The sequence below is a fragment of the Akebia trifoliata genome, chromosome 2 (assembly GCF_017979445.1).
Source record: "Akebia trifoliata isolate Shusen 1 chromosome 2, ASM1797944v1, whole genome shotgun sequence".
Lineage (NCBI taxonomy): Eukaryota > Viridiplantae > Streptophyta > Magnoliopsida > Ranunculales > Lardizabalaceae > Akebia > Akebia trifoliata.
Genome location: NC_141376.1, coordinates 4,153,524 through 4,294,654, shown reverse-complemented (window position 1 = coordinate 4,294,654; position 141,131 = coordinate 4,153,524). Strand labels below are relative to the sequence as shown.

The following is a 141,131-nucleotide window of genomic DNA, read 5'->3' as shown; positions in this document are numbered from 1 at the left end:
ACCATGACGAGTTCTCGAGAATGATGGCTCAGGATGATGTGAAAGCTGCCAGCATTTGGGGTTTCGACAATAAGCTTAGCCATGTTAGTAATGGGCATTCAGGAGCAGAGGTGGTCCCAGCACCAGCACCCCTTGCACCTCCTGCCAGCTGAGCGAGCCCAAGCTGACACACAGTATAGTAATCTAAGTAATCATTGAATCGAATTATTGACAAGCCACCCTAGAAATCTTGAACGAATTCTAGATAAGCTGAGCTAATGGGGGAACCTATCATATTTATTAAAAAGAATCTGTAGTTGAAGTGAGGTTCCATTTCCTGTTGAATAAAACCTTCGACCTCTACATTTATAGAGAAGGAACTATAATAGTCATGTAGTGCATGCTTATAGAAGCTTCATGTTCTCATAATCGTAAAGACAATTTAGTGTCTCGTATCTTAGGGGAAACACCATCGGTGAGTTGATGGTGGTACTGCGTTGTGCTTGTCACAGTTGGTCAGAAAACCATCCCTCAGTTCCCACCTAGATCATTAGTTTCAAAAATAACTGAAATCTATTTGATTACTTATGACGACAAATATCTTTGTGGTGATAATCTTGTTGTTTCCACTCCAAATAATCTCATTCCCATGCTATTTTATTTCAAGTTTGAACTATGGAAAAGAGTGCTTCAATGTAAAAAGTTATGTGGTTCGAGGTGGTTAAAAAGAGAGATGATGAACAAAGATATAATTCCAAATAGAGATCTTTTTAATTCGATAAGCATGTTTTTAACGAGTTCAGTAACTCAGTGCTAGCGGGATTTGAACTCAGGTCACTGGCATCATCACCCAAAGACTTCAACAACTAAGCTAGTTGGCACCTGCAATTCTAAATCGAGTTGAACAACAATAATATTCATTGTCACCAAACCCTCCCGTCTGGTAGGAATGCTATCCAGACACATTAATGCGCTGTAAATGTGATTGTGATTGGATAAGGCTTTGATGATGATGATGATGATGATGATGATGGTGTGTGTGTGATTGGGCTTCTGTCAACATGACAACATCAGATGTTGCAGCCACCCATCAAGGGTGGGTACATTTGTCAGCCTCTAGGGACAACATTGCTCTTGTGGGTGACAATGATGAAGGTCCCATTGTAACTTAAATGTTTGTGATCTTTATACACATATTTAGTTTCTCAGCAACAGATTGAAAAAGCAGAGCAAACAGATATGCAAGTTTACAACAACAGACGCCCACCACTCTACATGTTATTAACTCCATCGTTCTCAGATCCCGTTAAGACAAATAACATACTTCCACAAAAAACATACAAAGCTGACTCTGAGCTACAAGAATATATATATATGTAATTCTACTCAGTAAACTTATCTCAATGGTGAATTCATCTCAGCAATGCCACAAAGTTGATTTTTGGATTCGTTGGATTTAATGGACTGCATTGGAGTTGGATTGGGTACTGACAGCGGAGGTTGGATTAGATTAGTCGTCTTTTGAAGGTTTTGGTAGTTGCTTGGTACGTGCGGACCAATACACCTACTCCTATCCCAACTCCCAGACAAACGCCAAGGCCGATCCCAACACCAACCCTCACGCCCGCATTGAACCATGAGAGTTCACCGCCTTCTCCATCTATATATTCTGCCCTTGAGTACACGTTAAAATCTTCTCTCCCTGGCTTGTAGTCTTGGTATTCTGAAATCTGCGCAAGTCCAAAGAAATAGGAAGTAGGACAGTTGGTACCCCCACGAAAGACTTAATTCAATACCAAAAATAGAATGCAAAAGTTTACGAAATTGAAACGGGCAAAGATACCAAGCGAATTTTAAAGGGAGAGAAAAACTAGATAAACATGGCATGGAAGAAGGTAAGAAATCCATCATATTTGATTTGGATGAACTAAATCTGAAGTTGGTTATATTACATCGTGCATACGATGATATCTACCATACAGCAAGTTAAGTAACCATGCAAGAACAATGCTATATATGTTAACCTTTCAATGTTCATGCATATATGAAAGGAGGCTTTATTAATGTGTATGATACATGTATGCAAAGATCATGCTAATGAGAAAGCTTTGATGCGAGTTAAAGGTTCCAACGAAGACGAGAAAAACACTGAAAATGATGAGGACAGAGGTATTAAGAAAAGATACTTGGCTTGATTGAAGCTATGGCTCAAGATAGTTTTGATCACAATATAAGACACTTGAAGCTGACTCCAATATTTAGGATAAAGAACAAATAATGATTATGATGATAAAATTAGATAAAAATAAAATTTTCATAGCCAAATTAAGATATTTACGTTGGATGTCCAAACGCACAACGATACTGAAACAAATTGAGTACGAAACAATGATAGAAACAAATATTACAGATATGGTTTCCACTTTTGAGAAATCAATGAAGATAAACTGGTCCTTCACAAATTGGTTATAAAAACTTAAAAGCAAAGAACTAAGGGGGAGGATCATGGGACATATGTAAAAACAATGGTTTTTCAAAATATGGATTAGAGGCTTTGGATTGAGCTGATTTTTTGTGAGGATGGTCTTTATGATGAGAAGATCATCCTCACAAAAAATCAGCTCAACCTGAAACTTGTAAGTCCATCAAAAGTGGTTTACAACTTATTGGTAAAAATCGACGGTCCACATTCTAAACCACTTTTGATGGGGTTAGAAGTTTCAGATTGGACTGATTTTTTTTTTTAGGATGATCTTCTCATCATAGAGATCATCCCCACAAAAAATCAGCCCAATCCAAAACCTCTAACCCATATTTTGAAAATTTATTATTGTTACATTGTTTATACATATGTCCCATGATCCGTCCCCAAGAACTAAAAAAGACCATGTCAGATTCTGGTATAACATAAAAGACAATGTTGAAAAAGGGTAGATATTGTATTACTCCATACATTTAAAAACATGTGCCCATGCCCATACCCTCCTCATCCAACCTAACTAAGATAAGATTCCATTTGCCAATCCAGACACCTATCTCTAAAAGAAATTGTTTTTTTCTGTAACAAGAGGACATGTCCCAGGACAGGAAACATTTGGGCACCCATAACAGAGAGGTGGGTCAAATATGGGCATGGTTATTTAGGCAGTAAGAATCTAAGATAATAGCTAAACCCAACATCCCAAACTCAAGAAAATTGTAAATCAATCAAAAAATTTAATTTTATGAGTGATCTGTCTAGGAGGATCAAACATGGGAATGGTTATTAAGGCATTAAGAATCTAAGATAGTAAATAAACCCATCATCCCAAACTCGCAAAAATTGTAAATCAACCAAAAAAAATTCAATTTTACCAGCAATTTGTCTAGTTTGTCATCAATTAAGTACCTGTAAATCAAGCTCAGATGGAATTTCTTTCTTGCATTCAGTTGTCTCATACTCAGGGATTGAATCTAACATTCCCTTCCTTGTGTGCTTTCTCCGAAAACTTAGCTGCAAAGTTTTTGTCAAAATTATAGGAGTGCCTGAGAAACAACCCGCAATATAAACCTCAATAGTTGGTGAAGGTGATTCGAGACCAATATATTGTTTTCCCTTTAAGAAGCCAGAGCCTACGGTCATCTCCGATTGACAATTCATGCTCCATCGTCTACTATGGTTTTTCGATTCCCTGATAAACCCATTACCGTTATACATCTCTAAGACCCCAGAGAGCACAAGATCTTCTTTATCATAAACCTCAAATTTCACACTTCCCGTCATCCTTACACTATCAGTGCTCACAAATGTAGCTTCTTCAGTTTTTTTATCGAATCGATCTCTTCTAAGAAGAGAAGAGACTCCTTCAGAGTATATGCTACTCCTCCCACCATTCACTTCAAGGAGAGTATCGGGACTCAGTGGGATATGATTGAGAGCGAGATGCTCGGGTGTTGATTCATCAACCTCGCAATTGCTGACTCTTACATAGAAGACTCTTAGATCGAACCAAGGTGACGATAATTGGGTGTGTGGTGGGTAATTAGAGTGCCTGACGATCTTGTGGCCAGGTTCGGTCCGTTCATCGACGTTCACCACCTCGTAAGAACACTCCATCACCTTCGAATTCAGTCCTCGTGCTCCTCAATGGAATTCTTCCACATCATAGAGATAATTACTTGGGAAAAACCATATAAAAGCTAATCAGAGATTGGTATTGGAAACCTGTGCCAAGATCAATAGAACACTTTAGAAAAAAATGCAAAATTATAGAAAAGATAAACAATTAATTATAGGAACTTAGTTCAAACATCCGGAAAGCAATCTGAAAACAAGCAAATCAGACCCATATCATCATCAAAGAAAAAGGTAAGAGAAAAACAGAAATAAAGTATGTTTATGTTACTCTTTTGGTTCAAAATGAAAGAAACCGAAATTCAGAGAAGAGTCAAAGTAAAAGAAGAAAGAAGAGAGAGCCCAATACAAAACAGAGAAACAGACCAAGACAGAGGGCCAAAGCTTAACAGGAAGATCTCTTAAAATGGATTAGTAATATAAAACACAGTGAAAGAAAAAAAAAATCCAATTCAAGAGATTAAAACCCAACAAAAACCCTTGAAAAGGAAAGAACAAAGAAATGATAAACTGAATTCAACCTTACAGGCAAAATGAAAATTGAATCAAACAAGATTTAAGGAAACACAAACCATCAGCAGCATCAGAGAACCATTTTTCTCCATTTTTGTGTTTGAGAGAGAGAGAGAGAGAGAGACCACAAATATACACTCAACAATTACCTGGCGATCGACAATCATACACGTCAAACAACATGCCAAAACTCGATTTTTGGTTTTTTAATGATCACTAGTATCCAAATTCCAAAGTCTAAACATAAAATTATGAAACAAAAAACACATACCATCCACAAATCTCTCCTCTCCCCTTCTTTTCAAATCAAAATACAATAGAATTCCAGCCTCGCGTGACTTCTCGATTCGCTTTCAACAGCCAAGAAAAACAGAGCTTTCGATCTCCCGAGAAATTCTGACCAAGACCTCAAATCAAAGAAAGGAGAACAACCCAAGACCTCAATTCACATTAAAACAAATTGGGTTCTTTTTTCCTTCGAGAAACGAATCTGTGGTGATAAAAAGTCTGAATTTTCTTCCTCTATTGTGGTGGGGTTAGTTCGTAACTTGATACTAATTTATGTCCGTCTAGAGATCCTGACGAGGAGGAGATGGGCCCTCTCTGAAGTCTGACCCTTATTCGGATCTTATCCAAAATAAGGATTAACGTTCACGTTGTCTTTTCAATATCAATATATGGAAATTCAAGACCCGGATTTTGGTTCAACAAACTTTTGGCTGGACCGAGTCCGATTAAATTAAGAGAGATTTATTGGACAGACCTATATGTTACAATTTTATTACAAAAACTCCCTTACTTTATGAAGTTTGTTAACTGAACAAACCTTATTTTATAAATCAGGTTAGCATGACTAACTTAGTAAGATCTCAAATTTTACTAAGGGTTGTTGGGTCTACATGGATTATCAAATTGGCAATCCAACATCATATAGTGTCCTAGATTTCATGAAAAAACTAAGATCAAAAGAACATAATTCAAAAAGAATTTTTTTTAAACTTAATTGAATGTATTGAAAATAGAGGGCTACCGAACTTCCAAATCTAAAACCAAAATTCATAGGTGAAAATTGACTTCTTCTTTTTTGATTTTTTTTCGTAATTCTTAGAATTTTGACCTATGTTAAGTAACATAAATTTTATGACGTGACAACTATAAGGTTTGTTGGGTAACAAACTTAATAAAGTAAGGATTGGTGTGTAACCAACTTTATAAAGTACAATTGTCATAGGAGAGGTATTTTTAAATAAAAATGCAACCGTTAGTTTTGTCAGATGAATCTCTATTAAACTAATCCTTAAGTACCATTAGGTTTGTTGATTTTAACATCATTTATGAAGATTAATCAAAAATAATATAAATAAGTGGATTTTGAATAAGTCTAACTGTGTTTAGGTCATAATAGTGTTGACCCGTTTAACATGACTATTAAATGTGTCGTGTCTAAGTTGGGGATTAGAACTTATTTTGACACGTTTAATTATTAAGTATTAAATTTTTAGTTTGAAAGAGAAAAACACTTCCTAAATAAGAATATCTTCTTGATTGTGTTACTTTGTGGCATCTAAAGACAGTGATGCGATGCCAAGGGATGTAGAGGACAAGATTGTAACAATTTTGATTATTATTTTTCAATGATGAATTTTAATTTTAAATTTAGAAGTTTGGTAACTGTCCATTTTCAGCACCTTGAATCAAGCTTAAAAAAGATGTCGGGTTGTTAATAAGATAGTCCATGCAGACGCAACAACCCTTAATAAGATTTGAAATCTTCAAAATTAGTTAGGCTAGCCTAACTCTTTGGAAAATTGTCTCCAAAACCCTAAGCTTTTGATGACTTTGTCCTAATGAAGAAATCTAAAATCTCACTTACCTCTAAATTTAAAATTTTATTGAACTAATTACATGGGTTAGGCTAAGTTACCTATTTAATAAATTTCAAGTTTTTGACACAATTATCAAATGGGTGAACTTCAACACTATAAGAAAACAACACGACCTGACTCATTGCCACCCCCCAAGTAAAAACAACAAAATCAAAAGCTTATATCAAAGAAAACATTTAAATTCCTAAAAATCTTTTATATGTAACTAGGTGTCATGTAACGTGATTATAAAGATCGTGGGATTTTAAAGGATTCTTTTGACGAAAATGAACTTGATAGTATTAAGTTAACATGAGGGCATTTGTGAGATTCTAAATTTTGGTTTCTAACCATTTCAACTCTTCCTTCTCTCATAATAATAATAATAATATAATAATAATAATAATAATAGTAAAGATCTAAAAAGTAGAAAAACAACTAAACAAATAAATTGGTTGACTTGGCCAATTTTCTAAACTACAATAAAGGTATGCTTAGATGCTATTAAAATTTGTTGAACAAAATGACATTTTAATATTCAACTTAAATAACACAAATTGTGGTAGTCAAATTTTTGCACATTTGCCATCCCCATGCCATTGGAGGATCCATGTTAGTGCCCATCATCTCCATCATACCTTCATAGGATTCATGTTGGTGCCCGTCATTGATCACCTAAACTTCATGAGAATCGAGCCACTTTGTGAAATTTCAGCTCCTCAAACTTTTTACGTACTTATCAATATATCTACCTTGACTTGATCATTTTAGTTTCCACATTGTATACATCTAGAGTGGATAGTGAAAATCATCCTCCCACGACTCAATACATGCCAGGTAAGCCATAATCTGAGAAGATTATAAAAGAGAGGCCTTTTCGGCATTAATTTCTTGGATTAGAGCTTAAGTGGCATGCATTGAGGTGTGGGAGGAGGGTTTCAAACCCCCCCACTCTTGGTATATACAATTTCTACAATGTGCCTTGCAGAAATAAGAAATTCTCAGATAATAATCATCAAGAAATATAGTGTATGGTTATTATATATGATCATTTTTTTTATAATAAATTTAGTGAATGTGTCAATAAGCCAACATGTTCTGAAGAAAACGCTGCTATACGTATGTTGCCAAAGCACTTGGGGGTAGGGCTGCTTCCACTTGAAGAGTTTCAATAAAATACTTCGAAATTAGACGTTTGGTGACAATTCATAAATTACTTTTTAGGGCTAAAATATTTTTCTGTGATTGCTAGGCTTCGGTAATAAAACAAAAAATTGTATGTAAGATTGTGTTTAGATAATCATATTGTCCCTTACATAAGAAGTAGTTTTGGTCTCAAAAGGTAAATACATTGTACTAATAGGTATTTGGTGGTTTCATTAATCAAATAACACAAATAAAGTAAAATGTTATAAATTTTGAACCCATTAAATTTGTAAATGATGGCATTTCTTAATTGTTGAAGATGTTTCTGGTGTCAGTTCATGGATAATGGAAGAAAATGGGCAGCAAAACATAATAGATTGGGATGTTAGTATGGGAGAAGATATTGAGGGGAAAAATTACAAATAGGGGTATTTTGATAGATATTACAGAAAATGAGGGAACATATATGTAACGTTGGTGTCACTAAGAGATAGAGGAGTGCATTGGAGATGATCCGAGGAAACATCAAATGGATGTGTTTTGGTAAATTTTCTTAAAAAGATGGACAAATACGTCTTAATCATGCTAACTTGGCATCTCGCGTAGATTCTTGCAAATGAGAGTCCTAGGGTGACTGTGCAGGACACTGTATTCGGCACTGAACTGATGTGGGGGTGTGCACAAAACCGTTGATATTTATCACTCATATCTCGAAGAAAACATCTATGGTTCCATGCACAACTCTACATCAGCTTAGTGTCGAATGCAGTATTCTATTTAATCACTCTAGTGTATTCCTCTTGCAAAACCAAGAAACCAAAAACACATTTAGAATGAAATAAAACATTATCGTCTGACCGAAGGGACTCGTCCCATTTCAAAAGGGTGGGGGGTAACTCTGTGATACCCAAAATATTAAAATAAAGTATTATTATTTTCTATCCACTGATTTGTTTTGCCTAAAAAATGCCAGAGATTCATCAGATGTGTGGGCCAAAAAATTATTGTCTAAAAGACCAAAACAGTTTGTTATGGACCAAAGTTTAAGTTGACCCAGTCCATCAAATGGTTAGGTCCCTTATTATCATGAAAATTCTTTTGGATTTTTTCCTCTCTACACACACAATCCCAACAGATGTTATCTAGTTCGTTGATTCACTTGGTTAAAATTCTGATTCATAATTCACCACTCTAGAATGGTTCATTGAAATAGATGCTACCTGGTTCATTGATTCACTTGGTTAAAATTCGGGTTCATAATTCACCACTCTAGAATGATTCATTGAGAGAGGCAGAGATAATTCATTTCTTGGATCACTTAAAGATGTCAGTTCGATTCACTAGTTTAGTAAGCTGGAGATATATAATTCAAGCATGAAAGTAACACAATGTAAAAAATTCTAATCAAACCCATCCTTTGAGTGCTGCTTCAATTGGTTATCCAAACTCAAGGGCCATTAGGCCCAAAAGTAGCCCACATGGAAGAAATTGAGAGTTGAAGCCTCTGTGATTCATTAACATCACTCAACTCCATAACTTTGGGGGATGCCGATTTTACTATTGGCATAATTCTGTCCTGTCTCTCTCAAATATGTTTGTGATCAGAGTAGAGGATGAGCACGCTACTGGATTATTTTCAAAGGGGAGATAATTAGCTTATTTTGATAACAAATCATTACAGCTTTGTTATACAATTTCAACTAGTCCAAGTGTCCAATCAAAATGTAACAAAATCTCACTAAAACTTTGGTAGATACTCTGTAGAATCAAATCTGAGTACATAGACAGATCGATAGAACATCCTCCATACTTTAGTAACCAAAATTTCCTTTTCGAAATGCAGTGGCAATCCAAACTATTGGGCTAGGTATGAGGAAGACAACTATCTAGTGAGGTGTGCGGGTCTACATGAGTATTATTGGTGAGAAATTAAGCCCCACCACAGTGTGGGTGTCACCTCCATAACATATTTCAACGTCGGCAATCTTCACATTTTCATTCCCTTATCCACCCACTTAACTAGTTGAGTGATTTTCTTCTATGTGGACCATAGATGATTTTCAAGAAAGAGACAGGCCTCCAGCAGAAATGAAATAAAGCAGGACATGGATTGATTTCATTATCAAGTCATGGGTTCAATCCAATATCATCGAACAACCCAATATGCTTATAGAAATCCAAAAAAGCTAGACCACACCAGGCAGAGGAATAAAAAAAAAGCCAGAAAATAAACATAAAAATAAACTCTGAAAGAAAGGGCTTATATCATTCAGCCCTCTATCATACCATAGGTGTGACCCACCACACATCATCCTGTACTCCGCAATTGGTGGGCATAAATTCCACACCAACTGGACAATTTTCAACTCTCAGATGTAAAGCCGGTTTTCCTTGGCTTGTCCAATTCTGAGCTTTTCCTGAATAGTCACTGTTGCCCAATTGAATGTTATACTCCATCAAGAGGTGGGACACTAATAAAATGATCTGAATCAATGATTTGGTCATGTACACGAGCACAGGGAGATAAGCTTTGTATATGGCATAGCCATCTGCAACATATATTTCCTCATGCGTTAAATGTGAATCAACGATTGTCCACATTCCCAGCTTAATAGCCCATGTGAAGAGACAAATATGCAAAAAGAATTTCATCAAAGCAGAATACTTCCATCAGATTAAATACTATTTACAAACCATAGACATGCCCATGCGTGATTGAATAGATGCTGTAGACACCTATTACAGAAAGCGATTACCAGACAACATATTCTACCTGAACAAGTTTAGCTAAAGTTCATTGGCTTAGTTAAAGTTCGTTGGAGTAGAGGCACTCATCCACCAATTGGCGAAGGTTGGGATTCTCGAGGGCAGCTGCAACCCTTTCTTTATCATTCAACTGCTTATTAACTGCCAAAAAAAGGAAAAACATGGTTAATGATAGTTTGGACCTAAGAGAGAAGAAAAAGGAGAAAGGGTTCTAAAAAACTAGAAAGGTTAGAATAGATATGCATTTTTTGCATTGGATGAAGAGGAAAACGTACACCAGGGGAAAGAAACTTCTCTCCCTTCCTCTCTTTTGAATGATCCAGGTGAGTAGGAACTAGAGACCCACCATCAGATGGCTCCGACCAAGAACCCTGGGTCAGAACTGCCCAATTAAATGAATGTAACCATTGACCAATTGGCTTTTCTTTCTTTTTTAGAGAACCGTTTCACTATTTTTATTTATTTTTTCTGATCATCCAAAAGAATGAGATACATGAAATGGTTAAGAAATTCAAATGAGATCAATTCTTTGCCTCATCCGGATCGGACACACTGATAGTGGATCACAATCCCCTGAGTTGGTTCCCCACGTTTGGCAAAGAAAGGAAAGTGGAGTTCTTCCCAGGAGCAACACCCCCCACTCCCAACATTAATATTCTTTGAGACAAATGTTTCAAAGTTAAAACAAGTTTCTTAATATTCAATTCAAACTAGGAAGAAGCTTGGTATCTGATGAAGAAAAGCGTATTAGGCTTTCTTTTATTCTACCTGACTCTTCATTGCATGAGATCCCGGAGACACTTTGATGTCAACCTGCACAAATGTGTCATCAGATATATAAATAAGACTAATTCTGGGTGAGAATCAGATTTTCAGGAGGGAAATACAGGGTTGTGGGGAAGGGGGGTGGGAGGGGGCGCTTTTACTTGAACCCGTAGAGTGAAAATAAAATCCCAATCTTTCTATCAAAACTTTCAAGAGAAAAAAGTCATTGCAACATTTATCAATTATTGCGATGTGTCTCATTTCCCATAACCAGGCAATGATGCATACCACAATACTGACATTAAAACCTTAACCAGATATCTCCAGAGAAAAGTCAACCAATAACCAGATACTTGAGACAAATGAATCTCTAGGACATTTGTTTCATTTTTAAGAAAGCATAACCTCACTGGTAATGTACATAATAATGCTACCAATTGACCACAGGACTGCAAGAAAAACATTAGAGAACAAAGCAAACTAAACTTTGGGCATAACTAAGGAAATCAATGGATTAAAGGAAAAAACCTCAGTAGTTGGGAAGCCAAGCAAAATAGAAGAAGAATGCAGTATATCATTTATTCTTCCCCAACAAGAAGGCATAGAAATTTCTCTTGATTCATAACAAACTTGATTCAAAATTTTCAATATAATATGGAATTAAGTAAAACAACTCACCTTGAAATGTGGAGGGAAACAATTCATCAGTTTAACTCTAAGACATAAACCAATGACTGTTGCCATGCTACAATGCTGGATGGTCGGAGTGAAGGTTATCCTACAAGTTCATGAGAAAAATCAGCACATCAGAGTAGAAATACAGTAGAAACCATCATTAACTCCAAAAAAACTAGAGACAATGCAGAGTTGTCCAGAAGGGGGAAAAAGCAATTAGACAAAGAACAAAAGAAGATGACCATCAAAGGAAGATAAACTTTCGACGACGTCACAGCCAACTGTGTGCTATCAAAAGCGATAATTTTCTTTGCCTCGGGTCTATTATACATAACAATGGAGAGACTGAGGAAGATATTGCCCATAGAATTAGAGCTAGATGGTTAAAGTGGAGGTGTGATTCTGGCGTGCATACCAATCAAATTAAAAGAAAAATTTTATAAAACAACATGAAGAACAACAACGTTTTGTGGAGCAAAATCTTGGGCGGTCAAGAAGCATCATGGTAATGAAGTCAAACTGCTGAGAAAGGGATGTTACAATGCATGAGTGGGACAACTAGGAAAGACAAAATTTAAAGTACAAAACATTCAAGAAAATGTAGGAATAGCTTCAATAAGTGATAGATAAACTAAGAGAGGAGATCTTTGAGCATGTTCACCGAATGCCAATTACAGTCCAATTTAGAAGGAATAAACAAATTGAATGTCTTAAAAGATTGGGAAGAAGACCCAAAAGATAATGGATTTATAGTGAAAGCTGGTATGAACATACATAAGACGTAGCTTTGGACTAAATTGAATGTAAGAACAAGATTCATTAGCCAACCCCAAAGGTTTGAGATAAGGCTTCGACACTATTATGTGGTGTGCGGAGGAAAAAATTAAGCACCTGAAGACAGCAAATTTTTGTTTGCCGAAGATTAATGACAATGTGGGGTCATACCAGACATGGACATAGTATTGCCAGTAAAATTAAAAATAAAAATTTGAAGGAAAAAAAAAAGGGTCAACAAGTATTTCCATATAATTAACTGATAGAGATTAAACAACAGAACCCCACCTCCCTGTAGTTTCCAATTGTTTGTACCCACAGAGTAAAAAACGAACCAACATTCAAAAAAGAACAGTTATTGATGTATACTTACATATTCTTAAGGTTTTAATCGAATTATTAGAAGCAAATAGAATCACAATTGTAAGTCATGGGTTGTTCAAATTATGAGATTTTTGCAACAGATCAATGCAACTTTACACTGTGAAATCGATGGAAACTTAGCGAGTACAAATGAAATTGAAGAAATCCGAGTAAATAAGTAACCCTTACAGTATGCGTCCGAGCTTCTCATCAACGGTAATTGATTCCTCAGAGAGAACACTGAGCTGTTCCAGCGAATAAGGATGCTCTGGATCTCTAATATCCCTAACTGAATTTGTTGACTTGAGTCAAAGAATCACAAAATTTTCAACTTCACCCATTTCACCAAAACAAAAAATCAAAAAATCACTTACAGATTCCACTTGTTTAAATCAAGAAAAATAAAATAAAACAGAAAGATCGAATTATACGTCTCTGCAACTGTTTTAAACTGTTAACGGTTCAGATCGGAAATAAATAGGTACAAATCGGATCTGATTAAGAAATAAAAGAAAAGGATATCATAGATGTCGAGTGGATCGACTGCATCGTCGCTGTGGAGATCTTCGGTTCTAGCGATCCTCTCCTTCTTGGCGTGGACGATCGGATTCGCATTGATCAACCCTAGAGTCATTCTCTCTCTCTCTCAAGTCTCAAACTACGACTGTTCTTCTCTTTTTGAGGTTGTCTGTTAACCCTCGCTTGACGCTTCAGGGGAAAGAAATGTTTCAGCTTAAAACATCAAACGCGTGAAGAAACAGAGAAGGAAATTGTATCCCTAGACAAATTTTACTTATCCCCTGGAAGATCTGCCGATCGCTAGGAAAGCTGTGCTTTGGGTCTTATCTTAACCGTCAGTTTCGTGGAGAGATTTAACTGTGAGTTGAGGCTAGATAAGTCCAACAGATTAAAGAGTGAGGGACCCACTTTAATGTTGATGATCTCACTTCCACCTATCACCAAGCAAATACAAAATGATGATGCCAACTTTTCCGCCTAATTATACATGACAATTCCCTATTTTCTCGTGTGTGTGATCCACTCAAATGAGAATAATATTATGAGTCCTAATTTCCTAACTAAGAAAATTTTCACTCGCTCAATACTCAGTTGGCGTGGTAAGGACATGGAATCATAAATAATTTCTCTTGGGATACACATGAGATGTACAATATGTATCCCGAGAAATTTTTTTTTACGGTTATGTGTCTTTGCCATGTCAGTTGAGTATTGATTGAGTGAAGATTTACTAGCTAGAAAATCCTTATTTTAAGACTATAAATAATTAAAGCAATAAAGAAAAGAGTTGTGATGAATGCAGACGATAAATTATATGCAATTAACATGGCAAGGGCACATAACCATAAATCTTTTTCTTAGAGATACACAAGGTAAAAAGATTTGATGTTCTGTGCCCTTACCACATCATCCATGTACAAACTATAATATCGTGTGCATTCATCAATATTCTAAAGAAAATTAAGTTTTTTTTTTAAGCCGTGATAAATTGACTTGGCTAAACATACATGGGAGACATGGTAAGGGCACATAACCATAGATCTTTTTCTTCGAGATACACAAGGAAAAAGATCAATGGTTCTATACCCTTGCTACATCAATACGTACAAATTGCATATGTTTTGCCATGTCAATTCATCATTAGTCTTTTGTTTTCCTACAATTTCTTTTCCGTCTTACTCCACTAGTCCAAAGAGTAGGTGAGATCATTGAGAATATGAGTATGGTTATAGAGTTTCTTTACAATATGTAAAGTTTCTAGGGGTGCAACTTAATTCGATTCAAATCGAGAACTGAACCAAACCACATAGAATTTGGATTGGTTTGGTTCGGTTTAGAATTAAATCGGTTCAGTTTCGGGTCTAAAAAATGAAGAATCAATGAATTCGGTTCGGTTCTCAGTTCAGCCAATAAAAAAAACCGAACGAACCCGAAAATCGAATAAATATTTATTTAAATTAAAATATAAAATATATAATTCATTTTTAAGTTTTTAACAAAAACCTAATCGAGTTTTCTTCTGTTCCCTCTACTCTCTTGTCTTGCAGTTGCAGCGTACGTGTGGTTGATGGTTGTACCTCCCTCCGGTGTTTTCGACTTAACTCCGACAGTTGGAAGTCGTCTCTCCCTCCCTCCTCCTATCTCTCTGTCTTGGCTTTGTGTGCGATAGTGTGACACGGACTGCATCTCAAATCTGGTGGCTGGCGGTAGATCACTTACTCTCTCTCTCGTCCTGAGGTACGATTATGTGTCTCTCTCTCCCTCTCCATGTAAAGAGACTTAATCTCTTCGTTGAGCACTGTTGGGTTGTTAACAACTCTCTGAGCCCTTTCTCTTCTTCTCCTTTTTCATTTATCTTTTGACATCAAAATTCAAATATACTTTTTGTGTGTTTTATCGAGGGAAGATTGGCTGGATTGGCTTCTTCTAAGTGTCGCACAGAGCCACAGACTCTATTTAGTATTTACTATTTAGTGATAAATTGTTTATTTAAGAAAAATCCATTTTTCTAATTTTATTTTGTTAAAATCTTTTAAATATATCATATATATATATATATATATATATATATATATTTCTAATTATTGTTCAATGAAGCACTTTACCCTCTCGAGTATCAGAGATCTTGGTTTATGATCTCATTTAAGTATTCTAAAGGGGAGATACATTTTTTGAACTGTGTACCTAATGTGTTCATCTTAGTTGTTTGTTGTTACTACTGTTTATTTGATGTCTTAAAGGGTCATGTGCAGTATGATGTAATTTGTAGATTTTTTCTATGATGTTGGAGATCATACAATTTGGGATAATATAATCATTTTTTTGGGTGGGTTGTGCTTTAATTGTCTTAAATTTTTTTTTTTTTTTTTTGTGGAAAAATGATGTTACCTCATCTTCACTTTTGAAAATATGGAGAAATTATTGAAACAATTATTTATTTTGTCAAAAGTATTAAACTAGTCAAAAATGGATGGAAAGTTTAATTAAATGAAATTTTATAGGCAACCCATGGAACCGAACCGAACCGAATCGAATTAAAGTCGGTTCGGTTCTACACCAATTCGATTCGGTTCGGTTCTAGGTTCAACATATTGGAACAGACCTTGGTCGGTTCAATTCTGATTTTGCTCAGAACCGAACCAAGTTGCACCTCTAATGTAAACCAATTGGGGTCATAGCTATCTCCAAGCCTTTTTACTCTCATTGACACCTTAAGATCTGTGTAATAAATTAACTGCACTCCTAGTCTTACATATTACAAGAATAATTTTACGAACTTCATCCCATAGGCTTACTTCTAAAGTTTGTTGGAGTTGTGTTATGAGGTCATGCATGGACAACCAATGAGCATTGGATGCAATGGCCAAGGCATCCCTCCAAAAAGGGAGAGGTCATGAGTTCAAGCTCCCTCGATAGTCACCCAAAAGGATTTATCCCTACTTATTCAGTATGTGTCGTTTGTAGAGTATTGTATGTACCTAGGGGATTTAGGAAAGATATGGTGCTCTAAGAGGTCGATTGTTTCATCCTTACTAGTCAGGCCTATTGGTCTGAAACCCCCGTCATAAAAAATAAAAAAAACAATGCATGAATATTTTTATAAGCAATTGACAATATCCCCATCTACCCTTGATTCATTAAGTTAGTCAAAAATTTGTCAATTATAATTCGTACAAGATTAATCTGGAAGCAAAAACTTTTAGAGAACAGTACTAAGAGGAAGTCAAGAAGTTTCAAAAGCTAGTCCAAACTAGCCAAAGTTGAACTTTGCAGCTACTCTATAGAAAGGCAAGCAAAACAAGTTTGGCAGTCTAAAAGGACTAAAAGCTAAGACAAGAAAGTTCGGATGAAAGCAACTAATGGTATTGCCACTATTTCTTAAGGACTAAAAGCTAAGACAAGAAAGTTCAGATGAAAGCAACTAATGGTAGTGCCACTATTTCTTTGCTAGCTCGGGTTTTGCCCTCTACCAAATAGATTGTCCCTTATTTATATATTTCTCGAGGAAACTAATAGAGATTAGTTATGGATGATAAAGACTAGTTAGGTGTATTATAGTGAACCTTATCCACCAATCAAGCATTACAAATTGAAAAACATGAAAGAGCAAACTCCCCTAAGGGAGAGTAAGTGAAGCCAAGGAAAAGTTGTCTACTGTACTAGTTATTGCTCATGTTGGGTTTGACTGCATTCCCTTCTTAGTTTCCTAACATTGTCATCTTCTCTAATATATATATTTTCAAATTTTATGATTAAGTGACACTTTGAACGAAAAGTTTGGTTGTGAGCTTAGGTTACAATATACATAACCTAATTAAATTTGAATTTCAAATTATGTGCAACTCGAGATAGTAAAATTAAGGAATAATGTTGAAGTGACCTCAAAATTGGACATAATATCACACATCTTTATGTGGAAGAGGATAAGAACCATATCCACTTCCACATCAAGATGTGCAATGTGAGATCCAATCTTAAGGTCACTCCACTACAATTCAAAACTAAGTAATCATTTAAAAATTTGACATGAAATAATTACATAATTCATATTTCCAAATTCATATCATGTAATCATCTGTACCCCCTAGATTGCAATCAAGCTATGGATGCCATATATTAAATCTTATGGGACCTGAATCAAGTGAGACTGCTATTTGGATGGTCATGGAAAAACCCCAATTAAAACCAGACCATCCATAGCCCAACTGACTAGCCCGCATAGCCTGAGCCAGAAATTGAAGGCTCCAGCTGAGTTTCAGCTTGAACAGCTGGAAGATCTCATTTTTCTTTTTTTAACTATATATATATAAAAGGAAAAAAAAAAGGATATTAAATGTATGAGTCAAATCCCAGTGTGTGGGTCCTACAAAAGCTTCTCTCACCGACCATATATGAAAATGTTGACTATAGTCCTGAGATTCCGTAGTTTAGGGCACAAGGCTTCTGCTTTTCTATGTAATTCTGGGTCCCCATACGAGAGCGAGTTTGATGCGAGACGTGGAAGTGTGTAGGTATCATTGCTTTTTCACTCGTATCTCGATGAAAAGCATTTATGATTTTTTATCCACTTCCACGTCAGGAAAGTGCGATGTGGGGTACAACCATTTCAGCATTATTCAAAAGGATAAAAAAGAAAAAAAGATATATAAGGGATTCAATTAGCTATTCTAAATACTATTTAAAGTTTCATGAATCAGTAAATTTGATTAATTAAAATTGTTTAAATTTTTGCAATCAAAATTGATCAAACTCAATGATTTAATTGTGAAAAATAATTTAATCAAATAATTTTAAGCTATGAATAAATTTAAAGGTTTGTCTATAATCCAGCAAAACCTCTTAAGTGTCCCACAAGGCACTTTCGATGGGAGGGACATCAAACTGTTGACGGAAAAAAAGAAACAATAAATTCAAACGTCCCACTCTGGGCCTATGTGGATTTTCAATAATTGTTGGACTTCTCTAAACTCAAACAACGTTTCATTTCATGCACTCAATCAAGCATTTAGATGAGTGAAATATACTTGTCATAGATCATATTGCAATAGTAGAATATACTTCTCATTCGATAAAAAAATTATTCAGTGTTTGAATTTTGGGTCATCAATCAAAAACTTTTAGACAACACTCACACATTCTAACTCATAATTAAATGCTAATAATCAATATTTTGATTGGTCCAAAAATATGATTTACTCATAGATCATAATCTATGTGCAAATTTCACAAATAAAAATAAATTTATCAAAAATCACAATCTTCTTATCATGACGTGAAAAAAATTGCCAAAACAATCTTGTGGGCAAGAGTCGTGATATTCTACCTTGAATTAACCTACTTGGTTTGTACGCAGTTGACATGGCAAGGGCATAGAACCATAAATCGTTTTCTTTGGGAAACACAAGGAAAAGATCAACGGTTTTATGCCCTTACCACGTCAATCGCATACAAATCAAGTGAGTCTTTTCAAGTCAGAAAATCATTTGTCTATGGGCAAATGTTCTTCTTGTGTCGATCAAAACTATTATACTTCATTTTTCTTATAATTGGTCTAAAATGAAAAAAAAAAAAAGGTACATTTCTTGTCAAGATAATTTCACAAAATATTAACATTTTCAAGAGTCTAGTTGCATCTACAGAAAATGAAAAGCTTAATCACTAAGACTTTTGTTAACTACTATGGGAGTATTCAAGACTCGAGAGTTATCCAATGTCCATGTCTAGTCAAGAACTAGGCAAGAGACCATCACACCGTAGGAGCAGACAAGAGTTATCTTGCACCAATGTCATGCACTCAGGGGTAGACGTAGTAAGGAGTTGGTGGGGGGTAATTGCCTCCACATAACTTTAAGACACCACTATAGTTTCAACTAATTACATGCCCCATTTGTCCCCACTCCCTCACCTCTCTCCCCATTTGCCTCTACACCCTCACCTCCCTCAATTTTTTATTTTATTTTATGGCATTGCCTCTTGATCGGGCCTTCTCATATTCTAATTGGAAATGACCTAAATATCATTTTCTTTAACTTCTAATTAAAAACCTCTGAATTTTTCCCTAACATCATTCATTTCTAAGTTTTTCAATTATACAACTAACCATAGTTTGCCCCCACTACAAGAAAATCTTGACTCCGCCCCTGCATGCACTGGGTAGGAGACCGTCATGTGCAATCCAATAGGAAGGTATTCTATAAAGAATTAGTTCAAGTGTCCAAAAAAATTAATGATGATAAACACAACCCCGTGTGAAGAATGATTCTTTACATGCCCTCAACTGTTAGGCTAACCATGATACCAAGCCAATACGTGCCCTCTATAGAAACCAAATTTAAACATTCCTCGTGATTATAAAAATAATCTTAGACATGAAAAAATTATTTTGAGATCTAAAGAAGATCCAACCCAAATTCAACATGAATCAATTTGACCCAACTCAATGGAGGAGAGCATCGCGTAAGTGATTGACCCTCCTACCCATGTGATAGGAGGCTTGGCCCAATGTAGTAACCGACCCCTGTACCATGGATAGATGGCTCAACCCTAAGTGGTAGCTAGCCCACCCCATTAGATAGGTGGCGAGACTCAAAGTAATAGTTAACCTTCCTCTTCAGATGTTAGGAGACTTGTCCCAATGTAGTGGTTGACCCCCCTATGCCATAGATAGGAGACTCGACCCAAAGTACTAGCCGACCATCTTATTCAAGTGATAGGAGACTCGGCCTAACGTAGCGGCCGACCTCTTCCCATTCCAAAAATATGAGGCTTGGTCCTATGTTAATGTTTTCTTCTCTTCCCTCACACCCCCCTATGCTCATGAGATTTATTTTCCTCATTAACATGTACACACACCCTTATGCCTTATGCACTTATCTCTTCTCTTTTACACTAAATCATCTTCTTCCCATGGGATTAACCTCCATCAATCGACCAATGGAGAATGCATTAGTCACTAAAGAGTGACACCTCTTGATTCCACTTGAGAAATATAAAATTACCATAGGAAAAATTACCCAAGTAGCAATATCCTATGAAAAGTAAAGAGTTCAACTTAAAATTCAATGATTTAAAACCCTATCTAGAAGAATCACGGGTGCATAACCTGATTGGGTCAACTCGAAAAATTGAATGGTATTTGAGTTGGAGCAAATACACAATAAAGACCACTTCTTAAATTAGTTACAAATTCCATAAGATGTGGGTCTTTATGAACATTAATGCAAGGCATCATGGGTCTTATAGACATGAATGCTAGGCAATATAAATAGGCATTTATAACATAAGTTCAACAGACATCACTCTATAAGAAAGAAGGAGAAAGAGATCTCCCACACAAGGGACTAATACACAAATCACAACAAAATTTAATTCTAAATTTCATCTTCTTGTTCTGTAATTTTTTTAAGTATTAACTTAATTGTTAGAGGTCTTTTGATTAGCATCACACCGATGTCCTTTGAAGTGAAGTTGACGAAAAAGATGATTCGAGACACATAGATTCATTAGAGAAGACCACGAGAGGACTACATTTATTATGACTCAAATATCGCGAGAAATCCAAAAATCACCTACACCCTCCAATTAAGCCATACGGTACACAAAACATGGGGACCAACACATTACCAATATTTTGGAAAAGTGCTATGATCATGATGCCATGAGTTAAAGTTTAGGATTTAAAATTCTATAAATAGGCTATGAGAGAAGATAAAGATATGCAAACTTGGAAGAGAAACACTAAACTTCGTCAAATTTGAGATTGACTAGATTATTGAAATTCAGAGAAGCATCACGTGATCTAAGATTACGATCATCACAAGAAGTACAACGGAGGATGAATAGCGATCGATCAAGACTAAAAAGCCGCAACCAAGATGAACGCGGTTGACCAGAATCTTGAAATCGAAAGATAAACATCTTGAGAGTCCATCGTTGCATGTGTCAACTTCTAATAGCAAAACCGGACGCCAATCATAAAATAAAAATAAAAAAACGGTGGTGCTGTGTCAGTACTCGAAAAGTTCGCCATTATTAATTGAACGGCCAAGATTTACAATTGGAACAGTTACCTGTTGATGGACGGTGCTAAAGCATCCACTATAAGCTTTTGAAACACGAAGATCGTCGTTTTTACGTGTGACGTACAATTATGAGCCTAAAATCTATATGAAAATATTGTCCACTTGTATTCTTACACGTGGCAGATGTTGAGTGGCTCAGTTGCAACACGCGACGCACTCACACGAGACCCAAGCAAGTATACGATCTAGGGTCCTTGTCGGCAAAAAGGAAATCTTGTAGGATACGCAATGGACGGTCAGATGAAGGTTCTTTCCGCAAGTTGATAAATCGAACGGCAATAAGGTTGTGTTTGGTCTCTAGTGGGTCCCATTTTCCTTTGCTGGTCAACTGGTAAAGTGGCGGCGCTGAGTGACACTTACGGAGTAAGTTTTACTGTAGTTCGTATTGGAGGTTTAAGCATTGGAGCAGTAAGACCACAACTCCTCGCCGATTTTTTCAGTTGAATTCAGATGTTAGAACTTTCCTAATCTCGAACGAAGTATGAGATTCTCCATTCATCAAACAAACGGCTGAGATGTGAGGAAAAAGAAATTTTCTAGAGATTAGTACTTTGGAGAACCTCGAACGTCGTTTTATGATTAGTGTTTTTCCCAAAAGTTAATTGTAGGTTTCTACTTCTATCCTTATAAAATGTAGAAATTACTAGATTGCCATCAAAGATGGCGTAGGTAGAGCCGTAGACACATAATATGCTAAAATATCTAAAGAAATTAAAAACCGCAAAAATAAGAGAGATTCTGTTGCCACACCAACGTTGAGATGTGAAGATGTAGAGAATTTTCTAGAGATTAGTACTTTAAAGAACATAAAAAGTTAATTGTAGGTTTCTACTTCTATCATTCTAAACTTAAAAAATGTGAAAATGACTAAATTGTCATAATAGAGGGCGTAGGTAGAGCTGTATACACATAATATGGAAAAATATATAAGAATAATACTATAGTGACCCCAAGATTGGACCTCACATCGCTTATGGAAATCATATATGCTTTTTCTTGAGATACAAGTGAAATACATATATGGTTCCCATTCATTTTCACGTCAAGAATATGGAAGGGATTCTATTGCCACACCAACTTTTGCTAATGCCATGTCAATCCATAGATAAATAAATCACCAAAGAATTAGCAAAATTTAGGGTGGCAATGAAGCTTTCAAAATCAAAACAACCTAAAAGAGACATTAGCAGCTAAGGCAGCTCGATTAGCATGGTCTTGACTAAAAATCATGTTTTGAGTAACGTTAGATAACGATAAAGAACGATCGACTACAACGATAGTTTTAAGAATCCAAAGCTTTTTTTTATAAAAATAATGTTATACTTTTACAATAGAAGATAGTAGGGGTGCACATGGTTCGGATTGGTTCGGATTATGACAAAATTGGAACCGATCCAAACATGATCGGTTCTATAGATTTGGAACCGATCCAATCCAATAACCCCATAAAACCGAACCAATCCAATCCAATCTTGGTTCGGATTGGTTCGGATCGGTTCTCGGTTCTCATACGACGTCGGCGGCAAGATTTTCACAGAGAAAGAGAGAGAGAGAGAGAGAGAAATTTCTGTTCTAAAATTGCAGTATGAACCGAGCGATCTTCGATTTCGAGACGAACAAGAACAACAACGTCGACGGCAAGGTTTTCACACAGAGAGAGAGAGAGAGAGAGAGAGGGAGAGAGAGAGTTACCTCTTCGTTTTCCGACGAGGTGGCGAGAGAGATGAACGAGATCGAGAACGAGAACAATGGCGGTTGGGTTTTCGTTTTCAGACTCTAACTGGAAGAAGAAGAGAGATAAAGAAAACGAAAATTATATATATATATATATATATATATATAAGTGGTTCAGATTTCGGATTGGTTCGGTTCTGTATATCCTTAATCCGGAACCGAACCAAATCAATCGGATTTTTTTTTTTCAATCCGTACCCGAACTGTGAGTGTGTTCAATCCGAACCAATCCAATCCAAAAGCTTCGGATTGGTTCGGTTCTCGGATTTATCCAATCCAATGTGCACCCCTAGAAGATAGAGCCCAAGTGGTTCGACACCAAAATTTCAAAGATAAAAATTGTCACACATTTGCATTTAACCGTATTATTACTATAGATGCCAAAACTTGTAATACCTCGTGATTCTCACTGATAAAAGAATTATAGGCGTCTTGTGTTCCTAGGTGTGCTTGCAACAACACAACTTCAACACCTAAGTAAGGATTTTTAGTATAAGAAATAATGTAAGGTATTCTCAGAGAAAATTGCATACCTTTCAGTGCCTTACACCTACGTATTTATAAATGTTTCTTCCCTTAAATCTTCCAAGATTTTTTCTTTCATTTCTGTTTGAACGGTTACATCCTTTTAGAGACTTGCCTTGATTTCCATGAATACAGTTATACTCCTTATTTTAAGGGATTAATGACTTCCAAACTTCAATTACATACACTCAGAATTCGATTGAAGGCAAAGACCAGCCTTTCTTCCTTCTCTGTTGTTTCAGACGCTTGACTAAATTGTCTTGTAATTCAGACGTTCGACTAACTTGCCTCGAGATTGCCACGTGTTACTTTTTCGAAAAACACCATCCACAATTACCAAACTCATTGTTAAAAAATTGAACAAAACTATAATCTCACATCTCTTACATCTAGTTTATCAAAATACAATTTAATTTAATTTTTTTTTGTTATTTATCTTCACAATAAACTTAATATTTTAACACCAACTTTTGCTAATAGCACTCCAATTCATCATATGTAAATCACTGAAGAATTAACACACTTCTTAAGCTGTTCTTAGTAAAAGTTGGGGGAGACGAGGTTATCCCCATGTAGATAGTTGAAAGCAACCGTTGCCAAGGGATAAGGGCGGATTTACAATATGGGCATTTGTCCTCACAAGAATTTTCAAAGTCTATGAATTAGTGAGTTACTGTGGTACATTTTAGTGACGGATTAAAAAATCTACCACTATTGCCCCCAAAAAAAAAAAAAAATCACTCTTACTTGATCCCCACAATTATGTCTTTTCATTCTTAGTTGTCCTCAAAAAAAAGTTTCTGTTCTTGGTTGCCCCCACATAAGCAAAGTCTTGGCTCCGCCCCTACCAAGGGAGGCAAGCGTGAATTGAGAATCTGACCTGCATTGCGATAGGTAAGAAAGCAACCTTGAAACACTGACAAAATGTGACAATGAAGCACGTGGTCAAAATTAGGTATATACAATCAAGGGAATTCCCTCATAACCATTGTATGGACAAGAACCAACACATGTCGCGACATACAAAGGGGGAATCTTGAGATATAAGGTTATTGGGTAAAAAGTTTTACCTCACTCCCAGACTCCAATCTTGATGAAGATATCCTCCTTGTTTATTGTAAAAAGTCTCAAAATTGGAAAGGATTTTCTCATATCAAGACCCTTTGACAATCAAGTTAGTAAATAATAAAAATGTTGAATTAGAGAATGTGTCAAAAAGTCATTTACTTGTGTGTTAGTCTTCCATTTATAAATTCAGAGAATCCATCTTATTTTGACAACTTTCCACGAGAAGATCTTGTCAATCCTTCCTTAATTTTAGTATTCCATTCAATTAAAGAATATTTCCATATTTATATTTTAGTATTACATGTTAATTTGAATTTTTCGTTGATTTTAGCTAAGAACTTTGTTGAATTTAGAATCTTATGGATCTTTGAAATTTTTTTGTTAGAGTTTGCCTAAATTCTTTCTTTATTTTCTCGATTTATCTTTTGTAAAACAATCGCTCGGTTATGTTTAGTTGAGTGAATTACTTCAATCATGTGTCACTTTGTTTGAGTTCTCTTTGAAACTCAAATGATTTGATACATGGTGAATTTTGACTTAAGTCACTCGTCAATCAACTTAATTCTTCAATACACATAATACAACACTTGTTTATCTTGACTCAATTTTCTTATGTCATATTGATCACGTTATGACATCTCTTGTACATGTATGCATGTAAGAAATATGTTATAATCGATAAAATACTAATTTATCATTTAACCGTAAGATATGAGATCGAGTAATTTCCCATAATATTTTTAGAAATAGAATCAATGTTTGGTGTATAAAATAATTTGTTATTATCTTTGATTGGATATTGTTTTTTATTTTATTGTCTTCGTTTTAGAGAAAGGGGGACATAAAAAATTTTAAATTCTAAAACTCAGACAAGTAAACAACAATTGTCTTTCATATGATGGTGTAAAAATAAAAAATAAAAACACGTGACTACTTGCCTTTGTTGTACAGGATAAGATCAGTCTTTTGAAGTTCATGACTGGGCATATTGTAATTTGCTTCGAAAACATTGGCTAAATGCTATTCCTTTCTCGAATGTTGCAACAAACATATCCTGTCAATTACTTTTTTTTGGAAAAGTGGGAAAAAAAATTCGTATCTTGGATAATTATTATTAGACACTTATCCCGAAAATATTCATCATAATTAGGATTCTTGTTTCAATGGTTGCGATTGGATGTTTTTTATGAATTATAATATAAATATATATATTTTTTCGAGATAAAAAGTGTTAATTTATCAAAGAGCATGTATGATTACACACGTGGAATGAGTAGGGAAATAATTTTTTTTTTAATGCGAAATTTAGAGTCCACAATTCTTTATTTTCCTAGATTATTTAAATATCATGATTTATGTTTTCAAAGAATTTATTTTCCAAAAATTAATTGTAAGAGATGTTATTGATGTTTGATATTTACTTCTTTAATACATCATTAAAAAATAAAAATAAAAATAAAAAAATAATTATTTAAAAGTATAAAAATAATTTAATTAAGCAAAGCCTCTCTCTCTCTCTCTTTTTCAATGTCTCCAAAATGATAAAGACGGATTGGTCCAGTGTTATTTTTTATAAAACAATTAATTTATCTTTTAATTATTTTGATAAATATTCTTTTTTGGCATAATCAATTCTAAAAAATATAATTAATTTTACCAAAATAATTATCAAATGACGCCTAAATATATGCAATAGTACTTGTTTTAAAAGACTCTCCTTGTCCCATTCTCATAATTGTTCTAAATAGTTTAAAAATGTATCCATATTTAATGAGCATCAAATGAGAAAGGAAAATGCTTTAGTGACTACATTAGACGGTGGATCCGCACTGAGTCGACCTGGCAGTGTCATAGAAAACGGTTGATCATCTAACTTGTATCTCGAGAAAATAAATCTATGATTATCTATATAGTACTAGGTCAACTTAATGTCGGACCCAATGTCCAACATGTGTAGTGTAGCATGACTCAATGAAAAAAAGACTACAAATATTAAAGAAATTTATGAAGATAATCATCAATCACCCCAACATTGAATCAGGATCCATTTGTCCGTATCAATTTGACAAGTTCACAGTCCAATCTGTTTCGATTCTTCAAAGATGGTAATTGAGATACCAAACTGATCTCAATTGATATCAGTCCCACAATTGGATCCCACAAAGCGAAAAGTCTGAACTATGAAAGTGCTTTCTTTTATCTTTATGGGTGCATCAAAATATAATTTGACAATAAATAGATGGTACAGTTCTCACATGAGGGCATTAGCTCATTGACCACCATCATCTTAACTGGGCCCACTGATCCATTAATTTTTGGCCCACTTTCTAAAAGGATCCCACCCAACAAAAAGTATCCATTGATGATTTTTTATATGTTAGAATTAATAAAGGAAAATGCTGCAGTAACATATTGAAATTGACATTGTTTCAGACATTGTTGACAGATGTGCCTATAGAATCATAGGTGCTTTTTATGAAGATTCGAGTGAAAAGGATCTATGATTCCGTGCACACCAATGTCCCAAATGGTGTCAATTTTAATGGTACTCCAGCACCACTCATAGATAAATAAATTAAAAACTAACCTTAACAATAATCAAATCCCAAGTGTGCAATTTTTTAATTTATATTTTGATGGCTGGACTTGGACAGGTGAACTCTAAGTTGCATTACAACATGAGGCTCAAAGAGCTGTCACGTGTTACTTTGGTTTGGGATTATTTGAATGGCCTCGACCATCCTCTTGCAAAATAATATTAATTTTTTCATGCGGACAATAAGGATCAAAGAGCTGTCAGTGTTACTTTGGTTTAGAGGTGGAGCAATGATTTTCTTATAGTGGAGGCAAACTATGATTAGTTGTATAGTCGAAGAATTTGAAAATGAATGATTTTAAGAAGAAATTCATAGGTTTTTGGTTAGAAATTGAAGAAAAAGATCTTTAGGTCATTTCCAATTAGTATATGGGAGAAGAAATTCATAGGTTTTTTGTTAGAAGTTGAAGAAAAAGTTATTTAGGTCATTTCCAATTAGTATATGGGGGCAAATGAGGAGAGAGGTGAGGGAGTAGGGACAAATGGGGCATGTAATTGTTGAAAATATAGGGGTGTCTCAAAGTTCTATGAAGGCAATTGCTCCCACCAGCTCCTTACTAGTTCCGCCCGTGCTTTGGTTTGGGATTATTTGAATGGCCCACCATCCTCTTGAAAAATAATATTAATTTTTTCACCCGAAAAAATATGGACTATGTACAAATTATCACCATAGTTTTAAAAGTCGTTTTGATGTCTCATCTCATCCATGAACAAGACCGAGTCATCTCATTAAAGAATGACACAATAGATTGACTTTTGAGAAACACATCAGGTTTGAGACAATTTGTCGACTCGTCTTGTTGGTGAATGATACCGAGACGAATCGACTAGTCATCTTGTTATTAGACGAGATTTAAAACCATGAAATGTACTTACCATCATTTTTTTTTTCAATTGGTAATGGTAACATGTGCAATACCTATTTTTATACTTCATAAATTATGTTATCCTTGATAAAATTTTGATACGAACTTCCTAGTTAGCTTCTTCATCATATTGATGATACTCTCATGATTTTCTAAGCACTCCTAACCAAATTAATAGAGCTGAAATCTTCAATGGAATTTGCATGATTGGGCATGTCGAAGCACAGTCCAAATGGTCTTTCCTTCTCTAATTTCTTCACCATTCACATAAAGTCAAGGCAGAGCTTGTAAAGAGAGCTGGTGGGGGCAATTGTGCCACAAAACTTTGAGTGATGCTCCTATATTTTCAACTAATTACATACCCCATTTGTCCACACTCCCTCACTTCTCTCCCCATTTGCCCCCACACCCCTCACCTACCTCCAATTTTCGGTCCCCCCCCCCTCAATTTTTTGTTGATGACATTGCCTCTTGACCAAACCTTCTCATATACTAATTGGAAATAACCTAAAACCATTCATCTTCAAGTTCTTCAACTATACAACTAACCATAGTTTGCCCCCATTACAAGAAAATCCTGGCTTCGCCCCAGCGTAAAGTCATCTTTGTTTTGTTTTTCCATAAAGAGACTATTTGGTCAAGGGAGCTTTGTAACCATTCAATGATTATAATAGCTTTCGAACTCTAAATTTAATTTGGTGAAATCCTGTCAAAATTAAGATCATTTGAAGTATGCATATTGACGTATACTGAAAGGGATTCGTATAGAGCTTGAAATAGAATCTGATAATATATGCTGGAAGTATTTTATGTTTCTCAATTCTCAATCAATTTCTAGAAATGTTGTTGCACCTTTTAAATTCTTTTTCTAAAGTTAGTGATTCGATGAAAGAGTTTGTCTCCTTTTCAATCACTTTACTCTAAGGTTGTGCATTATCAAAGTATTTCTTCTTCCCATCTTACTCAAATCATGTCCCTGCTTCCTTCTTATCCTCCCAAAAGTTTACTTTTCAAGTGTCAATTAAGTCCATTTTATCATAAATCTCTTTGATTCACTTCTTGAGTTTTTTTCCCCTTAAACCTCAAGTTTCATATGGAATGTACATTGTAGGACTTTTCTAGGTTTCGACAACATTGGCATGAATAATGAAAATGAGAAGAGGAATACAAAGAGTCTTGTTGGAATGACATTGACATTTACATCATTTCACACTTATTTGACGTGGAGGTGCCTACAAAACTATAGATCCTTTTACTCTTTATCTCAATGAAATGCATCTATGGTTCCATACACACATCCACATCAGTAATGTGTGAAACGACATAAATTTCAATGGCACTTCAGCATTTTCCTAATACAAAATTTCTAAGGATTAGTATATGTTTCTTCTCTTATTTTAGAGTGGGGTTAAAGGCACCCCAATTATTATCGAAGCCCCTTACATTATAGTCAAATTTTTTTTGTCTTATATGAGTTAAAATTTTCATAATGGACTGATTTTTTTATAAGAATGATCTCTAATTCTCTATGATAAGGAGATCGTTCTCATAAAAAATTAAGCTCATTCTAAAACTTCTAACCCCATCAAAAGTGGTTCAAAGAAAGAAAAAAAATTAGATGATTTACGATTCTTCAACTTGTTTTAATGGAGTTAGAAGTTTTGAAATAGGCTGATTTTTTATAAAATGCACCAAAAATCAACTCGTTTCGGCAACAAAATATTTTTGGCTATAGTGCCCTTAGTAATAATTGGGGTACCATAACACTACCCTTTATTTTATTATTTTCTTGTAACCCTATAAACTAAGCAATAATCAGATTTAATTAACAGACGCATGTAACATGGGGACCAAATCTAGTGTGACAACTAATTTAAATAATTTCACTTACTTGACCTATCCGCTCCAAATCTTCCTGTTTGGTCTGTACTTGGTTGATAAAGTGAAATCAGGATTAACGAAATAGTGTGCCACGTGGCAAGAAAAGACATATGGAGTCGGGTAACGTTACCCAACTCTTGAGGTGGAGGATATGCACTCTTCTTTTTCAGGGGTATACCAATCATCAATCCATAAATATACAAATATATATACTTAAAATGCGCATGATAAGCCATAAGTACTAACACATACGGCGTACCTTAGCAATGATGTCTATTAAGATGGAAAGGAGGGGTAAAATGGTCAAAAATAAAAATAATAAAACGCTTTTTAACCCTTAAAGAATTTCGCTTTCACAGGCGAGTAATCGGCGAAAGGACAGACAGTTGTTGTCAGTTCTACTGAGTCTGGAATGTGGACTAGTCTGAAGTCGTACCTTACTTAACCCCACTTGAGGCAACTCTTTGGGTTAATTTTTAACTATGGTTAGACTCTTTTAGCCTTCCCTAGTTGTGTTTCTTCTCACATCTTTCCCTCTCTGTCTCTTTTCGTCGCATTTCCGCTTTTTTTTTAATTGCTACTGAGAGGATCGGGGTATTGGTGAAAGTTATTGAGAGATAAGTTTAATTTGGGTATATTTGATTGATAGAGATTTTGGGTAAATTTTTTTTTTTTAATTATTAATTTGGATTTGATTCCAAACAGACATAGGGGCTTTTAATTTTCTCAGTTGAGATAAACCCAAAAAGCCCCTATTTTTTTAATTTTTATTCTGTTTTTGAGTTGGGTTTTGTTAAGATTGATAATAGATCGATGACGGGTAAAAAGAAAAGCAAGAAAAAATCGAAGAAAGTAGCTGAAGTGGGAGGAGGATCATCAACTGTTGGAGAATCAACTCATCAGCAATCTCAGCCTCCTAGAAAACGAGGAAGACCTCGTAAAATCGTAGAGAAGATCGAAAGCGAGGAAGAAAACCAACCAAAAGAAGAAGAAAGTGAATCGAAAAAGGCCAGAACTGGTGAGGAGGAAGAGAAGCAGAAAGAAGTAGGAGGAACATCATCACCAGCTTATATAGGTGGTGATGATGTAAAGGAAGAAGGAGGGTCTGGAGAACAGAAAGCAAAGGAAAATGTAAAGGGCAGAGGAAGAAGAAAAAGCCAACCTCGTAAGAGCGCTTAAAATTTGGAATCTGTTTTTCTTTCGTTTTTCCTTTTTTTTTTTTTTTTTTTGTGCTTTATTACTTGATCTTTTCGTAATAGATTTATTTGTTCTTCTTTTTTATTGAAACAATTCGGAAGAAGAACAAATGGATAGAAGGAAAAAAGAAAAAGAAAAAAAAAAGGATTTTTCTTCTGTGGTGTTCTCTTTTAGACTGTGTTTCTTCTCTAGTTTAAGAGAGAGCCCAAACACATCTCTTGATATCTAATCTGAACTTTTTCTCCATCTTATCGTTTCAATTTATTTTTTTTTTATTTTTTTATTTTTTTTAAGAAAGTAGAACCTAGAAACTAGAAAGAGAAAAATAAGTTAAGTTGTATTCTTTTATAAATTTGTCCCCTCAATCCTTCTTCGATGACCATACGTAAAAACATTGAAAGGAAGAGAGTTTTTTGAGAGGGAATATTTATAAATTTGTTCTTTGGGGGATGGATGGGTGGGAGTTGGGATTTGGGAGAAGAGCTCTTAAGGGGTTGCTTTTCCAGCTCTGGTTTGCTTTTCTATGGTGCTGCGAGCTGTCAATCTCCCATTTTAGCTTTGTTTTAGGTTGAGAGAGAGAGAATCTTTGTTTCTATCTATGTGTGATTACTAAGGAGAGATAGAGAGAATGGATATAGAAGAGAGGAAGGGCAGCTGAATTTGATTGTGGATTAGGTGTATTTTTTTGGCCTTTAGGCGTGTAAAATAGATCGTCGAAGTCTACATGTAAACATCAAATTATCTTCCGTATCTTAGACATGCCCCGCCTCTTTGTTTCGGTGGTTATTTGAGAACCCACCATTTGTTTTCAAATTGATGACATACATATTTTAGCTGTAGTCTTCTTTAGAGATTGATAGAAAATGCCTTTAATGCCCTCAGTCTTCAACTCTTGATTTTTCTAGTAAAATTCCATCATCTTCAAACTTCTCTAAGATTCCTAACAATGGTCATCTTCGTTCTCGTTGAAATTTAAGGAAAGAGAACCTTGGTTGGAGATGATAGATCTTTTTTTTTTAAGGACTCGTTTATTGTTGTTCCCTTTAAAAAAAGAATATTTAACTTTCTTAGTGGTGAAACTGAACAGTCAAAGATCCCGTGTTTTCAAGCTGATGACATACCCTTTGAACTTTGTCTAGTTTATTTATAAGATTAAGAGAAAATGATCAAAATGCACTCTACAGCCAAAAGTTGAAATACCTTCACCTATAAATTCAACATTTCCGTGATCCTACTTCTAGAGTATTTAATTTTTATTCTACTCAACATCGGCTTCAATCTCATTAAATAAAATCCTTAATTTTCAATCCCTTAATCCATCATTTTCAATGTAACATAGATCCCCAATCTTTGTTCTTTGAGGTTTGAAGGTTGAAAGTGGAGTCTTGCAGGTTGAAGACGAAGGTATGGAAATTTTAACTCAGTGGAGATTGAAGATAATGGGTTTGGCAAGAAAAAAAGAGGAAATTGAAGACAAAGGGTGTTTAAGCCATTTTCAACATCACAGAGAAGACCGAGATCAATATGTATGCCCACGGTCATCGATATGGGTATGTCATCATAAAGTCCAAGACGTCTTTTTTGCTTTTTCTCCAACGTCACATCTCTCTTACGTAATTCTATTCTTTAAGTGATAAAATACCCCATTTGGAATGCAAAACAGTGAGATTAAACTGAGAGAGAACCTTAAACAGTACCTGTGTATCACTAACACCTAATGCGAGAAGTGAGTGCGTGAGAGCATTTAATACTCTCTCTAATACAAGACGCATTTCTAGTTGCCCATAACTCTCTCTCTCTCTGCCTTCTTAAACAAATACAACCTCCTGAATCTGTAATCCACGCAACCACTACCACTGGGACTCAGGAAGACGAGTGGTTGCATTCGCATCTACATGGGTCCATTCAATGGGTAGCTCTCGTCCCATGGAATGAGGCAATTCAAATCCCCTCCCAATTAAACGGGCAAAAAATGAAATTGACAAGCAACCCCAAGGAGAAAAGAGTAAAAGATTGGATATTTGAAATCATCTGATCAAATCAATTTTTGACCTAAGAAAATGTTCTCCATCGGACCCACTGAACCATAACTTTGACAACCACAATAAAATGAGCGGACCACACCATATCCAGAATCCATTGGTGAAACCATATCGGCCACAGAAGACAGATTGAGAAAGATATGCCACCAGACTCAAACAGGAATCTCTGAAAAATATCACAGCTTAAGTCATGAAAGTGGGGTGTATTAGGTTTCCTTTCCCTACCACCAATTGTTTTTTTTTTTTTTTCAGCGAGGCCCAACCTTCACAAACCAATTTAAATGGGAAATTTAGGGAAGTTAACCCATGCACAATATGTGATAAGCAGCATTATTTTTTTATCAATAATAATTATGCACTAATTTAACCCCCCGAGCATTGGTCACAGTGGCCAAGGCATCCCTTCAAAAAGGAGAGGTCTCGAGCTAATGCCCCCTTGTGGCCACCACAGGGATTTATCCCTTACTTACCTGGTATGTGTGGTTTGTAGGGGTATTTCATGCACCCGGGGGATTTGGACAAGATATGGTGCTCTAGTCTAAGAGACCGGTTGCTTCACCCCTGTAGTCGGACCTATGGGTCCGGAAAACCCGTTAAAAAAAATTGCATTAACTTAGCAGGTGATCATAATATCAACCCACCTACCCTACTAAGTCATTTAGGAGGTTTGTGTAGATCTCCATTAGAAAACTCATGTGAGAATCTAGGTTGATACCCAAACAAGTGGTTTAACAATGAAATTACATCATTATTACTAATATGAACTATAGAGAGCACGAACATTAAATAGAGGACATGAAAACCTATCTGATTTGACTCAAAACTTAAATCATTGAAAGCCTTCAAATGTTGACCGACCACATGAGCATTTCAAACTCAAAGAAGTGTGTTTTTGTGCTTGGTAAACCCCCAACCAATTACTGTTTGAGCCCTCATAAAATGACTTCGATATTTTTTTTCTTCTTCCTAACTTACCATTCTACAAAAAGGTATGACCAGAATACATCAAAAGTCAATTGTATTAAGAAAAAAAAAAAAATGGAAATCCTATATGCTCGATGTAACTTTGAAAATCTCTCACCTAATTATCACCGGCTTCCTTTGTGGTGCCGTTCCTTTTTATATCTAGACTGATCTGGATCAAATCCACCTTCCTCTGCACCATATACTGCCCAGGATGGTGTTGCAGCCATGTAGTCCTTGCTGTTAAATGGTTTCCCAGACGCAACCTGCATTTTCAATGTAAAAATGTAACTAATCGAATTGACAACCTTTAGGCTGGCCTAAGAATTGAAATGCAGTGTCACCAACCAGGTCATGGAACTTTTCATAGTCTATCCATGTGCACCATTGTCCGTTGATTTTAAACTTCTCAGCTTTTGCTAGGAGGACACAACAGGAATGGACATGCTCACAAGCGATTTCATACTCTCCATTGCTTTTTATGGCCAAGGCCTCTGAAAAGGATTTCACGTCAGAATGCCAGGGAACGTTCTCCATTGTCAGTGTTGATGTGGCAGAGCTGTCAAATAAATGTGCAAGTTTAAGTTAAACATGCCATCTGCATACAGGTTGGCAAGTACCCAAACTTGGGAATGAAAGCCTAAACAACTTACGAGCCACAGTAAGTCACACCCTTGATTTCGATGAAATCGGGGCTCCCGATGCTAAACAAGTTTGAGTAAGCATCTATGTCTTCTGTATTCCATCCTTTAACCAATGTTAAACGGTAAACAGTTCGCTGGTCTTTCTCCCGAAGGGCTTTCAGTGAATCCTGGTAACATTTTTTTAATCATAACAGAGGAGTCAACCAATTGAACTTCTGCATTGACAATATTCAGTCGCATAGAGTTCCAAAAATAAGACATCAAAATGTCTTGGCTGAGACGTCTTCGTGTCAGGGATGATCATACTGACACATTTGCTATTTAACTCTGTTTGCCATAATATTATCTCAGTTTATATTACTACCATAATAAGTCTTGGTTTTTTAAAAAGTTGGACATACATCAAGGCTGACATTTAAAACTATGTTACAAAGAGATCTATGCTACTAATCTGATGGACTGTACCCAAAGATGATCCCCAAACCACATAACCACAGAAATTAAAGTTGAGGGTGATCCACAAACCAATGGGGCCTAATAACAAATTTCTTGCCTAATAGAATTTCTTATACCAAATTGACCCAATTGGATGATCATAACCAGCTAAAATAATATTTTCAGCTCAATGCAATGAGGAAAATAATTGATGGAAAATATGCACAAACCACAATTAAAAGTTTTCTCTCATTTATTAGGACTCGAGAAAGAGTACCTACCACAAAACGCTCCCAAAAGTCCCCGAAGAGTGGCCTATCAATTGCCTTCAAGCTATCCTTTGTTGCGGCATCAACACTAACATACAGCTGCAAGTATGTCATAGAAGTCAATGGCTTCTAAAAAACAGATAAATTCAAACAATGGGAATTTCTAAAACTTACTTCTCTGGCCAGTTTGATTAAATCTTGCTAAACGAATGATAATGAATATAGCAAACCTGGGTAATAGGTTTCAGCAATCTAATCCTTTCAGGGAACTGGGCATTGGTTACAAGAAAAGTTGAAATCCGCCTTTGGTGCAGCTCATCTACAAGTGAATTTATTTCTGGATACATGATGGGTTCACCAACAAGTGACAAGGCACAATGCCTGGGAAGAAGACCTTCTGATAAGCACTCTGGCTTTACTCCTGCATGGAAGATAATAACTAATATTAACTCAATGATTAAGTGGCAATTCATCAACTTAACTGATAAGATAACTGAATTTCAATTTGCATAAAACTAAAATTTTCAACTGCACAATTTGGAAGATCTTGACAATTAAATTGCTGAACACAAACAATTTTTATTAAAAAGAAACCATCATGGGTGATCAATTTAGTGATATATATTATTACAGAAACCTTAAAAAACAACACCATCAAATTATATTTGGAATTTGGGGCTAGCTGAAAAGCACAAAGGACCAGATGTTAAACATGGCATATACAAGTCGTGCTACATCATGGGTAACTTCAACAGCCATCTTCAGAACAGGTACAAAAGAAAGCAATCTTTGAACACTAAAGGATGTGAATGAAGAAATTAAAATTCGGGCTTATTTCTTAGCACTTTAGACATGAAAACCATTCTAATCGAAGGTAATGCACATGAACTTGTAAATTTTTTGGAAAACTTGTTTTTTATGAGTAACATTTGGTAACTTGGAAGCGCAATTGTATTAACATGGGCTATTAGGTGCATGCATATGCTGTCAAGGTCACCACCTAAATCCCGAAACAGCTGCTTCAAGAGCAATACAGACTAATCTTTTCTACCTTAATGACCTTACATTAAATGCTCATTTCTTCTCACGTAAGCTGGGGAGGTGGGCAGGGTCATTTCCATCATAATGAGAATGGATAGATTCACTCCAAACTGATTTGAGTAGTCTTATCAGCTTCATCATTAACTTCAACTAGACGTACTTGTATAAACATTTGTATGGTGTACAATGTAGCATCTACACACACTTAACATGTAAAGGCATAAATGCAAACATATGTAAAGAATTTCTAGAATTGTATGAGCATGCACATAATTATAAAAGTTCCTCACGAGAATTACGGGGACCTACACAACAATACAGCACAGGAACATATAAAACCTACCAGGGACTCCTTTCATTTGCTTTATCATTTTTGTATGCTGTTCTATGGCAGAATTAACAATCTCTAACGGATCATCCATCTTCCACCGCCAGCTTTTTCCCACAGGATTTGTATGATGTCTCCAACAGAAAACACATTTATTAGCACATGCCAAACTAGGAGTAGCCTCCATGCACCTGTTCCATTAAGAAGTTCCAAAAACTTAGAAGATCAGGCACTGAATTGTAGGGTGAGGACAGAATCATGAAACAAAAAATAGTTATAACAAAATGAAACACAGAAGTTTCTGAATGATGGAAAATGCAGCAACCTATGATATCTCATCAACCAAGTAGAACAAACATCTTCAGGACTTTTTTGTCAAGTATTACATAATTATTTGTGTTATTATATTTATGACATATAATAGGATAGAAAGAATAATGCAATAAAATAAAAGGATCCTGTCCAAAATGCCAAAAAAAAAATAAAAAAGGAAAGAAGAGGAGCAGGGAAAAAAAGAAAAGTGCCCACGGTGAGGGTGTACCTGGCCTTTGCTTCAATGTGTGAACCCACCACCTCATTGGATCAAATGGATGTGAAAGAAAACTATAGTCAGTTATATCCACAGACGGGTGCTCAACCCTAGTGAACCACCCAAGTATATCTAGTGAATTGATGTCTGAAGAATTAATCAACGAATCTCGGAATGGACTAACTAAAATAAGGTACTATTAATGAAGAAAAGGAGACATGATAAACCTCAATCAACCCATATTTTCCATAAAAACAAGTATGGAGGTACCATAGCTTCACTCAAAGAAAGTTGAGCTTTACAATTACATCCAATCCAAATAAAACTTCAAGCTGCAACAACTTCCCCAAAACAACCTAATCTATTTTTAGTTCTCCATATTGAATGATACACACTTTCTTTAGCACCCAACAGTTTCATCACCTCTCCACTTGCATATATCCATAAGATTTTATAGGCTTCTTTTAAGATCTTTGCTTTCATGTGCATAATAGGACCAGGAACAACATCAACAAAGAACTCTCCTTTGGGGTTCCCATTTAAATTCTTCTTTGGGTAGTCATTTATGAAGTGTTAAAACTGGTTGTATCATCAAGATAGGTCATTTGTATGTCCTGGAATTAATACCACAAAGCATTGTGGATTCAACCAATGAAGTGTCCCCACCACTGAAGGTGTACAAAGTATCATGTCAAAAGAATGGGATCAATGCAAGAGAATTTCACGAATGGATCATGGCAAAACAACACAAACTAGGCTTCATAGTTGTCAAGCATTTAGAACAAAAACTAGGCACCATGGTTGCCAAACTGATATCTAGTTTATATTCTGAATGAATTGGCTCCTCAAAACCACGGCACGCCCGTATCATAAGAAAATCATAAGGTAATGGCACCTTGTCAATCCTTGGTTCCTTGAAAAATGTGCAAAACACTATTTTCATCTTATTTCCCCCCATCGACAAAGATGGCAATAGGGCTGGTCACAGTCCAATGTTTTCAAAAGTGCTGGAGGCTTAAGCCTTGACGTTTATCTAAAGGAGAGGCTCTCATCAAATGCTTTGTGGCTATAAGAAAAGGCCATTTCCCCTTATGAGAGTAAAAGTAGGACTCAAAGAGAACATAAAACATTCAAAAAAGCAGGTTTCACACGAACCCTAGTTTACAAGTTGAAGAATTGTGAACTGTCCAATTTTTGTAAACTACTTTTGATGGGGTTAGAAGTTTCGGAATGGGCTGATTTTTGGTGAGGATGATCTCATCATAGAGATCATCCTCACAAAAAATCAGCCTATTCCGAAACTTCTAACCCATACATTGGCACAATGTTTGGCTCTCTTTAGGGCCCTCCGAATGCCACCCTATGTATATATATATATATATCTTTGAATGTCGAGTCTTTAAAGTGATTGGGAATGTGTTGTTTTATTAAGTGCTTATTTAGTGTTGGTTTTTCCCAACAGTGTTCGTTGTGTGTGTTTGTAGTTCTTTTGAAATCATGATAGTTTTGGAACCATGAGACTCTGTTCTGAAACTGCAACAGATGGGTCTTTCGGAAGAGGCTTTCTATTTGCGTGCTTTTAGTCCAAAACTAAATCTAAAAATGTAAATCCGAACTAGTTATAAAGTCAAAAAATTAAAACAAAATTCGACTGACAAAGAAAACCATTTCTGTCTATGAGATTAAAGAATATACAATAATTAACAAACTCAATCACACACTGATCAGGGCATAAGAGGGGGCAAAAGACTGTTAGGTGAAAATAATCACCTATGACTCTCTATGCCATAAAATGAGTGCTTGTAGCAACCCCCACGGCCTCGAAGTTGTGACTTGGTCCATCTACAAAGTTTAACACCGCTATGAGAGCCAATAATTTTATATCCCTGCATAGACGATGTCACCAAATGAGGAAAAGTAATATATTAGATCCTTTTTTTTTAGAAACAAAGATTAGCAAAGAAGGATGGCAAAACTAAACCATGAAATCAAATTAAAAGTCAAAAAAGGAATAAGTATTAATCAAAACAGATTCAAGGATGCTAATTCCATGCAGTACATATTTTCCCTTGCCTAGTGGTCAACGTGAAAGCAGGTTCAATGGGTTTTTGAACCCAGATCATGGTATCAACACTCCACAAACTTTACCAACTTAGTTAAGTTGGAACCTTCTAATTCCATGCAATACACGATTGTAGTTTTGAACCTCAATTTATTGTTTTTTTTTTTTTAAATATACAAAACTATTGGGAACTTCAAAATAACATTTAATACGATGCAAACGAAAAATTTTGAGAAATAATAAACACACACAAAAATTACTGGTATTTCAGCGATGATAATTTATACCAATAAGACTAGCACATCTATGGCATATTTTATCGCATTGGATTTTTTTTTTTTTTATAAATATAAATTATATAAATGGAAAGACGAAAGGGAGGCTGAGGAAGCTTCCAAACAACAAAAAAGCAAAACAACAAGGAAAAATAGAAAGAAAGCAAAAATACATGCCCTGCGTGGGGCTAAGAGTCACAAATGCTATCCCAATTAAACACAAAGTCTTGGAAACACACTCCTTCAAAGTTTATACTCAACTTTGACCAAAGGAAGAGGAAGCCCAAAATCTCTAAGGTCACTGTATGAGGCGAGCTCTCCTTGTTATGGAATACCCTATTGTTGCGTTCTCTCTAAAGACCCCAAGCAATTGCGAATGGAAAGATAGCCTAGAGAAGTCTCTTTCTAGATTCGAAGATATTTACATTCCAACCCTCCAGAAGCGCTAAAAAAGATAACGGAACTACCAGATGCACCCGGAAACGAGACAAGAAAAACATCCAAATAACTCGAGAAAACGGACAATAAATAAGTATGTGATTAATAGACTTCCCATCCCTAGAACAAAGAAAGCAAAAATTTGGGGTAACCCACCCTCGATAGATCAAATTATCCAAGGTGAGGATTCTACCCAAAGAGGCAAGCCAAAGAAAGAAAGACACCTTTGAAGGAATAGGAACGGACCAAACAATAGTTGGAGAGAAAGACACCTCACCCGTTGGCATCAAGCAATAATAGAATGACTTGACAAAGAACTTCTTGTCCTTAGCATTGTCTTGTGACATTGTAAGATTTATTTCTCACTGGTGATTTGTAACATTGTATCGTTATTCATAATGCACACACCCCCCCACCATCCCCCCAAATGAAAAAAACCACCATATCATAATTCACAAATCCTCTTGGAAGTTTTATATGCAATAATAAAAACAAAGTAGAAATGATACTTCAAGTTTTACAAAAATAAAAGACATGGCATCCTCAATGACTTCGAGCCCACATTGTTGGATTGTCATCATGACCATGGTTTAAAATATTAGAATGTATCGGTTGATATGTATCTGTATAGGGATGTCAACGGATGCTTATCAGTTCGGATACAACAATATCCAAATCCGAATCAAAATCCGAAAATTTTATCTGATATCCGAATTCGAATTCGAATCCGACGGATATTCTAAAACTCTATCCAAATTCGAATCCGATTATCCTATTGAATATCGGATAATATCCGATTAGAATTCAAATAATTTGTATATTAAAAAAAAACATAATTTTTCCTTATCCAATTGATTTTTCTATTATATATAATATTATGTACATAATAAATAAAATAATATATATTATATTATTTATATAAAAATTAAATCAAATAAAATAATATATATTATATATTATTTCGAATCAGATAATATCGGATTCGAAATGTAATATCCGAATCCGTATCCAATAAAGATTCGAAACTATCCGAATTCAAATCCGATATCCGAAAAATTCGGATAATATCCGATTGTTCGAATTCAAATTTTCGACTATCCATTGACAACCCTATATCTGTATTGGCCAAGACTCATACGAAACATTGGACCCTGAAACATTGAATGTTTCGAGAATGTATTGGGTATGTATCGGAATGTATCAGTTTGTATCAAATGTATCGACCGATACCATATTGTTTTTTCAATAACTGAAACATTCAATCGATATGATATTTTAAACCTTAAACCTTGGGCTTTTGTTTTTTTCGTGCAAGATCTTTAAAGGAGTTCAAAGGGGTGTTCTTTGAGGACTTCTTAGTTCGTTGGAAGTTTGTTTGTAATCTGTTTGAAGCCTAGCTCGGTGTTATTTGTTTTGTTTCTTGTGTTTTTCTTTTTTGGGAAAGTCAGCTTGACCTCTCCTTTTTGTTTGCTGTTGCTTTTTCCTCTATAAATAAATTAAAATAAAATAGTTAGGACTGCCCAACAGTATGGACCTTAGATGGAAGTGGTCCGCAAGAACAAAATCCTTAAACACTGAGACATTTGTTGAGGCTCTTCAAATGCCTAAAACGTAGGAGTTAGCCTAGTTCAATACCTAAAGATAAAAATATGATAGAATTTAAATTCCATAAAAAAGAAGGTAAAATTTATAAATAAAATATTGATCTAATTCATATGGGGGAAGGGATTTTTTGTTTATTTTATTCAACCTAGAATAGCCCTCCATTGATTAATTAGGGATGAATCACACTGTCCCAGAGTTTAATCTAATTCTGTTTCTTACACTTTGAATCCACTACGTGAAATACCTTTAAACTTTAATTCAAACATTGAAATTAGCTTAGTTCATTTCAACTTTCAACAACGACAAAAGTATGAATAAAAAATGTGTACCTGTTTCTCTAAACTTGTTCTAATTATAGGAGTCACCATTTCTCTTTCTCCGTTTACTTCTCCTTTCGTTGCAGACATGCTCGAAGATTTCCTTGATGGACCTTTACCAGCAATATCCTCGAGATCCACAAGAACAGATTCTGAGCCCTTCTCTTCGACATCCTCTTCATCAGATTCATCAAAACTCTCGGATTCACTCTCGCTAACTAACCTAGTACCGGATAACTCGCCATTTTCTTTCGATTCTCCCTTCAACACTCCAATCAACTTTTGATTCCAAACAGCGAAAACCTCATCCAAGTCTCCTCCATCAACATCACCTTCCAATAAAGGCAAAATCTCCAAAGCTCCAAGTGCTCTCAACCTCCTCGAGAAATCCTTCCCAACAGCATTGAAATTCTCACCATATGATCGACTTCCAACACCAAAGACTGCAAATTTACATCCGGAGAGAACCAACGATCCGAACCTGAAATCGTCGGCGCTTTCAGCAAGCCAATTCGCAAAAAATCCTACATCAGGAGGAGGTTTTCCATCTTCCCAAGTCGAAGCAACGAACAAAATTAGGGTTTCTTTTGGAAGGTCTTCTGGTTCGTAATCCTTTGGATCTATGAGATCAAAAGCGAGATTATTCGAGGTGAGAAGATTGAAGAGACGTTGAGCTAGGGTTTTGGAGGTCCCAGACTGAGAAACGAAGAAGAGTTTTCCTCTGGAACTCGAAGGGTTAGGATTAGGGTTTCGTGAGGTGAGTCTTTGGTTTCTGAGGCGTCGAGATTTCCAAATGCAATAGAAGGTGGAAGCAGAGAGAAGCGAGAAGAGTACAAGTCGTGCGGGAAGAGAGGAGATGTACTTCCCGGTCATTTTGCAATTTATTTTTGACCTTTAGGGGAAGAAATTGGGTTCCCTACGTTTTAAATAGGTGGGAAGAAGAGATAGTTCCATCATTCCCGCTGCTGTGAGTCTGTAACAGCTCTGTGAGAGAGAAAGAGACTCAGGACTCAGGCGGCTGTTCTCACGAAAGCAATAATAAACTACAATGGTGCGTGCGTAAAAACTACAAACCTATTCTACTAGCACATCAACTTGTACTTATCAGACACCAATCTTTTTGAAACCACACTTCAATATGTAGAATGGTGTGTTACAAGTAAAACGACAGTATTTTGTTAGAGACCGATGAAATGACCGAAATATCCCCCCAACTGCATTTTTAGATGAAAATTTGATTTGTTTGACAACCTTCATTTTTTATTTAATATAATCAAAAGACCATGTCTTCAAGTCATGATTTATTTAGCGAGTACATTTGAAGTAAAAAACTTTACTTTTTTTCCTCATTCATTTACTTAGAAATCCTAATCTTAACTCAAATCTCAAGCAATGCAAAAATTTTGAAGGAATCACCTTGTCTTCAGCTTCGTCGAAGAGAATTCAACCCCAAATCCTTTGGATAAGTCTTTGTTGATGATGCACTTCACCATCACCTGCTTGCTTGAGGAGAACGGATTTTAGGAAAAAATAGAAAGGCTTTTGCGAAGACATCGATGATAAGGATACGATCATATTTGATCTTAGTTTCACTCTAAAGATCGTTAAAAGGATACATCATCAACTTATGATTATAACCCCAAGGGGTTGGCTCAATGGCAATTTCAAATCCAATAAGCGGTGAGAGTCCATAGGCTATGTGTTTGATTCGATACCCAATATGAGCAGCGGCTCCTCAAGGCCACCTACAAGGGTGTACCCTCACTTACCTGGTGCGTGTGATGTGCAGGTATTGCACGTGACAAGGGGAGGTACCCATATCTTGGTCCAGGTCCTAACTCACCCGGTCTCACTTGTCAAATGTAAGTTGGGATACCCCCGTTAACCCCAAAAAAAAACAACTAATGATTATCTTGAATGTATAAGAAAACTCATAGGAGTATGTAAAAATTACCCAAAAATTAGACTGACCAAAAACATGTAGATTAAGCACCTATGCAATTTGAAGGTACGATTTTCTTTAAGAACCATGGATGACCGGAGGTTCAATTTATGATCATGACATTATAACACCTTTATCATGATTAAATGCAAAGAGAGAACCAATGAGATGAGTTGTTTCGGCGGTTAATCATCTAACTTTATTTGACCCCAACTACCTAGAGTCAATTTCTTTCATTTGATTTTGAAAACCTTTTGTTCGCAATGAAATTGAGGTTTGTAAATAGAAAAATTATTAGGTAAGAAAAATTCATTATCTGAAAATTTATGTATATCTCATATAAATTTCAATGAATAAGAATATTTGATATTAATTTTATTCATCCTCTAATAAATACTAAGGACTTGAGGGAACAAAAATGAAATAAATGGAGAGAAAACAAGAAAAGCCACTCACATTCATGTACACAGAGGTAAACAATGATCAATTTCTGATAAGAATGACAATGGGAAGGTAGACTCTTGTGTTCTCCAATTGTAATATGGCAAAAAAACATTTACCTCAGCAACATAAATAGAAAACACCGAAAACAAATTCTGGGTCTTCTCAATTTAGTGGGCGTGGGATTTCGGTCAGCCAACGTGCACATGCAACTTCATGGTCGCCATGTGTTTTTCTGTGCACAGATGATACCCTCCTTGTCCTGCGCATATGTCATTCTGATCTCCCAATGCAAGCTTTTCAATATCATCTCTAGAGGATCCAGTATCTCCACCTTGTCACGTATAATTGCCCAACCACCAGGCCGAAGTATTCGGTCCATCTCAATCACAATCCCTACGGGTTGCTTACACCTGGAAGTCCAATTTTGTTGGGACAATTGAAGGCATCATTATTGGATCCATCGACAATATAAACTGCGAAACTAGGATTTAGATACCCACCGTTTTCTTCCCCAAAAGATTGCCATCTAAGACACTCGTCATGTACACGTGGAGTAGTGAGGTTCTCAGGCACATAATTGGTTTATCAAAGACCACAAGAATGGAAAATGAGTAACGGGTTTGTGAGATGCCGAGCATCAATCCCACTGTGCATGGGGTGTCATCTTCCAATAAGTCTTACCTTTAGACACTAAGTCTTATTTGTATAAACCATCTTTACCTACAATTAGCACACATGAGCACTGATGGGAGGCACCCAATTGATGGGCAGCCTCTAAGGCAGATCATGGCCCAAGCATAAGCATTTAGGTGATGTAAGCATTCCGATTAATCATTTGATGTAGAACACTACTTAATATATCCACAATGATCAACAAAACTGCTCATAAATCGGATGCTTAGGATCATCTGGACAGAGCAATTATGGGCTACAGGCCATCTAAGTGCAATTGATCCGAGGGTCTAGATTGAGGTGCATGTGTACTGATTGGATGAGCAGCTAAGTTCATAGGAAAGTTGTGTTTATGCAAGGCTAAAGAGCTGAATAGAAATTAAACCCAAAATCGATGTTTGCAGTTGTTTCGAACCTGTTCTTAAGCCGTGAGAACAAATGATCTGCATGCAAAAGGTCATAGCTCCTTGGATAAGTGCCAAAAGATTCACACCAATCATGGTAGACGCCTAGAAGCCCACGTTCATAAATGATGGGAAGAGAATCAGGAGCATGGACAGGGACCACGTTCATCACCCATACCTTCTGTGTTGTGAGAGCCGCCGCAAACCTGTATGGTTAGATCCATGTCAAGAAAATTCTTTCTTTTGGGTAATTTTGCTCAACTGTTGAATGGGAAGTTGAAAAAAAGAATGACCCAAACTAACTTCGTAAAAAAAAGACAAGTTACCTATCTCTAAAACTTCCAGGGAAACACAAATTTATAGAGTAGTTTTGTTAGCATACCCTCCATAGATGGCTTTCATGTCCATTATATTCCTGACATTTGACCAATTGATGCCCATCCCATTGAGATAGGATTTGTCAACAATAGCCTTCCAGTGCTCAGAGTCTGCAATCAAATTCTCCTTATTGTTCAACCACTCAGGAAAAGTATCAAGCCTCTTGGGCCATTCCTCAGGCCACTCAGTCCCGCGTTGTTCAATGGAAGATGGAATAGTATGTAAGCAAGTTTTCATTGGAACATGCCTGTAAAAATGCTAAAATCCACTAAAACAGCTAACATAAATGGAAAGGGGAATGATGGATGCTACTCTATAATTATGCATTTGATACTATGGTATCCTGACCATAAACACAGTGCAAAGATTTTAAGCTCATAAGATATTTTCATTCTTTGTTTTAATAAAATTTTCACACGATAATCATAAAATAAAAAACGAAAAATAGCATATTTTAAACTCGGAAACTATTCAATAAACCTGGAGAATTTTATATGAAGTCATACTGGAAACAGGAGATCTTCATAGTAAAACAAACTCTTCCCCACTTACCAGGCTGCATCCGGGTTATCATGCTCCTTGCATAGAGGAGGTGTTTTCTTCCTTCTCAATTCGTATATATCATTAGAATCTGGCTTCTGATATATTTTGACACCCACTTCATTGATTTCGTCAGTTTTATGAGCCAGAATATTCCAACAGATAGATGCTGTCAATGTTGACATTGCTGGAAAAATAATGTCAAAGAAGATGTGAAGAGAGCCTTTGATTATTGTAATATAGAATTCAATATATACGTGTAAACCGTCTAAGATATTGAAATTAAAGAAGGCTTATAGTTTCCTATCCAATATTTGGGATATGGAATATAAGATGATGATAAAGGCAAGAATGATAAAAGACAAAAAGAAAAAAAAATAAAAAAATTGTCGGTGAAGAAGATAAAGGCAGGAATGTTCACACAGCTTGATGAACCAATCCAGCCACTCAATAAGTGGACCACCTCCTGAATGGATCATAGACAAAAGATGAATATCTGTCTTTCTGGTGTTTATATCCTACCTAAATGGCAATCCACATGAGTGGAACTGCCTTGATTGTTCAGATAACTTGTACACACCAGCTTAAGAACTCAAAACTCTTGTAAAATACAAGAAAAAAGAGGGGTTCTCTAGGTCAACTAGTATCATATTCTTGAAATTCTATGCAAATCAAGATAGAGGAAAGAAAACCCTCAAATCACGGAAATCTTAATGAGGTTCTTTTTCCCGCTTCCTACTCAAGAGATCTCGAGGACTACTTCCACTCTAGCCTACACATCTCTCATTTCATTTGATGAATGTTCTGAATGTCCTTTTCACAAAAGCCAGATATCCTCATTGAATCTTTGATTCATTTCTAAATCTTTTTCTAATCACTCGCTATAATACGGTGAGTAATAAAGCCAAAATTACAATACGATGATTAACCATTTTATAACATATATTTGGCAATAGCCAAAGTGACCATTTTCATTACCAGGAGTATGGTATACATAATGATGGAGAAATTGAAGAATATGTTGCCCACAAAATCAGAGCAAGATATTTTAGGTGGAGATGCAATTCTGGAATGCTATGTGATCAATGCATACCAATCAACTTAGAAGAATTTTTTTATAAGAAGAGAGCAAGACCAATTATGTTGCATGAAGTTGAATGTTGGGCGTTCAAGAAGCATCATGTAAATAAATTGAGTGTAGTAGAGATGAGGATGTTGGGATGGGTAGGTGAAAAGTAGAGAAAAGATAAAATTAAAAATGAATGCATTTGAGAAAATATAAGAGTAGCTCCTATAGGTGATAAACTAAAAGAAAGATGATTAAGATGGTTTGGGCACATTAAACGAAGGCCAATTACCTCCCCAATTTGAAAAAAATATGCAAGTTGAAGGTGCTAAAGAAGATAAAAGAAGACCCAAAAGAATTTACATCAAGATAGTGGAAGCGAAATACACTTTCAATAACAGCTGACGTGGCTATGGACATAGTTGAATGAAGGAACATAACTCCTTTAATCGACCAAACAATCTTTGAGATAAGGCTTTGATGATGATGATGATGATAACTCATAAGCAATCAAGATCAACACTCAAAACTGTCAAATCCTACTTCCATAGTATATATGAGGATCAGAAATTCGCTATTGCAACTTTTCCCAAATAGAAAACTAGGGCACCAAAGTCCAAAAACGACATTTGTAGGCAAAAGATACCATAACACATAAATAGTCTTCAGTGGAATAAGATATAACAACATAACGTTGACTAGAATGATTTACACTGAGAAGTTATGCAGCTCATGCATTTCAAGTATCAAACAAGGCTACACCTTCTGCTTCTTCAATGCCATCATGCTTGGTAGACAAAATAAAGTATCCTCCAGGCCGCAAAATCCTATTCATCTCCAGAAGTAGCTGTCCACCTTTAAAAGAAAAATAAGAAAATCATCTTGAAATGCATGGAATTGAATGAAAATGTAACTCATAATCGAGAATAAGAAAATGTGAAAAAAAAAAAGATTGAGTGAAGGAGAGAAAAAGGAAAACGCCAAACCGTTAGAATGCCAGTGTATGTCGCATTCACCACAGTGAATAGCATCAAAAACACCACTAGGGAAAGGAAGCCTTCTCGTTGCAAAAGGGCTAACTATTGCAGGAAAACCTCGCTCAAGGGCAACCTGTGCTAGATCCACCAAGTCGTCCTTCAATCCTAACGTCAATGTCAATACTTCCTTATCAAGGAGAGCAGCCCCAAAGCTTGAATCTGTACATCCAATATCCAAGACCATGCGAATGTTCTTGCCCCATTCAATATCTGGTACCATCTATTTAGGCCATCCAAATTTCAAAACAAAATATGCTTACAAAGGAGACAAAATTCAAATGCACCGTAAAAGAAAATCCAAGCAGTATGACAACATTGTTTAAGAGTCAGTTGATCAAGTCAAAACAATAAAGTCCACTTTTAAATAGTTGATCGAGTCAATGACAAGCACGTTGTTTACTGACTTTGATAAATCAAACACAAAATTTAGAAGACGGATTTCTGAGTCTACTCCAAGATTGCAAATTGCCAATAAGTGTGCCATATCATAACTGAATTATTCGGAAAGATAATTAACTCTTGTGTTAGTCTGATGCCGTTGATTAGGAAACTTTTCAGAGGTATTTTTTCAAGTTTTATGGTAGAGCTTAATAAGAAAGAGACCACAAGGAGAATAGGAATCAGAAACAAGGAAGCACAAAGTAATCAGACTTGAAAGTTTTAACGACCAAAGCAAAAGGTTCACCTCTTCAATGGATTCCATATAGTGAAGAACTCCCCCCTTGAACTCAGATTGGTTGTTAGGGAAAGTAAGATATTCTCCAGACTGAATAACCCAACTCCGGGTCTTGATGAATGAACCAAGTTTTGGGTGTTCCACATTCCTATAAAGTATCTGCAAAACCACGTATTATTAACAAGAGATAAAATAAAGAGTACAATTGCTCGTTGACACAGAAATTTAACAGTAAAATGGATTCATCCTCTTATGCACCTTTGATTTGCTCTCGGGCCAATGTACCAGAGATTCATACCCCTTGGGGGGAAGTGGAACTAAGCACATAGGAGGTGTTTTGGGGCAACTCCTCTCGTGATGCCTATAGCTTTGCAGCTTTGCAGTTGCACTCTCAACATCAAGACACGGAATATAGTTGTGCTTGCTTCTTACACTACACATTTTCCATCTATAACGAACTTTTGAATCAAATAGTGGCCCGAGCTTCTTTTTCTTCTTTCCATTAGTTCTGGATCCATTGTTCTCATCTTCCAAAGCATTCAAATCTCCATCTCCATCTCCATCTCCTTCTGCATCTCCATTAGTTTCTTCATCAAGACCCACTAATTCTTCTTTATCTTCTTCTACTTCATCTTCTCCTTCATTTTGCTTCGAAGAGTCCTCTTCCTCCGATACCTCTGGTTGGCTTGTCATGTTTGAAGCTACAACTTCTCGTTGTTTCGGATCAATTCCCTCCATTTTCTTATTCGTTGCTTCTTCCTTATCCTTCTTGCTAGCGTTGCGGTCTTTAAAGGATATAGACCCATCTTCCTTTTTCTTATCTTTTCCTCTCAAATCAGATTCCACTTTCCCTTCTTTGGGCATTTCATTTTTTGGTTTCGGTCTCTTCTTAGACTGGATTCTAGAATCTTTTCCCTTCTCATAAGCAGCGGTTGGCTCAGCAATTTCACTAAAGCTACTCCTTTGAGAGGTTACAAAGGACGAAGAAGATGAAAATGTCGACCACACAAAGATAAAACAGAGACCCAGAAGGGCAATTGCCGTCATCTTCACACAAAACCCATAGGGACGTTTGGCATGACGACCAAACCGTGATACAGCCATCTATAATTCCAATAATTGGCCAAAGGATGTTTTTTTTTTTCAAACGCCCAAACCCGAAAAATTCTACAAGACTATTGGAGAAAATCTATACCAGAAAGGGAAAAAAAACAACATTTCAACAGAAAATCGAAAAAACCCACAAAAATTTCCCTCTAAAATGCAGAAATTTCAACTACCCAGATGAAGAAAACATCAATAGAAGCCAAATAAGGAAAAACCCATCAAGATCCCCCTCTAAAAGGGAGCTAATTTCGAATACCCAGATGTCGAAAACTGCTGCAAATGAGCTATAGTTTCAACAAGTTATCAACTTTTTTCATTGTTGTTATAACAAATGAAAGTTTAAGAAACGAAATGAAGAACAAAATCAGAGAAGTGGGTATTTATGTTTGTTGAAATAATTGATTTAAAATACCTCTGAAGACCATCAGATCATATTCTCTAGCTGACCATTGTTTTTTTCTTTCAGTGTGGACGAAGAGTCTACCCTGGAGTCCTCGGTAAGAGAAACGAAACAGTTGGTACTAGCGAAGCAGGAGAACTGCCGCTTTCAGCGGGTCTGTATTATGTAATTAATACCTTTCAAAAAAGAAAAAAAAAGGTATCATGTAATTAACAGCTAAAAATGCAATCCAGAGGTGTGTTAAGGGGTGCGCAGTACGCACACACGTGCAGAACATTCAGATTAAGTAAAGTCAAGCAACGTGGCACTTAGCCATTAGAGAAGGGTGGGTTAGGTCACTGACCCATGCAGCTTTCATAGTGATTGGACGACCAAGATGAGGAATCATCGGGATGTTATGCGATGCAACTTTGATGGGCTGTCTTCAATCGGACGGTCAGAAGCTATTGAGTGTATGTTAAGGAAATCTCACGTTTCCTTGGTACCTTTACAATCATTTGTCATAATTATAGCTCAATTAATGGGATCGAAAGTCTAAAATTCCAAAATTATTGTCGGTGGAATTCATGGTGGTGTCGACTAAAGTTCATATTTTTTTGAATATTTTAATTGCAACGATCAAGCATTGAATATTTTTTGAAAATGTTTCAATTTAATCATCGATTTTGTTTCAATCTATTAATTACCAAATCATATATAATAAATCTTTTTTTTTCAGATTTGAGTTGGTGACCACCTCTACCTTGGTCAGAGTTGAGTGATTCTTTATCAAACTCTATAATCAATAAAGATGATTATTTAAAATTATGTTTATTGTATATGCAAAAATTTACTTTACCTTGTAATCCTCTCTGACAAAAGAGGTCTCTTTTTTTATGCTCCTAATGGAGAATTCCCTTTTTATGCTCCTAGTGGAGAGACCTGCAACAATACCACTCTAAAACTTAAGTCAGAATTTCCAACTCAAATAGTGTAATATATTTTCAGAGAGGAAATTGCATTTTTTTTTGGCATGTTGTACTTTTATATTTATAGAGATTTCTTCCCTTAGATTTTCCTGAATTTCCTCCATGATTCTCATTTGAGCGGTTACGCCCGTTTAGAGATTCATCTTGATTTCCTCAAAAACAGTTACACTCCATATTCCATACTTTAGAGGATTTGTACCAAACTCCACACCATTGAAGTTTGGTAAATCGACTTCCCTGGTAACTTAGATGATCGGTTAGGTTATCATGTAATTCAATTCTTCAGCTATAATTCCTTGAGATTGTCACGTGTTGCTTGTATGAGAAATATCCTCCACATTTATATAATTTTTAAAATATCTGATTATACCATATTTTGACCTGTCTACAATCTACAGTAACAAGGTAGAATCTAATAGCTCAAGAAGTTTCAGAAATCTGTGTCAATTCCAGGGAAAAAGACACAAAAGAGTCGTATTGGAGTAACATTGAAATTGACATAGTTTGGGCATTGGTGTGCACAAAACCATAGATGCTTCTCACTTGTATCTTGATGAAAAGCATCTATGATCTATACACACATTCATGTCAACAATGTCTCAAACGATGTCAATTTCAATATTACTTCAGTATTTCCTGGGGAATGGAAATTCGTTTATTTCCTCACTCCAATTTATGAAAGTCATAGCTGCCAACTTGTGCTTTGATCCATACGGTCTTCCTATACGATTCACCTGATCATCTCATGCCCTCTCTACGCCTTGATGTTAAATTTAGAGAGACTGGACGTCCAGAAGCCAATTTCGAGCTCATTCACAATCCCCCACATCTATTTAACAAGCTCCACAACTTGACTAGTAAGTCCAAACATCTCGGATGAGGGAACACCCTCATATACAAATTCACATAATGATAAATCTTAAATGATCATTTAAACTCAAATCATTAATAGGAAGCTAACAATTCATACAGGTGTAAAAATTTTAAGCATTTTCAGAGTAATCGATGCATTTGAAGTATAAGAACATCCACAAAATGTCACATTAAGTTCGTTAATGATATTGAATATAGGGGGTTTCCTATGACTGTATCACGAAAGCCACGATACGAGAAAAAAAATTAGAACTCAATGGAATAAGAAAAACCATGCAAGAGAGATCAATGAGTAACCGATGCTGAATTCTTTTTGAACTGCTATGGTACAAGAATTGCACGTGAACTACAGAATTTAAAGCAATTTTTTAGAAGAAAAGGCTCTATAGCAGACCTTTACATGTGTATTCACAGGGAAAAGAATAGTGTGTCAATACAAGAAGGCTCATGTTGGTACAAGAACTTCACTTCAAGCATCTTTCATTACATAATACAGATAGCATCTGAATTCCTTCCAAGCATGATGTGATGTGTAACAGAATAGTTCTTTACATGAAGAAAAGGGTAACAGTCAGAGCTCAAGACAATCCTTGATACCCTGCTCAAACTTGTCAAGTGAGGATATGGTATCCATAAGCGCATTTGCCACCTTTAGTCTGCAGTGGAGGAGACGGGGAAAATAAGTAAGAACCATGCAAGGTGGAGGCGAAATAATGGCAAAAGTTAGCTTTGTTATCTAACTCCCCTAAATCTACAAGATAACTATGAATCCTCTAAGGCCTCCCAGCGTCAAGGAATTTGCAGATTTATTCACTTGGTTTGGCTATACATTGATAGATGAAGAAGTATGGGTTCAAGGGGACTCGGTTCAAAATATGATTTCAATAAAAAAGTTAGCTACATCAATGATTAACAAAAATCAAATCAGATAAATCATGACGCGTAAAGAAATATTATCATGCACCTCACTAAGACATTCAAATGCTGAAATATCATATTTAAAATATGGCAAGTGGCATCAATCTCAAAGGAACCCTGTCATTGATAAATTTGTTAGAAAAAATCAAATATTTCAGCCATTCACTTTTATGTGTTATATGACATTTGAAAATAGTATCATATGAAGTGCTTGCAATAATCAATATCTGAAGAATCTATGATATGATCTTACTTCGAAATAAAATCTAACAAAGACAAACAGATAAATTCTCCAAGAAGCCACTGAATTATACAGATAAATTCTCATTGGGGAGATGGGACTGGGTTTGTAGTTTGTATCAGGTTTTTTGGGCTCTTCTTTGCTTTTTCTTATTTGTACTTCTTATTTGCTCACCCTGACAAAGATTAACACAATTGCATTTACCTATCAAAATAATAATGATAATCATTGATCATATCACCTTCCTATCTCCATGATATCACACTCGTGTATAAAGATAATGATGCGCAGCTGCAGGTGCTAGTGAGGGGGACATTGATCATTTTAACCCATCAGAGTTTGAGTCCGAAGTGCCTTAATTGGAAAGCTCTATTTAATAATGGAAAAAATTGTATAACTTCAAGAAGAATGAAATTGTTACCATAACCTTTTTTATATGTGAGAATGAAATAATAATGATATTATTACCACAAAGTGACATACCTACTAGAGGCAAGTTGAAGATCAGCATCTTTAGCCATGCCATCAAGGGAGGTGAAAGATCTGCATTTGTGAAAAGAGTCATATTAATAGAAAGATGAAAATAACTAAAATATGGTTTGGAGATACAATTCTCCATAAAGAATGGTAGAATACCAATGTAGACACAAGTTATATTGTATTACTTATATCAGTTCATGAGAAGATACAAGCATCTACAAGAGAGAAAGAACTTCCAATTTCTTAATTGTAGTCGTAGATTCGTTTTAAAAATATTTTTGTTTCAAAGTAAATTTATATTCAATGTATGTATTTGACAAAATTCATGCATGTTAGAATTTGGGAGCGGGGCAAGATATGCTTTTGGTCTCCTTTGCAAAAACACATACATAAGACTATACAAAAATGTAACATACCATCAAATTGCACCTTGAATCTAGAATGGCAACACCATTGAACAAGAAATCAACTTCATAGAGTATCGTAACTTACTAAATAACTCGGGAAATACATATAGATAATAATGAAGGATAACAAAAGGCCTACCTTACAAGATCACCTAGAATAGCTTCGGTTTCCAACTTTACGGGATCTTTATTGTCAAGTAATGAAGATGCATTATTCACGATCAAACGGAATGTACAAACCTGCACATTATATAAATTAGTTTACTAGATACTTTAGGCAGTAAAAAAATGCATTTATATTAAGATTTTAAAATATTACCTTGAGGCAATTTTTTTATTAGGAGAAAACTGATACATTTCCAAAACAAATTCATTGGCAGATACATACCAATATTCTGAAATTGGAACCAATTCTATATTCTACATGACAGATCAATCTAGTGTCAGGAAATTTACTTGCAATTCTATTTTAAGATTTAAAAACATCATCTCAAGGAAATGTTTCAATTAGGAGAAAACTGATACATTTCCGAAGCAAATTCATCCCAATATGTTCTAATATTTTAAAATTTGAACCAATTCTATATTCTACATGGCAGCTCAATCCATGGTTTTAAACCTCGTTTTGAGGTCTCATCCATGAATGAGACCGAGCTGTCTCAGACGAGTTGTCCAATTTATTTGAATTGTCTTGTTCAACAATGACACAATCGACTGACTTTTGAGAGACACATTAGGTTTGAGACAACTTGTCAATTTGTCTCGTTGGTGGACGATATCGAGACCAATTGGACGAGTCGTCATGGTCTCGGACTAGATTTAGAACCATGAATCAATCAGTGTAGGGAAACTTATTCTTGATGACATGTTTTCGGCCACGAAACAAATTCATGAAACATTACTATTGATCTGAACTTAACACTTTAAGATCATAACAACATTGGCAAGTACGGATCTAGTGGGAAAAAAAAGTGTTCAATATGAAAGTGTTAAAATAAATGCTAATTAATATTTATTTAGAATTGATTCAAATAAAATTAATTTAGTTTGTTTTAAAATGATATTTGAAAGTTACTTTATGATTGGTGTACTTTTTTGTTAAGTAAAAGTAAGTATTTTTTATTTAGAGCATTTCTATTGGTTGATATCTTTTCACATGGATTGAAGATTGTAAAAGTATTTTTTGGCTATTTTTTTTTCAAATAATTTGTAAATCCTACATTGTTTTCTAAATTTTTTGGAGGGACTTTTAAACCTACAAATAAGAACTTATTCTCAACTCTTTCTTCATTCCAAAGACTCTCTTTGAGAGCTCCTCAAAGAGAGGGACTTTTAAACCTATAAATAAGAACTTATTCTCAACTCTTTCTTCATTCCAAAGACCTTCTTTCTTATATATATATATATATATATAAAGGAAAGAAAGAGAGAGGAATTAAAAAGGAGAGCCGTCCAAATTTGGATAGGCTCCAAAACTGACCCGAAAGATGCGAAGGGGCCCACAGAGTGCCTAACACACTCTCTAATCCGAATAGGTGCCTAGTAGTTCCAGTGGGTTTCATACCTATTGAGTTTTTTAATCCATTTACGAATAAATGTGACTTTTGAAATTGTTTTCTATTTATAGAGATCAATTCTGTTAAAAAATAATATAATAAAAATAATTTTAATTCTAACTTTCTACAAAAATGGCATTCATGTATCCAGATATTATGTGACAGATTTTCTCAAAATAGTGCAAATTTTGAGGAAATATAAAGTTGGTATAGAACCGGGTTCTGTTGTATCCTGAAGACAAGTTCGCCAGCAACCCATCTACAGCTTCGTGTTCAATCAGAGTGGGGGCGTCTGTTGTCTATAAAACAACCTAGATTATTACGTGCCTCAGAGCAATTTTCTTCTTTATTTTCAAGGCATCTGTTGTCTATAAGACAACGTGGATTACTACGTGCCTTACAGCAATTTTCTTCTTTATTTTCAAGATATGTTTTTTTAACAGAAACAAGCCAAACCTCTACTCCAGTGCTAGATTGAAACGAAACGAAAGAATCTCGCTGCTGCGGAATGCAATCCCTTGCAGCAGATCTCAGAAGTCTCTGAACTTCACCTAAATCCTTGCTTGGATAATCGGAATCGCTTGTATCTGTCAAAATCTGCTTGAATTAATCTCAAAAACACTGATTCGAAACTTTTTTTTAAAAAATGGGGGGAAAGGAGGGAAATTTTTTGTACTTAGGAGGAGATAAGCGGTGCGAAGGCTATTACGAGAGGCATCGATGGGAGCTAAGAGGAACTTCGAAGCTTTCTTCTTTTGCTCTCTCAACCAGTCCTTAGGTCCTGCTGAAGAAGAAATAAATAAATAAATAAATAATCCATTTGGTGAATTAGGATTTATAGACACAGAGAGAGACGTACAGATGCCTATGGAGAATGCGGTGGCTGGAGAGGGTTGAGAGATGGAGGGGACGAGTGAGAGAAGAGAGAGTAGAACGACATTTCGACGAGAGAGAGTTCGAAATTTAAGAAGATGTTGTTTCTCTGGTGGAAGGGCAGTTTGGGTCGGCTTTGGCGGAGGAGGTCCAGAAAGGGCGGAGGAGATAAGGCGGGCTCCTCCAGTTGTGGGTGTCATAGTGGAGATTAATCCTATTTCTTTCCACTTTCCACCCTTTTTCTTTGAGAATTGAGAGTTTGATCTCTGATTCGAGAATAGGGATTATACAATGCAAACACGTTGAATCGTGGTTTCAAAACTCGTCTGAGTCGTATCTTCAGAGTCATCTCGGTATTATGTTTTGCGGAATCTCGTGAGACATGTCGAAAATCTCGTTTGGGATATTTTTCATCTCTAAAACCTATCATTTTCACTCTCAACTCAATATCAAGCATAAATGGGTTTGATTAAAAAAACTTCATTTTCCTCTTCTTAATTGAGACAAGATAGAAGAGAATTTTTAGATTTTTTAAATTATTTAAAACCATTATCTCACTGTCGAACAAGATGAGTTGACTCATCTGAGACAATTCCGTATCAAGCATGAACAAGACGAGACGTGAAACCAAGTTTAAAAACCATGCGTTGAATAGGTGAAGATAAAATTATTTGATAAATAATTGCTGATTTAAACACACTCCCTATGATACGGTCAATGTTAGAGATACCCCGATGTTTTCAAACTAATGACGTACCCCCTGACCTTGACTTATGTTTTCTCGACAAAAACAAAACCAATAGAAATGATCTAAATGCCATTGCCATCAACCCTTGACCTATTTTCGTACCAAAATCAGTTATCTTCAAAATTTTAAGTTGTTTAATCATTTTTTTTTTAAGTGTAAGATCTTATCTTCCTTGACCTTCAAGATGGAAAGATAGGTTATGACTTTTCTTATGATTGAAGAAATTTTGGGGAAAAAAAACAATGATACGTGCAATCCACTAGAGATGATATTGAATTTGTAATAAATAATTGATTCTAAGGTTTAATAACTTGAAGGTTAAAGGTTATTATATTAGATATTTGGAGAATTGGAAGATTAATGTATTTTTGAATTGAAAAATCAAGAGTTTCTACACGATATCCATAAGAGTTTTGAATAAACAAGAAATAGTTAACCTTAGAGTTCAATAGCATGGAGATTAAAGATTTTTTTACCTTTTTTCCCCAATCCTAAGATTCTATCTCCTTCAACCTTCAAACTCTACGAAAAATATACAATATTCTTGAAAGATAAGTAGAGACTTTTGGACAAAAAATTCAAGAATTTTTTTACAATTCATTGAAGAAATGGGTTGGAGATGAGGTTCATTAAGGTGAAAATGAAAGATTTTCCTGAAAGAAAATTGAAGGATTTTTGTTGAGGTTGAAGACAATGGCATTCAAGTCCTTTTTTTTAAAGTCAGTCTCCCAAGCAAAAACCTTAGTCAAGCGGGGCATGTTCTATTTGAATACAAACGAGGATATCTCTAATATTGACTAAATTAAACGAGGGTGTGGCTTTTGGTGTGTGGGAAACTACTGCCAAATTTTTCGAAGCAACTTAATAAAATATCCTTATTTTTTTTCCTTACAAATCTCCAACTATATGCTAAATTACCCCTAATTTTTTAAGGCAACTTAATAAAATATCCCTATTTTAGGGAGCGGTTCAGCAGCCCTAAAGTTTGCCAAACATGGGTTAGAAGTTTCAAAACATTTTTCCTTCCAAATCTCCAACTTGATGGAGAGTGGATAGAGAATGACACTCATCACTTCCCATATTTAGGTGTAATTTTTATACCAAATATTTATTTTGTCATTATTATTTATGTATTTTAAGTATTTCACCAAGATTTATATAATGATAAACACGTTATTTTTTTAAATGGCAAAGTTATTGTTTTTATAGAGTAATAATTTTATTTATTTAACAATAGCAAATTCATGACTCAATAAATATGGTGATTTCGCCACTTTTCGTTACTTTTGAATTTTTCAAGTTGCCATCAAGCAAATATATTATTTAATGAAATCATTAACTCAACGAGGGCAAGAATTAAATACAATCACACCCCAAACTAAGTTGACACCTTCAAAAAATTTTGTGTTGCCATTGAGTAAGCCTACTTTCAAAGCTATCAATAACTCAATGGAGACAAGAATTAAACCCATATCCATGATATCATAACTCAACCCATACAATCAACTGGAGTCGGGATTTTTTTATGCCCCCATACGCCCTTTTGATGTGGCATGGGTTAGAACCATAGATTTTTCCCCTTGAGATACAAAACTGCACATCTCCATAAATACATGCAATTGTGTATTCCGAGGAGAGAAATCTATGGTTCTAGCACATGCCACACCGAGGGCGTGTGGCAGAGGGAGGCGTTATAAAATCATTATTCAACCAACTAAGCTAGTTGGCTTATTATAATTTTTTGTGTTGCCGTTGGATAAATATTTTTAATGAGACTAACTCAATAAGGGTGAGAATTGTATTAAATCTTTAGTATCATTGCTCAAGAACTTTACCAATTAAACTAATTCAACAGGGATAAGGATTTGAAATCAACTATATAGTGTCATTGATCACTCATAAACATTGCCAACTAATCTTTGAATTTGTCATTTTCGAAAAAGGAGAATTCAACACTATATTGGATCTTCACAAAATATCGAAAAAAGGTGTGTATAATAGTGCAAAATTTTACATTAAAATATATGAATGTTCTTAATGTGTGTTTGGTAACACTTCTGAAGTGTGAATGGAGGTGGTTGACTCTTAAAATTCAAATTTCAGAAACTGTATTTTCGTTTGTTTCGTTTTAGATTTCAGACTTTAGAATAAAATTCAAAAGTTTTGAATCAACAATGGAGGGACGCTGAATGAAACTTCTAAAATTTAAAATCTAATTTCCCGACTTCGGAATTTGGAAGTGTTACCAAACACAACCTTACTCATAACCAAGGGCTTAGATCCATACCTCAGTTGGGTTGAATCAATATTGAGGTCTTGGGTTAAGTCCGGCTTACTCATTAAAAAAAAAAAAAAAAAAAATTGAAAAAACCTCACGTGACCTTTTCGGCCGGTGTAATTGTAGAGACTCAGGTCCTCGAGATACATTGAAATCTTGGGGTTGGTGTCCAAAATTTCAGTAACCATATACAATTTGTACACATAGTTAGTATTTCCCTTCCTTGCTGGCCCATCACATACCATTACCCTGGAGCGGTGGAAGGCTGGAAGCACCTCTTAATCGCGAAGAATCACAGAGATAATAATACCTCTCTCTATCTTCTTCTCCTCCCATGGCCGCCCTCTTAGCTCGAAAGTCGATCCTCGCTCTTCGTGCACGACAGCTGGTAAGATCGTTTTCTCATTTCTCACTTAATATCGATTTCATCTCTGGCAGATCTTTGAAAACTCTAGATTTTTATTTTATTTTATTGTTCCATCTGTATTTGAAGCATTGTACATCTCTAAACACTATATCGGTTGCTTAAAAAACCCTAGTTTCTTTGTTGGTTTGAATTCGAGTTCACACCTCTCATCAACTTCTCAAAACCATAGATCGTTTGCTGAAAAACCTTGTTTCTACGTGAATTTAGATCTGAACTCACAACTTCAGTCGTTTTTATCTTAAAATCCGAGAAACTTATTTTAAATCGCATTTTACTAATGCCCAGAAAGAATTACTAACTTAATTCTCCCAAGTTTAGGGTACGAAGATTTTAAGAATTTAATTGCCTTGTCGTAAATTTTTGTTTAGTTTCTTAAATTTGCTGTAATATTTGCTTTATAGGAGTCCATGGATACTCTTTCCCCAACTGTGCTTCTCAGATGGGAAGAATTTTTTGGTTTACGTGACTATTGTGTTATTTTCGTTTTGACCTGCATTTCTAAGATAGTTTTTGGATTGCTCTGTCTAATCGGGGGCCCAGTTTCAGAATTAGATTATCGTAAATATTCCCATCACTCAAAGATTTCACAGTATAAGGGCTTCCAACATTTTGCTTTTTTATTTTATTAATTTTATTTTTTGAAATTTCTTTGTTATGGAATTTGCCTGTTAGTTATGCATTTTAAATTGTTTCTTGTCTGTAGGCTGGAGCAGGAAAAATTCTGCTAGACTCTCCTCATCATGGTTTACAATTCAGTCCACGCTCATTCTCTACCAAAAAAGGTTTGCATTGTTGTTCATTAATCTTTAGCATCTTTGTTCCAAATCATAATCCTAGGTTTTGGATGCTTGTGCTAGCACGCGTGTGTCTATAAACATGATCGCTGCCAAAAAAGGGATTTGTTCTCAAGAACAATGGTTTTGAAGCTTTCCTCTTTATTGTGAAAAATCTTTAGGCTAATGATTTTCTGACTCAGTATTATCACTCGGTCTGATGTGGCAAGGGCACAGAACTGTTGATTGGTTTGTTGTGTATCCTGAAGCATCCCGGAGAAACCGACCAACGGTTTTGTGCCCTTGCCACATCAGACCGAGTGAAAATACTCGATTCAGAAAATCACAACTCAAATTTTTATGTTTCTTTCTTCCATATGGATCAGCACACTTCAAATGAGAGAAACTTCCAAAGACCTCTACCTTTGTTTGAGAATGTATTCCCATATTGTCTTTTCCTAGAGGCTGCATACTGAGATGTTCTCAAATTTAATGAGTAAAGTATAGTTCGATGTGCAACTGTAAATGGAGGTTTTCATTCAACCATGAACTAGGAAATATTAACACCAAAGACGCATTCGCTTGAGTTAAGTGCAATGAGTAGATTTACTTTTTAACTAGCCATACTGGAAGTATATGATGAGCTTGATACTTATAAAAAATGTATTCGGTTGCTCATTTCTATCGTTTTGAGGAGTGATGTTCCCATAATATTTGCTTACGTCATCTTGATAATATATTTTTTTATAAGTAAAAGTTGACAATATTTACTCATTTGTGCATGATTTTGATTTGTTTAGGCAGCAGTGCTAGTACATTGTAATTTGAAGTAATAGTGAAAACTTGTCTCTGTTTGCTTTTTTCTAATTTTCACGAAGAGAAACTACTAAAGAGAACCCAATGTAAGATTCTCTCCTAATCCAATCATCGGCCATCTAAGGGTAGTACATAAATAATAAAATTAAAACAACGCTCTACCCAACATAAAAAGTGTGGAGTCGTGGACCACTAAAAACTAAATAGAAAACATTAAAAAAACCTAATTAAAATTGGCCCATGGGCCTGATGTCCCCATCATAGTTTCTTGTTTCCTATCCCCTTGAGTTCCGTCTATTACAGTGAGGGGCCTAACTGTCCCTTTACAAATAGCGTTTTTTATCAGGATATCTGTCATGGACACAAGTTTGAATTTGGACCACAGGAGGTCTAGTGTTATTCTCTCTGTGGATTTCTGTTATTTGTCTAGGGAGAGTGGAGATAATGTGTTTAACCTGCTCATCCATTGCTCTTTTGTTGCTTCAATCTGGTTCCTCTTCCTTTCCTTTTTCAATTTATGTTGGTGCTTTTTTTTTCCTATACTGGCCTTGTTTCAATGTTGGCAGTCACCTTTCGTTTCAAGAGAAAGGATTATTTGGAGTTCAACTTCTTTTGCTATTTTTTTGGGCAATCTAGAAGGAGAGGAATAAATTATTTTTTAAGGAAAGGAGAATTCTCTCTAGGAAGTGATCATATCTTTTTTAGGCATGTTATTTTATTGGTGTAGTTTAAGCGTTTCAAGAGACTCTTCTTTGAGGATTTCATGTTCAGCTGGGAATCTGTTTGTAAGCAGCATGATTAATTTGCTTAACTTGTTTCTTTGCTTTGACAGTGTGCCTCTCTTGTAGGTAGGTTTCTTGACTTCTGACTTTCTTTTCTAATATATTTATATTCGAAAAAAAAAAATGTATATGTAGTAGTCTGCACTTCCTAGCCAAGCTAGGGGATTCTAAAAGGTCTTGGCCTGGAAAACTCTAGAATATGCTAGAAATATAGAGTAGTGTGGAAGGATTTTAAAAATCTAGGCGATTCTTCAAGTTACCATGACTTGTACATATAAGTAATGGTCATGGAGCAATCTCGAGATAATTGCAGATTGGACCCAGCAAGTGTCTAGAATGTGTACATAAAGGTTGAGTTTTCGAGAAAGTTTTGTATCTGTTGGGACAGTCTTAACTGTTGATTTGAACTTCCCTAGTCGTATAAGGGTCCCTAGTCATATAAGGGCGAGAGTTCTATCAATCCCATCTGATTAGTAAGGAATGAAAGTTCCTTTCTTATTAGTTCCTTGAGTGTTCACTTCAATAAGTTCCTCAAGGCGTGTGGAACTCGTTGGATTCATTGGGGAAGGCTGACTTGAGATACATCAAGGTGTTAGCTCACTTGCTGCGCAAGCTCTATGCTTGAAGAGGCTAGGTCTGGAACAATTTGCAATTAAAATTCACTAGCGTACAAGAAATAAGGTGCACAGTTAACATGAAATTTAAAATTGTAACTATGTTAAAATTATTCAAACCTATGATTCAGATTGTTTGGGTCAAGATTTGATTGAAATTGTAGGATTCAAACCTATGATTTAGGTTGTTAAAAAACACTATGTTGTTGTTGGACATGGATATGGGCTAATGTGGTAAAAAAGCTCAATGACCTTAGAAAGTATGTCGTAATCATCATCGCCTTAGCGCAGCAACAACTATTTGGAGTTCTACCTTTCCATTCTGTGTAAATCCTAGTCTCACATCCTAGCATGAGCTTGAAAAAATGAATCAGGATTTATGTGCAAGGATTGGCAAAGATTCTTTGGCACTGTCCTGAATTATTCTTTTTCTTTCTTTCTTACAAGAAAGCTCTCCTAAACTTGTTTTCACACTTTATCAAGGCTTGACTACCCATGTAGAGGATGGATGTTGCAGACTTTTGCTTGTTCTTTTGCTAATAGTGGACTTCTTGCAAAAGCAAATATTTTCATGGTTTATGTTATATCGTTTATTCACCTGTCCTCTCTTCTGCAAACTGTAGAGGATGAGGAAAGAGAGCAGCTTGCGAGGGAAATCTCGAAGGACTGGAGTTCTGGTAATTTTCTCTATTTACTTGTTTGAAACCAACCATGTTGCAATTGGATTAGTTGTTTTCTTTTTTTATGTTTTGCTTCACATTCTTCAAAATGGAAGCATGATGCATGGTGGATTTGCAGTGTTCGAGCAAAGCATAAATACATTGTTTTTGACTGAAATGGTACGGGGTCTGATGCTGACACTGAAATACTTCTTTGAAAAAAAAGTTACTGTAAGTGTCTTCCTATACTCATGTACTTGCATTTGGATTATGATTTATCCTCTTTAGTAAAATTCTTCTATGAAGAGATTATTCACGTACTTGCATTGACGGATGATCTCGAATCACAAGAGTTTTACTGATTTTTACACAGATCAATTATCCATTTGAGAAGGGGCCGTTGAGCCCTCGTTTTCGCGGAGAACATGCTCTCAGGCGTTATCCAACTGGAGAGGAGCGCTGTATTGCATGTAAACTATGTGAAGCGGTGAGAATTCATATTCCCCTATTACTTTTTTACCATCAACACCATACATGAATTGCAAAAAACAGACTATGGGTGCCATTATCTGCCTTTCTGCCTGGGCACCTAAAAGGTGTCTTCTTTTAGTGATTTTGTACCAGATAGGACCCCTGTGTGAATCATTACCCAAGAATAGATTCAAGATTATCTGCTGACATAGGCATGCATGTGGGCTACCATGAATAATATAACTCAGTGGTATACATGCTACCAATGATATTGATATATAAATTACTTGTTTGTAACGGTTCAAAATTTTAGCTATGGGTTTCATATTATTGTCAGGATTCTATAAATAAATGCAAATGTAGAGAAGGTGAACAAAGGTTCTCTCTTAAAACTTGCGCAGCGTGTCTCATGCACAACCTCTTAACCTGTCTCATGGTTATTATTTTATGAGTTCATTTTGTGGTGGTACACATGACCCGTATGGGATGTCTACTTGTGTGATTCATCTTTACATAAATCAACAACTAATAATCCACAAATTGAAGTTTTTTGTTTTAACTTTTGCTCTCTGAGGTGCTTGTTAAGAGATTTGGACTAAAATTAAGTGGGTAGAAGAAGCCCCTTACAACTCTTTTATTTTTATTTTTTGGGCTTTTGGTTTTGTTACCAGATATGCCCGGCACAAGCAATCACAATTGAAGCTGAGGAACGAGAAGATGGAAGCCGTAGGACAACCAGGTACTGTGTTTTGCTTTGCCTTTGCAATCTTCTCCTTTTCTTTCTCATGTTTGGTTTTTCAGGTACGACATCGACATGACTAAGTGCATATACTGTGGATTCTGCCAAGAGGCATGCCCGGTTGATGCTATTGTCGAAGGACCTAACTTTGAATTTGCCACGGAAACTCACGAGGTAAATTTCCTCAACAAGAGCTTTAAATAGAATGACATTGTCATCAATAATAAAATGATCGGTAAGTCCTTGCACTCTTGCAGGAACTATTGTATGACAAGGAGAAACTGCTCGAGAATGGGGATAGATGGGAAACCGAGATTGCAGAGAACCTCAGATCCGAGAGCTTATACCGTTAATCACCCTGATGTTTATCCATTGGCATCAGTTAACTTGAGAGTGTAATAATAAAGAAGAGATCTGTTTGGGCACTTCCAAGAATTCTTATTTTGTCGCTGATGCTGATTTATTTTTCCCTTTTTGCAATTTTTTTAAGATCTCATCAACCAATAGTTCTTAATGATCAGAGGATTTGCAATATGAATCCATCTTAAGGATTTGCTGTTATTTTAAGATCCCAATCGAATGCTGTATTCTTGTTAAATGGATTAGACCTCTCGCCTTCCAAGTTAGGCAACATTGGTGATACTACCACTCCAAGCTGTGCTGTGTTAATTAGAGATCGTGGAGGATGTGAGAGGAGATATGTGGGTTGTGATTTACAGTGTACTCCTATACTGATAAAAAACGATTTGAATGCCTGATTTTTTCTTCTACCTCTAGTCAAGATCCACGATTTTTCTCTGTTTTTTTTTTCATTTTCATACAGTCTTCTACTTTTATGGTAAATTATATTTAATCTATGCAATCTTATCTTCAATTCATTATTTTCAGCCTTGCCTTAAAACCCTTGATTTGTTTTATCCAAAATTCTATTATCTTCTACTTCCGCAACTATATCAGAAAGTCATGAAATACAATCTTAAGGTAATTTTTTTTACCCATGAGTTAAAAATCACTGTTTTTGGAAAAGAAAAACAAGGTTTTAATTAGTTTTGAAAAAAAAAAAAAAACAAGGGTTTTGGCTACAAGTTAGCGATGAGGTTTTAAGGCATTTGATCCGATAAAATTTTGGATCAGCCCCAATCCAACACGATAAAACTCTCAACCGATCATTTTCCTTTTCTTAATACAAAATCCCCTCATTTCCTCTTACTTAAGAATGAGAATAAGTGAGATTTACATGACAGATCTAAGTGTTGCATTTTTATTATAAAAACTCTCTTAGAATTTTCTCAACTCCTTATTTTACGAAGTTAATTACCCTCCAAACCTTACTTTATCAAGTTTATTAGTTAGCAAACTTGGAGTCCAAAAACATGATCTGATGCGAGGGTACAAAGGACAAAATTCTAGGAGTTTTGAACAAAATCAACACCTTTTATGAGAAAAGGTTGGTAGATGAATTCTCCCAAAGCCCCATGAACCTTAGTCGGATCGGTTTTGGATTAGATGAAAATTTAATCGGATCGGATCTGGTTCATATTATAAAGATTTCGGATCGGTTACGGTTTGATACAGATCCATTACGGCTCAACCTTGTCTCAACATATTTTACTTTCTAGGGCAAACTAACGGCGGGATTTTACCGTGGAAGGGAAGAAGGGAAACTTGGCGCTCTTTGACCTCGGCGTACCCTAGTTTTCACTAAGTATTTAACTGTTCGCACTTGTATCAAAACCCTTGATTGATTTTCATTGAGGATTGGTTGAGGCCTTGTAGTGGAGAAAGGTTTTAAAGCAGTAGCATTGCTTGTTGGAACAAAAATGGCTGAAAAAGCCATTTTAGAGCACTTGGAATCGAAGGAGGAGATCCAAGATTCTGGGGATTTCTCCTCCGCAACCGGATTTGATCACAACGAGATCATCAACATCATCAAGAGCCTTCATGGCTTTAGACTCGTCGATGCTCAGGTGTTCCTATAAACCTTAGTTTCCATTTCAACCAACCCAATCTCACTTTTTTCAGTCTTTTTAAATATTAGTTCGTTATGGGTTCGCACAGGAAATTAAGAAGGAGAATTGGGTTCTCACTGATGAAGGGAAATTATATGCGGCGACAGGCTCACCAGAAGTTCAATTGTTCTCCGCTGTTCCGCCCGAAGGCATCTCTAGGGAAGAATTACAGGTAGAATCTTATATTCTGCAATGTTTTTGTATGAAATTTTATCAAATTCACTCAGATTTTCTGTAAAAATTGTTCCTTTTTTCATTATCGGTAGCTTAGTTCAAGAATCAGGCTCCAATGGAGACTCAAGAGTCGAGACGAGGCACTTTTTTTATAGAAAAAAATTGAATGATGTTTGATTGGTAGTTAATTTGTTGTTAGAAATATGGATGAAATTTGGTTTATTGCTGATGTGCAGAAAAAGGTTGATTCCTCGATTTACAAAATAGGTTGCCTCTATGCCTCAAAGAATAAATGGCTGGAGATAGGAAAGCAGTTGGTATCAAGAAAGGTAACATCATACTGAAGTCATGGATTTCTTATCTGTCTTCTGTTAGGAACTTTTTGTTTCTGACTTTTCCTAGTTTGGGAATTATATGTAACTGAACTTAGTTAGTTGAAGTGTTGTGTCTATTTATCTTATAATTGTAAGCTCCTATAAGGGATATTAGTAGAGGTCTGACCAATTGTTTGGTGGTGGGGTGCGTGCCTCTCGATTTCTATTATTTCCCCTGTTGGTTATCACATAAGAATGTTTTCATCCCTCTGCCTTATATTGTTTCATATCGAAAGATGAGCTATTGATTTGGGTCTTTTGGATATTTTGCGAATTTTTTGTTTTCTTAGTCTTGAGCCACAGCAGACTGCTTGGGTTCTTAAATGTTCATTTAGGTTCTTGTTACACTGCATATCTCACCAGATATGCAAGTGCATACATTTATACATAGTGTAAGTTGATGAGACTAACGAGTGAGTCATCTGGAAAGCTACATTGGGGTCCAATGACTTTAGAATAATTAGAACCAAGACAATGTATATGGATTGCAACTTTAGTCTTAACATCATGGGGAGAAATGAAAAAATAAAATAAAAAATTGACGGCCAATAAATACCTTGAAGCGATCATTTTTATTACCTTGGTTCTATTATCCATAAGGTTGGAGATATTAAGAGGTGGTTGTCCATAAGTGGAGGTGTGCTTTTAGAGTGTTGTGTCAGAATTAGACTAAAGGCAAAATTTTATTAAGATGATTTGCAAAGGTTATGTTTTATGGAGCTGAATGTATGGTAATCAAGAAACAAGAGTTGCAAAGGTTTAGTGTAACAATGAGGATGCTGAGATGGATGAGTGATAAAAATTGGGAAATGTTAAATTAGAAATAAATGCATTAGGTCATAAAAAGTAGGAGTAACCCCAATAGGCGATAAACTAAGGGAAAAATGGTTGAGATGATTTAATCATGTGCTAGAATGCTGACTAAAGCCCAACTAAAAGGAATGTGCGAGTTGAAGGTTGTAAGATAGTGAAAGGAAAAGAAAAAAGAAATGTGGATTGAGGTAGGAGAGTTGCTATGAACATAATAGAAGTAATAAAAGATACATACATACAGACACATATATATTCGTTCAGTTGGCCACCCCAAAGTTTTGGGATTAGGTTTTAATGATGATTGTGTAGATATTTACAACACAAAAAAAATAACTTGCTCGATGGCTTTGAATTGGTCTAAAAAAGAAGTTGAATACCACCTATGTAGAGATTTTTGGTGGGCATAGAGAGAGGGGTGGTGACGGTGGTAGTGGGTTGGAGAGAGACCAAAATTTGCATTAAAACATGGGGCCCAAATACAATTATTGGTTTTGATTTGTCTTTTTATTGTGGGCACCAAGTGGCCTTAAATTCTAGATTTTCCCTAAATATTTAGAACAATTTGCAAATTTAACAAGCTGGGTCTTTTTAATAAAGTTTGATAGAACTTCACTATAGATTTTTTGTGGTGTGATGTGTTCACTCAGTTCTGCATTATATGCCATGATTTTAATATGTTCTTCCTCTTCATAATTTACAACTTCATCATCTTTATTTTTTTTTAAAGGTGGAATGCGTGGAGGATCAAGTTAGAGATTTGCTTCTATGCATAAAAGATGGGAAGGTACATATTTGTCATACATTGGTTTTTTAATCTATAAAAGAAGAGTTTTTATTTGGTAGAAAGGAGCAAAGCAAATAGTAATGATACGTCAAGTCCCTAATGAGCAAGAACTTATTGGAGGCGGCGAATGTTTTCAAAGGTGTTTGAACTTAGGGTGAGGCTCTCAAAAAAGGTCTTGAGGCTTTACGAATTTTTGCTCCAAGTTTTCACCTTATTTTAGGGGAGTAAGAGATGTAAATTTTCTTCTATGTTTATTTCTTTTTCTTCTGATGGGTAAGCTGGACTTGAACCCATGACCTCAAAGTTGTCTTGCAATGTGTCAAACCCACTGAGCTATGGGTCTAAGCCCTCCATTTTTATTTCTTGTGTTAGTACATAATAGTCATTATGTTATTCCATGTCTTATGATGTTGTGAATTTAATTGTTATTCCAGGTCATTGATCCAGAACATATCAACGCTTTCAAGAGAAGAAAGCTGATTGCTTTGCAGTAAAGATCCGTTGTTGCATTTTCAGTTTGCTTTTATATTATCCATGATCATTATTTGAACATTTTGCTAAATAAAGTAGGCATTTGTTAGTGTTACGTTGGTACTTCTATTTTGAGGCTTTTTGACGTGCTGATACTTGTTGGCACTTGGACACTCCTCAACACGGCACAGCACAACATTTATGGAAATGTTTATAGAGAAAAACTTAATATCATCAAAGTATCTCAATTTGATGCTATAAAATGAATTCTTCTTTTAGAAAAAAACAGTAAAGTATCACTATATATAAATAAAAATGTTTTGGTCCCTAAAAAGCTCCTTCTATGATATCAAATAATATATGTTAGGTGTTTATGTACCTAGCTTAACTTTTTTACCTATAAAAAAAAGTTTAAACTTTTCAGCTTTCCATCAAGTACGTTTTTCAATCTGATTTGTTAGATTTCTCTGTAGTTTTGTTTCATTTATAGATGTTTCATATCATCATATCACACAATTTGCGTATCTTATTCATTTTTTCTTCTTCCATTGTGCTATCTCTATTTTGAGGAATAATAGTGCTCATGCAAGCATGATCTCTAAAGTAGTTTTTGGATTGTATCCGCTCAATGTTTATTACATATATACTTTTTATATGGTTGTGTCATCTTACTCAAATTTTTAGAAGTTGGTGTGCCAAACACATGTCAACACCTTGACCCTTTGGCACCTGTGCCACGCATCTAGGTAACACCAGTTGGGTCTTTACATATCTAGTTTGAGTAGTCTTGTGCGGACGCATCTGTATATGCTGTTCTCCTTATTCTCTGCTTTGTATAGGACATGGAATGGCTACTCATTACGAAAAGGCCCAAATTTCACTCTAGAAAGGAAGAAGCTTGTTACTGACTTCACTCGGGAGCATCTGCAAAGGTATTCCTTATTATTTATGAAAACAATTATATTGTTTATATGTTTTCTCTGCGACACTTATCTATGTTTCTCGATTCCCAATGGTTAGATCCATAAAGCATAGACAGTCTTATTTGTTGCTTGATAAATTCCTTTTAATTTGATTGTGCACCTCCACTTTAACCACCTTGTAAGCAACAAAACAAGAAAGTTGGTGTTATTCAATAATTCATGCGATGTGGATCCATTCCAAAGTCCCCTCATTCAAAATGTCAAAGTGGTGGGATGATTCCTTTTATGTCCAGGTCCAATACTTCAATAAGTTGTGAAACACACATACACACACACACACACACATATAGAAAAGAAACCTCATTGTACCCATTTACCCGATCAATTTTATTTAAAAAGAAAGAAACCCTACATAGGGCAAAAGCCCAAGTTGATTTGGATAATCCTAGGACTTTGGCCCTAATTTATAACACATTTTGTGGTTACAGTCTTTTGTTGGAGAGTGATCTATTTAGGTCCCCCCCTCTGCAAACTGTGATTATAAAATTCCGAAGATTTTGGTACTAAAATGCTCAAATCCTTAAAATCGTAGTTTGATCTGTATGTGTGTTTGGAAAAGGTGCATCATACTCTCGGAAACACGCATAATACTCATACTAAGAAAACATCCACATGTGGAGTTGTTTGTACTTGCACTGGTTTGTTGTGCTGACAGTTGTTATTTGATTCCATGTGTCTTGCAGGGGTGACTGGAAGAACTTAGAGTTGAAAGAGTATAACTTCAACGCTAAAGCGTTGTCCCCAGATGGTGGCCATCTTCATCCTTTGCTCAAGGCATGGATTTGTTCCTTTTTTTCCTTCTCTACTTCATGTTTATTGAACCTTAAAGCATGGAAATATACCTTTTTGTTCCATTTGATATGTCGCAATTGTTGTAGGACTCTACATTTTATCTTAGGAAAGTTCTTTCTGCAGCAATTTCAATGTTGTTTGATGTTACAATGCAAAAAATTATAGTACAGAATAGTGCTCCTATTTCTATGGTTCCTGAACTAGTACATAGCTTTCTTTTTTGAATGGTTATAAGCTACAACACCATAATACCAACTAAGAGGTAGTTAAACCAACATTAAGGCAGGGCATAGTCCTAGCTTGCAGAATATCCTATTGGCTATGGAAACTTGGGAGAGGACCATTCAGATTATTGACATAAGTTCATAGAGTCCCTGGATGATTAACATTGGATCCAGAGCCATGATGAAAATGTTGAGAAGGGCTACAAATCACCTATTGTTGTGATGATTGGGGAATAGGGCATAGGCCAAACATCATGTACACCAAACCGCACAACACGTAAAGAAGCTTTCTTGTGCATCATGCATCCCATACTCCCAATATTTGATCAGTTTGTTTATCTTTTATGAACTGGTTTGAAGTTCCTGCTAGTGATTTTAAACCCATACTTTTGTTTTAAATTATCCCACTCAATGTTCTCACATGTTGAGGCATGAGGCAAGCGGCAAGGTGGTTGACTGGTCAATGCCTCGAGGCATAAGCATCTCATTGCATGATATTTGAATATACACAATTAATATTAAAAAATAAAAATAAAAATAAAAATATTCCAAATTTCAAGTTTTAAATCCACATTGGAATTCCAAGTTTGGTTCCCGTGCATTAATAATAATATAAACAATTTTTTTTCAATAACTTTCGCGGCATAATACTAAATAATACAGAAAGTTATTCACCAATCAAATCAATTCAATGATTTTGTTTACGAATATTACTATTCTGTATTCGAATATATTTCTAAGTGTTCTCCAATTATGTTGCAGGCCAACATCAACAAAGAAATAGGAGAAAAGAAGAAAAAAATAAATAAATGAGAGGTTAATCTTCAAAAAAATAGAAAAAAATAGAAAAATTAACGTGTTGTGTATGCCTCAGCCAAAAGAAAAGTATACACCGAGCCATGCCTCACACTAAGAGATATGTCTTTTGGGTGTCTAGTGATCTGAGGCGTTTCCTCAGCTGTTTTTCTGTTTCATCCTTACTATACCTTAGGGTGTTTCTAAGGTGCGCCTCAAGGTGTAAGCCTCATACGCCTTCAAAAACATTGATCCCATGTGAAGAAATTTAGTCTGGGTATTTCAATGTAGCTTCAATAGTCATTTAATTCTTCTTTTTAATAGTTCTTTCAATGTTTTATTTATTTATTTTATATTTAATGATTCTGAGCTTTGTTGTCAGGTACGGGAGCGATTCAAGAATATCTTCATTGAAATGGGGTAAGATGTGATCTCAATTTGTAATAAACTATCTGTATTTACCATCTCTGAGTAACCCTTTACAAACTTGTGGTTCCGGACCTTGGTTGCTTTTTGCAGTTTTGAGGAGATGCCAACAAATAACTATGTTGAGAGCAGGTATCAAATCTTGACATCATTTCTATACACTTGAAAGTTGCATTACTGCTGTGATTTTATCTGGCATTTTTGGTTAATATCGGAATTTGGAACTACTTTTAGCTTAGTCCCATTGTTCATAAGATCATTGTGGAGCTAATTTATGAAATGTGGGAGGACTTAGTGTGTCTATAAGGAGAAAAAAAAACTGCTAGGAGTTTGTCTGTCTGTAAATTGTTTACAGTAATCAGCTAAGTCGCATTAATACTTATGAGCTTTGTTGTCTTGGATTGCAGTTCATTTTTTAATTTTTTTTTCTGCTTTGCTTTGCAGTTTTTGGAATTTTGACGCACTCTTCCAGCCACAGCAACACCCTGCTCGTGATTCACATGATACCTTCTTTTTACAAGGTTAGTTAAACCTTGGCAACTGTCTTGGTAACTCTGCCACTTTTTGCATTTTTCTGATTGTTTATTACTTGGATGTTTCTATTTACAGTTCCTTCCAGTACAAGGACGCTGCCCGAAGATTATGTTGAGAGGGTGAAACGTGTTCATGAGTCGGGGGGTTATGGCTCTAGAGGGTATGTTATTTCATATTCTGGTTTTTGTACATCAATAGGTGTCTAAAAGAAGTTTCTTCTCCCTGTAGATATGAATATGAATGGAAAAGGGAGGAAGCGGATAAAAACGTGCTCCGGACCCATACGACAGCTGTTTCCACCAGGATGCTTTACTTGCTTGCACAGGTACAATTGCCCTCAGGTCCACAGCATGTAGGATAGTTTAAATACTAATGCAGAAGTTAGGATTAATATTTATCTTTATTGTGACAGAGGTACATAATATTCTCCAAAATGGACCTTTTGGAAGCTAACTGGTTGCAGAATCTTAATTATGATCAAACCCAATAATGCTTAAAGCTTTGGCGGAATTGCTTATTTCTGGACATACACACTATTCTGAAACAATTGACATGGATGTTGGAGGTTTCACTTTGACCTACTTGTGGCCTTTGTGCTTCTGCATGATGCAGAGCTCATGACTGATTTGTGCAATTGTGGTCTCTGTCTTGTTCTTTTTCATGGTTGTATCTTTGTTTCAGTTTGGTCATCTGACTCATCTCAACCAGGCCTTCCTTTTCTAGTAAAATTTTACATCTATAAAAAAAATGCTTGTTTACCTTGACGCCATGGTATGGTCCATATACCTTTGTGCTTCATTATAACATAGTTCAAATTGAGGACTGCCTATGTCATTTTTTAGGATGACAAGTCTGTGCTACACACTCCACTTTCTGCTACTTCCTAAAGCTACAACCTGCCAAGTTGTTTCAAATAGGAAAATTGAACTCAATTAGGCCTGCATCCCAGTTGACTTGAAAATTTGAAAAGTTCTCAGTTGATGTTTTTTCCCCTCATAGTCAATCATATTTCTCAGATTCATCAATGAATACGTGATACCTCTTGGATCTACGCTTTTTTTATATTAAATAAAATAATAACTTTATGTTGTCTTGGAAACTTTTATTTATACCCTGTGATATTTTTGGATAGGCTTTTCAGACGAACATCTATTTTTTTATCATCATTCTCTTTTGGCTGTGAAGATATCGTGATGCGGATTCTAATTAGCTGATTTTTATTCTCAGAAACCTTTTAGCCCACGAAGGTACTTCTCTATAGATCGTGTTTTCCGAAATGAAGCTGTAGATCGAACTCATCTTGCTGAGTTCCACCAGATTGAAGGTATCTATCCATGTTATTAAGCTTATTATAAATCTTGTTACAATGAAAAAGGCATTCTTGAATATTCGTAATGTTTATGTGGGCATTTGGTCTTAGACTCACGTAGCCAATTAAAAAAATGGGTAGCCAGCAAAAAATGATTTTCTTTGGTCTGCCCAGTACATTGTGCTTCAACCTTGGGGTTGCGGGTTTGATCCCAGCTTACCCACCCAAAAAAGATGTTTTCCTATTCTTGATTTTTGCATCATGGATCCATTTAAATTCTGTCTCTGGTCTCAGGTGTGGTATGCGATCGAGGGCTTACTCTTGGTGACTTGATGGGTGTCTTGCATGACTTCTTTATGAGGCTGGGTAATGCATAACTCTTTTCACTTAAATATTTGCTCCATTAAAAAGAAAATATTGAAAACAAAGTTTCCAACTACTGAAATATTTTAGAATTTTTGAAAACTGTGGGAAACACATGTGTTGCACCAGTAGGGATTGGTTGTCAGGAAATACCCTGAAGAAACCATTTTCGTTATCTTGGTTATATCATCCACAAGGATGGAGAGATTGTGGAGGATTTTGCCATTAGAATTAGAGTTAGGTGGTCAAAGTGGAGGTGCGTTATTGGAATGCTGCGACCGACGCATACCTATCAAATTAAAGGGAAATTTTTATAAGAATTTAGAAAGATTGGCTGTGTTTCGTGTAGTGGAATATTGTGTGATCAAGAGAACATAAATAAATGAGATGAGGATGTTTAGATGGATAAGTGGAAAGACTAATAAAGATAAAATCAAAATTGAACACATTTGTAAAATACGAGTACCCCATAGGTGATAAACAAAGGATGCCCCCAATTTTTTGGGATAAGGCTTTGATAATGATGATAGTTGATTGAGATGGAATGTTCATGTTTAATGAAGACGCCTATTAGAAGGAACATGCAGATTGAAGGTTTCAAAAGGATGAGAAGAAGACCAAAAGAGGATGTGATGGCTTTAGATTAAAGTGAATGGAGGAGAATCTGTTCAACCAACTCTAGATATTTTGAATAAGCATTAATAACAATGAGAAAATAAACATGAAAAGACATTTGAACTCATAATACAATAATCAACCATTGGTATAGCAAACACAGAAACAATAGCAATTAATGGTTTAAAGCCCCGGGTCTCTAGCTATATCTCAAATAGTTGAAAGTTGAGATATCTCAACCAGGAGGATCTGATATGAATGGCCAAAAACAAACTGTCAAAAATCCCAAATGCATTTTTTCGTTATTCATGAGGTGAAGATGTCACATCAAATGCTTCTGTGGGTCATTTCATGATGAAATGATACTTTGAACCATGATATCTCCAAGATATGCTAATGATAGTGGCTAAAAATCTTTAGATCCTGAGAGCTAGATTTATGCATTTAAATTTCAATGAGCCTGAATCCATTTGCAGGGATTCACTAAAAACTACAAATATATTGTCAAATAAGAGTTTTATTACGTTTTCTTTATTTTTTACGATTTTAAAACATCCATAACCAAAAAAAAAAAAAAAAAATCATAACTAGAAGTTATTGTTCATTAAAAAAAAACATAAAATAAGCCTAGAATGCGCCTTGCAATAAATATCAAAAGTAGGTATTGAACATTATATTTTAAAAAAATGAAGGAGAAGTTCACTTATAATGGCTTGTGAATTTTGTGGTAAAAGAAGCAGCTGAGAACTTTAGGCTTTGTCGGAGGATGATTAAAATGGCTTCAATTTAAATAACTATATTGATCTAAAGAACGTTGAAAAAGCTGGTATATTTTACTGAAAATAAAACTAACTACTAAATTGATTTTGGTTCAAAAGATGGGTGCAAGGGATTTATTAGCTTGAAAATTGGTTTTTTAGGTTCAGTTGAGTGTCTTCGTACAATTGAACCACTTTTTGTCATTTATTATTGGTATTGAACATTTTCGTGAACAGTGCCAAGTAGTGTATAGTTTTATTAGATTTTGATGATTCTCAAACTACTACTGATTTTTATATAAAATTATACTGCTAGTGATATTTCATGTCATTATGTTTATTTTCAAATTAAATTGTATAATTAACTCATTAATAATTTGGTTGAACTTATATTTCTGTAAGTGTGCCTAAAAATGTGAACACTTTTCTGCGTTCAAGGAAATTAAACAGGATATATTTACTTAATTTTTTTATTTTTAATAAAAATAAGAATGCTAAGAGGATGAAAGAGATTTATGCGGGATATTACTATATTGTTAGACCAAAACAACCAACATTACAAAAATTAATTATGACAGCGTTACATACTGATTAATTAATTTCCTTCCATCTCATGTGCTCAGGTATGTCAAAGTTGCGGTTCAAACCCACTTACAACCCATATACTGAACCCAGCATGGAAATTTATAGGTAATAGTCTTGCTTGTATGCATCAAGCACTTCCTGGTACATGCTTCGGCCTAGTTAGCAATCTGAACGTAACACATACATCTCTTTTTATGTGGTCAGTTATCATGAAGGCTTTAAGAAATGGGTAGAGGTTGGGAATTCTGGCATGTTTAGGCCTGAAATGCTTCTTCCAATGGGGCTCCCTGAAGATGTTACTGCGATTGCGTGGGGCCTTTCCCTTGAAAGGTAAGCAATCCTACCTTATATATTTTTTTTTTCATTTATAAAAATTATTTATTTAAATTCGTTGTTTAGCTTTCCAATTACATCATGGAGAATATTGATTTCTTTTGTTTCTTGGTGAACCAGACCCACCATGATATTGTATGGAATTGATAACATACGGGATCTCTTTGGACCTAAGGTACGACTGTAATTCCTGCTTTTATTCGAAGTGGTTGAAGACTGCGGCATACAGTACTCATGAAGATTAATTTTTTTGTGCAGGTGGATCTTAGTCTCATCAAGAGAAACCCAATATGTCGCCTGGGGATTGATTAGATTCCCCCCTATATATCATGCATTCTTCATTTTCATTCCATATCAAATACCTTAATTTCAGCCCAGGTGAAACTGGTGTTTGTTAATTATTTGGAAGTGTTTGACCTTTAAAAGAGGGTTTTTGATGATTTATAGTGAAATTTTGCTCAAACTAATGACCCTGGCAATGAAATTCCACCTTAAAATAAAATGTGTTTTTTTTCTTATATTTAAATTTTAATGTATTTAACTTATTCAAGTTTATCTTCAATCTTTTCTCAAGAAATTCTTGTTTTTTCAAGTCAAAAATCATCAAATCTTCATGTTATCATATCTTGTTAGACGATGTGAAAATATATATCTTTGATATTGAAGATAAAGGATTGTTCGGTGAAAATGAATAATGATGAGAGATGCTATTGGCACCCCAACCTTTACTTATCACACCCCAAGTAAAATGAAAAAAAAATAAAATAAAGTCTATGATTAAGAACAAGGAAAAGTTGGGGTGCCAACAGAAACTCTTTTTTTGTTTTTTGTATTTTTTTGGTTTAGAGTTCTATTTGCCAGATTTAAAATTTTATGAGCCAAATCCTAATTGTAAACTACTGTTGCAGTCGTTAAAATGTGTTTTTATAATGCTTTGTAATGTTGAGGTACTAACTTGAACCAAACTTTTTGCAATGTTCAAATGGTGTGTTACAATCCATGGTTTAAGAAATAGAATTTGGGTTGTAATAGTAAAAATTGGGATCCCAATAGCAGCTCTCATGATTTTATTGTAAGAGGTTGAATATCAGAGCATTTAGGCTATTGTCTACTAGTTTTCGAAAAAGAGCATGACTAAAGAATCATAGTTTTTATATTGAAAATTATTATCATCATCATCATCAAATGGTTGTAATCATTTACTTAAATTTGATTTGAATTTTGAAAAAACTGATTCTCAAACAATTGGGAATTTGGAGTTAAACAGTTTCTTTTTTTTGCAAATGGTTTGTAATAATCATTCAGACATTTCTTCCGAATTTAGATGGTTTGTAAAATAATTTTTTATTTTTAATGCAGTTAACGGGGAAAGTGTATAATTAGGTTATTCGAATATTTTTACTTATTTATTTAATAATTTATGACACAGTTAATGTAAAAGGTCCTATGGTCTAGTGGTTAGGACATTGGACTCTGAATCCAGTAACCCGAGTTCAAATCTCGGTAGGACCTCTTTTACACAAAAAAAAATAAATAAATAAAAAATGGCATTCTACTGAAACTGGGTGTATAAATCCTTTTTTCAATTACATTTACTCAAGCGAGCTTCGTCTTTGCTTTCCATCTTCTTGTGCTATGCAGACATCTTCTCTTTTATCTTCCACCACTTAACACGAATCTTGAGATAGACACGTGATAAAGTTTGTATACTTTTTTATCTTACAATGCAACCACTACTTAATACGAATCTCGAGATAGACACATGATAAAATTTGGATAGGATTTTATGTAATTAGGGAAGAATCCCAATTTGAAAGGATTCTTCTCTAATTGATAATTATTTTATTCGATAGGAATAAAAATGATATTTTCAACGTAATTAGAATTAAGATAATAATTTTCTATTTAAAGAGGACTAAGGTCATTATAAAAAGGGTAGGAAAGAGGAGATGGACTGAGGAAAGGAGGTAATGTAAAATCGGATTTATAGTGAAACGATTTCTCAAATCCGTGATTGTAGGCACGTTTGCCGAACCACATAATTTTTTTTTGTGTTCTTTCTCTTTTTCATTATTTATTTATTTATTATTCTTATGATTTATTGATGAAATGAAATTGCTTCAAATCAGATCTCGAGATTAATCACAAATTTGACCTACACATGCACTAATGCAAAAGGGGCAATTGTTGGTAAAGGTGCTTCATGATGAGTGTTTATTTTCTCCAAGATCCAAGCCTTAGAAACCGAATGCTGATATTGTAAAACTTATTAAATTTTTTTTTTCCCACTTGTGAAAAGATCAAATTTCAGTTTTGATTTTAATTTTGACAATGTTATTGCCTCCTGTCTCATTTAGTGGCCACGGATTTTTCAAGTATACACTACAGGAATGTATCATGCATTGGATTTGCCATTGAATGCAACATAGCAGGTAAATGATTTGTAATCTTTTACAGTGTCTGATCACTTATTTGTAATATTGTGGTTTTCAAGTTTAGAACGGGCAACACATGGGAAGCTGCCAGTTAGTTTAGTTGGTAAAGTGTTGAACAATTATAATTGTCGATACAAATAGACCTGGATTCAAATCCCAAATTACTAGTCTTATTAAAAATAACTTTACCTGTACAACCAAGGTAAAAAAATTCGGATTCAGTTATTATCTGGTGAGGGGTCAACTCGGTTAATTCAGATAAATTTTGAAAGAAGTTCAGGAATTATGTGTAATCTTTTATTCTTTAGGTTTATTTAGAAAGAAATCCCTGTGGATGCTGTGGAGGCTATTTTTCCGAAAAAATAACATGTGACAATCTCGAAGAAACTTAGTCGAACGTCTGAAGTATAAGATAACTTAGTCGAACACCTGAATTACAAGACAATTTAATTGAACGTCCGAATTAACAGAGAATGAGAATAAAGACCAGATTTGCCTTTAACCGAGCTTCGAGGGTATATAGATAAAGTTCGAGAGTTACAAATCCCATAAAATAAGGAATACAATTGTATTTGCGGAAATCAAGGCAAATCCATAGGATGTAACCGTTCAAAAGAAAATCAAAAAGAAAATCTAGAAAGATCTAAGGGAGGAAACCCCTATAAATACGTAGGTGCAAGGTACTGAAAGATATGCAATATCTCTCTAAAAACACCCTACTCAACTTCTTATATTAAAAATCCTGACTTGAGCGTCATAGTGATGTTGTTGTAAGGACACCTAAGAGCACACGAAGACGAGAATTCTTTTATCAATGAGAATCATGAGGTAGTGCAAGTTTTTGCATCTACAGATGCTAAAGTTAAAAGTCGATTTAATTAAACTTATTATATTAATTGGTGAATTCCTGATTTATCTGGTGGCTAAAAAATTTGTGATTAATCGCCGTTTAGTTTGACGCACTCCCAAATCTGTGAATAATTATGGATTTCAGCCAATTACAACATCAAAAAATTTAATGAGAAAAAGGAGAGGGTAAACACAATGATATTCTAATCATATAATTATAAACTAGTAGGTATGCACTTGGACCATGAAGTACCAGAATCACAATACTTAAATCTCTAATTAGAATTTTGTGTCTAAATTTTATAATCAGTTAAGGAATAATTAACAATAAAACTCATTTGAAACGTCCCTTTGTACTTTCTGATCCATCCATTTTACATTTAAAAAAAATAGAAATAGTTATTAAAAATAAGATTTCTCTAAAAACAAATGTTGGCTTAAGTTGATAGCTAATTGATTGAGAATTGAAAGCATCCCTCGTATTATAATATGCAACTTTTAGCTCATGAGTTCGTGCCCAGCTCACTTCATCACAAAGGCCCTAAAGATTTCCACATAAATTCAAAGAAAAGACACTTAAATAATGGACCAACGCCAAACACCAAACACTATTACACCAAACAACTAACAGTGGAGGAATTGCAACACGTGTCAACTCCATTCAGATGCATACGTATGCATTTATTCCAAGTTCATTACTTGACACTTTTATTTTACCTAATAAAACAGGAACATATTCACCACATAAATAACCACGAAATTACCGAAATACCCTCTCTCTGAAAAGACCCGAAGCAATTTCTACCGTATAAAATATGAAAGTCGCCCAATTTTGTTTCGACGCTAGGGGCATTTTGGTAATTAGCGGTTCAAGGTTCATGTCACACTCTTACTGAGTGGCAAGTGGCAGAGTAGAAATCCTCCGCGGCTTAGGCGACAATCCCAAATCGCCGTCTCCGATCGCGGCGACTCTCTTCTTGAAGATCACCATTACCGTACAGTTAACAGTACGGACGTCGACGACATCGGAGAATTTTAGATACGAAGCTACCGGAGCGGTCGCCTTCATCATTGCTGACGCCGGAAAACGACCAGATACTCGTCGTAAAACCACGCCGACATGTCCCGGCCTCAGAACTCTCTCCATTTCCAACATCATCCTCGCCGGAACCCTAACTCCATCGATCAGAGCAGTTGAAAAAACGAAATCAAACGATCCGTCCTTGAACGGAAGTTCATATATATCCCCTCGCCGTACCAACGACGAGCACGGTTTCCGATCCACACCAATTGCATCAGTAAACCCTAATTTCCTCATAACCATCACCGCTCTCACAGAATCTCGACCGACAGAGAGCGCTTTGTGACCATGGATGAGCCAATTTCCTTGCATTAGGTCCTGAAACCCTGCGCGGAGATCTGATACGTTCATGCGACGATTAACGGTTTGAAAGGTCCAGGAATGATCACATCCGTCAATTGGATAGACGAAATTGAAACAAGGGATCAAGGCCATAGCTGCGGCTAAGAAGAAGATCTTGACGAGTAGGGTTTTGAAGGTGTAGTTCTGGTAAATGAGTTTAAGCATATAGAGCTTTAATTCCATCGTTAATTCCCTTGTTTTAAATCTTAAAACTCGAGTTTTTTTCAGGAAAAAGAAAGAGATGATCAAAAGAACAAAAATTATCACAGAGAGAGGGTTAGGATTAGGGTTTTAGCGAGTGCAGAACCTTGAGGAGGTGTGATTTCCACCCACGAGGAGACCCTGAGACTTTTGGAATCGAAGCCATACACGGAACGGGATGCGTATCGGGTGCGTTACATATCGGTGTCGAGCCATTGATGAGATCTGGAGTTACATTCGCACCTACATTTGGAAGAAGAGACGAATGGATCCAATGGGAGATGAAAGACGAACTGGCGAAGCCGATCACTTTTTATTTGCGTTTTTGTCAGCTTTGTCTGTAAGGGAACGTGAGCATTAATATAGTTTCTCTAACACTCCTCACTTTTCTTAAAATAACGAATTTGCCATCATGTAGAGATTCTATTTAGTGAGATGTATTTTATAAAATGTGAGGGTATTTCGGTAATGTTGAGTATCAGAACAGCCAAGTACAGTTGGCAAGTTCAGTAAATTTGGAACTAATCTCACGGTAGAGCAGAAAACCTTAGATCTTTTTCTTGAGATACGATTTTATACACTCGAGGATAATTGTAGGTTGGTCCGAATGTTATTTTGAGTCATTGTAGCAATACTCATCTCGCAGATAATACAATTTCATACTTAAATTCGACTTTACTGTGATTAGAATTCATCAAAGGTTTGATACCATTTCCTTTAAATGAAGGCACATAATAAATTTAAAAAAGCATAGTTAAGAAATTGGCAATCATATGGGAAAATTTTCATCTCGAGAATGTTACTTTTTCACAAATCATCTTTCTTAATATGAGTTTTCGGGGCATGTTTGTTAGAAAAAGAAAATACATCTTTATCTTAAAATAAGGTCTAAAGAGGAAATTTAGCGGTGCATTAGATTTAATGCATCTCTAATGATCCATGATACATTAGATTAAATTTTTGGTTAAATTGAAGATGTGACTAGATCTTTTCTAAAATTCACTGGAAATCAATGCACCAATATTCTTGGTAGAGGATCCCCTATCAATAATTGATATATTTGATTTAATAAGAGTCTCACTATCCTTACTAAATTAGTATGCATTTCACTCTTACTAAGGATCTTTAGGAATTAGGACCACCTTGTGACAAGAAAAAAAAAAATGATTCAATGCTTCAGGATTGTAGAGGACAAAATAATATGAATTAAAAAAAAATAATTATTATTTTTCATCATTAAAATTTAATTTTAAACTTTAGAGTTAGGCAGAAGTTTGGTTGTCGTTTATTTTCAAAATCTTGGATCAAGCCTTTAAAAAAGTAGGGTTTTTTTTTCTTTTGGAGCTAAATTTTTTGATGAAATTTATCAGATTGCTATTGTGACAATCCATTTGAGCAAAATGACCCTTAGTAAAACCTAAAAAACTTTCTAAGTTAGTAAGTAAAATCTTCTCATTCAATAATTGTTTTGTTACTTAAGCTTGTTTGGTGTGTGTGTGGGTGTGAATAATTGGGCATCAAAGTGGATTGGCATGTCTCACCCTAGATGAGATTAAAAAACGAGTCCACGGAGGATGTCAAAAACTTCAAAACACACACTCATGTGTGCAAAATTTTCCTTGTGGCACTCAATTTCTAACCTGTTTTTGGATTTTAAACTCAACTTCCAATATCTCATTATAACAATTGATGGACACTGAGATGACTTGATCGAGTCAAACCTTTTTGGCTTGTTTAAATAATTTAATAATTATAATGGGCTAAAAATCCCACTAATAGATAACTATCCTTCATCAAAATTTGACTGAGATGGTAAAATCGAGTGGGTTTACTCCCCAGGTCACACCTTCGGATCTCTTTATGCCCTTCCACTTAAAAGTTACAACATTTAGCAGTTCATGCTAGTTGATAATGGTAGACAATGCTCTAATGCATGAGCTTCGAGTTATTAAAGAAGGGTTGAATTTGACTATCTCCTTATAAGTTAACAAGTTGTGTGTGAACTCTGATTCTAAGCTTGTTGTCCAATTTATCTTGGGTCAAGTTATTATGTCTTGGTATGCAATGAGAATAATCAACTCTATCAAGAAGCTCTCAAAGTCATTTCAAGAGGTCAATTCTTATTCATTTATAGAGAAACAAACAAGGTTGTAGATTTTTTGGTGTCGTGATTTAGATTCTTTCAAAATTCAACTTTGTCTCTTTTTAAGTTCCTAACTCAGCTACGTACCATTGTAAATGAGGATGTCGTGGGTAAATACTATGTGAGATTAGTACATGTGGCTCGTTAAAGCAAAAAAGAAAAAGATAACTATCCTTTCAGACTCTTGCTGATGATGTTTGGGTTCTTCTCTTCACTTCAAAAGGTCTTATGATTTTATTCTGACAATTAAATTAAATTTTAATTTTTAGATGGTGTAAGGATCATTTAAGTTGGAATTATGTATGATTCAATTATAGGATTTGATTTTGATTGGTGAAAACGCATGGTAGCCTACATATATCACTTTTAAAGTCAACATGTTCGCACTCTAAAGATTCGTGCACAAGCATAACTTTTTCTTCATATTAATCACGTATTAAAAAAATGTCACAGTCTATCTAATCATTTCTTACATATGTTTGGCATTATAACTTGATGAGAGCTTCACCTTCAAATTTGTTTAATTATCAAGTTTCTCCTAACAATCTACTTGGCCCGTGCACTTCCCTTACTGGGAATGATCTTTTCATGCTCCTACAATTATATATTTATATTTCAAATTATTGGGTCTTCATCATTTGCAATCATCTAACATTATTGTTCATGCTTTACAAGTTCTCGATCATTTTCATTTCAAATTATTGGGTCTTCATCATTTGCAATCATCTAACATTATTGTTCATGCTTTACAAGTTCTTGATCATTTTCATTTCTTTAAAGACCTCAAATTGATTATTGATTAGACAATCAACGCTTGCTATTATTTTAGAATCTAATTTTTCCTCCTTTTTTTCTTGTTGAATCACATAGGTGAACATGATTATTAGCTAATTGAGGCAAATTTGGAGTCTTATTTTCAAGAATAATACTGAAGTGACCTCAAGATTGTACCTCATATCGCACATCCTAATAGGAAAGTGTGTAGGAATCATAGAGGCAAATTTAAAGAGATTTAAAAAGATAAAAAAAAAAGATAATGATTTTGGCAAGGAATATGAACTACTCCATTATTGGTTTCCTAACATTCAACATAGTTTTTTTTTTTTTTTTCTAGAGATCCAACAATTGGGATTTCTAGGAGTATCCTCCCATCTTAGCCGTTTAAATATCCAGCCTGAAAAAAGAACCAATCCATACGTGACGCATAATCAAGGATTAAGGGAGACAAATCCTTACTTGATTCTTATCTTATCATAGAAAACGACATCATACGTAAAACTGTGGGCCCATGCATCACTTAAAAATGTAGCTCGCTTTGAATACCAGAGCTGTCTTGCTATCATCTTAGGTAGGTCGTTTCCGGGGCACGTTAGGTCTCCACATCGTTTGAGGGCCCTCAAAAAATTTTCATTTTGTGGTGAGGGGGACACCATTGGGAGTCACAAAATTCTCTTAATAAGGAACCAAGTAATTAAATTAACAAATTAATTGATAGATAATCAATCCATTATTCATTGAATAGGATGGCATTTTTACCTTCCAATCTTGAAAATAAGATAAGGATTTTAGGGAGGTTAGAGATGATGGGTTTGGGATCCAAATTATTTTTAACATTTCATAATTTTTGTGTGAATTTATCGGAATTAAATAAACTAATCTTTTGTATATCTGAACTTAATTACTGTAAATGTAATTTCTTGTACTACTTTGAGATCTTCAACTTCTTTTACGCTCCTCAAGGTGCCCACAACATAACCTCTTCGACCCTTTAGTCAGAATCGAATATCACAATTAAATTATTCTTTTTTAGAGGAAGAATCGCTCACCTTCAATCTTTTTTCCTCTTAATATTTATAAGGAGGAAACCCTTATTCTTCCGTTTGTCGAGTAGAATATTCCATCTTTTTAGGAATAGTTACCCAAATTAGCATGCACCTGGTTATGCTACATGTCCATATTCATTCTTTGCTTCATGGGGATCTTCCTTCAATCAAGGATAATCCCTTATGTTTTGGATCAAATTGTATATCACCTTATTCTGAATCCCTAATCCTTTGGGATTCAATTCTTGTGTTGTTAACCCATATTGTGGAATATTGTCCGAGTCCGAATTATCATTAGTAACCCGAGGTGGGAATGTTCTAAATTTATTGGTTCGTCGGGTTCTATCACTTTTAATACTCATACTCGAGTGTTAGAGTGAGTCGATGCATATTGAGTCGACAAATGGTGCCTCATGTCGCTATCTCGTGCATTACAAAAAATACCCTCCATAGTTACCATGATTGAATCAATGGGAATTGTTTGTATCACAAATTGGTAAAAAAAATCCAAGGTTACTTGGATGAGTCAACTTAGATTTTTTGGGAACGAGATGGGACAAGTTACCAAATTAGAAAATCAGATAGATGGTAGACCATTTACCTTCATAGTTTGATTATTATCGGGGTGATTTACACATTTCCTTCCTTGTTGTGGTGAATATTGTAGATATCCCTCTACCTTCTCTTATAGATAAAATTGACATAAATTTCCTAATTTTCAAGTTACAATAAAAAATATTTCCAATTTTTTTTAAAAAGCTAGTCATATTCAAATTCTTCAATCTCTTTGGTGAGTTATTTTTATTTTATTGAAGCTCATCTTCAATGCATCATTGTCAACCTTGTCTTTAATCCTTTGAAACAACCCGATTTTTCCTAAGAGCTGCTATTGGCACTCAACTTTTAATTATTACACCCCAATTAAAAATAAAGAAAATAAGTAAAAGTTGGATGCTAATAGAAGCTCTCACTTCAGTTTTTGACTAGATTTTTATTTTGTGAGTTTAAGGTTTTATATGAGCCTAATTATAATTGTATACAACTATGGAGAGTATTTTGAAGTAGTGTTATAATGTTAAGATGGTAATTTGAACCAAACTTTTTTAATGTTTGAATGGTTTATTTTAATCTTTAATAGGGGTGTGATAAGTAAAAGTTGGAATGCCACTAGCAATTCTTAAAAAAAATATATTCCTATCCAAAATTTCATTAATTTTCTATGTCAAAAATCCTATTTTACTCTTAAGGTTTGATAGCCAAGTTAGATAGTATTTTGAAGTAGATAGGTAAAAAACAATTGAAGGTTTCAGTATATGGAATCTCCTTGTAAAACCTTTCAAAAAAATCTCCTTGCAAAAGTATATTTTAAATCAGATCTAAAAGTTTTAGATGACTTAGGCTCTGTGTGGATACACCTTTCCATACAAGAGCAAAAGTTCAATTTTTTCTTGTAAGAATAAAAAAAAAATTTCGTGAAAAACGTAGATTTTTGGAACTTCTCAACAACGATCAAAAAAAATATCTCTTCTGTAAAAGCAAAAATCTTTTCGTATAAGAATAAAGGGTCCCGTTCGGCACCCTAAGTTTTACCACACACTTTAACAAACGCGTTTTGCCTTACATGGGTTAGAAGTTTCGGAATGGACTGATTTTTGGTGAGGATGATCTCTATGGTGAGGAGATCATCCACACCAAAAATCAGCTCATTCCAAAACTTCTAACCCCATCAAAAATGATTTACAAAAAATGGACGATCCACGATTTTTCAACTTGTAAACATGGGGCTAAACATTTCGGAATGGGCTGATTTTTGGGGAGGATGATCTTCTAATCATAGAGATCATCCTCACAAAAAATCAGTCCATTCCAAAATTTCTAACCTATGTAGGACAAAAAACGTTTGTTAAAGTGTGTGGTAAAACTTAGGGTGCTGAACATTTCTCAAGAATAAAAATCTATCTAAACATTTTACTAACTCCTTACAGGAGCAGAAATAGTGCTGAACATTTCCCAGAAATTAGGTAATTTCTTATTAATTTCTTAAAGAAAATTGTCGTCAAAGGTCATGTCATAACATTGAAAACAAACGAAATTATCTCAAATAACAGCCAAATGTCTAAATCTCTCCTACCATTCCGTACATGTGGGCCATGAACAATAATTCCATCCACGCAGAAACTGCCCACCTATTCCCTATACATCAATGTTGGGCCCACATCCAAAACTGTGTTGTAGGCTGTAGCCCACGCTATGATATTTAGTTTCATAGTTTTTGGTTCACTTAACAGTTTAAAAAAGGTTTCTTGAATGCAAAGCCTCTCTGAGCTGTTCGATATTTCAAGCTAATCTTGTTTTCGCTAAAATTGAAATTCTAACAAGTCGTAGTCATGATGTTACAAGCTTTTAAAACCCGGCATCACATCTTGTCAAGTCCCCTACAGAGACCGGGTCGACTCGTCCATATCTTTTCATTTTGGACGAATCAAATCGTTAAAATCCTTTCAAATGCCGTTTATTTGTAATTAAATAACTATTATTATATTTTTAGAGAGATTCTATTGTCACACTAACTTTTTCTAGTGCCACACCAATTCATATGTAAATCACCAAAAGACTAATCACCCCCCCCCCCCCCCCCCTCAACATCTTGGATACCCTTAGAACAACTCCAACCGTCCTTCAAATCTTTATATTTAGAGATGAAGACCTCCAAACTGGATTCCAACCGTTCTTAAAAAATGAAGAAAACTCCTCCATATCATTGTTCTGCATATCTTCAAGGATAGAGGGGAGAGAGAAGATTTGAACGCCAATCAATCTCTATCACTATTCACATTTTTCAAAATACCTATTAAGTCCTTAAAAGTCAATTTTTGTCATTTTCTTTTCAACTTTTTATATGAGTGTATAGTGTTTTAGAGGAAGGAATAGTGATTTAAAGTCCAGGAGTTAAAAAAGTGGTTTGGAGTCTTCGAAATGAAGAAGATACCAATTCGAAAACCCCATTGGAACTGCTCTTAGCAAAAGTTGGTGTGGCAATAAAAGCTCTCTATTTTAATTGTAAGCTGGATTAGTAGATGCCAAGTTACAAAACCTAATCTAATATGAAACTACAAACATTTAAATCATTAAAATTGATTAATTTGAATGAAATACCACCAAACCTAGTTGACTTGGCTGATTGGACCTGATAGTTATTGGATCGGATTTGGATCCTAATGATGGACCTTGAAAGCAATCTAATAAAGTGTTTAATACAATTCTTATTTATTCAGCTTCAGTTTTTATCCGTTCCTAATGTGGGCCTAAACCATTGATTGCCCCAGTAAAATCTATTGATTCACCAGTTCGACAGTTTGCCTACCAGTTTAGTAAAAATGACAGTTATTTAGAAAATATTTTGCCCCCAGAATTTGGTATTTTAAATCAGCTCTCAATAATCGTTGGTTCACTAGTTGGACAGTTAGCCTATCAGTTTCATGAAAACAACTGATCTTTAGTGCGACAGTGAGACCATTAGTGAAGGATGAAAGTTAAAATAAAATCTTGATCCTATGTGTCCAGAAAATCAGACTCCAAATGCATTAGCACCACATACCTCCCCAACCCAAAAGATGAGGCCATTAGTTACTGATGATGTTACATGAGATCACTAGTGAAGGATTATAAGCAAAATGTCTGGAGGAGTCGTGAGTGTGGTATAGATTTGCTCCAACGCTGGCTTTGAGTGATTTCACGGTAGGGCCAAGGAGGAGGTGATAACTAACATAATCACAACCTTACCCCAAAGATTTGGAGTTTGCTCATCGATTATCATTCCTCTATACAATTTTGTCTAATCTCCCATCTATTATTGGAACTACTCTTTAGATTTAAATTTTTTTTTCCACCGCAAGCACGGGGTATGTGGTGAACCAATGTTCAAAGGATTTGAATCTAGGTTGTAGGATCAAACACCCTAAGCCACCAACTTTAGCTACTCTTACAAATCTTTTTTTTTATTCCTGTAAATGCATTCATTTCCAATTATTTATTTTCTAATCTTTCTATTAATCCATCTCAACATCGTTGTCACTGCCATGCTCAATCTATTAATATGATACTTTCTTAACCTTTCCCCATTTAGCTCCACGAAGCATAGCTACTATTATATCTTATAAAAAAATTGAATGTCTTGGATCATTTTAATGGAGGAATGAAGAGTATGGTTAGATTTAACTAAAACTATAAGAGATCATAGTTGTTGGAGAAGGAAACGTGTGCATGAAATGTTTGGAAAAAATGAAAAAAGGAAAATGGGTGAAAAGAACATGTAGAATCTGCCGGGGGGGGGGGGGGGGGGTTGGTTTAAAATAAGTTTCTAATGCATTGGTGATATTCCCTGTTTATCATATATGTAACATCTACCCTAGCAGGAAAATGCCCCAACCATGAGAGAGAAATCAATCCATGTAAACAGGGAATTGCCCTTAAAACTATGAAAAATGTTTGGTGGTTCATACCTCATTCAGTAAGTTTCCAAATGTATGAAGAATAACCAAAAGTGTTAATACTAACCTCTTGGCTTCCCATATGCTTAAATGGAACTTGAGGCATCCTTCCCTCCTTCAACCATGCTAACATGACATGCAAGGCAACCCCAACTCATTCATAACCAGTAAATCACCAGCGCACATACGCCTCACACATGATTTTCTTGTACATGCCTTTTGTAGTCCATTCCTCCATAACCAAGCCGGCCCATCTTACTTCCATTGTCCAAAATATCATGATTATTATGGTGGTAACCTGCCCTGGAATCATGCCGCAGCTTTCCTTCTAACTTATGCTTATCTGGGCTTACTGCCTTACGTTTCTGGTTGTTCAACTTAGGAGAATGGAATCCCTGCTCAGCAACATCAAACGACAACTCCCCTTCTTCCACATTCTCTACATCTGGTTCCCATGACGAGTGCCCTTCCACCCCTAAATTATTTCCATCTCCAATGTCCTGATCTTTTCCATATTTTGGGTTTTGAGATTCTGACTTGTTTGGAAACTTAGACTGGCTTTGCTTCCTCTCCCGGTTTATTTTATCATCCTCTGCTGCCAATTCAACACCGTCTTCCAGCTCTCTCTCAATGAGATCATCCTCATCCATCAAGTCCATTTTTCGAGACACATCACCACGGGACTTCCTTCTTTTCTCAAGTGCTGCCTTCACTTTTTCTTTGTCTATCTGTTTCATAGCATCCTTTGGTGACTGAACTAGAGAACCTTCCCTGCTGCGACCACCAGTGCAGCCAGTCTTGTATTGAGCACCTTTGTTTTTCCGTTCACCTGCTTCAGTGTCTTCCCTTCTCCCATTATTACTATATTGATCTTCTTCCACATGTTGCTCAGGCCCAAATCTAGATGTGTCTGAAGTTTCTCCTGCATTCTCCTTCTGGTCTGAAATAACACTTCTTGCATCCACACTACCATAGTCATTACTTTGACTTTGGTTACTTCTTTTGTGCTCGTCTAGATTATCAGCATATGATGGGCCAGTCACTGACCGAGTCGATGGCATTGAGGTTCCAGGAGTCACCGTAGAAGCCCCCTGTGCACAACTGTTCGGTGAAACTGTTTCCTCATTGGCAGCGGAAGTTTTTGCAGAAGCCCAATGACCAGGCCCACCTCCAGTGCTTCCTTCAACTTCACTCCCCTGGGAAGATGGCAATCGATTTTGCTCATATAGTTCCAACATTTGATTGCTGACCACTGTAAGATACACAAAACCATAACAGTTTGTGAGAAATATAAGTTAACCACCAAGCAGAGACAGGACAGCCTAGCAAGACACATCAACAACATTGCAGACATGCTGGCTAACAGGATCCACCATTAGATGTGTTACAAACCAGATGTTCTATTCCAAGAGATTAATCCTAATCAGATTATTTCTTTCTAGATCATTGCTGTCTTGCATTCCTTGCATCATAAAGGATAATAGAATGATATAAAATGGAAAGAAGCAATAATCTAACTAGACCAAATTTCAGAAAAGGAGATCTCATGGCATAAAGAATTTAAAAATGGTCGATCCCCTGCTGACAGACTCTTTGGTCCAGTGTTTTTGTAATGTTACTGCAGAAAGAATGGGAGGATACAAACCCTCCAATTGACGTGGGGTGACATCAAATTCTTGCCACCAGACCTTCTCGCCATCTGATGGGAGCTTCACTTTGAGGAACTTGGCAGCAAGGAAGATGGCACCAGCTGCAATGTGGTGGGGCTTAAATTGCAGGCAGAGCGATGTGCGCAGCCTGCACGCCGCTTTCCAGTGTGTGAACAGAGAGAAGGAAGAAACAGAATTGACATCATCACGAATGAAGAGAAAAATTAGATATATCATACCCATCGTTGACAAAATTCCATGCAACCTGGGCAAGGGCATTCTGGGAAACTTTGAATTTCTTTATTGCTTCAACAAGAGGTTTATAAGGGTGGAGTACATTGAAATCAAAACCAAGAGTTGCGAGTACAGCCCTCTCTCCAAGTAAAATCAGCTCTTTTTGTCGTTCGTATACTTCCTGCACATTGGATGCAGCTAAATAAATAATCATAAAAAGGTTGATATGAACCAGAAGAAACTAAGGGCACATCTCCTCATGTGATGCACATGGACTTTCAGATGGAGGTGGGATTGGAAAGGTGGAGATCATGGTTTTAAAACTCATTTTGACGTCTCGTCCATGAACGAGACCGAGTCGTCCAATTTTTTCGAGTCATCTCGTTCAACAATGAACAATGGACTGGTTTTTTAGCATGGTTTCACTGTTGGAGATGACTGGTCAATCCATCTCGTTGGTGGACGATACTGAGACAAATTGGACGAGTCGTCTCGGTCTCGGACAAGATTTAAAACCATGGTGGGGATTCATGTCGCTATTAGCATCTAATACAGAAAAAAAAAAAAGTTCCGAATACAAATTCAAAAAAATTAGAAACAACTTTGACCAAATGCGAAGGTAGATAACAAAATGGGTAAAAAGCATCACAAAGAGGAACAATACCTTCTGCTTGATTCTCTGGACTGCGGAAGGATCCTTTTTGTTAATTATTTCGTAGGAAACAAGGATAACATCCTTTAACGGTCGAGGAGTTTCTTCAACTTTTCCCGCAAGGAACATACACACTGTTGCAATGGTCTGAAAGGCAATTTAGGTTAGGTTAGGCAATAAAGTTGATCAAAATGAAGAAATGCTAATAAGAGCCAAAACCACATGGATTGTACGAGAAAGTGTTACACCAAACAAGAGAGGAAACCAATGTACTCATTGTTTAGACTGCAAAGATGACCACCAGACAATGGCAATTGGCATGCAGTGTACAAGTGAAGGGCAGGCTATCGGCAGGCTATCTGTTTTTCATTTTTCTTTTTTTCTTTCGTTTTTTTTTCTGATAGGTAAGCTGGACTTGAACCCATGACCTCAAAGTTGCTCTGCAAAGTGTCAAACCAACTCAGCTCTGGGTCTAAGCCCTAGGGTGGGCCATCTTGGAGATCTCCTAGTTCAGAAGTCAACCTAGTTAGATGCTCATGGCAAACTGACATATCAAACTAAGTCTTTTGATTTAATACGAGGATAAAACATGGTTACCCATCCAAGAAAATAATATGCGGCGCTTACTTCAACAGACTGGTCAAGAGAGATAAATCACCTCGATCTCACCACAAACCCCGGTCTGTAGTTTGAAAACTTCTAGCCGATGTGATCATAAATCTGCTCCATGCAACAGTAAATGAAAAAACCACCACTCCAATTCTTACCATTAAATAGAATGACAAGATGTTACCTCCTAATAGACTAGGATTTCCTTTCGGACAACCCTATGCAACATTTAAACAACATTTATACTTTAAACTTGTAAGATTTTGAACATTTTGAGGGGACCTAGAAACCTTTAGCATCTTAGATTGGCCACACTGGCAGAACTTTGAAATGGGATCGTTGTGATGGTGTTGAAATATATGGACTTGCTTTGGATATGACAAGCATTAATCTGAGGTTACAGGGCCTATTTGAAAAATGTGTTCCTTTTATGGAAGTTGTTTGATAACTACAACAGCATTATATGGTTCATCTCAGAGCAAGATCTTAATGCATTTTGGTTGATAATGTTGTGGCAGAATAAAATTACAAAATTGGTTGAATGGGGGACGTTTTCATCACTTGACCTCTCACGAGGACTGTCTGCATTGGTGCTTTTAAAACATAACAACCATAATTAGTTATAATTATCCTAGAAATTAACCAAACAAATGCAATTATCCATGCTAACATAATTTCTAGCTACTATTCCAGCAAAAACTGAAATTTAAATAAAGATTAATATCAATAACTTTTCTGAACAGCTAAAATTTAGATAGAAACGAGGAATTTAATTTGGAACAAACAATAAGTACTCACCCTCCTCTCGTTCTTTGCGAGGGACTGACGAAGGAAAAAGCGATGGCAAAAAATTATTGCCGTAGCTATTGTAACCTGGGGTCTGCATTTGAAAAACATTTCCCATCAAACTCAGAAAACTCTTTGCCCATGTTTTTAGATTAATAGAGTGAGGAAAACACATCCTCAATATATGATAGAATAAAAAAATTGCTATCACATCTTTAAAATCAAACTATCACTAAAGACGAACACACGAAAGACCTTCAAAGGTTTTTTTTTTTTTGGTTTTGTTTAAAAGCACCAAACTTAAACAATAGACAATGCAAAGGGCAATAATACATGTCAAACCTAAGTTTCAATACATGGATAGTTATTCATAACAACACAAACTACTTAAGTATTTCAAGTGTTGCAAATAATACAAAACATATAAAATACTACGACCTGTGAAGAACCATCAAGAAACTATTCATCTTTGGTTAGCCATGAAAATAAACTGATTTCATCTCCCACCAAAACATTTTCTACTGTGAACATTTGGAAGACAAGAAAGAAATTTGTAGTCTTAAGCACAAACTTGATGTAAAAACTATCACCAAAACTAAAGCTTTTAGGCTAGTGGATTCTCTGACTCCCTGATTGAAACTAATTAACATTCAAACCTCCAATAGATTAGTTCCAATAATATAAAATGGTTGGATTTATCAAAAAAATAAAAATCAATGGTTGGAGTGGAACTTGTAGAGAGACAAAATCTCATTTGAAAAGACAACACATTTAATTCAAGTAGTATATGATCAAAGAAAAAGGAGATACAGATATTTCAACAGGAAAGATACACAGTTCAGGAACATACACTTTAAGCCTCATGCCCAAGTCCTGTAAAAATGTGCAGTATGACTTGCGTAAATAAGTCTCCTTCTTCAAGTCGATGCCATCTCTTCTAGATGGGGAGTTTTCTTCAATTTCCTTCCGAGATAAATACCAACAGCCAACTTCCTCTGGCTTCTCTTGAGAAAAGCTGCAAGGCCCACCTTCGACCATTCCATGGACTGTAGGATCCCCAGGCAACAAGCTAGCCATATATATTCTTTTCCAAGATTAGAATATTATAAAAAAAAAAGACTACTCCTGGGAATGCTAGATCAAGACTTCACTGTTAACAAGTACACGTACACATCATCATCATCATCGAGCACTTCCTGACAATGGAACTACAGACAAGTCAGTAACATAGAACCATATGATTATTGTGCTTGATGAAAAATATCAGATAGGCAATGAGGTACATAGAGCTCTAGTAATGTGTCCATATTTTTTATTCAGAACTCTAAACTTCAATATGCAATTCATCAATCAATACATGCCAAAAGTCATATTACCGTCAACAATCAACAAGAGACTATGACAATCTCACACTCAAGGTACCATGGCCTCATCAATCACTACAACTCACCTCTGGCTGGGATTTAGTCAAGATGCAAGCACTCTCTTGCACATAATTAATATTTTTTTTCCTTTTAAGAACTGGACAAGTAATCATGAAGGAACCTATTTTCTTCTTTTAAAGAGAATTAATAACGGAAAAAGGAAAGGGAAACATATAGGATATCATGAGAAGACATTAAAATCCAGCCATATATTTAGAGGCACCAAAATGAGCTAATCTGGATATAAGAAACCCTACCAACATAACTGCAAAAGAAAAAAACAGATGATCTAAGCAATGAGTCTAGGACGATCAATGCTATCTCCTGGCTGAAAGAAAAGACTAGTCAAAGTTCTATGATCTTCCTGCTTTTCTATAACTCTCTCACCATAAAACCTCCAATTTGCCTTCCTTGGATCACAATATAAAACTTCCCTATATAGGATTCATTTAGCTGACACAAATCTTTGGGATAAGGCCTTGATGATGATGATGTATTATTTTGGTAGATAGACTTGACTAGTATACGATCTGTCAGCATTAGATGTGAACTCCTGTCACAAAACTAGCTTCAAGAACCCACTGGGTTTCATATCTTCTAAATTGGGGACAAATGACCAGATCATAAAGAAAAGGGAGCATCATCCCCAAACCACACACCTAATGTCAAAGTCATGCCTCTTATTCACATCAGGACATCTAATGCCAAAGGTGCATAGTATTGACAAATGAAATTATTCAAATGCCACATAATGACCCTCCTGTACAAATGAATATTAACACATCAAATGACTTATTCTTAACATTTTTTTGGATAAGTAATAATGTATGTACTAACAGGGAGAAATCGCTAAAAAGATGTACAAAACCTTGTTAGTGAGGCAACCTACTGAGAATACAAGAAAAACGATGAGTTATCATCCCTCGTGTACAAGATATCCCCATTAAGCATGAACATTTATTTATCCTAAAAATGATGGTTGGCATCTCATCTTCCTTGGCCTCAACATTGTGCAGTCTCACACTTTCACTCCTCACGGAAGAACCAACAAAAAGCAAACGGAAGCATTTTCCAAACAATGCAACCTTTACAGGAAAAAGCTACCATCTAGAGAGAGAGAGAGAGATCAGTTAGCATTATCACTCGAGATCTCATATTGTGGTGAATGATTAGATATATGGGTTCAAATAAGAGTAGAGATTAGGGATGTCAGTCCTCACTTGGCGCAACAAAAAGTTGTTCCATTGGTGGCATAATGAAATATTAGAAAATGAGTTAACATCTGCTATCACTATCTCCATCCACGTTCTTTTGGGTCTTTCCTTTAGAACCTTCAACTTTAATATATCTTTTAATCGTGGCTGTTATCGGACTTCAATGAACATGTCCAAACCATTGCAATCAACTTTCTATTAACTTATCACCTATTGAAGCTATTCCTACATTTTCTCAAATGCATTCGTTTCTAATTTTGTCTTTTCCCTCATCCATTTCAATATCCTCATCTAGGCTATGCTTAATTTATTAACATGATGTATGCTACTTGACTGCTCAACATTGCGCTCCATAAAGCATATCTAGTCTTACTCAATGTTGTTAAATAGCATATGTGGCCATGTGTGACCAGCACACGTTGTTCGCATATGCCATTTTGCACATCGCATATGCGGTCATATATGTTGCAAGGGAAAAAAAAGAAGGGAAAAGTGCATAAAATGCTGAGTACTTTTCTTTTTCTTTTGAGTCTTGAGAGTGATTTAAGTAAAGACTTGAACTTTGAGAGTAATAGTGTAAATAGAGATTATAGAATATTTATAATTATGTGAGAATGTATTAGAAAATGTAATGAGATTTAATAGTTGGAGGCTTTGTGAAGGTAAGAAAAAGATTAGAAGGTAGAAGAGATGTTATAAAAGGAGTATGTGGGTAGAAGTGGGATATTTATAAGAGAAAAATGAGTTTATGCTAAAAAAAAGAATAAAATCTATGTCCAAAAAGTATGCCATCGCATATTGTGCAAATAACATACTTTTGTATATGCGATGGTAGCATATACGAAAAATAGTTTGGAAATGGCATATGCAATCGTATATGCGATCACATTTGACAACAATGGTCTTACTATCGCCTAGCAAAATTTTCCTTTTCAATTTGACTAGTATATGTCTATCATGTAACTCTCTAGAAGTACACCTCCACTTCAACCATTCAGCTATGAGCTCATAGACAACATCTTCCCCAATCTCCCCATCCTTACCTATAATAAATCTGAGATAACGAAAATTGCAACTTGAGACTACTTTTGAATTATCAATGGACATTCCTCTTCCCAGGAGTCACTACTAAATTTACACCACACATGTCCATGGTGCATGGTGGATGGTGCATTGTAATTAAAGCAATCAACATTCATCAATATGTTATCCATATTATTTTTTGTGCTTGTTTGCTTATCTAATTTACATTTTTTTTCTATTTGTATATAAGATTGTCAATAGGCCCGACTTGAACATGTTTTTTCCTTGTGGATGAAGCCCATGCCTAGATATTTAAGACCAACCCGGCCAAGCCTGAATGTTGAAAAGATTTTGAGTTAGCCACAACTCAATATGAGACAGATTTGAGCAATGAAACTACAGGTGGTGGGAATAATCAAACTAAATAATTGATGGATGTTTGTGTGGAGTAGCCAAAGATTTTATAGTTGGCCTCTTTAGGAAACATATTGTTTCGTAGCTATTTCCCACTCCAGTGGAAACTAAGAACTTTAATGAAACTAAATCTTCAATAAAGATTTAAACCTTTACTTAAATTCTTTATAGACCCACTTGAAGTGGAAGGCAATTTCTCTAATGCGATTTCACGGAGACAGACAAACCTTCAAGCCCTTGGAGGTTTGGCAATACCTATATACAATTGAGTGTATTAGCGATATAGCAAATGATTTAACATTTTGTATTAATCATTGCACACTCTACGATTGCTAATGAGAAAACGGACTCTCTCAGGACATGAATGTATGTAGTACATTGGAGACAACATCCCCTGGTTTATTCAGTTCACTATTAGTGTAATTGTTAAAATTATTTTAAAATTGTTCGCAAACTCCCTAGAATAATAGCTATAGGACCCCCTATGGAGAAAACTCTCTTTCTAAAACATGCACAAGGCTACAAATACTGCAATGATGGGTATTTTTCATCAACCAATTTCCTGTATCGGATGAGTAAAACCTTTTTTTGGTAGATTGATTTGAGGGGGATATGAATGGATCCACACAGTTATAAATAAAAAAATAAAGTAGATTTTGGATTTTCTTGCATGGATTGGATGGAGATTGACATCTGGATTTTGAGGTTTAATGGCAGGAATTTGGACACCTAAATAAAATTCCAATTTTATTTGAAAAACTAATTTTGCTTCTTCGTCGTTCTCCTCTTATGAAGACAAACTGAAAACCTGAGGTGTGAGATGGCAAGGGCCGGTAGGCAGAAGGAATCAGTACTCAACCATGTGTCTCTTCCTATACCATTCCTCCTTCGAGAATTAACCCGAGAAATCTAGGGTTTGGAAACAACCCACTACGAAAAATAATGTTTTTTCTTCACCAGCTAAAAATCCTTCTAAAAATCTTTCACGCATTAACATTAGCAATATTCATCTAAATCATAGAAGAATAGTGTAAGAACATAAACTAATTCTCCTAAACCCTAGTTTTCTAGTACTGCTTTATAAGTAACAGTCGTTAATTGTATCAGTGAATGAAAAAGAACATCTATATGAAATAAGAGGAAAAAAATCTATACTGACCTAGAAGAAGGAAATCATGTGCCCCTGCTTTGGGTACGACGAGTTTCCGGAAAGTATACAAAACCAATAAAACTACACAAATAAAGTCTTCTCAGAGCTAAAATCAAGCTCACCAAATCAATTCGAACCCTCGAACAGACGAACCTGTGAAGAAGACTTTGAATACTAAATCAACCTCGAAGAGCCTTTTTTTCTGGAATAAAACACCGCTAGTGTCACTCGACCGATCGATCTGAGACAGATAATCCACCAATAAATCGCTTTTACAGACCTTCACTTAGGTTTGCTATAATATAAGAAGAACTAGAAGTCGATGCCCTAATCAAAGGCCGCCATGAGATCTGCAAGTCTCCTCGAAGAACTCTCCAACGCAAGAAAAGCCCTGTACTGCGAAAGGAGCTCTAGTTGCTTGGCAGTAAATGAAATGTTACCGCCACAGACGATAGGAAGACCTGTTTATAGTGATGCAGTCTGTGACAGCGTTCTCGCATGGCAGTCTTCCACCTGTATTGGCGGGTGGGTCTATTCACACACCGAAATTGCAACTGCCACCCACTTTCTTTTCATACCACCTTAACTTTAAAATAACCATCTCCCATGGTTTTTAAACTCGGTATCTCATCTAGTCTCGTGCAACTCCGATACCGAGTTGACTCGGATGAGACATCCCGTCTCATTTGAGTTGTCTTGTTCAATATTGAGACAATGATTTTTAACAATTTAAAAAAATCTAAAAATTTCTGAAAAAATTCAAAAAATATTTCTAATAAAAAATAAATCCAAAAAAAAATAAAATTAAAAAAAATCGATATGAGGGTGAAAGAATAGAGGGTTGAGCCTTTAACTCGTTTGTCTCGATTAACTTGAATGAGATTTTGAAAATCTCATCCGATACGTCCCATTTAACTCATGAGTTAATAATTTTTTACATTGTCTTGTTTGTATCGTCTGAGACGACTCGCTTATCTCATGATACGTGATCATATTAAAATACTTTGTAAGTTGGTCCCGTTCGACTCCGATACCAAATTAACTCGGGAGACACGTCTCGATCTCAGACGAGTTTAAAAATCATGATCTACACACTTATATTAGATGTACTTTAACTTAAATCACTTACTTCACCCATTTAAAGGTATCGAGCCATTTTTCTTCTTCTTCCTCCTCTCTTTGTCATTTATTTTTCTTTTTTGTATTTAGAAAGATTTCAATGAGAGTTTTAAATTTTGATCTTATTTATTTTTCTTATCCTAACACTTTTAATCAAGTCAAAGTTATTCACAAGAAAAAAAATTTGGGAGGTAGAAAGTTTTGTTTGATAAGTACTTACTGAATGTGTTTAATAATATTCGGTAGCTCCCTACCAAATGTAATAAAATAAGTTCAGTTTGAATCTACCAAGCAGAATTGTCAAAAAATCTTTGATGGCTTCGATTCAAAATCATTGTTTTGAAGTTTTAATAATAATTTTTTCATTTCTTTGATGATTAAATGCAAAAAAAGAAAAAAGAAATTTTAACGAGATAAAATGACTTGAAAAAAGAATTAAAACTTAATTTTCATTTATTCAACCTCTCACAAAACTTAAAAGAAGAAGGAGATGAAAAAATGAAAAAAAAAAAAAAAAAAAGGAGATGGAAGGACTAAGAAGACAATTTGGATTTTTTGTGTTGGTAGATGATGTATGCAATAATTGATTTTAAGTGGGTGCAATGAGTTGTTTTGATGGTGCAAATAGACCCACCCATAATTGATTTTAACACTTGGAAGATTTAGGCTAAACTCAAATTCTCTAACGAGTTTGCCAATTTGAATTAGGACTCTTGGTCTTTTTAAGAACCCATTTAGGCACACTTAAAAAAAAAGAAAGATATATATTACTTTTGAAAGTTGAAAAATTAAAATTTTATTTGGATTAATTTTAAAAAATAACTAAAAGTAAAAAATCTTAATATTTAAAAAAAAAATTACTTTCTATTTTCTAAAAACCGTTTTCTCTCCAAATTACTTTATTTCACAGTTACTAACTACTTTTTTTACTTTGTATCTAAACGTTGACTAAAATTTGGGCATTCCAACTATTTTGAGTTCTTTTATTGCTTGTATAAAAGTTATAAATATATGTTTTTTTAGATTTTAAATTTTAATGATTCATAAATGATATTTTTTCAATTATGTCACCTAATAATATGTAAATTTAGTTGTGTACTCATCAAACACATGTTACCTAGTTCGTTAACCCAATTTGAATTTGGATTAGCAATTTGTGTTTCACTCTAACTCATTGGCTTATCATTTTTTAGTTTGTTTTGTTTGACTAATTTATTTCACTTTTGCATGCATATATACATAAAAATATATAGAGAGGGTCGGGATTTATACTCAAGGAAAATGAACTCCTATGTTCACTCATGATCCCAACCGTGTACATTGATAATCCAACAATTAGGCTAAAAGATGTATCTCAAGAATACATCACATATGTCTAAGATAAATCCCGACAATTGGATATTGCATTTACATGACTGAGATTGTGAATGAACATGTAAATTCCTCGTATATATATATATATATATATATTGAAAAAGGGAAAAGAGAAGATAATAAAGTTGGAAATTATTATTGAGATTCATGACGAGAATAAATATAAACCCTACTTGTGAGGGGATAAAGATTAAGACAATGGGGGTTCGTCTTATTTTATTATATATACATGCTTGTTGACATGATCATTCTCTTTAGAGTTAGAAGATAAAAGACAATAAAGTTGAAGAGGGTATTATTAGAAAATGGGGAGAAGAGGAAAAATAATATATAAAGTTAGAGGATATTTTTGGAATGTGATGTAGAAGAGGAAATACAATAAAGTTGAAGGAGTATTCTTGAAAAAGAGAAAAAAAGAAAAAGAAAATTAAAAGTTATCTGTGCGATTTGTGATGAGGTTAAAACTCAACCTCCCTTTATGGGGAATAAAGATTGAGACACTGGGGGGGACAATCATGTTTTATTATAGAGATAAGGGTTCACTTGTTTCATGAATCTAGATGGATGGATTTAGGACTAAGACTCATAGTTCGATTGGTTGATAAATTACGATGCGACGTTGAGGTCGCAGGGTCAACTCTAACTTACCTATAATAAAAAGGTCGAGATGTATTTAAGAGTCCGATGGGAGGGTGAGAGGCGCTCCATCATTGATAGGCGTTAAAGTTTATGATGCTCTGCTCCTTTTTCTAATGACTTCCATATATCCTGGCCTTCCCTGTTTCTCTCATTTGTTTTCTTTCTCCATTCCCTTTATTTATGGTTTATTTTATTGCAAAATACTTGCCTCAACTTGTCTCTCCAACAACATGGCCGTTGGGATGTTATGGATTCCTAAGAAAAAGTGTATTCATCCCTAGAAGATAAGAGCTACTTTCTAAGAAATCTATTTTTTTCCTCTTATACATTCTAACAGTTATGTTTTTCCTTTTTCAAAAGAGGGGGGGAGGGGGGACAATCATGTTTTATTATAGAGATAAGGGTTCATTTGTTTCATGAATCTAGATGGATGGATTTAGGACTTAGACTCACAGTTCAATTGGTTGATAAATTACAATGCGACTTTGAGGTCGCAGGGTCAACTCTAACTTACCTATAATAAAAAGGTCGGGATGTATTTAAGAGTCCGATGGGAGGGTGAGAGGCGTTCCATCATTGATAGGCGTTAAAGTTTATGATGCTCTCCTCTTCTTTCCAATGACTTCCAGATATCCTGGCCTTCCCCGTTTCTCTTATTTGTTTTCTTTCTCCGTTCCCTTTATATATGGCTTATTTTATTGCAAACTACTTGCCTCAACTCGTCTCTCCATCAACATGGCTGTTGGGATGTTATGGATTCCTAAGAAAAAGTGTATTCATCCCTAGAAGACAAGAACTACTCTCTAAGAAATCTATTTTTTCCCTCTTATACATTCTAGTAGTTATGTTATTCCTTTTTCAAAATGGAGGGGGGACAATCATGTTTTATTATAGAGATAAGGGTTCACTTGTTTCATGAATCTATATGGATGGATTTAGGACTTAGACACATAGTTCGATTGGTTGATAAATTACAATGCGACTTTGAGGTCGCAGGGTCAACTCTAACTTACCTATAATAAAAAGGTCGGGATGTATTTAAGAGTCCAATGGGAGGGTAAGAGGCGCTCCATCGTTGATAGGCGTTAAAGTTTATGATGCTCTCCTCCTCTTTCCAATGACTTCCATATATCCTGGCCTTCCATGTTTCTCTCATTTGTTTTCTTTCTCCATTCCCTCTATTTATGGCTTATTTTACTGCAAAATACTTGCCTCAACTCGTCTCTCCATCAACATGGCCGTTGGGATGTTATGGATTCCTAAGAAAAAATATATTCATCCCTAGAAGATAAAAACTACTCTCTAAGATTTTTTGCTTTTCCTCTTATACATTCTAACAATTATGTTTTTCCTTTTTCAAAGGGGTAAAAAAAAGAAAGATGATAAAGTTAGATGAATATTATTGAAACATGGGGTAAAAGAGGAAATATAATAGAATTGAAGGGATATTATTGAAAAGGGGGAGGAGGGGAAAGAGTTTAAGGGGTTAAGAAGAAATTTTCATAGCGGCGGGGGGGGGGGGGGGGGGGGGGGGGGGGTAGGGGGAGAACGTTTATATACCCAACAATTATAATTGGAGTGGGACTCACCGTTTGTTTTATCATATAAACTAGAGTTTGCTCGTTCTTACGTGCGGTACGAGCATTCTCTTTGGGATTAAGTTAGTAAAAGAGAAAATATAATAATGCTAGAGGGGAATTATTGAAAAGGGGGTAAAAGAGGAAATACATTAAAATTGGAGGGGTATTATTGAAGGGAGGGGGGAAGACAATAAAGTTGAAAGAGGTAAAGAGGAAAGACAATAAAGTGGGGATAGCGCTCCATTATAGTTGGAGTGGGACATTTATACCCTAAAACTATAGTTCGAGTGGAATCCACCATTGTCTTTGTTAATTACATCAATTCAAGTATTTACAAAAAAAGTTGGTGTGGCAACAAAAATCCTCCAAAAATAGAAGATGAAGAGGAAAAGGCACGAATTATACATAATTACAAATCATTGTCAACAAGAGAAAAGACATGAAGGAACTAACTATTCACATGAATACCATCACAAGGCTACGCAGCTAGAACAGTACATCCAAACTACTACAATTCAAGAACAGCAATCCAAGAATTCATGTAATTTTAACAGACACAAAGAGACGGTCCAAGACATCACGGTTTGGTAGATCTGATAACTAGTATCCATGAATGAATATTGTTTCGAACTGGATTGTGGTCGTGCTATGGGGAAATTTGCACTGGATACTTATCGATGCAATCTTCCCATGGACCCTTAGGAGAAGGCTTCACGTCACGAAGAGCTTCCCATACCGCACTATTGCACTTGAAACCACTTCCAAATGCAATCTGCCATATACGATTGCCCTTATGCACTCTTCCTTTCGCTTCAATATAGCCAAGTTCATACCAGATGGAACTCGATGATGTGTTCCCAAACCGATGGAGCGTCATTCTAGAAGCTTCAACATGTATCGGTAGCAATTGAAGTTTCTTCTCCAACTCATCGATCACACCCCTTCCTCCAGCGTGTATGCAGAAATGATCGAACACAAGCTTGAAATTGGGGATATAAGGTTTGACACTAGCATTGAATAGCTTCTTGGCCATGAGAGTGGCTAGGAAGAGAAATTGTTCCTTGATTGGGAGTACAAGTGGGCCCAATGTAGTGATGTTGGTCTTTAGAGCTTCTCCAGCAATCTCCATAAGATCCTTCGATAGGGAGACACCGACTTTGCCCGTGTCATCCTGTTCTTGCTGAACACATCGGAATGACTTATGACAGGCCCCACGGTGCGTCCTCACAACATGAACTAGCTTATACTTAGCTCGTTGTCTGTCGATAGAATTATTGGAAAGAAGAATTGCAGCGCCACCAATGCGGAATAGGCAATTAGTAATGAGCATCGATTTCTTGTTCCCAAAATACCAATTTTGAGTGATGTTCTCAGTGCTCACAACTACTGCGTACGTGCTTCCATGAACACAAAGCAAATCCTTAGCAAGATCAATAGCGATCACTCCAGCGCTGCATCCCATCCCTCCCAAATTAAAACTCATTATATTACCTTTCAAATTGTACTTATTAACTATCATGTCTGAAAGAGAAGGGGTTGGATTAAATAAACTACAATTCACTACAAGAATCCCAATGTCTTGGGGATTAATAGAGGTATTAAGGAACAAAGCATCCAAAGCACCAATATGACCTGCTCGGCCTCTTCCCTTGCTGCAGCCATGGACGTGCATGGAGGGACATAATGCAACGCTTCGGAGAAGTAAGTCTCCTCACCAAGCCCAGAACGCTCAAGGATCTTGTGTTGGAAATTGAGCGAAGATTCATCAAAAGTGCCAATTAGTCTAGAATGTTTCATGAACTTATGGAACGAGGCTTGAAGGTGCGAAGGTGGGTGAAAACAGGCGTAATCAACGAGGTAGATAGGCCGAGGCTGGTTCATGACGTAGACAGTGGACCCGAAAAACAGAAAAGCGAAGCAGACTATAAAGCTGGCCAAATTGCACTGAAACTCAAGAAATAGTTGATGGAGATCCTCCTCAAGGTTCATATGGACAGCCTTAATTACAATTGCAACCAAAAGAGGAATAACACATAGGTTTATTAATGGATGAGTCATCAAATAATGGTAAACTAACTTCACATATTTAAGATTCACCCTAGTGTCGTTCTGAGATTCTCCACCTAGTGAGGCCATGGTGGTTAGACTTCAAACACTAGTACCAAATATAAAACTGGATTGGTGTTACATATATATGTGGTGGAGGAGAAAAAAATAACAAGACTAGCTAGGTGAAGATTGCCAAAAATAATTAAATAAAAATTTGGAGTTCGGAGGGTTTGGAGTAGGTAGATACAACTGTGACGACGACCAAAGCCCATCCAATCTCGTGCACCCATGTGAAAGCGAATGGACACATGAATTTAGAAAGAAAATCTGAATTGGGGTGCCTTTAGCAAAAGTTGGTGTGACAATATAATCTCTCTATAATTGGAAAAACTTGGCTTGGCTTGGCAAAATTTTGAGAGTTAATCACAATTATACTCTCAATTCCAAAGCTAAAGCCATATTAAATTTATAAATATTTAAAAATAAATTTTGATTTTTTTTTTTTAAAGGTTGAGTTTCTAACCTAACTAGGTGATGCATTTTCAATATCAGAAGGGAATTGAGGATTGATCTTGTGGATACTCCTTCCAAAATCCATTTAGTTGGTGATGACCTCAAACTTTATGTTGGTTGCTAATGAGTTTACGTGAAGCAAAAATCCTCCGACGCACAAATCAAGTTTTTAGAAATAAATCAAGATGTTTTTTGATGTATAATTGTGTACTTTTCACTTTGATTGCTGCATTATTCATAGGCAATCAATTTAGATAAGGTTCACTGGATTCTTGCCAAATTGGTGCTCTGGTTGTGCATTTTTGCAACGGCCTCAAGTTTTCGGGTTTCATTATGTGCCACAAAATCTCGATTGTTCCTACGTCGATTTTCCGACCATGAGCGTTATATTCAGGAACATTGTCTCGACCATTTTGACTTTTTGACCATGTTTCCCAATATTATTTCCTCGATAAATCTCTAGATAAGACGTGTAATCATATGATCATGCAGATTAATTGCTCCACAGGTCTCAAAATAGGGAACAAGAAAACATAGGAGGACAATATCGCCTCGGGTTTAGGTTGAGCTAGTTTGCCCAATCCCTCAATCCGAGCTCAACCCAAATTAAGATCGGATTGAATACTTATTCTAACTTAAGCTCAACTCATATTCCACATAACTTGGCCCACGGTAATCCAGAAATATTAGATTGTATCACACTACTAGCCAATTCATACGAATCACACAAAATGCACATGAAACCCACCATGATTCCTCAGTTTCCCTTAATAGACTCATCTATGCTCAGTGCCAGTTGTTTGGAGTGATGTCATATGTAGAACTTCCTAAGATGACGTGTCAATCTTTAACCTATTGTCCGTATGGACATTTGGCTCATAATGGCGTTGGATGGATCTAAAACATTAGAAATTAGACTAATTTCAGTATTCAACAAATGCTTGAACGCCAAGATTGAAATTCATCAACAAAATGGACTTGAAGAAAATACCTAGAAGTTATGGACAATGTTTGAGGTGTAGGTCAACAAATTGGTGGCCAAATTTTTTTTATATAGAGGCCCACGAAACAAAGAACCAAACAATTAAACATTTGATCACATTATGTTTGCATAAAATGATATCACTGACTTAAGCTGTTGGTGCTACAATTTGGGAACGGATTGCTTTGCCTACCTAACAAGAAACCACATTTTCAATTCACCAAACATGAGATGCATATATGTAGGTGCGAAGTATAGGTTGGTCTAGCAAACTGAGTGTCCTAGGGCAAGAATGCATTTGGTTTCTCGACTACTGGCACTACATACTCCATCTTCTAGATAATATGCGCCTATCACATTGACTCATATGCCTTGTTAGGATGCAATATTGTGTGGAAAGCAACTATGCTCCGCTTATTACCCATCTCCCAAGCTTATTCACCAAGGAACAAGAAATCATGCAATTGGATCCAAAGAGCCAAGATGGAAAGTCCTTCAAACATAAACATGATTATCTCATATCGACTTGTTTAATCATAGATAAAAGAGGCCATTACTATGACATGTGGCATGAAGGTGAATGAAAGAGTAAAGTTTTCAAACTCACTTAAGATAGGCGGGAGGGTATCGAAATTGAAAGGATAAAAGGAAGAGTAGAAATACAAGAAGACTTGTAAAATGCAGATGCGTTGCATGTAAAATATTATATGATTATATTCAAGATAAATAATAAAAAGAAAAGAAAATGAGACTACCATCATGTTGAAGTTTACAACATATAAATAGCACAATGTTAATGACCAATTGAAAAAGAAGAAGAAGATATTTGTGTCTTCTAAAATAAATAAAATTTTAATAACGTTGGACATTTTCATTGGAGGATACAATTATCTTTTTTTGTAATTTCTGCTCAATCGTTTACTGAGTCATTAAAAATTTAATAATTAATAAAGAGAGAATTTTAACAAAGTTGAAGAGTAAGGTTTGTGCATGGGAGAGTTTTTTCTATTTCAAGGGCGAATATGTAAATAACACTTTCGCTCTAGTCTTCTATGGTAAAATAATAAAGCTTCTATTGGCAAACCAATTTTTTACTTATTACGCCCCAATTTCTTAAATTATTTATCACACCCAATTGAAGATTAAAACATAGTCTTCAAACATTACAAAGGTTTGACTCAAATTATAATCTCAACATTACAAAACATTAAAATACTCGTTCAAACAAATTTCAGTAATTGTTTACAATTATGATTAGGCTTATATAAAATCCTAAACTCAAAAGATAGAAATCTAGGGAATTTTTTTTTTAGCAAGCCTCTTTTGACATCCCAACCTTTACTTATTCTAAGCCATTCATTTATTTTCTTTATTTTTAGATTGGGGTATAGTAAGTAAATTCGGGGTGTCAATAGTAGCTCTTTAAAATAAAGACCAGTAACTATATTAGAATTGACTAATTTATTTTGACAAAAACAATGACTCATAGGACTTTTTTTTTTCGTCCTTATCGTGGGTATTCTCACCCTTCGGATGAGACTAATCCCACGGTCACACACACCACCCCTTTAGAAAGTCCTACGTGCAACTGGTTGAGTCTAGGGTCTATAGGACCTTGGAGGGTGGCACCAAGGATTTCATTGCTTCGAGGGGGTTTCGAACACTTGACTTACCCTTCCTGAGGAGCTTATCAAGGCTCGGCTTGCCACTAGGCCAATCCCTTAGGGGTTAACTCAGCATACAGTTGGATCATCGAAAAATGTATCTATTTGACTTACAAGTGGGAGTAAAAAAAAAAAGTTATAATCAACTTTGTAAAGCCCTTGGCCCTTGACCGGGATCCTTTTGGATTGTTTTATGACTTGGTTAAAAAATACTGGATAGTTTAGCGCTAGCTAAGGTCCAACCTACCTCTTTAGGGCTGGGCTTCAGTCTACCCGAATTATTCATCGTCAGCCCATACACTTATCACATGGAAGTCTAGTAATTACCCAACTCCAGTTCCTTTGCATCATTCCACATCTTACATACATGAATGTTTACCCTATCTTGGTAGATTACTTTCTAACAGTTGGAATTGAGCATCTCCACATAGTGGGCTTGAAATCCACTCACAGGATTTTCATAAAGCCCATGATGGAAAAATGGTTAAACCCAACGAATGGGACGTATAACTCTTATTATTAAATTGGATTCCCCCTTGTTAGAGGTTTTGTTCAAGACACACACAACCATCTTTCCAGTCTCGATGATTTGGAGTTAGGTCTCGTGGATTTGACATGTAATCCTTGATGTCCTTGCTTTGGAAGAAGATCTCAAGCCTCCTTCTTGGTAGTTGGTTGGGATCCATGGATCATCCCCACAGTCCGGTCGATTGGGTTGGGAACATGATGCACAAGTACTTTATGTGCCTTCGTATCTCAATGAAGTTTTCAACCACTATATGAGGATCAAGCTTGAAGAATGCCACAAGGCATGCAAGAGAGACGTGGTGTAGGTAGCTATCCAATCAACTAGAGTGCATAATCCCATTTATTATTATTTTAATATTGTTTTGTAGCTTTTAGGGCATAAAATGGGTTGGATTTTATTTGAAAAGTGATATGAATATGGATTTAACGGTTTGGAATCTTGGAATAGATCCAAATAAAAATATGAGTCGGATATGAATTGTTGTCCCTTGACCCAATTTGGATTTAGGTAGGGTACAAATCCATCCCTATATCTGCCTAGATTCGAATAATATATTATTTTGAAAATTATATTTTTATATTTTCAAAACATTCTTTTTCTAATTCTTTAATATAATATGAATTCTTATAAAGAGAATTATAATGGTAAAATTGAATAGTATAATAATTAAAATATATATATAGAAAAAAAATGTTGAGCTATCTAGAATTATATGATCCGACCGACTTGAAACAAGTAATTCAGTCGGCTTGGATCCGAATCTAGTGAAAATAAAATGATTCAGATATGATTTTAATTAATAGGATCCGAGTCAGATTCAAATTCAAATCTAGATCAGATATAAAATTTGAATTTGAATATGAATATACCCAGATCCAACCCATTTTAAGTTCTTGTAGCTTTATGGGACGTATTCCTATTCACATGGATAGGATTCCATTTCTAGGCTTGTGCCAGATATTTTCATGATAAGAATTTTGATCACAAAGCTCACAGAAATCCGGGATCCTCGGCATCTTAAATTTATAAAACTACCCTTACATGCTTGACGTGGCACCCACTGAAGAACGTGTGAGCAAAAAAAAAAAAAAAACTCATATTTTCATGCATGCAAGTAACATCCACTCACCATGCACACGTGGCACGTAGTCTAAGGTAATTAATTGGAAATTTTGTCGTTCTATCCGACACGATTTGCCATCTCTGGGATAAAGAGTGGATCCCACTGAATCCAATGATACATACTACACGATGATAGATCATCTATCAACTTGTAGTCGTAGAGAGTCTAGAGATCCAACCCAAGAAATTAAAAAAGAAAATTAGTAATAAAAAAGAAAATTGTGGATTGTAGAGATAAGAGAAGCGGTGGAGATTTTGAATTCCAATGTTTAAAGCAAATCCTAGAGTTCATTAAAAAGAGTATAAACCAACATAAATTACCTTAGATTTTCTAGGCACACGAGCTACTACTATATATATATATATATATATATATATAAATACTTTTACGTATATATATTGTCTCTCTGTATCTTTGATCGAGAGAGAGAGAGTTAGAGAGAATCTTTTGAAAAGCGTTTAGTCGTCCATGAAAACTAATCTCTAGACGATCTGATTCTCTCACTTGGTTTTGAATCTTTCGAAGGACTCATTAATTGTGAGGTGTTTTGTTGGGGTTCGGAGATGATGATGATGACGATAGGGAATGTGGATCACTTTATTGTTTTTATTCTTAGCTTTTCCTTTTCTTTGTTTCTTTCTTTGACTACTCAAAGAAGTTTGAAGGCTTCGACAACAAAACCCACAAGAGAAGGGAAAAAAGAAGGAGCGGAAGGCTTGTTGCTTTGATGATTGCAGTGTATGAGTGTATCTCCTGTGTGGGCTACCTTTTGTTTTTGTTTTTTGAAAAATGATCCCATCATGGTGTCACTATGCATGGAGTTATGACCAACCGTATTTAATCCTCAATGTTTCATCTGCCTTGCAACTCGCCGAGTCTACTCTCAACTCGTTTGATTTCGGGATGACTCGTTTCTTATATTCAAATTGACCAACTTTCTGAACTTAATCGAAAACTTTTTGATTGACAAGCTCAAAAAATCAAACAAACAAATGATATAAATTTAAATAGAGTCGTGACAATATGACTCGCTAGGTGGCATACTCAATTGACTCCCTGACATGATAAGTTCGGAAATTGTGATTTGAATACCTCGGGGTACATGGTTGCACCTCCCCATAAGAAAGTGTGTCTCGAGGTGTACAAATCTACGGTTCCCTAACATGTCCACGTCAGGGAGTCGATTGAGTATGCCACTTGACGAATCATATTATTAGGACTCATTTAAATATTAGAAATGGCAATCAAACATCTTAGAGGCCGATAAGCACATTGATCGAAAGACTATTAAGAGAAATCCAATGATAACGTGATTTGGTAGATGCTCTTGTTAAGTATAGACTCAAGATTCTGCGTATAAGTCACTGGTAGGAACAATCTCCAACTAAGTCGATGCACAACATGATTAGATAGGCCAATATATCTCATTGCACACATGACCAACATGTAAGGAAGGCCATGCATGAAACCTCAAAGTTGTCACATGTTGTAATTTTTTAGTGTGATAGGAATATTATGCCATACAATGCAATTAGGGAAAATGAAATCCTATAAATAGATAGTAAATGAAGGTAAATGTATGCAATTTTAATTAAAAAAACCCTTACATCCTATGAAATTTATAATTGATTTGACCATTTAAATTAATCGTAAATAGATCCTTGGTATTCAAGGATATAAGTTAGATCACATTCAATATAGGACAAAAGATTGAGGTCAGTAGTATTATTCACCCACAATATTAATATACTTTGTGGGTGAATAATTTTGTTAACCTAGATCTTCCATTCCCTTTTCTTGTTAGCGATTGTTACTTCATTCCTTGACTTTCAAAAACTTTGATTTCACTCCGACTATCAAGTTAGTAATAATTTTGATTAAGTATGAGAACTTTTTCAATTAAAATTTCAAAGATGTTTGAAAAGTTTTTGTCGACTCTTGTCCAGTAACCATTCTGAGTGGAGATTCGGCCTTAAGGAAAAAAATGATACTAAAATTGCATTCTCAACTATCTATTTTTTAATCGCAAATGAACTCGATACAAAAAAACGATCATTTATATATAGTAAGCAATCAGTGGCTTGATGAAAACTTACGTACTATTGCCCCAATGCCTATTAGGGTCCCAAAAAGGGGAGTCCTCTGTCGAAAGGGTGGGGAATAATTGAAACATGCCATGTTACATTACGATGGTGTCTCCATACAGGGGAAAGAATTGTTAGAGATTTTTTTTCAAGTGGAATTGCATACTTTTGTCTTTATATTTTATTCATATTAATAGATCTTATTTCCTTATTTTCAATGCAGTATATTATTCATATCATTCTTATAAATAGGAACAAGTATTAACTCTGGAAATTCATGTACAACCTTCTTCACAAAGTAACTGTATAGCAAGATGTCATGATCTATCAATCACTTAATTAAAAATTGTGTTCATCGTTGTTTTTCGCATAGGATTTCAAAGTTTCTTGACATACTATTTTCCAAGATTATTCAACTATTGGATTTCTCCTCATAGAACTTGTGAAGTTTTTTACTTGTTCCCAAAGTTTTTATATGAACCGGGCTACACTAACATACTAAAACATTGTTTGTGTAGAGAACGATTATTTTCCTTGAGTGTACGATACTTGTATCTTGAGGAAATGTATTGTAGAGATAATTTTTTTGACCACCTCGAGATTCACGAGTTCCTGATGGATTGATCTGTAACACCTTGATGTCCTCCCTGTTCCTTATTACATAGAGCCTCCGATGTCAGAGTTAGATTAAAGAATGTACAAAATTCTAAGTTTTTAAGCTAAGAATTCATACCGTTGTGTGTGGGGCTCATCCTTTATTTATAAGGATATAATTCTCCTTTTGCACGTCTTCCTCCCTTATCTTCTTATATTTAGGGATTAGATCCATGAGAAATTCTCTCTCTTAAGAGTCTTTCTTGGGTTGTAATGCCTATATTTCTTAGAATTATGGGATTAAAATTTTATTCGTTCATGAAATCACGTTTTCCCAACCTCCATTTGAATCCTTTTCCTCGATCTTTTACTTGAGTATTATCAACGCTCAGGCTGGAAATTCATTTCTTCTATCTTTCACTTACACGTGTCATTATCTTGGTGGGTCAGGGATTTTATCCCTCCACAAGTCTCCCTGTTTCCATGCACGTCAGTTCAATGTGGGGCAGTATTGTAGGAAGTCGGTTTAACATCTTTCTTTTAATATTCATTTTTTATTATTGGAGTGACAAGACTGACATACATGTCATTGAGTCAACTCAACTCGATTGACATTAGAGTCGAATCTAGTTTTAATAAAACCACGACTCATCTTTTTAATGTGGAAGTGGAAAGTACACCTCGATGATAAACTCCCAATCTTAGAAAAGAATCTCATCAGTAAGGGCTACCCTACTCATAACTTTTTCTAATCTTTACTCAAAATATTGTATTCGGATCTTCGACCATGACCTAGGTTGTGATGAGCTCCAGATTCGGGCCTGAGAAGGTGTGATGATGACGGCGAGAGGACCAGTACTCGTTAGAATAAACGGTACCGTCAAATGAGAGAGAGAGAGAGTACTACTTAGTCGTTGTTATAAAAAGGTAGTCATAGTTTTGTCGAAGAGAGAGAGAGATGCAGTTTGTCCTTTTTCCTTGGGGAGAGAAGGTGGCAGAGCAGAGATACAGATACACGGATACGGACAGAGGTTTTGATGTCTTTTTTGTATATATTGGGGGAGAGAACGGGCCTCGTGATCGGAGAAGACCAGATCCATGGAAGACTGTTCCCGAAAGTCACGTGGGTTCTTTTGACTATCCTATGACCAACCCCATCTACCTTTCTGACTCGCATTGTTTGCTGCGCCTCTCTCTCTCTCTCTCTCTCCAAGCGATAATTTTAGAAAGAAAACTTGACTCGACTCTGACGTCACGTCCATAATCGAGTCAAGTTGACCGATAGCGAGTCGACACACACACTAGGCTATTAAATATTTGTGACATTTACTTAGCAAACCTAGCCGTTACATTTTTATTAAAAAACTCCCTAGAATTCTAACAACTCCGACGAAACCTTACTTTTTCAAATTTGGTACTCTTGCAAACTTTAAAGTAGGGATCCACATGGTAAAATTCAAATTAATGGGGTTAATTTGTTGCACAACAAACTTGGGAGTGGATCCTAATCGCATCAATTCGTGGTATCCAAAAACATGATCTCATCCCTACCACAAAGGAAAAAATTCCAAGAAATTTTTTTTTAAAATTCAAATAAAAAATTAATTTTCACCATTGAATTTTAATTTTAAATTTGAGAGTTCAGCAATCATCTATTTCAACACCTTGGATCAAGCTTAAAAATATTTATTTAAATATGAGATTTTCAATGAAATCTAGAGGGTTGCATTATTGGATTGCCAATTTGATAATACATGGGCCCAACAGCCCTTGGTAAGGTTTGAAATCTTACTAAATTAGTCATCAAAAAGTAAGTTTTGTTTAGTAGCAAAGTTGACAAAGTAAGGGAGTTTTTATAATAAAAATGCAACAAATACGTCCGCTGTTAAATCTCTCTAAATATTTATTAAACTTAAGGAAAATGCTTAAGTGACTACAAAGGACACTGCGTTTCACACTGTGCTGATGTGGAGGTGCCCATAGAATCGTAGATGCTTGTCCTTTAGATATGAGTAAAAGCATCTGCGTAGTGAAAGGTCCTGCATGACTACTCTAGGATGACGCTAAACTTATTAAAGAATGTATCTATATTTTAATTAAGAATCATCCTAGAATGATCACACAAATATTGCATTTGACACTAAGCTCACATGGAGATGTGGATGGAACCATAGATGATTTCTTTGAGATATGAGTGAAATATCTACGATGAGGTGCACACCTCCACGCCAACTTAGTATCGAATGCAGTATTTTGTGTAGTCACTTTCAAAATTTTCATATTTAATTAAAATATGGAGATGCAGAACTAACTTCCTTTGACAATACATTAACGTGGCATTGTGCTGAGATTCATAGATTTTTTTTTCTTTTTATCTCAAGGAAAAATCTAGAATAATGATAAAACGACGTGCTAAAACATACACAAACTGATGTGGCAAGTGAAAAGAATCATAGATCTTTTTTCCTTGTATATCCTGAAGAAAAAATATCTATGATTCTATGCACTTCAGCTTACATTTTAGTGCATCATTTTATCACGACTGAAAAATCCATGGTTCTCTGTATTCTACCAAATCAGCACAGTATCGAAGGACGTCGGTTTAGAATGACTCTTTAAATATGGTAGTATAAATAATCCGAGTTTCTAATACAACTCAATGTATTTCTGTTTTGACTCGGATGAGTTTCAGCGTTGATTCAGATGAATGTAGAGCCTAGTCAACTCAAAAATCAATCGAGTCATTATGCTTAAAATTCTCTATATATTGTAGTGTGTTGTATATAATACTGCCACATTAGTTTTTTATCCTATTGTTAGGAAATCAAAACAAGGAAAACTGCCAACAACCCTCTCACCCACTCTCTCTCTCTCTCTCTCTCTCTGTGGGAGTCTAAACTGTCCATCTCTACACAAAACCTAGGTCCCTTTCCTTTTGTTTTCTGTGTGTTTCTTGCTTTGCATTTGACCACAACATGGACAGGGAGTGCTGATTGGTCTTTTTGCCAATCCATTAAAGCTTTTAAAAGCTAAGAGACATCACCCATCTCTTCTCCCATCTAAACTCTCTTCTTTATCTTCTATTTGTTGTTGCACCATCACTATAACCTGGTTAAGAACCCCTTAAAACTTATTCTTTCTTTTGATCACCCATTTTTCTTTCTTTCTATCACACACTCGATCTCAATTTTTATTACAACCCACAACATCTTTCAATCTATATTTTCAAATTTGAGAAAAAAACAAAGATTACCCATCAACCCAAAGAAGAGAAATAAACATAAAATCACAAGAGTAAGAAGAGATGCATAAGTGCAGCAGCAGCTCTCATCCCTGCTCTTGCGGTTTGTTCAACGGATCCAACAATTCCTTCTCTATGTTATTCTCGATGCCTAACCATCACCAACCGTTTGATGAAGCTGACGTGTATCCAATCACCTCATCTTCATCTTCTGTGGATTGCACCCTTTCTTTAGGGACACCATCCACTCGTCAAACTGATAACAAGTCAATCGTCCATCATCGAAGGTCTGGTTCTTGTGTGTCAAACCTTTGTTGGGACATATTTCAGACCACCAAAAAGCCTCCATCATCAGCACCTACACTTAAGAACAACCGTGGAGGTATCAATGGCAATAACTTGAACGGTGTAGATCCTCTTCTCACTCGAAGGTGTACCAACTGCGATACGACATCGACACCTTTGTGGAGAAACGGACCCAGAGGCCCCAAGGTAATCTCTCTCTTCATTCAACTATACTAAACCACCATTATTTATTTTGGGTCCTCAAGGTTTCCTTAATATTTGAGATGCCACCCTTATATTTTCAAACCGATAACATAACCCTTGACTATATCTTTTATGAGAGACAAAATAAAATGACCAAAATACTTTTCTTTTCAACCTTTTGCTAGAAATCTTGATTTTGTTTTCCAAAATCGTTCTTCTTCAATCTTGTGTTTTGGTGGCAATAGTGCCCCTTGTTCCCTAAATGATTTGATAAAATACTCAATTTATTCTATTTTCCAGATCCAGTTTTCTTGTTCTTGATCAAGAAAATAAGCAAACTCTAGTCTGTGACAAACGCTAGATGATGTGATAAAAGTTTTGGAAGGGAAAAATAAAAAATAAAAAAATCAAAGATTGCCAACTAAATCAAATTTTTATGGAAAAAAAAAAGGGTTTTTAAGAATTTGAAGATAAGGGTATTTTGGTCATTGGAGTTGGTCTCTCTAGAAAAGCTACTGTCAAATGGTTGTTATGTCATATAATCTAAATTAACTTTGCTGTATCCAATATTCTTAATTTCGTTTTAAATTTTGAGAGACTTTAACTAACGAATATAAATTGAATGCAGTCACTTTGCAACGCATGTGGAATCCGCTACAAGAAGGAAGAGAGGCGCGCCACCACCACCACCACTACCAACACCGCCGCTGCAGCCAATATAATAGAGTCAAACCACCTAATGAGTCAACACCACCACCACCAGTACTCGTGGGCCCACAACGCACAGACTCATAGTTTAGCTTCCAATATATCTTCGACTCCTTTTGGAAACGAATTCAGATTCATTGAAGACAACGATGGAGAGTCGGACACTAGTCTTCCTTTTCTTTCATGGCGTCTCAATGTGCCTGACAGCAGACCCAGCCTTGTCCATGATTACACATGATCAACCATCCAACGGTCATGATCACTACCATATTTCAAGGCATAATTTTATGTTTTTTTTTTTTTTTTAAACTTTAATTCTCATTGTGGATTTGTGTAGGTCTCTATGAACTTTCTGGTCTTCTTCTTGATCACGATTGATGTTGTGATTGAGAACGGTGGTTGTAGAAAAAAAAAAAAAGGCACAAATACAATGCTCAGAACTTTATTTTTATGGAGGCCTTTAAAGAAAAAAAATTACTGGTCAACCTAGAATCTGGATGCTTGAAGTTCATGAAAGCAAGACAAAACAGACTTAAGTCAGTATCTATGTTGAAGGACAAGTGTTGAAGAAAAAATAAACAATTAATAAAAAAATAAACATTGGCCAACTAAACTGTCTCAGAATCTAGAGAAATACGTAACCCATGTCAAGTTGGCTAGGTAATATAAGATTAATAAGTTAATTAATTAAGAAATTCAGATCAACAAACCTGGAAAATCAGTTTGTAAATACTATAGCTATGTCTGAGATTCAATTAAAGTGGAAACAATTACCAGGTCTAAGATAAAAGGAAATTAAGTGTAAAAAAACATACGATATTAACAAACAAATGTTATATGGAATTAACCCTCAACAATATGTAAACAAAAGACAAATGCTTAAATGAAGAGCCAACGTGGTCTTGATCCCACCTCATGGAAATAAAAAAAACCTAAAACTAAGAGGGATTAAATTACTAGTTAGAAATAGAATTCATTTTGTTATTTCCTATTAAAATTCTTTAAGGTTGTTTTCTTTTAGGGGTAAAATTCATTTTAGTTGTTTTATTTGATTTAACAATCATAAGGTGGTAGAAGGGGAGTTAGTTTAGAAGTTTTGTTAATAGGTTATATTAAGCACAAAGTAAGGTTGGCAATGATCCAAAATACACCCGATGTCTAAAATGTTCTAATCTGATCTAAAAAAACATGAAAATCGGATTTTCAGATTTAAATCTTAGATCCAATACAAATTTGAATTGGATTCAAATGAACTCAAATCCGTTTTAAAAAAAATTTGATCCAAACATATTTTAATAATTTTATTATTATTATTCTCTATTTCATATAAATACATATAGGTAAAACGTTTTAGTCTTTTTGGTTTCCCTTTATATTTGTAGTTAAAAATTGATTTTTAAAATTTTGATATGATTTTATATTTTTTGAACATTGGTAATTTGAAAATAAGGCATGTGCTCGGATCAGTTTTAGATTAAGGATGAAATGAAACGGACTGGATTTGATTTACATATTCATTAATCCGATCAGATCAGCTACATGTTTAAAACATTTAGGATTGGTATTGGAGTGATATTGGTCCGATGCCAAACCTATCCGTTGCCAGCCCTTGCACAAAGGATAACTTGACTTGTTTTGAACAATACTTTTTAGAGTGGTGATAATATGACTCCCCCACGTGGCATACTCAATTGACTCCCCTGATGTGGGGTGTGCCAGAACCATTGATTTTCTTTTGTCCAGAACCATTGATTTCCTTTTGTATCCTGAGGCATAAAGTCTATGGTTTTGGCACACCCCACGTCAGAAGGGTTGATTGAGTATGTGGGGGAGTCAGATTATCATGACTCTACTTTTTATTTAATAATTATTTCTTGGTCTTTTTCTTCTTTTACTTTTATTTTCCCCTCTTTCTTTCTCTTCTTTGTGTGTACAACGAAATTGTTTGTCAAATTTTTTTGAGTCCAACAAATAGTATCAAAGCTTCTAAATTTCAATGGTAAAAACTTTAGACATTGAAGGATCTAAATATAGCTTCTATTTGAATATCAGCAGATTTGAGAAGTTGTTGATCAAACAGATCAAGAAAATTTATCTCGGACAGAGAAAGATGCATTAAGATAGAACAAAAAGAAAGATTGCAAAGTGATTTTTTATCTTTCAATTGGTAGATGGACAAATCTTTGAAAAAGTTGTCAATGCTACTTTGATGAAACAAGTTGGGGATATCCTGAAATTTTTTGTACAAAGGAGTTGAAAACGAAAGAAAGGTTAGGTTGCAAACTTTATGACGATAATTTGAACTTCTTTAGATGGAAATATCAGATATTGTATCTGATTGTTTTAATCGGACATTTGCCCTCATCCTACTACTCTGATACCATGAAGAGGCCCGTTTCCCACATTTTTAGATCCAGTCATGATATTTTATTTATGTGAAATGATTTTCTAACGCCCCGTCTCAGAACCGTAGATCATTTGCCTTGGATATGCATAACGATAAATCCTTTCTTGCGTATCCCGATGCAAATGATATACGATTCTGTGATGGGGTGGGGGGGGGGGGTTGTCACATCATCATGACTCATTATTTATAAAATTACAAAGAATCTCAGAACTACACATGGGATTATGACTTGGGGATTCGGTACACGTGCACAGGACACCTACAAATTAATCCATCCTTGGAGATTGGGTCATTAAGTCCAGGTTCAACAAATGAATGCAAGGTTACCCAGAGAAGAGAGGTGATCTCAAAGTGATGCCATCAAAGTCTTCTCCCAAAAATTTGGGGTTTGCGGAAGAAATTTTACTTAAAACAATCTGTTTTGTTAATTCAATTGCATTTGTTAATATCAGATCTCAGTATTACAATCTATGTTCTATTTTGGCTTTCCATATCACTCTTTCAGAACCTTCAATTTGAAGGTTCCGCTTACTAGAGTAATAGTGGAAGTTTGATGCAAAATCATCAATAAATCAAAAATAGTGAAAGACAAGCCAGTTGTTAGGCATCGAATATAGAAAATAATAACATAACAATGAGGCAAACTAGAGTTACAGTACGAATTTGATTCCATACAATATGTGCCAGGCCAACACATAACGGGACTTGGGGAAGCCAGGCACATACACATAGTGGTAGTAGAGAGAGAGAGAGACCTCCGCTGCTCCAATCCAAAAGCAAGTTCACTGTCATTGTAGTCACCCAAGCTGTCAGCAATTTGGCCAATGTTGCTACGCTACGGGCGACTAACTGGAAGTATCTTCAATGCCAATTTAGAAAATTGAGACTTGTTTTAAAATAGGTTTATACTAACGAAATGTTATTCCATTATTAGGTGATTTAAAATTATATCACAAAATCATATTGCAATGACATAATGCTTTAAACAATGTTACATTGACGTATGGCATGCTGCCATGTGTCAAGGTGTCGTAATAATAGCCTCCAAAAATTTCAATATGGTGGCAAAGCAGTACAAATATTAACTTGATGTACATCATATCATCTAAGTGGGACTCTGGTAATTTGCGACACATGAAGGAAACTGTGCACATACCTCGGACATTATAACCCATGGAATTGCTCCAAGACCTAGAGAGAAGGGAACTACAAGGATCTGAAAGAAATTCATTCGTTAAACAAACTGAGATACCATAGCTACTACTACTACTACTACCAAAAAAAAAGAGTGACAAAAGAACATCGCAGAAAATGAAGACATACCACAAGTCCAACCAATGATAGTATGCCCAATACACTATAGAAATGAAAATCTTCCAATATAACACCCTAGGTTCTGATCAAGAAAGAACATTACAAAGCATTCCAAAAAAAAGAGACAAGAACTCCTATATGCTTGATTCGTGAATTCTCAAAGCTGTTTGTAGACAAATATAAAGCTATAATTCAAATCAAGATTTCCAAATTGCCCAGAGCACGACTGACCTTCAAATAAAATGCAACACAGACAAGGAGGAGAATAGCAGTCATTCCAGATGAGGAGACCTGCAGCAATGGATCTTACATTTCAATTTTTTACTCCATTCAGACAGAGTTCCAAATCTACTGGTTTGACACGTATTCCTGCTTAACCTCATATAAATGGGTGATTTTGTTTATTTATTGTTAAAGAGGAGTATGTAACAATCCAAGAGAGTGGGTGTTTGGCAGCTTTACACAATACCAGGGAGGCCTTGTATCTCTTTACTTGAAACTCACAATGAGAAGCAGACGGCCAGCTTTGTCCATCAACAAAGTAGTCACTCCATTTGCAATGACCTACCCAACGTAGAATAATGTTTCAATTAGAAGACATACGAGAACAGCCTGTTAAATGTTTTATTTAAACTAGACAAAGAAATATGATTCCACATGAAATGATTCAACACCTGAATGGCTCCTATTCCAAATGTTGCAAGGTTACTTGATGAGGCAATTAAAATAAATAGTCTACAAGCCAAAGAGCTGATAAAGAAAGAAACTTTGCAATTTATTAGCCACTAGTCTACGATGGGAAACCTAAATTTCCATTTAAATCAATGATTTACAAGAATCTTCCAATATTAGGGTAAAATATATATGCAAAATGATATATAACCCTGGTGCGTTAAAAGGTCAGGTACACAAGACACATGCTGGAAGTGGTGAGGACGTGTCCATGGGAATAGTCAGACGAAGTCTGGATACCCATGAATAAAAAAAATGATATAGAACCCATAATTATCTAAAACCCGAATAATAGCCAAATGAATTTAAAAAATGATGAACCTGACAAGCAGGCTGCGCATAGCCCTCATACCATTGATCTTAGAGGACAGGCATACATACAAGATATTTGGAGACCCTGGTTTAGGATCAAGCTTCTACAAAGCTCTCACCTAGTTCGAGATGAACTTCAACATCCATTGTGCTCGAAAGATTGGACAATGGTTCATGCTATTCCTTACAAAAGGATGGAAATCAAAAGAGAATATAATCTCTTTTCTATCATTAAAAGTGTGAATTTCTCACTCTCAATTTCATTTCCAAATTCAAGGCTTGAAATTTTTGTTGATAGTTAGATTAAAATTATAAATTGATCCATGTGAAATCTGAAATCAACTTCATACTGAAATTAGTATGAAGTACTCTAAAATTTAGTCTTCCATGAGGTTTTTACTGTTGTTCAGTGGTACATCACCCACCCTTGAAGTCATTTAATTTACAAAGTATCAAAAGTCAATCACATAGGGTCTTGTATCAGAACATTAATCCCTAGATCCTACATGAAAAAGTTGGAGTTCTATGACAGTGAAACTAATACAAGAGGGTACACAGACGAAACAAATGCTAAGATGGAGGCACTAGTCTTGGACTCTAGTGACTCCTATAAGGTTAATGCAGGATGTAAATCAAGCCAATGATAACAGGATTTGGGGAAGAGGTTAATGGTATAGGTGTTCATGGTTTAGGAAGGTTCTACAAAGGATTGACTTCTCAGGTCAAAAGTGTCAATTTTTATGCAATTTTAAGATTAGTATATATATAATTGATTTTTAAAAGTTGATGGAATTAAAAAAAATTACAGCATCAAAGGTTCCATGCAATCATGTGACTTGCAGAATCTTTTATCATTTCGATGGGTTAAAAAACTATTGTTCAGTACATCTAATGCCATTCACGTGTGAACTGCATAATTTCAAGATACCATATCATGAACAACATAGCACAAAGCCCTAAATCCCACTTTTAATAGGTATGAAATGACAAAAAGGTAAAACTCAAATGGTTAGGATGCCTCCATGTTTCTGTTGACCAAACATTCTTTATTCAGAACCAAGCAGATACACACCGAAACAAAATAAACTCAAATACGACTATGTAACACTTAATTCTGATGCAGACATCCAGTTCACAAGTAAAGATATGCTTAGCTTATCAGCAGCTTTAAAAATATTACAAGAGTAGAATATAATGGCATTAATTCCACTTAGTTGCTGCAGGGCAAGTAATCCAATTCCTATCTGCACGATATTAATAATAAAAAAGATCATTTTTTTCTGATTTTTTTCCACATTCAAGGCTAAGAAAATAACTTCAGAAGAATGAAACTTTTAAACAAGATAAAATACCGTGAGTTGAAACCAATATTTTCTCTGCTTAAGTTCCAAAAACCGAATAGTAGTTCTTCTGCCTCTTGATGCTAGAGACCTCTGCATGAAGTGAATTCCGATGGAAATGATGGTGACTTTACAGATATAACATAAAAAAACATATCCTCGATAGACTTTCATCAATCTGATAAAACATATGCAATGCAAAAGTAGAGGACAAGCCAATGATGGATAAGATGGGTTTCGGTGAAATAAAATGGAAAACAGTTGAAGTAATCACCTTGAATTCATTCACTTCAATGGAGATCTATGATACAAAATCTTGCTGCTTGTGCAAAGTTCGATCTAATCGTGTTCGCTGTAGATTTGCTATTTCCTAGTGCACGGTTAGCAGACAGTGACTATTGAATCTTGGAAACCAGACGCCTGAAACCCAACTGCACTAAGGATTGATTCCTAAGGGGGCGAAATTGGTTTAAAGGACAGATAAGTTCTTCCAATTTCTACGAGTTGTTTACATTATACAATTGTTTATAATTTATTGTTTCAACAAACCAGATTCAGAATTTCCAACATCAAGCTGACACTTTAGTGTAGATTCCATTAATTGAATAAACATGACAAGAGTTGCTCCATCTTTCGTTCTTCAGAAAAAAAGAAGTTATTGAGCATGAGATGAAAGTTTTTACATAAATGAAAATATTGATCATAAATCAAAATAGATCTGTAAAAGCTTGACGCCTCGAAAAACTCCAGGAGTGACACAATTGGATTGATTAATTGAGCTAAGTTGGTTAATTAAAATCCAAAAATAAAATCAAATACTCAAACCTAGTTTGAATTTTGAACAAATTATCTATGGTTACACCACTGAGGACCATCATATCATCAAGCTCATGTTGTTCTCAGATTTTACAAACTCTGCCAACAAAATCTCTCCTTTTAGTTTGAAAGAGACATCTAATAACTAAAGATTGCCAAAGTTAGTTTTATGGAGGCTTACCCAAACCGCAAGCACACTCCAATTAACAAAAAGTCTCAATATAGAAGCCAGCATAATCTCGATTGTGACAGAGAGCTATATAGAAAGAAAACAGAGAGATCAAACTTGTTTGATTTGAAGGATTACATTTGGCATTTAATAAAAATAATTATAACCCAAGATTCAAATAAGGAAACAAAAACAGTACCAACCTGGTTCACAGCTCCAATAATTCCTCTTATGTCCTTAGGCCATATCTCTGCTATATACACAGGCACCTACAATACCCAACAAGAACAATATCGTAACTCACTCTCTCACGTACACTCCCAAAAAATAAAAAAATCGAAAAACAACAGAGAAATAAGATAAAAGCTTACTATGTAGGAGATGACACCCACACCAAATGCTTCCAACAACCTTACCTTCCCATATACAGAAACCAAGAATCCTATACACAATTGGCAAATTAAAAGTAGTTAAAAATTAGAAGCTCATCGAAAAATATTCCCGAAATCGATAAATTATAGGAAAGATAGATTTTTTTTTTTCACAGCCGATCTACGAGACAGTTACATGCCACGTGCTTAAGTCAGATTATCGCGACTCTTATGTTTTCTACTATTTCAGAATTGCCTGTGACCATATTGGTAAATTCCAAGAAATATTATTGGCAGGCCAACATTTATTAGTTACACCCCAATTGTCCAAGTGCACTCCCAACTTTATATTTTTTCATCTCACACGTGTTGTATACTCATCTCATTACCTAACATAAATGACTAAATGTATAATAGTTATTTGACTAAAAATAGTTTTTCTTGTCTTCTCTTGTGATTGTTAATCAAACAAGAGAAATTTAAATTATTCTCTTCTCTCCTTTTATCAATCCAAACTGGGTAGAGAGAAAATCTCTTCTCTTCTTTGCTCTTAATGAAATTCTCTTTTCTCAATCCCAACATAATAATAGAGTATGAAAAACATGCAAAAAATAGGAAGAGAATCTTTGTAGCACACGGTTATTGTAGCACACTTTCTTGAAAGAGCGTTACATCAACGATAAAACTACATCTCACACCTAAAATATGGGGAGTTCAGTAGCCACTCATTTTTAAAAAAATTGATCTACATTAAAAAAAAAAAAAAAATTTGTTTTTAAAAATCCAAAATGTTAATGTTTTTAAAAATACCTCTCTTTCATACTTCGAAAGTTTGCTACAAGGTTGCTAGAGGAATTGTGTGCTACAAAGGCCCTCTGAATTATTGGTTTGGCTGTGGCCATGTAGGCATAATGATGCCTGTCAATCAGTGTAATATTTACTTGTACCTAGGGTAGTTGTGTAGTTATCAGATTTCTGCTCTCTGTCGCACGCCACGTGGTGCACTAATTGGACTCATGAATGTTATAATGTGTGCCCTAACTTGAATTCTTTTTTGATAATGTTTAAAGGAAAAATTACTAAAAGAGGATTAAATGTTTTAATATCAAAAAAAAATAAAAATCCAAAAGCTGAATTAAATCATTGGACAGTCCAACGTCTTAGTAATTTGTTGGACAATCCAATGTTTTAAGTGAGGGCTAAAATTGTTGGGGTGTTAAAGCAAGTTATTAAAATGCAGGACAATCCAACATTTTAAGTGAAGGCTAAACAACTGTCCAATGACTTCATTCGTTTTTGGTAATTTAAAAAAAATAGATTTTTTTAAAATAGTAAAATTTTTAATCCTCTTTTAATAATTTTCCCTTGTTAAAGTGCCTACATTGGGCACTACGTTTGACACTAAGCTGACATGGAAGTGTGCACAGAACCATAAATGCTTTTTCTTTGAGATACGAGTGAAAAGCATTAACGATTTTGTACACACCTCCACATTAGCTCAGTGTCCTCTACAGTCACTCTAGGGCAACTCTTTTTCCCCTAGATTTATCACTTATAATAATTCATGTCCAAGTTTAAGGCAGTGTTTATTTGCGTTATTTTTCAGTGCTTATCGCTGAAAAAAATTAAATTCAGCACTTTTTGTTAAAATAGCGCGTTTGTTTATTTTATATTTTCAGCGCTTATTGCTGAAAATAAGTGAAAAAAATTCAGCACTATTTTGATGTTGAAAAAAAGTGTTGAAGCGGTAAGCACTTCGCTTTTTTTAACACGGACAAGTATGCCTTTCATTTTTTTGAGCATGGACAAGTATGCCCTTATTCTTAAAAGGATATTACCTCTTATGTCCTATGGATAAGTATATAAGCACCCCACAAATTAATAAACCCACACCATGACTAAATTATTGTCTTATATGGGTTAAAAGTTTTGGAATAAGTTGATTTTTGGTGAGGATGATCTCCTCATTAGTATATAAGCACCCTACAAATTAATTAACCCACACCATAGCTGAGGATGATCTCTAGACTATATAGACCATCCTCACTAACAATTTGCTTATTTCAAAAACTTTAACCCATATAAAACAAAAACAAAAAAAAAATTGGCTATGGTGTGGGTTGCGCTTATTAATTCATAGGGTGCTTTTATAATTACAAATCCTTTATTTCCATGGAAAATTATTCATCCAAAATTAAGTTATTTTAATGTTGATTTTAAATTTTGGTGACTTGTATGACATTATTATTTTTAATTTGAAATTTGTGGGTTTTTATAAATAAAAATTATTATTTATAAATTGAAGATTTGAGTATTATTTATTATTTAAAAATGAATTGTATTTTAATTTTATAAGAAATAATATATTTTATTGTGTTTAATAAGAAATAGATATTTGAAACATGCAAACAATGTATAATATGATTGTAATGGTAACAAAGACAATTTACCAGCTTCAGCAATGTGTAACAAATATGATTCAGCATTTAAACAAACAACTTTTTCACCACTTAAATTCAGCGTTTAATGCTATTCAGCACTCATTTTTTTTTTCAGTTTAACAAATAGCACCTAAGTCTCACTATCTTGATCCACTTTTTTTATATTAATTTCCTTCCAATTCAGATCTCATCATCGTTGCAGTCTTTTTTGGCTTTCCATATCACTCTTTTAGAACCTTCAATCTAAAGGTTCCACTTACTAGAATAATAGTCGAAGTCCGATGCAAAATCATCAATCAATCAATAACGTATCCCGCTACTCTAAATCCTGAGATACATTATAGAAGTGTCTACATGTTGCAATGATATGGATGATTTTTCGTGTAAACATGACGAGCCAGTTGTTAGGCATCGAATATAGAAATTAATAAAATAAAAAATGATGCAAACTAGAGTTAACAGATGTAAGATACTTAGTTCGACCAGATTAAGTTACTACTTTGATTACATACAATATGTGCCAGGCCAACACATAATGAGAATTGGGGAACCCAGGTCTTCCAACAAAATTTATCTGAAGGACCATTGAATTTCCTCGAGAGTTCTCCCCTTGGTCTCTGGGACCCACAGTGACACAAACACGACAGTAAAAGCGCTCACAACCGTGTAGATGGTGAAGGTTCCTGTGAGAGTGGACACTCCATTTTAGATGTAAAGATTATTATTATTATTATTATAGTAGTAGTCGTGGTTGTAGTATTAGTAATAGTAGAAGCGCTAGTAGAGAGAGAGAGAGAGAGAGAGAGAGAGAGAGAGGGACCTCCGCTGCTCCAATCCAAAAGCAAGTTTGCTGTCATCGTAGTCACCCAAGATGTCAGCCAGTTGGCCAATGTTGCTATGCTACCAGCAAGGCTCTTAATACTAACTGGAAGTATCTGCAATGCCAATTTAGAAAATTGAGTCTTGTTTTAAAATAGATTTATACTAATGAAACGTTATCACGTTATTAGGTGATTTAAAAGAATACACAAAGTCATATTGTCATGACTAAATGCTTTAAGCAATGTTACATTGATGTATGGCATGATGCCATGTGTCAAGGTGTCAGAATGACAGCCTCCAAAAATTTCAATATGGTGGCAAAGCTGTATAAATATTTAACTTGATGTACATCATATCATCTAAGTGGGACTCTAGTAATTTGCGAAACATGAAGGAAACTGTGCACATACCTCGGACATTATAACCCATGGAATTGCTCCAAGACCCAGAGAGAAGAAAACTACAAGGATCTGAAAGAAATACATTTGTTAAACAAACAGAGATACCATAGCTACTACAAAAAAATAAATGAGTGACAAAAGAACATCGCAGAAAATGAAGACATACCACAAGTCCAACCAATGATAGTATGCCCAATACACTATAGAAATGAGAATCTTCCGATATAACACCCTAGGTTCCGAAGAAGAAAGAACATTACAAAGCATTCCAAAAAAAAGAGACAAGAACTCCTATATGCTTGATTCGTGAACTCTCAAAGATGCTTGTAGACATATATACAGCTATAATTCAAATCAAGATTTCCAAATTTCCCAGAGCACGACTGACCTTCAAATAAAATGCAACTGAGACAAGGAGGAGACTAGCAGTCATTCCAGATGAGGAGACCTGCAGCAATGGATCTTACATTTCAATTTTTTACTCCATTCAGACAGAGTTGAATGGTAAGTAAGATTTAAGTTTGCTGAACCCAAAAGACTGGGATAAAAGCATAAATGATGATGATTTGAATCTGAGTAAATATTGATCTCCTGAATAAAGAAAAGAAACTGTTTTCTCAAGAGATATCCATTGTGGCACTTGTTATCCATCACAAATCTCCTGGTTTGACACATACTCCTGCTTAACCTTGTATAAAGGGGTGATTCTGTTTATTTATTATTAAAGAGGAGTATGTAACAATCCAGGAGAGTGGGTGTTTGCAGCTTTACCCAATACCAGGGAGGCCTGGTATCTCTTTACTTGAAACTCACTATGAGAAGAAGCCGACGGCCAGCTTTGTCCATCAACCAGGTAGTCACTCCAGTTGCAATGACCTACCCAATGTACAATAGTGTTTCAATTAGAAGACGTACGAGAACAGCCCCTTAAATGTTTTATTTAAATTAGACAAAGAAATATGATTCCGTATGAAATGATTCAACACCTGAATGGCTCCTATTCCGCATGTTGCAAGGTTACTTGATGAAAGCCCTGTTCAAATTTGAGGCAATTAAAATAAATAGTCTACAAGCCAAAGTGCTGATAAAGAAAGGAACTTTGCAATTTATTAGCCACTAAACTACGAAGGGAAACCTAAATGTCCATTTAAATTAATGATTTACAAGAATCTTCAAATATTAGGATAAAATAGATATGTAAAATGATATATAAACCATAATGATCTAAAACCTGAATAATAGCCAAATGAATTTAAAAAATGATGAACATGACAAGCAGGCTGCGCATGGCCCTCATACAATTGATCTTAGAGGACAGGCATACATACAAGATATTTGGCAACCCTGGTGTAAGATCAAGCGTCTACAAAGCCCTCGCCTAGTGTGAGATCAAACTTCTACATCCATTGTGCCCGAAAGATTGATCAATGGTTCATGTTATTCTCTACAACAGGATGGAAATCAAAGGAGAATATAACTTCCTTTCCATCATTAAAGTGTGAATTTCTCACTCTCAATTTTATTTCCCAATTCAAGGCCCAAAATTTCTGTTGATAATTAGATTAAAAATTATAAACCTATCCAAACTGTGCAATCAGAAATCAACTTCATACTGAAATTAGTATGAAGTACTCTCAAATTTAGTACTTCATGAAGTTTTTACTGTTGTTCAATAGTACATCACTCACCCTTCAAGTCTTTTAATTTACAGAGTCTATCAAAACTCAATCACATAGGGTCTTATATCAAGAACCTTAACCACTAGATCCTACACGAAAAAGTTTTCTATGACAGTGAAACTAACACAAGAGGGTACACTGATGTAACAAAGCCCTAAATCCCACTTTTAATCAGTATGAGATGACAAAAGGAGAAAGAGCAAATGGTTAGGATGCCTCCATGTTTCTGTAGACCAAACATTCTTTATTCAGAACAAAGCAAAATAAACTCAACTACCACCATGAAACTATTAATTCTGATGTAGACATCCAGTTCACAAGTAAAGATATGCTTAGCTTACCAGCAGATTTAAAAATAGTGCTGGAGTAGAATAGAATGGCATTAATTCCACTTAGTTGCTGCAGGATGAGTAATCCAATTCCCATCTGCACAATATTAATAATAATAATAATTCATGTTCTGATGTTTTTCCACGTTCAAGGCTAAGAAAATAACATCAGAAGAAAGAAAATTTTAAACAAGATAAAATACCATGAGTGGAAACCAATACTTTCTTTGCTTGAGTTCCGAAAACCGAATAGTAGTTCTTTTGCCTCTTGATGCTACAGACCTCTGCACAAAGTGAATTCCTATGGAAATGATGGTGGCTTTACAGATATAATATACAAAAACATATCCTTGATAAACTTTCATCAATCTGATAAAAAATATGCAATGCAAAAGTAGCTATAATGGATAAGATGGGTTTTGGTGAATAAAATGGAAAACAGTTCAAGTAGTCACCTTGATTTCATTCACTTCAATGGAGATATCTGTATCAAATCCCCGTAGAACTTGCAAAGAAGCTTCAAAATCTTCCATCATACCCATTTTTGCCTATAACAGGAAAGAGAGAATGTCAGAATTGAGAACAAGATTTCCAACTCTGGTTGAGATGACATTTACTTCGGCTCCTCACCAGCCATCGGGGAGACTCGGGGATGAAAAATAGAGCAGGTATCAAAATTGTACAGGGCATGATTCCTGCAAACAACGAGGATATAAAGTTCTATTAATTCAAGCTGACTTTTTGTGTAGGTTCCATTAATTGATAAAAGTGACAAGAGTTGCTCATTCTTTAGTTTTTTCAAAAAACAGGCATGGAAGTTATTGAGCATGAGATGAAAACTTTTACAGAAATGAAATTATTGATCATAAATCAAAATAAATCTGTAAAAGCTTGAAACCTTGAAAACTCCAGGAACGACACGCTTGGATTGATTAATTGGGCTAAGTTGGTTAATTAAAATCCAAAAATAAAATAAAATGCTCAAAAGCTTGATTGAGTAATTGACATGAATAAAAGTACTCAACAAATCATCTGAGTTTTTCACTACATAATAGTCAAAATAAGGCCAATGGGTTTTGCTTTAAAGGCCAAAGAAACTTACTGAGAGCTCAAAAACTCAACTAAGCATCCAAAAGTAAAAATCCTCAAGAATTAGAAAATCTCATTCTAGAATTCATAATGCTCCATGAAGTCTTTGAAAATCAAACAGACCCAACTACATTCACGTGAATTAATCAAGCAATTGCAAATGCTAATATATTATAAAATGAGTTAAATAAACTTCTACAACTTGATAAAGTACTCAAATTTAAACCTAGCTTGAATTTTGAACAAAGTATCTATGGTTACACCAATGGGGGACCAGCATATCATCAAGATCAAATTGCTAAAAAGAACACGTGAAAGAACCGTGCATCGATCTCGGACTTTTACAAGCTCTACCAACAAAATCTCTGCTTCCTATCATTCATTAACCAAATAGCTAAGGTTGAAAGAGACATCTAATAGCTATTGGTTGCCAAAGTTAGTTTTCTGTAGGCTTACCCAAAACTGCAAGTGCTCTCCAACGAACAAAAAGTCCCAAGACATATGCCAACATTATCCCAATTGTGACAGAGAGCTATAAAAAACAGAGAGATCAAATCTGGCATTTAATAATAATATTTCTATCCCAGGATTCAAATTAGGGAGCAGAAACAGAACCAACCTGGTTCACAGCTCCAAGGCTTCCTCTCATGTCCTGAGGCGATATCTCTGCTATATACACAGGAACCTAGGATACCCAACAAGAACAAAACCATAAGTCTCTCACATTCACTCTGCAAAATCGAAAAACAACAGAGCAAAAAGATGTAGACTTACTGTGTAGGAGATTATACCCACACCAAATCCTTCCAACAACCTTCCCATACACAGAAACGAAGAATCCTACACAGAATTGGCAAATAAAAAATAGTGATAAATGAGAAACCCATCGAAAAACATTCCCTAAATCGATAAATTATAGGAAAGATAGTTTTTTTTTTTTTTTCAGCAAGTCACTTACTTTAGCAAAAGAAATGGCAAGCCAACCGATGATATTAGGGATAGAAGCGATCATCAACGACTGCAATTCAATCCAATTCAATCCTTAAAAGAAGCCCTAAATAATTTAAAACCCAAAACAATGAGTAACCATCTTTCTTACCCCTTTTCGCCCAATGTACTCTGCAATCTGACCACTAGCTATTGCTCCAACCATAGCGCCCACATTTGATAGAGAACCAAAGATAGAGAACTGCTCATTGTGAAATCGAAAGCCAAAATATAATTAAACCCAATGAGAGAAGAAAGAAAAAAAATTCAAACAAAGGTTCAAAGGGTTCGGCTCACCTCTGAAATCGAAAGTCTGAGATCACTTATGATGTCGGATTGTGTAGGAGAAGAGTATCCACACTGAGAAAGAAATTTAAAGATTAATTGTGTGTGATAGAGAGATAGAAAGTGATGGTTTTGAGGTTTAGAGATGTACAGTGAAGCCGAACTGGATTGGGCCCAAGGCGACGATAAGTACACAGAGAACAACAGAGATGGAGTTGTCACGGATGATCTGAGTCGAAGATCCGAGTTTGTCAAACATACTGGACTGCCTTGATCCCATACGATACCAGCTTCCTGTGTGGAGAAATGGCTTTCGAAGGTCTCTTCCATCCTCGTTTTCATCTCTGAAACTCATATTCTCCTCCTTTGATCTCTGTTAGAGAGAACGGGACCTGGGTTTGGGATTTCTCCAATAAATTGAGATCGAAAATTGGAGGAGAGAGAGCAGCAGAGGTTGATAATTGAGATGGGATGGTGATGGTCAAGGCAGAGAGGAACGAAAGGTCACGAAGATGAAGTAAGAAGAACATGAAAAAATAGAAAACGTTTTTGCTCACAAAACCTTGCCCACATAGCTCACAGAAATCTTGGATAAACCAATCATATGTATGCACGTGTAATAAATGCTTCCCTAATTTACCAAAATACCCTTGTTTGTTACAAAACTACCCTTCCCTTGCATGTTCGACGTGGCAATCATTGTGAGCAAAAACCACTCGAAAAAGAGTTTTGCTGTGGCCACATAGGCATAATGATGGTATTTGTTTGTTACGTTAGATTGTTGGGTAGTTATCAGACTTCCGCTCTCGGTTGCACGCCACGTGGTGCTCTAATTGGACATATGAATGTTATAATGTGTGCTCAAACTAGAAAAATTTTCGGATAATGTTAGCGGGGAAAATTACTCAAAAATGATTTAATATTTTAATATTTTCAAAAAAAAATAATTGATTTTTTCAAAAATTATAAAAAATAAATTTAATTGAATCCAACGTTTTAAGTGGAGGTGTTAAAATAAGTTATTAAAATGCTAAACTGTCCAGTGTTTTAATCATTGAAGGCATTTTTGATAAAGTAATGCATTTTAACATATTAAAACATTAGACTATCTAATGACTTAATTCTTTTTTGATAATTTAAAAAAAATACATTTTTTTTTTAAATATTAAACATTTAATTCTCTTTTAGTAATTCCCCATTTTAAAGTGATTACATGAGTCATTTTTTTTATATTAAATTGACATGGAGGTGTGCACATAATTATAGATGTTTTTCTTTGAGATACAAATGAAAAGAATTAACGATTTGGACACACCTTCACGTTAACTCAGCATCGAAGTCCTAATAACAGTCACTCCAAGACGACTCTTTTTTCCCCCTAAATTTGTCGCTTATAATAATACATGTCCAAAGTATTATTACGTTTATTTTTAATTCAAAACAATAATAAAATATAGAATAATGATAAATTGACTATAAATAAAAAACAAAGGATATTATCAAATATGAATTAATTATGAATTAATGCATGGAATGATACTATCCACAAATGCCAAGTGTCTTTTTTTAACAGATGTAATAGTATCTATAGAAGTAAAGTTTGATCGTCGTAAAATTAGGCAAATCAGGTGAGATTAAAAACCTATGACTAAGACATGTCCCTTGAAATTAAAAATAGGTACAAGATCTTATGATGCTTGTAAAATAGGATGAAAATCTTTGTAATCAACACCCATACTTTATCGACTTAAAATCTAATTTGATCGTTAAAGTTTAAATTGTGTGCTGGAAGAGATCCAACTGTAATTCAAAGAGAAGAAGCCTTCAATATAATGTTTGATGAAGGTGGAGCTTGAAGAATCTTATGACATTAATTATGATTTGCGTATGCCCCCTTATGACACATGCTCCCATCACATAACCGTAGATTAATTGTCTCGAGATATGCATAATTCTACATCTTTTCTTGTGTATCTCGAAGCAGCTGATCTATGATTATGTGATGGGGGCGTGCAGCATATTATCATGACTCCTATGAAAAATCTAGAAGAAGGTAAAATCATATGATCTCAGACGGTACAAGATAAGTATCATAATTATCCCAAACTTAGTAAAGAGAGGCTTAATTTATTGCATATCAACTTTTACTTATAGCACCCCCAAGATAGATCCTAAATCTTTGTTGACATCATATGATTTTTCACTTATAGCACCCGAAGATACATGTCAATTCTTTGTTGGCATCTTCCGAATTGGGATCGGCTAAGTAACAATGGTGTGGCAATAGAATTCCTTTTAAAAGTGAGTGTTGATAAGTATTCATTGCATTTTATTATATCAAATCCTATCCAATAATTAATGTCTCATTAAATTTAAGAGTAGGGATCCATAATGGTGTCTCATTCCTAACCAAGGTCAGGTGGCATCTCATTTTTATGCCATGTGGCATTTTTGATGATCCACTGACCATATAGATATGTGGTCCGTCCCTTGGTGAATCTATACACAAAATATCAGCTTGATCAATGATGTGCATCCATTGATATAGCATTGTCTTAAAGAATGGTTTTTAATTGTTGGATTTAAACTTTTTTTTGTCAAGAGTTTAGATTTAGTGGGTACAAGTTATCAAACACTATAAGTTTTGGTACGTAGGTTCATCAAGGGATGGACCAAAGTAGGTCCCCCAGAAGACCATATCACATAAAATGGGGTGCCACCTAATCTTGGCTAGGAACAAGACATCATTGAGGATCACGACTAAAAAATTAATGAGTTGTGATTATGAGTCCCCCAAGTGGCATACTCAATTGATTCTCTGACGTGATAAGTTTGAAAATCATAGATCTTTACATCCTGGTATACACAATGATTAAGTATGTCACGTGAGGGAGTCATATTATCACAACTTTAAACTAATCAACTTCAATTGCGACGACTAAATCATAGTCTGCTTCAATGAGGCCACACCACGTAAGTCATAATCCAAGGAATTAGCCTCTAAAATATCTCCCTTTAAAATATCTAGACGTGTACTAAAATATCTGGGTGATTTTGACATACCCCTCACTTTTTTTATGAATATTAGAGATACCCCTCACATTTTTAAATTGATGACTTAGATCCCTTGACTGTTGTCTTTAACGAGGGATCAACAACAAATCATGCTTTAAGAGAATGACTACTTGTCAAAAGGTTGAAATCTCCTTCTAGTTAAGTCATGCCTGCGTTTGGGACGATAAGGAAGTCAAAAGATTAAAATACCCTAGTAATTAAAATTCAGTTAAACAATCAAGATCTCTAATATCAAAATTTGAATGGGACATCGGATTTAGACTGTAAGATTGAAAGTCTTAAGTTCTCTTTTTTAGAAAGCTTGTTATCATCTTCAACTTCTCATTTTAATAAATACTAAAATCCTAGAAAAAATTGATCGTCATCCATTCATTCTTTACATGAATCACACAATACAAAAGATGTTAGATCGCTTCACTGTCTCATTCCAAGTAAAGATAATCTCAAAATCATGATCATGGTTGTAAAAATCAAGTTTTTGCATCTTTTAAATATATATATATATTTTTCACTTGAGATTTTAATTTAAAATTTGAAAGTTCATTACCTATTCCCTTTTCAGGTTTTTTTTTTTAAAATTATTTATTAAATCTGATGCAGCCATGAAATTATTGTGTGCAAAGGATGTTAACTTAAAAAAGATAGGTTAGAGAAGCATCTTTTGGCATCCAAAAACACAATTTGATGCCACTTGATTGTACCTAACAGAATTCTAAGAAATTTGAAAAGAAAATTATTTTTCACCATAAGTTTTTATTTTAAATTTGGAAGGTAGGTAGTAGACTATTTTCAACACCATTGATAAGTCTAAAAAGATCAATATTTTAGTTTTTTCTTTTCTTTTTTTTAAATCAAAATTTTTTCATGAAATCTGAAGTTTTGTGGTGTTGGAATGCCAATGTGGTGATTCATGTGGGCCCAACAACTCTCGGTAAGATTTAAAATTTTAGTATGTAATTACATTAGCCTACACTACCATTTATATGTTTTAATTGTACTTCTATTTTAATTACGTTTCTGTTAAAACAGTCCAACCAAAATCTTGTTAGTTTATGTTAAAAAAATGTTATATTGTGATTATCTGGCATAGGATGGTTGTATGTCAACTAGGTTAATTGAAAAGGTAATTATAAAAGCACCCAACAAATTAATAAGAGCAACTCACATCATAGTTGAATTGTTTTGTCTTATATAAGTTAAAAGTTTCCAAATGATTGATTTTTGGTGAGGATAATCTCTATGAACTATGGTGTAGGTTGCCCTTATTAAGCCGTGGGTGTTTTTATAAGTATCTTAATTTTAAAAAATCATTATTTCATTTTATATATTTCAAATTCTTTTAAATGCAAGGGGTGATGTTTCAATTATTCAATTTCTTTTAGATGTTCTAATTTACTGTAATTGACATTTTTTTCAATGAAGGTATTTCAGTAAATTTAAAAGACATTGATTCACGGATGAATTTAATGTAAAATATTTTAAAGTGTGAGGGTATTTCAATTTTTTGACAAATAGTTGTTCTCTCGCGTTGGTCTCTTGTTAAGGAGGACAGTCAAAGGAACTAAGTCATCAATTTGAAAATTTAGGAGCATCACTCAATATTCATAAAAAAAATAGGGGGTATATCAAAATCACCCCAAATATCTCCTTTTTAAAATTTACCTTGTCGTACACTAAAATATCTCGTTTTACAAATTTCCTTGGATTTCCTAATTTGGTGTGACGTTAAGTTGTCCCCTGAACTCCATTGGCGTTCCAACGAATAAATTACAATAATAGCAAGACTATGAGAACAATAATTACAGCAAGCTTACAAAAGGACACACTAAATTTTGTCATTCTTCTGGACTTCTGCAACTTGCAAGCGATGGGATCCACCATTTGATGGGTCCCTCCTGACTCACTGGAAATGAAGGCATCAATCGGGCTGAAAGTTGGGTCCCATTTTCTTATCTTCACGTTGGGCCGTTAATAAAAGAGTTAGGATCCACAATGGTGTTGGATTTTAATTCACATTGAATTTCTAACCCAATATATTTGATCTTCAATGAACATATGCCAGATAGACATCTTATTTTCTTACAGGAACGGTGTCTACGTGGCGGATTTTAGTAGGAATTGAAGTCGGATTGGGCTTCGATCACATGCCGATGTGGCATTTTCTTTCCACAAATTTTCTAAAGAACAGGAGGACTATATTTTAATTTTAGAAATCAAAAAACATTTCAAATTGAGTAATTTCAACCATCCAAGCACGAGACTTGATGAACACTGCAAAACATTCAAGGCAGTACTGCCCCCAAAAAAAAGAAAAAAAAAAGAGAGATAAAGGTGGTGGTCGTGTTGATCTCATCACCAAAACATATATATAGCCCTTACTTATAACTCATAAACGTTCCTCGCCTGATCTCCTGATTCACCAGTTGCCTGCGACGCCTTCTTTTTGGCATCCTCCTCCTTTTGTTTCGGATCTTTATCATTACCACTGCTCATTGCATCTTTCATAGCTTCTTTTGCCTCTCCAGCCTTCGCATAAGCCATGTTTGATGCTTTACCAGCCTTATCTGCTGCCAATTCCGCCGCTCCTATAACACCACATCACATCACCAATTAATTAAGATAAGGTTCTGTTTAATTTAGTTAAGTTAAAAAAAGGATGATAAATCAGACCAGAGGCGGTGTTGATCATAGTTTCTTTGGTCTTGAAGGCAGCATCCGTTGCCTTGTCCATCATATTATGAGCCGTCTCCTGTGGATATGCAAATCCCCTAAATAAACATATCGAATATCAATAAATTATTTGAAAATTAATTAATGGATGGGAGGATGAATTAATATTCTTCTTACTCGGAGAACTTTTCTGTAGCCCAATCTCTCCAAGACTCGCCTTTCTCCTTTGCATCCTCTATAGCTTCTCCTGTTGTTTGCTTTATCTCCTCCGCTTTCACCTTAGCATTCCCTGCCGCAAGATTTACTTGCTCCTTCGTGTTCTCCATTGCAGACTGGGTCCAAACACAATTCGTCTCCAGCAAGAGCACGATACACACTACTACAAACGCCATTGTCATTGCCATCTCTCTCTCTCTCTCTCTCTGTTGAAGTTGTGGGAGAAGATGTAAATGGACGAATGGTTATAAAGTTTCCAAAACTGGAGCAGAGGTGATCGTGGCGTTGAAAGAGGTTACGTGGCGGACCACTGGGGCTTGGAGTTAGCGTTGTTGGAAACGTGGCTGAGTCAAGAGTGTTATATGCTACGTGTTTTGCTGTGGCAGTCTCGTTTGAGAAAAAGACTCTCCTCCACTCCACTGAAACAGCATCAAAATTCAGTCATCCCATTAAGGAATGCCAC

The 141,131-nt window shown here is 35.3% G+C and overlaps 15 protein-coding genes, 1 non-coding gene and 1 pseudogene across 30 annotated transcripts in view; 6 read left to right on the top strand and 11 right to left on the bottom strand.

Moving 5' to 3' along the window:
• The window catches only part of LOC147408929 (Sec14p-like phosphatidylinositol transfer family protein), a 4,537-nt gene extending 3,892 nt beyond the window's left edge, over positions 1–645 (top strand). For all 3 annotated transcript variants that reach the window (XM_086423798.1, XM_086423813.1, XM_086423807.1), the window contains exon 6: positions 1–645. This exon is cut by the window's left edge and continues 148 nt beyond it. In XM_086423798.1, the coding sequence (XP_086279924.1) occupies positions 1–152 (152 nt within the window). In that variant the 3' untranslated portion in view covers positions 153–645.
• Positions 646–1,219: 574 nt separating this feature from the next.
• On the bottom strand, positions 1,220–5,220 carry LOC147408928 (Erythronate-4-phosphate dehydrogenase family protein). Of its 2 annotated transcripts, XM_086423784.1 has the most exons (4): positions 4,878–5,220; positions 4,666–4,755; positions 3,368–4,183; positions 1,220–1,709 (listed from the first exon to the last, which is right to left on the bottom strand). In XM_086423784.1, the coding sequence occupies exons 3-4, from the start codon at positions 4,073–4,075 to the stop codon at positions 1,485–1,487; spliced, it is 933 nt and encodes a 310-aa protein (XP_086279910.1). In that variant the 5' UTR covers positions 4,076–4,183; positions 4,666–4,755; positions 4,878–5,220; the 3' UTR covers positions 1,220–1,484. The 2 variants fall into 2 exon arrangements, with proteins under 2 accessions (XP_086279910.1, XP_086279917.1); XM_086423791.1 differs by lacking the exon at positions 4,666–4,755.
• A 5,032-nt stretch (positions 5,221–10,252) lies between these two features.
• Positions 10,253–13,835, bottom strand: LOC147408927 (protein AE7-like 1). The gene is given in 6 exon segments (XM_086423772.1): positions 10,253–10,524; positions 11,152–11,169; positions 11,172–11,196; positions 11,827–11,926; positions 13,150–13,255; positions 13,483–13,835. Coding segments are annotated over 6 exon segments (462 nt in total). The 5' UTR covers positions 13,595–13,835; the 3' UTR covers positions 10,253–10,423.
• A 16,923-nt stretch (positions 13,836–30,758) lies between these two features.
• LOC147408926 (uncharacterized) lies at positions 30,759–33,202 on the top strand. The gene is made up of 2 exons (XM_086423760.1): positions 30,759–31,395; positions 32,819–33,202. Exons 1-2 carry the CDS (start codon positions 31,044–31,046, stop codon positions 32,821–32,823), a joined length of 357 nt encoding a protein of 118 aa, XP_086279886.1. The 5' UTR covers positions 30,759–31,043; the 3' UTR covers positions 32,824–33,202.
• Positions 33,203–34,193: 991 nt separating this feature from the next.
• Positions 34,194–43,432, bottom strand: LOC147408925 (flavodoxin family protein / radical SAM domain-containing protein). 2 transcript variants are annotated; one of them, XM_086423744.1, is made up of 9 exons: positions 42,388–43,432; positions 39,449–39,564; positions 37,165–37,340; positions 36,011–36,201; positions 35,793–35,879; positions 35,086–35,243; positions 34,781–34,991; positions 34,551–34,698; positions 34,194–34,448 (listed from the first exon to the last, which is right to left on the bottom strand). In XM_086423744.1, exons 1-8 carry the CDS (start codon positions 43,246–43,248, stop codon positions 34,558–34,560), a joined length of 1,941 nt encoding a protein of 646 aa, XP_086279870.1. In that variant the 5' UTR covers positions 43,249–43,432; the 3' UTR covers positions 34,194–34,448; positions 34,551–34,557. The 2 variants fall into 2 exon arrangements, with proteins under 2 accessions (XP_086279870.1, XP_086279863.1); XM_086423737.1 differs by having other exon boundaries at positions 34,194–34,698; positions 42,388–43,431.
• A 1,313-nt stretch (positions 43,433–44,745) lies between these two features.
• LOC147408924 (S-adenosyl-L-methionine-dependent methyltransferases superfamily protein) lies at positions 44,746–51,193 on the bottom strand. 2 transcript variants are annotated; one of them, XM_086423725.1, is made up of 9 exons: positions 51,054–51,193; positions 49,793–50,723; positions 49,544–49,693; positions 48,808–49,078; positions 48,584–48,676; positions 46,768–46,942; positions 46,220–46,462; positions 45,849–46,043; positions 44,746–45,171 (listed from the first exon to the last, which is right to left on the bottom strand). In XM_086423725.1, exons 2-9 carry the CDS (start codon positions 50,636–50,638, stop codon positions 44,973–44,975), a joined length of 2,172 nt encoding a protein of 723 aa, XP_086279851.1. In that variant the 5' UTR covers positions 50,639–50,723; positions 51,054–51,193; the 3' UTR covers positions 44,746–44,972. The 2 variants fall into 2 exon arrangements, with proteins under 2 accessions (XP_086279851.1, XP_086279846.1); XM_086423720.1 differs by having other exon boundaries at positions 49,793–51,169.
• Positions 51,194–53,289: 2,096 nt separating this feature from the next.
• Positions 53,290–57,632, bottom strand: LOC147408923 (plasma membrane fusion protein). The gene is made up of 6 exons (XM_086423750.1): positions 57,344–57,632; positions 57,161–57,268; positions 56,941–57,071; positions 55,068–55,168; positions 54,525–54,584; positions 53,290–53,538 (listed from the first exon to the last, which is right to left on the bottom strand). The coding sequence occupies exons 1-6, from the start codon at positions 57,555–57,557 to the stop codon at positions 53,454–53,456; spliced, it is 699 nt and encodes a 232-aa protein (XP_086279876.1). The 5' UTR covers positions 57,558–57,632; the 3' UTR covers positions 53,290–53,453.
• Positions 57,633–60,611: 2,979 nt separating this feature from the next.
• On the top strand, positions 60,612–66,225 carry LOC147408922 (uncharacterized). Its single transcript, XM_086423708.1, has 8 exons — positions 60,612–60,771; positions 61,514–61,592; positions 64,419–64,472; positions 64,594–64,685; positions 64,828–64,941; positions 65,597–65,664; positions 65,727–65,838; positions 65,922–66,225. Exons 1-8 carry the CDS (start codon positions 60,718–60,720, stop codon positions 66,015–66,017), a joined length of 669 nt encoding a protein of 222 aa, XP_086279834.1. The 5' UTR covers positions 60,612–60,717; the 3' UTR covers positions 66,018–66,225.
• A 1,074-nt stretch (positions 66,226–67,299) lies between these two features.
• LOC147408921 (phenylalanyl-tRNA synthetase, putative / phenylalanine-tRNA ligase) lies at positions 67,300–78,524 on the top strand. The gene is made up of 18 exons (XM_086423698.1): positions 67,300–67,631; positions 67,723–67,845; positions 68,084–68,176; positions 69,762–69,818; positions 70,253–70,308; positions 71,129–71,221; positions 71,956–72,046; positions 73,466–73,503; positions 73,603–73,641; positions 73,954–74,030; positions 74,119–74,203; positions 74,272–74,368; positions 75,271–75,367; positions 75,647–75,718; positions 77,712–77,778; positions 77,878–78,003; positions 78,127–78,181; positions 78,265–78,524. Exons 1-18 carry the CDS (start codon positions 67,485–67,487, stop codon positions 78,316–78,318), a joined length of 1,467 nt encoding a protein of 488 aa, XP_086279824.1. The 5' UTR covers positions 67,300–67,484; the 3' UTR covers positions 78,319–78,524.
• Positions 78,525–79,446: 922 nt separating this feature from the next.
• TRNAQ-CUG (transfer RNA glutamine (anticodon CUG)) lies at positions 79,447–79,518 on the top strand. The gene has a single exon. It is a non-coding gene; the product is annotated as a tRNA-Gln (tRNA).
• A 2,298-nt stretch (positions 79,519–81,816) lies between these two features.
• LOC147408919 (uncharacterized) lies at positions 81,817–83,308 on the bottom strand. The gene has a single exon (XM_086423686.1). The coding sequence runs from the start codon at positions 82,894–82,896 to the stop codon at positions 82,180–82,182; it is 717 nt and encodes a 238-aa protein (XP_086279812.1). The 5' UTR covers positions 82,897–83,308; the 3' UTR covers positions 81,817–82,179.
• An 8,022-nt stretch (positions 83,309–91,330) lies between these two features.
• On the bottom strand, positions 91,331–101,091 carry LOC147408918 (cyclin-T1-3-like). Of its 6 annotated transcripts, none has more exons than XM_086423641.1 (7): positions 100,535–101,091; positions 96,151–96,508; positions 95,313–95,394; positions 93,918–94,052; positions 93,259–93,434; positions 93,016–93,167; positions 91,331–92,622 (listed from the first exon to the last, which is right to left on the bottom strand). In XM_086423641.1, exons 2-7 carry the CDS (start codon positions 96,375–96,377, stop codon positions 91,562–91,564), a joined length of 1,833 nt encoding a protein of 610 aa, XP_086279767.1. In that variant the 5' UTR covers positions 96,378–96,508; positions 100,535–101,091; the 3' UTR covers positions 91,331–91,561. The 6 variants fall into 6 exon arrangements, with proteins under 6 accessions (XP_086279767.1, XP_086279775.1, XP_086279789.1 ...); XM_086423649.1 differs by having other exon boundaries at positions 96,151–96,496; XM_086423663.1 differs by having other exon boundaries at positions 100,648–101,091.
• A 4,500-nt stretch (positions 101,092–105,591) lies between these two features.
• Positions 105,592–107,419, bottom strand: LOC147408917 (3-ketoacyl-CoA synthase 4 pseudogene; annotated as a pseudogene).
• A 10,171-nt stretch (positions 107,420–117,590) lies between these two features.
• Positions 117,591–119,695, top strand: LOC147408916 (GATA transcription factor 19-like). Its single transcript, XM_086459021.1, has 2 exons — positions 117,591–118,508; positions 119,134–119,695. Exons 1-2 carry the CDS (start codon positions 118,080–118,082, stop codon positions 119,449–119,451), a joined length of 747 nt encoding a protein of 248 aa, XP_086315147.1. The 5' UTR covers positions 117,591–118,079; the 3' UTR covers positions 119,452–119,695.
• A 2,534-nt stretch (positions 119,696–122,229) lies between these two features.
• LOC147408915 (sugar transporter ERD6-like 4) lies at positions 122,230–126,866 on the bottom strand. 5 transcript variants are annotated; one of them, XM_086459009.1, is made up of 8 exons: positions 126,675–126,866; positions 126,507–126,572; positions 126,316–126,390; positions 125,331–125,411; positions 125,159–125,222; positions 123,404–123,498; positions 123,166–123,225; positions 122,230–122,836 (listed from the first exon to the last, which is right to left on the bottom strand). In XM_086459009.1, exons 3-8 carry the CDS (start codon positions 126,367–126,369, stop codon positions 122,726–122,728), a joined length of 465 nt encoding a protein of 154 aa, XP_086315135.1. In that variant the 5' UTR covers positions 126,370–126,390; positions 126,507–126,572; positions 126,675–126,866; the 3' UTR covers positions 122,230–122,725. The 5 variants fall into 5 exon arrangements, 4 of the variants coding, with proteins under 4 accessions (XP_086315135.1, XP_086315138.1, XP_086315142.1 ...); XM_086459012.1 differs by lacking the exon at positions 126,675–126,866 and having other exon boundaries at positions 126,507–126,619; XM_086459016.1 differs by lacking the exons at positions 126,316–126,390; positions 126,507–126,572; positions 126,675–126,866 and having other exon boundaries at positions 122,230–122,405; positions 122,777–122,836; positions 125,331–126,284.
• Positions 126,867–129,499: 2,633 nt separating this feature from the next.
• LOC147408914 (sugar transporter ERD6-like 6) lies at positions 129,500–135,234 on the bottom strand. Its single transcript, XM_086423629.1, has 18 exons — positions 134,859–135,234; positions 134,720–134,782; positions 134,535–134,624; positions 134,394–134,453; positions 134,210–134,275; positions 134,055–134,120; positions 133,892–133,967; positions 132,977–133,041; positions 132,802–132,894; positions 132,550–132,630; positions 132,359–132,443; positions 131,325–131,371; positions 131,152–131,214; positions 130,727–130,786; positions 130,505–130,570; positions 130,348–130,407; positions 129,936–130,050; positions 129,500–129,798 (listed from the first exon to the last, which is right to left on the bottom strand). Exons 1-18 carry the CDS (start codon positions 135,060–135,062, stop codon positions 129,686–129,688), a joined length of 1,473 nt encoding a protein of 490 aa, XP_086279755.1. The 5' UTR covers positions 135,063–135,234; the 3' UTR covers positions 129,500–129,685.
• A 4,746-nt stretch (positions 135,235–139,980) lies between these two features.
• On the bottom strand, positions 139,981–140,895 carry LOC147408913 (late embryogenesis abundant domain-containing protein / LEA domain-containing protein). The gene is made up of 3 exons (XM_086423621.1): positions 140,630–140,895; positions 140,453–140,550; positions 139,981–140,367 (listed from the first exon to the last, which is right to left on the bottom strand). The coding sequence occupies exons 1-3, from the start codon at positions 140,854–140,856 to the stop codon at positions 140,162–140,164; spliced, it is 531 nt and encodes a 176-aa protein (XP_086279747.1). The 5' UTR covers positions 140,857–140,895; the 3' UTR covers positions 139,981–140,161.
• Positions 140,896–141,131: the final 236 nt, after the last annotated feature.

Coding starts and splice junctions, on each gene's coding strand:
- LOC147408928 (XM_086423784.1), bottom strand. CDS start 4,075: ATGGAGTGTTCTTACGAGGTGGTGAACGTCGATGAACGGACCGAACCT. Junction 1,710..3,367: donor CATCTGAGCTTGATTTACAG/GTACTTAATTGA, acceptor GGACTTGCGCAG/ATTTCAGAATACCAAGACTA.
- LOC147408926 (XM_086423760.1), top strand. CDS start 31,044: ATGACGGGTAAAAAGAAAAGCAAGAAAAAATCGAAGAAAGTAGCTGAA.
- LOC147408925 (XM_086423744.1), bottom strand. CDS start 43,248: ATGACCGGGAAGTACATCTCCTCTCTTCCCGCACGACTTGTACTCTTC. Junction 37,341..39,448: donor TATGGCATAGAGAGTCATAG/GTGATTATTTTC, acceptor TTAATGGAACAG/GTGCATGGAGGCTACTCCTA. Junction 34,699..34,780: donor ATGAAAAGTTCCATGACCTG/GTTGGTGACACT, acceptor TTGAAAATGCAG/GTTGCGTCTGGGAAACCATT.
- LOC147408924 (XM_086423725.1), bottom strand. CDS start 50,638: ATGGCTGTATCACGGTTTGGTCGTCATGCCAAACGTCCCTATGGGTTT. Junction 49,694..49,792: donor GGCCCGAGAGCAAATCAAAG/GTGCATAAGAGG, acceptor GTGGTTTTGCAG/ATACTTTATAGGAATGTGGA. Junction 45,172..45,848: donor TTCTCACGGCTTAAGAACAG/GTTCGAAACAAC, acceptor TTGGACTTCCAG/GTGTAAGCAACCCGTAGGGA.
- LOC147408923 (XM_086423750.1), bottom strand. CDS start 57,557: ATGACACCCACAACTGGAGGAGCCCGCCTTATCTCCTCCGCCCTTTCT. Junction 57,072..57,160: donor CACCGCTTATCTCCTCCTAA/GTACAAAAAATT, acceptor AGATTTTGACAG/ATACAAGCGATTCCGATTAT. Junction 53,539..54,524: donor CTTCAACTTGCCTCTAGTAG/GTATGTCACTTT, acceptor CCTCCACTGCAG/ACTAAAGGTGGCAAATGCGC.
- LOC147408922 (XM_086423708.1), top strand. CDS start 60,718: ATGGCCGCCCTCTTAGCTCGAAAGTCGATCCTCGCTCTTCGTGCACGA. Junction 61,593..64,418: donor CTCATTCTCTACCAAAAAAG/GTTTGCATTGTT, acceptor TGCAAACTGTAG/AGGATGAGGAAAGAGAGCAG. Junction 65,839..65,921: donor TTGCCACGGAAACTCACGAG/GTAAATTTCCTC, acceptor GCACTCTTGCAG/GAACTATTGTATGACAAGGA.
- LOC147408921 (XM_086423698.1), top strand. CDS start 67,485: ATGGCTGAAAAAGCCATTTTAGAGCACTTGGAATCGAAGGAGGAGATC. Junction 73,504..73,602: donor AATATCTTCATTGAAATGGG/GTAAGATGTGAT, acceptor TGCTTTTTGCAG/TTTTGAGGAGATGCCAACAA. Junction 77,779..77,877: donor CCCAGCATGGAAATTTATAG/GTAATAGTCTTG, acceptor TTATGTGGTCAG/TTATCATGAAGGCTTTAAGA.
- LOC147408919 (XM_086423686.1), bottom strand. CDS start 82,896: ATGGAATTAAAGCTCTATATGCTTAAACTCATTTACCAGAACTACACC.
- LOC147408918 (XM_086423641.1), bottom strand. CDS start 96,377: ATGGCTAGCTTGTTGCCTGGGGATCCTACAGTCCATGGAATGGTCGAA. Junction 93,435..93,917: donor TCCAGAGAATCAAGCAGAAG/GTATTGTTCCTC, acceptor TCCAATGTGCAG/GAAGTATACGAACGACAAAA. Junction 92,623..93,015: donor CACCCCACGTCAATTGGAGG/GTTTGTATCCTC, acceptor TGTATCTTACAG/TGGTCAGCAATCAAATGTTG.
- LOC147408916 (XM_086459021.1), top strand. CDS start 118,080: ATGCATAAGTGCAGCAGCAGCTCTCATCCCTGCTCTTGCGGTTTGTTC. Junction 118,509..119,133: donor ACGGACCCAGAGGCCCCAAG/GTAATCTCTCTC, acceptor AATTGAATGCAG/TCACTTTGCAACGCATGTGG.
- LOC147408915 (XM_086459002.1), bottom strand. CDS start 125,492: ATGAAAGTCTATCGAGGATATGTTTTTTTATGTTATATCTGTAAAGTC. Junction 123,226..123,403: donor AGAGATACAAGGCCTCCCTG/GTATTGTGTAAA, acceptor CCATTGCTGCAG/GTCTCCTCATCTGGAATGAC. Junction 122,837..123,165: donor GTGTTGCATTTTATTTGAAG/GTCAGTCGTGCT, acceptor AATTTCTTTCAG/ATCCTTGTAGTTCCCTTCTC.
- LOC147408914 (XM_086423629.1), bottom strand. CDS start 135,062: ATGAGTTTCAGAGATGAAAACGAGGATGGAAGAGACCTTCGAAAGCCA. Junction 134,625..134,719: donor TCAGACTTTCGATTTCAGAG/GTGAGCCGAACC, acceptor CACAATGAGCAG/TTCTCTATCTTTGGTTCTCT. Junction 130,051..130,347: donor CATGGGTTATAATGTCCGAG/GTATGTGCACAG, acceptor TTGGCATTGCAG/ATACTTCCAGTTAGTATTAA.
- LOC147408913 (XM_086423621.1), bottom strand. CDS start 140,856: ATGGCAATGACAATGGCGTTTGTAGTAGTGTGTATCGTGCTCTTGCTG. Junction 140,551..140,629: donor GCTACAGAAAAGTTCTCCGA/GTAAGAAGAATA, acceptor ATGTTTATTTAG/GGGATTTGCATATCCACAGG. Junction 140,368..140,452: donor TATGATCAACACCGCCTCTG/GTCTGATTTATC, acceptor GTGGTGTTATAG/GAGCGGCGGAATTGGCAGCA.